At 45.0% G+C, this 130546-nt stretch overlaps 1 protein-coding gene, 1 long non-coding RNA gene and 2 pseudogenes across 3 annotated transcripts; 2 read left to right on the top strand and 2 right to left on the bottom strand.

Moving 5' to 3' along the window:
* Positions 1 to 1741: 1741 nt before the first annotated feature.
* CFAP221 (cilia and flagella associated protein 221) lies at positions 1742 to 114158 on the bottom strand. Of its 2 annotated transcripts, none has more exons than XM_030327572.1 (24): positions 114080 to 114158; positions 112508 to 112693; positions 108759 to 108859; positions 100900 to 100986; positions 100653 to 100751; positions 98651 to 98751; positions 71007 to 71110; positions 54989 to 55148; positions 50361 to 50481; positions 50165 to 50276; positions 49366 to 49474; positions 46211 to 46298; positions 41545 to 41634; positions 39432 to 39530; positions 37118 to 37223; positions 33902 to 34035; positions 31222 to 31302; positions 30467 to 30574; positions 30032 to 30166; positions 17254 to 17412; positions 15589 to 15680; positions 9966 to 10058; positions 7029 to 7124; positions 1742 to 1960 (listed from the first exon to the last, which is right to left on the bottom strand). In XM_030327572.1, exons 2-24 carry the CDS (start codon positions 112644 to 112646, stop codon positions 1852 to 1854), a joined length of 2523 nt encoding a protein of 840 aa, XP_030183432.1. In that variant the 5' UTR covers positions 112647 to 112693; positions 114080 to 114158; the 3' UTR covers positions 1742 to 1851. The 2 variants fall into 2 exon arrangements, with proteins under 2 accessions (XP_030183432.1, XP_030183433.1); XM_030327573.1 differs by having other exon boundaries at positions 114066 to 114158.
* On the top strand, positions 23394 to 24007 carry LOC115521455 (annotated as a pseudogene).
* LOC115522013 lies at positions 47291 to 61752 on the top strand. The gene is made up of 3 exons (XR_003971227.1): positions 47291 to 47309; positions 47607 to 47608; positions 61678 to 61752. It is a non-coding gene; the product is annotated as an uncharacterized LOC115522013 (long non-coding RNA).
* Positions 60748 to 60841, bottom strand: LOC115522573 (annotated as a pseudogene).
* Positions 114159 to 130546: the final 16388 nt, after the last annotated feature.

A 130546-nucleotide genomic window follows, 5' to 3' on the forward strand; every position in this document is an offset into this window, starting at 1 on the left:
GTAGTCACACAGGCCTTGTGGGTCGTCACCAGCTTGAAGCGTCACCTGGCTTCTGGGACCTTTGGGCTTCTCTGTGCGGGAGGGTGTGAGGACTCAAAGAGCAGTCCCCCCTTATGGGCCAGCACAGGGCCTGACACATGGGGGACACCAGGGAAAAGGAACCGGTGTTCTTGTTCGGAAAGCCTGTCCCCTGCCTTACATGCGACTCCCATGTTAACCACTGACTCTGTGTCGTTCAGCCATCCCATCTTTCATTCCCCCGGGATCTCTCACGAGGCTGCTGGGTGTTGAATGGGGTTGGCGGATTCAGCAAATAAAAATGTAGGATGCCCAGTTAAATATGAATTTCAGAGAAACAATGAATTTTTTTTTTTAGCGTCCCAGAAAGTGCATGCCCTATTGGGACATACGTACAGTAAAATATTATTTGTTGATATCTGAAATTCAATTTCAAGTGGGCGCCGTTGTATCTGGTAACCCCAGTTCTGAGGAGGGGCCGTGGCCTCTGCCTAGTGCTGTTGGTGTTTCCCTCTCTCTGGGACATTCCCCAGAGGGACTTGGTTGCATAAATGAGTGATGCGAAGTTCTGTCTTGCACGTGGGCTGGGTTAGCCTTTAAGAATACTAAAGGGGGCGCGTGGGGGGCCCAGGTGGTTGAGCGTCTGACTTGGGCTCAGGTCATGACCTCACGGCTGGTGGGTTCGAGCCTCGAGTCAGGCTCTCTGCTGACAGCCCGGAGCCTGGAGCCTGCTTCGGATTGTGTCTCCCTCTGTCTCTGTCCCTCCCCCATTTGTGCTCTGTCTCTCTCTTTCTCTCAAAAATAAATAAACATTAAAAAAATATATTTTTTTTAAGAACACTAAAGAAATGGCTTCACAGACCCAAGCTCACTTGTGTACCTATTATACTGACAGGAAGGAAATGGTCATTGACAACATTTAATTGTCTAAAGTATGCGAATTGCCTCAAACACACTGTAGGTCCTGCCCCTAAAGAGTTTTGGTTTCATGATGGAAAGACAAATCCCAGAGCAAATGTCAGAATCAATGAGCTAATGAAGAGCTCTTTTAAAACGGTACATAGAGTCTGATAACAGCTTCGCACAGAAAGAGGAATGTAGGGAATACATCCAAATATACTTGGATAATGATGGGTTGTTATAACCCAAATGTCATCAGTCTTACCAGCTTCTGCAAATGAATGGCGTCATGTTAACAAACACAAGCAAAACCAAAGACCCACACAATCAAAAGGTTTTCGCTGATGGGTTCAACAGAGCCTCCCGACCCCTTGGCAGTGACCTTTTGCCTCAGGTGTTTCTTAGTGTTTCCAGAGGGATAGTTTCCAGTCGCTTCCAAACCAGTCTGCACGCTTGGGTGGCTCACTGTGTCCCCTCCGTTTTCCAGCCCCTGCTCGCTAGTGTGTGCCGTCCCACAGATGCTTGGGGAGCGAGGGTCCTCACCAAGGCTGTGACACTCAGGGGCCGTGGAGGTGAGCAAGCAACCCTGCTCTGAACCCTCCTACCTCCGGCCCCAGGCACCACACCTCCAAAAAGGCTCTCAGGAACGGCGGATAGCCCCGACTCTTGGTCTCGGCATGGTGGCCCACGACTTACTCAGGAAGTCTGTGCCAGCACGAAATCTCGCACCGAGAAGCTTCCGACACCGCCATCCCACCAGTGACATTTTATTTTTGAAAGGAAACATCATTACTTAAAAATATATACACCGTCCACATTCCGATTTTATCCTCTAGGAAGTTTAATTCCAGAGATGGCTGGGATGCAAATGGACACAGAGGACCACGGTGATGGGGGGGAAAGCCGACGGAAGGAACTGACCTCCTGGAGGTTTTATCCTAGAATCAGGTACGAGTTGAGAGCTTTGTTCTGCAGAAGCTTCATCTCCTCCAGCACCTTTTCTCCCGCCTTCTCCTCTGGCTGTGCTTGTTCTTTGGCCTCTCTGCATATCAAACACCCAACAAGGACACATCAGGGCATTTGGTAACAGCTCCAGTCACCATCTCCCATCCCCCCACGCCCTTCTGCTGGCTCCGGGATAGCGGGATAGCGAGGTGAAGGCTGGACGACTTGTTTTACATGTTTTTATACGTGATTGATAGCATATATGTATATATGTACACACACATCTCAATGTAAACGTGTATGTATAACTACATGTATATATAAAAAACTATATTTAGCAATAATTTAGTTACCAGTGAAAACACTTGGCTGATAAGTGATGCAAACCTGGCTTCCGATCTTAGCTACACGCGTTTCTTAGCATGGCCAAGTTCCCTAATTCAGGCTCCGTTTCCAGACGTACAGACAGTGGGAATTCCCACCTCCCAATATTGTCGAGGTGAAATGAGAAATTACTCCTAGACATCTTAGTATGATGTCTTCTGAATGCCCAGGCAGCGTTAGACGCTTCCTCACGTTTGTGAATGAAGCAGACACATAATATCTCCGACTCTGATGACGGCTCCAGAAGCGGGGGAATCAAGAGGGAGGGTTCTGCATCTGGATCAAGTGATGGCTGGTGTGGAGCCCAGACTTTGGCTGGGCGTGGCAAGGGGGTTGCTGGGTAGAAGTTTCCAAATGTCTGGCAAGGAATGACCCAAGTGCATTTGGTTGAAAGGACAGATGTCTGAGGATGGTGAGCTCAGCTAGATGATGTGCCTAGTCAGGAGAATACGATATAAACTCAAGTGTTTCTGGAATGTTTTCTAAGCAGGGTGAAATGTAAAGTTCTGACAAATGCCTGGCAGTTTTGAGAAAGCAGAAATACCTGAAAATGAAGAATTAAAATGTTCCCTGATGCATGTCATAAAAATATTAATTGGTATCACTTAATGGAATCAATCTTAGGGGCGGTGCCTGGGTGGCTCAGTTGGTTGAGTGTCCAACTCTTGATTCGGCTCAGGTCATGATCCCAGGGTCGTGGGATCAAGCCCCACATTGGGTTCCGTGCTGAGCGTGGAGCCTGCTTGAGATTCTCTCTCTCTGTCTCTCTCTCTCTCTCTCTCTTGCTCCCTCTGCCCCTCTCCCCTGCTCATGCTCTCTCTCTAATAAAAAAATTAAAAAATTTAAATATATAGGTCTGTCTCCCTATCTTTATTAGTAAAGATACTAATGGTTGAATGATACTCTGAAAATCTCAGAAGTGCCAAATGATGTGTCAGCAACTAAAGTCGCCCTCACAGTTTCTTGGACATTTTGCATGATTCCCCTTAGGGGGGTCTTGAGCAGGCTGAGATCACCACGAGGGCAGCAAAGAACCTCTCAGGGTAATTACAGCTGTTGAGGGAGAACACATGATTCTTTGCATCCCTGAAAACAGAATTTTCCAGAGACCAAACAGATAGCAGTCCTTATGGGAAATTATACACCACTGATGTGTTCTTTTTATTCTGTCTACCTCCTGGTTGTGTGTGTGTGTGACAGTGCGGACGCTGGCAGCTTCTGCCTGAGGTTGAAGAGGTGAGGAAAAGGAACAAGTAGGGACAGAGAAGACAAAACAGCACAGGATAATGCTTGATACGAGCTGAAGAGAACCTGTGAATCAATGAACTTTCTAAAACCGTCTATGGGCTATCAACCTGTTGGAATAGTCTTTAGCCAATAAAATCATGATCACGTTGATAATTTTGCCATGGGAAAACATGTACATACAATAATGTAAACAGAAAAATAGGTGAATTGAAAATGCCATGATATGTCTATTGAAAGTGGGTCGAATGTTCTTGTATTTTTTAAGGTCTTTTTTGAAGTTAATTCATTTATTTTTGAGAGAGAGAAAAAACATCTCTCACCCCTACATCTGTGTTTTTTGAAAAAAATTAGAAACTAATGTGATGTGCAGAAATGTTTAGAGGTCACTCAGTTTATTTTTGTGGTAAAGCAGCTGAAACATGTAAAAAAAATACCACTGGGTGAATATATAAAGTAATAACTTCTGTTTCATTTAATAATAATTTGATAATCAGGTGGCATTCAACATTTGCTCTGTAGTATAAAGGGTGAAAAAACACATTTAAGAGCACATGAGCAGAGAGGTATTACATATTACTCCACTCGTGTGGCAAGTCATTATTTGTCCAGGGGCAAGTTTTAAAATAGAAAAAAAGGGGCGCCTGGGTGGCTCAGTGGGCTCAATGTCCGACTTCCGCTCAGATCATGATCTCGCAGTCTGTAAGTTCAAGCCCCGCATCGGGTGCTGTGCTGACAGCTCAGAGCCTGGAGCCTGCTTTGGATTCTGTGTCTCCCTCTCCCCCACTCTCACTCTTTCTCTCTCTCAAAAATAAATAAATACTAAAAAAAAAAAAAAGAAGAGTCTCTTAAAAAAATAATAAAATAGAAAAAAAAAGGGTTTTATTTAAAACCCTCAGTCAATTGTTTGAAACCTGAAACAAATGCAGTGCAAAGAGCATCTGTTTGTTGAGGTACACGAGGTTTGACATGTTGTGTTGTGTGAGATAATATTTCATGGGTAATTGACCAAAGCAGGCTCACTGAAATTCTATTTAACATTTTTCTACCTTAAATTTCCTTTTCCTAGAAACTGCTAAAAAATTTTCCGAGGAGTGTTGGTTTCTGTAGGCCTCTGAAACCATCACAAACAGGCCAAAGGAACCCCATACTAAAACATGTGGGGGGCGGGGTGGGGGTTAGTTCCTTTAAAAAAAGGCAAGGCCTCCCAAAACATTCCAAAGTTCCAAGACAAACTGAGAAACTTATAACGTATGTAAGAAAGGGTAATTATCCTTAATGTACAAGAGACACAGAAATAAACGACAAACAGATAAATGCTTCTGGCAAAAAAGGCAAAGCGAGCCCCTCGTTAAAGAAGAAAAATAGGGTGATAATATCAGCCTGGGAAACTATGTAACATCACTTGTACACACAGAAATTAAAATGAAGACAATGAGAAGGTCTTTTTTAAATCTATCCTATTGCTAAAGAAGAAAAGAAAAATGATACTTTTCCATGTTATTCAGGGCATTTGAATGTGGGCAGTCCTGACCTCTGCTGATGGAACCCTGAATGACAATTAGACTATATACAGTGATTCTCAATATGCAGTATGGAGTAAGCATGGAAATTTACTACAGCACAATCGCTAACAGCAAAACACTGACAACTCAGAAGACAGTTAAATAACTTATGGTGGAATACAATGTCTACCTATATTTATAAATATATGTTTATGGTAGATTGATAAATAAAAGTGCAGAAGATGAAACATTATGAATAATATGTTAAATGTTATTAAAACATAAGTATATAGGGGCGCCTGGGTGGCGCAGTCGGTTAAGCGTCCGACTTCAGCCAGGTCACGATCTCGCAGTCTGTGAGTTCGAGCCCCGCGTCGGGCTCTGGGCTGATGGCTCAGAGCCTGGAGCCTGTTTCCGATTCTGTGTCTCCCTCTCTCTCTGCCCCTCCCCCGTTCATGCTCTGTCTCTCTCTGTCCCAAAAATAAATAAACGTTGAAAAAAAAAATTAAAAAAAAAACAAAAACATAAGTATATAATCAATATAATTATGTTAATATATATTAACATATTATATATAATGAATAATATAGATACTAAATAATAAGTAAATATTTGGAAGACCGTACATCAGAATGTACAAGTTACTGTCTCTGGTGGAATTATTGTTTTTATTTTTTGTATTTTCTGATTTTTTAATAAGAAAAAGGCATTTTTAAATTATTTATTTTTATCTTTATTATTATTTTTTTAAATCTGTCTTTATTTTTGAGAGAGAGACAGAGCATGGGAAGCAGAGGAGCAGAGAGAGAGGGAGACGCAGATTCTGAAGCAGGTTCCAGGCTCTGAGCTGTCAGCACAGAGCCCAACGCGGGGCTTGAACTCACGGAAGCGAGTTCATGACCTGAGCCGAAGTCAGACGCTTAACTGAGCCACCCAGGCGCCCCTATTTTTATTTTTTAACGTTTATTTATTTATTGAGAGAGAGAGAGAAACCACATTTGAGAGAGCAGGGGAGAGGCAGAGAGAGAGGGAGAAAGAATCCCAGGCAGGCTCTGCGCTGTCAGTACAGAGCCTGACATGGGGCTCGAACCCACAAACTGTGAGATCGTGACTGGAGCCGAAATCAAGAGTCAGATGCCTAACTGACTGAGCCATCCATGCGCCCCAAAAAGGCATTTTTTAAAAGAAAAAAGATATTTTAAACAATATTTTTACGTTTATTTATTTTTGACAGAGAAAGAGAGCGAGAGAGAGCGGGGGAGGGGCAGAGAGAGAGGGAGACACAGAATCTGAAGCAGGCTTCAGGCTCTGAGCTGTCAGCACGGAGCCCAACTCGGGGCTTGAACTTGCGCATGGTGAGAGCATGACCTGAGCTGAAGTCGGACGCCCAACCGACTGAGCCACCCAGGCGCCCCAAAAGAAAAACATTTTAAAAGCATACTTGGAATTTCAAACTTATAAACCATATGAACTATATCAGGTTATTTCCATTACAAAACTGTTCACCGAAACTAATGTTTTGAGGGATGACGATGTTTGCTTAGCTCTTTGGCCCCTGATGGAGAGGCGAAGGGAAACATTAACGTTTGCTGAGCATATTAGCTCCCATCAAGCAACTGGCGAGACGTCCTCTCGTTGGTGTCTCACTTAATCCTCACGCTGTCTGTGAGGGACACTATGTTCCGCACGGTATAAACGAGGAACCCGAAGCTCAGTTACTGAAGTAAGTGACATGGCTGGAGATCTCACGTGTAACACATGGTGGGGCTGAGACGCGGCTACAGGTGCCCCCCCCCAAACACACCTGTGAAATGAGATGATAAGCAAATGGAAAAATTGGGTTCCGTTCTTAAATGTTCACTTACCAACCACATTTGAGGGCACGTAATTGTGCATAAACTAAGATATGTGCAAATCTCTCTTTTTTAAGCCTGAGGTATTTCGATTCGGACAACGTGACAATCATGCACTTCATATAGGACACATTCGATCGGAAGGCTGCCCCTTCCTAAGCATAAATCATCTACTTACTTCTCCTTTTTGGTGTCCTTGTGGTCCAAGATAGGGAATTCTGCTTCAATTATTTCTGGAGTCAGTATAACTTCTACATTCTGTTCGCAGAGCTCACTGAAAAGGGAGAAGACGCTTAGCTGGCATGGATTTTCCTTCCCAAAATAAAATAGAGAAATATTCTGATCGTTTAAGAGTTACGTAATTCTTGTGGCTTTCAAGGTTAGTTCTACCCACTTTTGTTGAGTGTATGTTAAGAGAAGCATAAGGCTGGGGCACCTGGCTGGCTCAATCAGTTGAGCGTCCGACTCTTGATTTCAGCTCTGGCCATGATCTTATGGTCATGAAACTGAGCCGTGGAGCTTGCCTGAGATTCTTTCTCCCTCTCTCTCTGCCCCCCCCGCTTGCCTGTGTACTCTCTCTCTCTTTCTCAAAATAAATAAAGTTAAAAAAAAAAAGAGTAGCATATAGCTGATAAATTGCTTTCCACCCAAAAACAATGGTAAGAATCATTATTTATAAGCAGAGAATAAAAGGGAATTTTTAAAGTGAGGTTACAGAATTCATATTCTTTTCAAGTGCACGTTTGAAAATGTGTACCAGTCTTGACCATATCTTACACCAAAATGAAAGCCTGAATGATTTCAATCTTCTGATATTATTCACAGTATGTTCTCTGGCCACCATGGAATTCAAGTAGAAACCAATGAGAAGAGAACTAAAAAATCCACAATTGCTTTAAAAATGAAATAATATAGGGATGCCTGGGTGGCTCAGTTGGTTGGGTATCCAATTTTGGCTCAGGTCATGGTGTCCCAGTTCGTAAGTTCAAGCCCCATGTCAAGCTCTGTGATGACAGCTCAGAGCCTGGAGCCTGCTTCGGATTCTGTGTCTCCCTCTCTCTCTGCACCTTCCGAGCTCGTGCTCTGCTTCTCTCTCTGTCTCAAAAATAAATAAACATTAAAAATTTTTAAAATGAAATAATATATGGGAAGGCAAGCTGGTGCAGCCATTCTGGAAAACAGTATGGAGGTTCTTCAAAAAGCTAAACAGAGAACTACCCTACAACCCAGCAATTGCACTATTAGGCATTTATCCGCAGGATACAGCTGGGCTGTTTCGAAGGGACACATGCACTCCCATGTTTATAGCAGCACTATCAACAGTAGCCAAGGTATGGAAAGAGCCCAAATGTCCATTGATGGATGAATGGATAGAGAAGATGTGGTATATATATACAATGGAGTATTACTCAGCAATCAAAAAGAAGGAAATCTTGCCATTTGCAACTACATGGATGGAATTGGAGGGTATTATGCTAAGTGAAATTAGTCAGAGAAAGACAAATATCATCTGACTTCACTCATATGAGGACTTTAAAACACAGAACAGATGAACACAAGGGAAGGGAATCAAAAATAACATAAAAACAGGGAGGGGGACAAAACAGAAAGGTTACAGGAAGGGTTGTGGGAGGGGGGGATGGGCTAAATGGGTAAGGGGCACTAAGGAATCTACTCCTGAAATCATTGTTGCACTATATGCTAACTAATTTGGATGTAAATTTAGAAAAATAAAAAATAAAACAAGTTAAAAAAAAAACAGAAACGCCATTCAGCAGTAGTAGACAGAAGTGTCATAGCAAGTTTCTGTTGTGGAAAGTACCCTCGAAAGCCACAAAAGCTGTTCCAGTCCCGTATGATTGAAAACTCATGATTCCTAAGCAGCCACAGGCTGGTGCTCTGCAAACATCATCTTCTTGTGAGCAGTTTCCTGTCTCTAAGATGGGGATGACGGCGAGACCTCATCGTGGGGGGTAGATGAGACTGCGAGCAAAGTGCTGTGCCCGATACACAGGTAGTGCTTTAAATGTTTGTTATAATTACCACCCTCGTCATCGGCATCGGCATTATCGCCTGTAATTTTGACAACTTGCGTGAAATAGATACTCTTATTCTCATTTCACAGATGCAGACACTGGGTCACGACAGTCCCCGCATCAGTGCTGAGTGGAGGGTCAGAGAAGTTTTCGCCTGCTGGGCATCTCCCCGTGGCCTCTGAACCTCGGGCAGATGCGTGCCATCCTGCCCTGGCTGCAGCGTCCTCACCAATGCCCGCAGGCAGTGGTTTGAATAGACAAGACTTCAACCTTCCCATTCAGACCTGGGTTCAGTTTCAAATGCTCAGGTATTGCCAAATGTCACTGCGTGTGGGCAGGTCTGAGAACTAGATGCGCGCCTCAGATATTTAGGATTTCACTAATGGATTATTTACATGTAAGAATGTTGACATGGGCACAATGACAGAAGATTCAAGGATGTATTTCTACCGGCTGTTGGACGCTCACCAGTAAAATCAAACTTAAGCGCCTTGGTTTGGGGCCTATAGTTGTATTTTTTTAATTAAATTTTTTTTTTTTTTTTAACTTTAGAGTGAGAGTGTGAGGTGGAGGAGGAGGGGTAGAGAGAAAGACAGAGAGAGAATCTTAAACAGGCTTCACGCTCAGCGTGGAGGCTGACACAGGGCTCAGCTCGATCCCACAACCCTGGGATCATGACCTGGGTGGAATTCAGGAGTTGGATGCTTAACCAACTGAGCCACCCAGGCACCCCCTTTTCTTTATTTTAGAGGAGCCTATTGTTTTTTATGCCTCTCCAAATCCTACCCTTTTTCAAGTACTAACCCAAGTTCACATGACCACTGAAGCCTTCCAAGCCCACTTAGCACCACCTCTACTCTCTGGCTCCTTTGAGCTCCAGGGGCACCTAAAGATCAGCAAATGTGAGGCCGCAGAGACTGTCCATTCCCGACTGTGAATTCAGCATGTTATCCCCTAGGGAGGCCTGAACTCCTCTGGGTTGCAAGCTCGGACACTGTGTGCTCTTCTGAAATCTCTCACGGCACCTGGCTTATTTTTGTGACACAGACCACATGAGAAGCCAAAGGCAAAAAAAGTACCGTTCTGCTGTTTCCAATCTGTCTTCTTCTGGTAGGGCCTCAAGAATGGCGGGGGCATTTATAGGAAGCATAACGGAATTGAAGGGGTCACATCTGTGGAGGAATCACACAGGCAGCCAGGATAAATGCTCACATTCACAGTCTTGGAATGCCGACATAACTTTCTAAAGCACTTTTACTTTGCCACAGGGGAGGACTTTACCCTTCTGTCCTTCGCTCCTGAACACCCCCCATGTTTCCCTACAGACAAAGGCAGCAGGTGCAACAGGTAAGTGAAATCCGTGAGAATGCGGCCCAACAAGCCATTTCCCAGAGTTCAGAAACAGAACTTTCAAGCTGGTAGTGTCTAAAATAATGTCATTTCCTGGGGGGCCTGGGGTGAAATTTAGATAGCTCACTTTTCAATTCCTAATATTTCCCCCCATCTTTACAGTCTCCCTTTATTGTTCTATTCAATTTCAGACCTTCCTCCAACCCCCTTATATATTGCTTGGTATTATATATTTAGAGCTTTATATAAAAATTCCCGGGTAGGGGCGCCTGGGTGGCGCAGTCGGTTAAACGTCCGACTTCAGCCAGGTCACGATCTCGAGGTCCGTGAGTTCGAGCCCCGCGTCAGGCTCTGGGCTGATGGCTCAGAGCCTGGAACCTGTTTCCGATTCTGTGTCTCCCTCTCTCTCTGCCCCTCCCCCGTTCATGCTCTGTCTCTCTCTGTCCCAAAAATAAATAAACGTTGAAAAAAAAATAAATAAAAAAAATTCCCGGGTATCGAGCACATTAAAATATTTAAAAGAGGGAGAAAAAATATTGTTATTTTAGAAGTTGGCAACAGAATTCTGTTTCAAGATGGTAGCAGAGGCATTTGCTTTTTTTCTTTCCTTTGGCCTCAATTACTTAAAAGCCTTTAAAAATTGAACGCACAACAAAGAGGAAGAGAAAAAACATACGTGGGGTAAACGTTTTCAACAGTTTTCTGGAGTAAGTTTCTGGAGGCTGGGAAGAGTGCTGTCTCATGAAAAAGTACACAGTGACAGAGCATAGAACACGCAGGAAGGAAACCGGCCTCCTACAAACGCTAGAGAGGTTGTGGGCTGATGGTGAGGCAGGAGGCAGGCACGGAAAAACAGGGGATTAACTGAAGCCTCCTTGGCATGTGCACCTATGTCTTTGAAATAAGCTTTTTTCTCTTTGTTTTTTTTTTTTTCTTGTGCAAAAATGTACCTGCTTGCCAAGTGTAAAGAATGAATAAAACTAGGGCATATAGCTTTGCAGCTGTATAAAAGAGTGAGGAAGAGATCTATAAACTAATATGCAGCAATTTTCAGGAGATATTTTTTATAAGCAAAAAAAGCAACGTGCAGTAGAGCATATCTAGTGTGGCACTTTTTGTATAAGGCAGAAGGGGAAATGAGAAAAAAAAATATATTCTGCTTAGCATCAGAAAAACTGCAAGAATGAGTCAGAAGACAGAACTGGTTACTGACAAGGATGGGAGGGAGGTGGCCAGCATGGATACTTCTCTAAGTGTGCCTTTTTGTGTAGTTTTGAATTTGGAAAGCATGTCATTATTCTACATATTAAAAAAAAATAATGAGATTAAATCTATCACAGAGGGAAGTGGGAAAACCCCAAAGTGAAAGCAAACTGAAGCAAATAATATTTCACATGAATTCCACAATCACAGTGGAGGGAAAGAAAGAGAGAAAGAAAGAGGAAGAGGGAAGGAAAAAAGAAAGAAAAAAGAAGAAGGAAAGGGAGGAAAGAAGGAAGGAAGGGGAAAAAGGAAAAGAAAGAACTAATCTAAGAAACTTAGAAATATAGTAGTTGACTGTCCGGTCACAGTTTTGGTGGGATGTGGGGTTCAGATAAACCTGAACTCTATTTATGATGCTTGTTTGTTGAAATGGTTATCGGTGAAGCAATTCTGAAACTATTTTGGACGCACTAGGGAACAGAGTAATGAGTAAATATGTTGGGAGCCAAGGTTCTCACAGCAGAAGGAACATACAAATACAGAATGGGGGACAGCAGGCAATAACTTTACGGGTAGGACTGGAGTTACAAGCATTGCTGCGAATCCATAATTTCTAAAATGTGTGTACGTGTGCTTATGTGCACACGTATACGTGTGTGTGTGCATGTGTGTATTTCTCCACCTACACTCCCTGGCGAGTCTGCTGAGAAGGCCAAGAAACAAACCCTCCAAGTAGCAATGTGAACCCCCAGCCCCCAGGTGTTGGGTTTTAACACCATTTCTTACTAAAGGGAGCCTGGGTGCTACCACCAGGGATTAGTCCTATCTACTGACTTCATGACAAAGGTCCTAACTGACAAGTCCACTGACTGCCAGTGTCGCAGGGGATTCCAGACGGGAAGAGGTGCTGAGAAGTGGAGAGCCCAGATGCCTCTCTCCAGGGTGTGAGCCGGTCTGGGAACACAGCCCGGCAAGCATTTCTCATAAGACCAAACGTACCTGATTTTTAAATTCTGAGACTGTGTTTCTTTAACTTTTTTGTGTGTATTAATATGTTCTTCTGGAATTGAAATGGTGGAGACAGTAGATGGTGGTTGGGCTCTTTGTTTTGGTTTGCTTGGTTTTAATGCCTTTCTTGGCAAAGCAAAACTCGGACGGCTCTAAAAACGGTTCTCAGAATTCTTCTGGACGTTTCACTCGTCTATAAAATCCGAAAGTTGGGGGGCGCCTGGGTGGCTCACTTGGTTAAGCAACCAACTTCGGCTCAGGTCATGATCTCACGGTTCATGAGTTTGAGCCCTGTGCGGGACTCTGTGCGGACAGCTCAGAGCCTGGAGCCTGCTTCAGATTCTGTGTCTCTCTCTCTCTCTCTCTCTGCCCCTCCCTGCTCATGCTTTGTCTCTCTTTCTCAAAAATAAATAAACATTAAAAAGAATTTTTAAAAAATCCAAAAGTTGGGGTGCTACTGGATTAGGTAATTTCTTCTGTTGCTGCTGACTCTTGAGATGTGTATGGAAGTCCTAGAGACTCAACAAATTCGCACTGAATTATTAAGGAGCAGAGAAGCCAAGCAAGCTTGTTTTGATTAGTATGAATACAAAAATGACTTGAAATAAATAAACAGTAAATAACCATATCGCATGGTCTGACAACAAACAGATAATTCTCAGGGGCAAAAGAAACATCTCGTAAGTAATAGGTCATTTATTGAAGCAAAATGACTACAAAGTTGAAGTATCATTAATGGATTTGTAGAAACTTAAAAAAGAATACCATTATTATTTTATAACTGCCTTTAAAAATAAAAACACGGGGGGCGCCTGGGTGGCTCAGTCGGTTAAGCGTCCGACTTCAGCTCAGGTCATGATCTCGCGGTCCATGAGTTCGATCCCCGCGTCGGGCTCTGGGCTGACAGCTCAGAGCCTGAAGCCTGCTTCCGATTCCGTGTCTCCCTCTCTCTCTGCCCCTCCCCCATTCATGCTCTGTCTCTCTCTGTCTCAAAAATAAATAAACGTTAAAAAAAAATTTTTTTTTAAATAAATAAAAACACGGTCCAGAATCTGACATCATGGAAATCCATGATAAGGAAACGTAGAATCCTCTCTTGATTTTATAATCTGTTACGCAATTACGGTTTATTTTGAAACAAACTGGCCCCACAGAGCACCCAGGCACAGAAGTTGAAACTAACAACTCATAGTTGGAGAGTTTTCTTTAATTCATGTAGAGTTCATGTTTAATTCATGGTTAGTTCAAGCCCAAGGTAACTGCATTCTGACTGCTTTTTGAAAGAACAGCCTTTGGAAATTTTTCCAAGGACATGGGTTTGGAAGAAAAAAAAATAGGATTTTTTTTCCCCCTTAATTCTTGAGACTTCTGCGTGCCAAAAGCTGGTGGGCACTTCTTACCATCTATCCATGGGTCATTTTGCTTATTCGGTCTCCTGATGGTACTCCACAGCCAGCTATGCCTGGTTGACTGGTTACCTGGGTGAAGCGTCCCTACCCTACACCAAATGTGTGTCAAGGCGGTGGCAGACCATCGCCATCTGGTGGCAGGAGAGCCACTGCAAGATTTAGTGGCTGGGGGGAGGGCAGGGGGGAGGGTAGAAGGGCCGGGAAGAGTTATTATCAAGGATTGTGCTAGACGCTTCACATCATCGTTTTACTTTGATCCACACAACAGTCCGGGTAGGACACCACTGCTGTCCCTGTTCACAGGTGAGGAAATTATTGCTCAAAGGGCTTCAGTAATAAGTAACTCGCCCAAGGACACAGAGTAGGTGACCCGCTAATGAGTTACAAAGGCAGGACTCCAAGGGCTCCTCCAAGGCGTTCATTCTCTCTACAGTGCCATCGCTTCTCCTAATTCTGGAAATTTCAGATTTTAAAAACACGCTAAGGTGGAGAACAAAGATGTGGAGTTTATTTTGAGGTGGCTCCAGGATGGATGAAGTACGGAGGAACCCACAGAAAAGGAACTAATATCTTTGAGCCCCAACCAGGTCGCAAATCCTAGGCTGGGTGTTTTTTTTGGTTTTTTTGGTTTTTGTTTTTTGGGTTTTTTTTTTTTTTTTTTTTTTTGCTTGTTTCCTGTTCATCTCCAAGCACAGGAGAGTAGCTGAGAAGTGCTAATGAAATAACACAAAAGAAAGAGCATGTGGAAATGCCTGGGGAAGTGTGGCTGAATGTTGCTTAATTCAGAACCAGCCTTTCCTCTGGCAATGAAAGAAGAAGTAAAATTCAGTGGTCTAGAGTCACAAACTGGCTTTCACCGATCCCCTCAAATACCTGGGGAAGGCGGGTGGACAGGGAGTCTATCGGGGTCACTGCACATCCAGTGACTCCCTGGTGGGAGTCAAGGGGCATAGTGCTCACCTGTGGATCCTGGATAGTGGCAAAGCTCAGGTTTCCCCGGGGGGTGGGCCTCATTTTGGATCAAAGGACTTGAACGAAAGGTGACTGCCTGCCGATGGCCATCATTGTGGATACTAGTCACGTTCACTCACCAATAACCGATTTAACTATGCTTGTAAGGACAGTGGACTAAAGAAGCAAATTCAGGGGCTCAGGAGCGGGGTACTGACCAGCCAGAGTCCCAGAGAAAAGGCACCGGACTCCTCGTTTGAGATCTTAGGGCTCTGAAGAGGTGTTAAATCAGCAAACTAGCAAAAAATGTGGCTACTCTAGATTTCTTCTTTCTTTGGCCCAACAATATTCTCATCTACCCATTCTGTTTCTGCAGCTGTGGCACCTCTCAGGGAACGCCAGGCTGCGGCAGAGAGAGGAGTACGCGCTCTAGAATCGGATAGGGAGGGTGTTGAAGGCTCATCTTGGCAATTCAAACATGTTAAAACCTGGCCACGAATATTTCAGCTGAATTATATGGATTGGTTGTCCACGTTTATTGAAATATGGCCAACCAACCGCTTGGGACATTCATTTTTTTAACAAGTAGACCTCAATGATGATAATTCAAAATATGTGAATCAGTTATACACATCATCATATTTCTCTAACTAGCAAACTTCCCTCACGCACTTAAAGTAGGATTTGATACATTATTGGCATTTAACTTTGAGGATCTTAACCTCTGTGATCCGTGGGGCAAACATGCCCCTGGGAGACACACAGATGAGTTGTGGCTTACCTCTGTGTAGTCTCCGTCTTTGAAGTTTCCGGCAGGAATGAGAGGGCCAGGGGCTGGAACTTGCACCAGTTCATTATTCCAGGAATAATGTCCTGTAGGGAGAGCCGGCACAGGATCTGACATGTAAGGGAACTGTGTGGTGAGGTTAAAGTCTGGGAAGGACTTCCGTTTCACTCAACTGGCTTTTTTTGCAGTCTTAGAAGTTAAGTTCCAAAATGTATTTATGTATGCATTTATTTTAAATGTTTATTTTTGAGAGAGACAGCGTGCGAGCAGGGGAGGGGCGAGCAGGGGAGGGGGACAGAGGATCCGAAGTGGGCTCTGTGCTGACAGCAGGGAACCTGACGTGGGGCTTGGTGCTTGAAATCACAAACCAAGAGATCGTGACCTCAGCTGAAGTCAGATGCTCAACCGACTGAGCCACCCAGGCGCCCCAAGCCCCAAAATGTATAATTTCATGAAGTTTGACTGAAGTGTTCCGAGGTAAAAGACAATTTCTCTAGCAAAGGGCACTACACAATGCTGTATGGAACTTAAGTAGGGGTGAAGGAGACCTTTTCTCCCCCCTGATTCATCAGGCACACAAGAAAATTCTCCTGGTGATGGAGGACAGATCGGACCTTACAATCTGTTTGGTGAATGTGATGCTAAAGCAATATTCAAAGCGATGGAGGTTCATCAAATGGCATTCCAGGTGGGGCAAAGTGCCTGCAAATGCACAGAGATGCAAAGGAGAGCACTGTCAGGGGACCAACAGCTTGGCTGAATGCAGGGCTAGATGGGGCCTGGTGGGAAGTGAGTCTGGACAGGCAGGCTGGGCAGGAAGGGCCTAGCCAATGATCAGAGCTCATTGGGGCCGAGCCAATGAGCTCCAGCCGCGCCCTCGGGCAGCAGGGAGCACTGAAGGTTATTAAACTGGAAAACAAGACCCGATTTGTGTCAAGGGAAGGTTTCCAGGGAGGGCTGACCGCACAGTCAGTCCGTGGGGTGAAGTAGAAGGAGACTTGCCTGTTGTGTGGGGCACACTGGGGGATCTGGTGATGGGCAGATATGGGGCAGGAAGGAGAGGGAGGGATCAAGGACCACATGGATCACTGCACAAGAGCATGGAGAACAGAAAGGCAAGTGGGCAGCCCAGGAAGGGGAGGTGGTATGAGGTCTGACTGGCAGAAGCAGGGCAGAGACAATGATCTGAGTTAGGGACTTCTTGACTTTGAAGGGCCCGAGGGCCCCCTTTAAGAGATGTCTCTGGACATTCAGGTCAGGTTGGTCATCTCAGGGGAGAAGGAGTTCTCTGGAGCCTCTCCTGTACTGTGCACTGGTCACATTGCCACCTTGTCCATTCTGATGTTTCTGTACTTCTTGGAGCCAAAGAAAGAGGAGGTCAGTTCGTGAGGTTACACCAGGCACATGACCATCTTCTACATGGTTGAAATAGGAAGAAAATGAATAGTAGTCACAGCTTTCATGGGTAAAGGAGAGTGATAACGTTGAAAGAATCGGCCACATGCTGCCTGAGACGTGGGCATGGAGGGGACAAGAGCGGCGCCGGGGCTGTGGCTGCAAACCTTCTTCTTGACTCCAGCTGTGACCCTCTATCCTTGTCCCCTGCCCTTCCCTGCAGCCCAGGGCCAGCCGCGACAGTGAGCCCACCATTGGCATTACCGTGTGATGAAGAAACTGCTTTTGGGTGAGAGGAATGCTGGACCCCCTGTGGGACTCCTTGATGAACTTGTACTTGGGGTGAGGGCACAGATGGTAATCTATCAAGGTTTCTGCGTAGGTCAGAGGGTGCATCACAGGAAATAATCCTGGGTTGGGATTCTGCAGGAGAGAGACAGAGAGAAAGAGAGAAAAAAATCTCTTTTGTTTACCAGTTTCTACGTCAGGCACAGGCCAGGCGACAGCGAGTGTTGTCCATGGCTCCTGCTAGCACTAACACTCTGGGTCCTCGTCAGCTCGTCTGGGAAAGAGAAGCAGCAGAAGAGACACGTCTTCAAATTGGTAGCAGCCACAGTCATTCATAAATGCCACTTTTCTGGTTTAAGAGCCTCAGTACATGCCATGTAGATTTACTAAGTTCTCGTGGAAACAAGCACAACTGAAATCGTAGCTTAACACAGCTTAAAGTTCTGTATTTATTTCTAAATTTGATGAATTAGGGGACTCTATTAGATAAGCAAACTGGCTTTAAAAAGCAAATAAGCTTCTGGGTTTGAAAACAAAAATAGCTTCTTGAAGCCTACTTTAGAGACAAGACAAAGAAGAGGATGACATTTGATCAGGAAATGTCAACATTTAACATTGTTTTGGTAATGTTTTTAATTCAGGAAGGCTCCATTTGGAAGCAGTATCTGGTTTTAAGGGAGATCCTGTTTTTTTCCTAATTTTCCAACAGAACTAATGGAGGCCCAGAGCAATTATATCACAATAGGAAAATAGAGAGCCTTTTAATGTCCCTTCTGGGGCTTGTCCAACAAACCCTGCTCTTGTCCCACACAACAATGGAGCTTTTGTCCCTCACGGTTGTTTAATTTCAGATGTTTAAGAACCACTAACTTGACACTTGGTTCTTTTTGTATGCTCATCTGATTTTTATTTTTTCTTTATTATGTCTCTCTATATATTTAAAGTTTATTTATTTTTTATAATTTTTTAATGTTTATTTATTTTTGAGACAGAGCATGAGTGGAGGAGGGGTGGAGAGAGAGAGGGAGACACAGAATCCGAGGCAGGCTCCAGGCTCTGAGCTGTCCGCACAGAGCCCGACGCGGGGCTTGAACCCATAAACTGAGATCATGACCTGAGCCGAAGTCGGACGCCCAACCGACTGAGCCACCCAGGAGCCCCTCATGTTTATTTATTTATTTATTTATTTATTTATTTATTTTCTTTCACGTTTATTTATTTTTGGGACAGAGAGAGACAGAGCATGAACAGGGGAGGGGCAGAGAGAGAGGGAGACACAGAATCAGAAACAGGCTCCAGGCTCTGAGCCATCAGCCCAGAGCCTGACGCGGGGCTCGAACTCACTGACCGCGAGATCGTGACCTGGCTGAAGTCGGACGCCCAACCGACTGCGCCACCCAGGCGCCCCTGTTTATTTATTTTTGAGAGAGAGAGAGTGTCTGCGCAAGTGGGGGAGGGGCAGAGAGAGAGGGAGACACAGAATCCGAGGCAGGTTCCAGGCTCTGAGCTGTCCGCACAGAGCCCGATGCGGGGCTTGAACCCATAAACTGTGAGATCATGACCTGAGCCGGAGTCGGACAGTTGACCGACTGAGCCACCCAGCTGCCCTCTGTTCATGTGATTTTTAAGGACATTTTTTTTTTTTTTACAAAACAACAAAATTCCACATGGCTTACAGAAACCCAGTCTCACTGCCAAGCAACAAATGTCTCCCACAAAGAAGAAAATGTAGCTAGCCAGGTGGGGAGGAGAGGGGGAGCCCCAGAGCACCCAGATGTCAGGGGTAGGAGAGCTGGCATCGTCGGTGGTGTACTAATCAAATGTGGCCCAGTCATGAGCACTGCCAAGAGTATATGCTGTTGGTGCAGAGGCTGACCTGCAGCTAGAGCCAGGGAGAGAGATGCGGAGAGGACCCCTGCCTGAACTGGAGGGTACAAAGGAAGGTGCGGGGCAGGGAGAGGGAAGGTGCCCCCTGGTGGAATCCGCAACACCCACAGCCTTGTAGAAACAAGCAAACCCCTCAGTGAGCACTTGCGGTTGAAGGAAGAGTTAGGGTACACATCTACATGTATTTTTTTGACAGCAGCAGGTTCTTTTCAGGTCCTCAAAGCACGGCATGGGGTGGGGGCAGAGACAGAAGAGAATGGGCTCCCGTGGAGCCCAAGGGAAGACCCCTTCCCCAGTTAGGGGCCGGAGGGTTGGAAGGGAACAAGGTGAAAGTGGGGGCCCTGGCGGGACAAAGCAGGGGAGGTCTGAGAACATAGAGAAAGGTGGGTGAGGAGGAAGGATAGTAAGGAGGGGGGTGGTGGAGGAAGTGGGGGACATTGCGTGTTCCATTCAGTGCATTTCAGAAGGAGAACCCAAGGACAGAAGACAGAACGAGCCCCCCAGTCTTCATTGGGTGAACCAGGTCGTCTGTATATTACACCACAGAGATGCCCAAGGAGCAAGGAGGACTTTGGCCACCCCCAGCCAGGAAGCGGGGGAGACCGGCAGGACTGGAGAAGGGACAAAGGAACACAGCCCCACCTCAGGGATAAAGAGAGCGATTGGAGGGTAACAGTCTGATAACTGCTGACTCCCACCACCAGGAGTCACCCCTGAGGTGACTGAAGTCCAATCGGGAAAGTGCCTGGGAAGGGACTCTAGGGGGAATTGGGGCAGGAGTGACGGAGACCTCAGTGGGGCTGGGTCACAGTGAGACTAGGAGACCGCATGATGGCGGACAGGCCGGCTGCACCCTAGTCAGGTGGTGAGGAAGGCAACAGTGCCCAACACCAGGGAGGTGAAATTAGCTGCGTGGCCTTCAGGCGCCTCTCCTACCCTGCTTGATTGAGGGCCAGTGGAGTTGTGTGGCCGACTCTCTGGATGGGCCTTGGGGCCAAGGGTGATTAATGAAGGAAATGCTTTTGGAAACGGCAATATCACTATCTTTAATAGTTGTCATACTTCAGATTCCCCTGGGTGGCCATTGCCACCGGAGTAAGCGGCCTGAGTGGTCATCCCATAATTATTTTAATTCTCATTTTCCTCAGACTAACGCACGCATGTGGCAGCAACTCGTCCAGGCTGGAAGGGTTTGTGATGAAAAGCCATGGGGCTCCTGAAGACCATTCCTGTCCCCAGGCCCATATCCCAGAGGCTGTTTCTTTCCATTATGTCTGAGTTTCGTGCCTCCAATGGCCATTACTCTAAACATTATGCTTGTTCTCCCAGTTCTCTATTACCAACCTCAGCCAGCAGCCATTGACTCATTCCTATGCGAGATAGGGATTTTGCTCATGTACACAAATGCTCCTTCCAATTTTGAAAATCACATTGTTATTTTTAGTGCTGCTGTGAGTTATCTTCGTGACTTGGAAGGATGCACTTATACCCCTATTTGTTGTTTCATTATCTTTGGCTGAGTATTTCAACTCCCCCCTCACATGCGATGAAAACATTACCATTCCTATGCTTTCTTGTAACCCTCCTGCCCTCTTCCACAGTCTTGCTTTTATGTCACGGAGATGGTTAACATCTGCCTTCTGGAACCACAGGCAGGACCTCCGTACTTTGTTCATTAGTTGTCTTTGAAAGTTGGCAACTAATAAAGAGCATTTCTTTTGTCTTAACTGTGGAAATATGTTTCTCTGCCAGGCCAAGTAGAGGCTCAGATTATAGTTCTTTGTGTGTGTGTGTGAAGGTTCACTATCAGGTCACTGACAGAAAAAGAGTCCCAGTAGCAAGGCTAACTGGATTCCACTTTTTCTTTTATTTACCAGTAACTCTTAAAAATGACATCAAATTTTAGTTCGGTTTCTTATTTGGAACAAATATCGATTTTCAGTTGATTGTTTTCCCCCCTAAAGTTTATTTTGTTATTATTTTTTTAATGTGTATTTACTTATTTTGAGACAGAGGCAGAGAGCGAGCAGGGAAGGGGCAGAGAGAGAGGGAGACAGAGAATCCCAAGCAGGCCCCACGCTGTCAGTGCAGAACCTGACACGGGATTCGAACTTACCAATGGTGAGATCATGACCTGAGCTGAAACATAGAGTCGGATGCTTAACTGACTGAGACACCCAGGAACCCCATCAATTCTTTAAAAAAAATTTTTTTTTAACATTTTATTTATTTCTGATAGACAGAGAGAGAGCACAAGTGGGGGAGGGGCAGAGAGAGAGGGAAACACAGAATCTGAAGCAGGCTCCAGGTTCTGAGCTGTCAGCACAGAGCCTGACATGGGGCTCGAACTCACAAACCGCGAGATCATGACCTGAGCTGAAGTCGGATGCTTAACCCACTGAGCCACCCAGGCGCCCCTCCCCTCTAGAATTTATAATGGCTTTTTCTTTTGCCTGGATGATGTACCTTTCTCAGATCCTTGAATGTTTCCATCCTTTTGACTGCACTGTTAGTGTGTGGGGCCCACCCTTCCCTCTACACCTCTTTCCCAGAGCCCTTTACCTTTCCTCCTGCAAGCTGAATGCAGGAGGACTTCGCGATAATGCTTTCCAACCAGTATTTCTTTCTTTTGGTTTTTGTTTCTTTTGTTAGGGTTTCCAAATTCCTTCTTTTATAGCTATACTGATATAGAACTGACACACAATTAACTACACATATTAAAACTATGTAATTTGATGTCTTGATGTATGTTACATCTGCAAAACCACCAGAAAAATTACAAACATCTCAGGAGCGCTTGGGTGGTTCAGTCTGTTAAGCGACCGACTTCCGGCTCAGGTCATGATCTTGTGGTTCACGAGTTCGAGCCCCACATCGGGCTCTGTGCTGACAGCTCAGAGCCTGGAGCCTGCTTTGGATTCTGTGTCTCCCTCTCTCTCTGCTCTTCTCCTGCTCATGCTCTGACTCTCTCTCTCAAAAAAAGAAAAAAAAACATTAAAAAAATTAAATTAAAAAAAATTTAAATTAAATTAAAAAAAAGATCAAGATTTTTCTTGATCACCCTCCAAAGTTTTCTCTTGTCCCTCTGTAAGCTCTCTGTCTTTCCTCCCTGCTCTGCCATACCAATCCATCCAACTCATCACTACACAGTCAGTAATCTGCTTTCTGTCTCTATAGATTACTTTAGATGTTCTAGACTTTTACACAAATTGAATCATACAGCCTGTATTCGTTTTTTGGTCTGATTTCTTTTACTCGGCATAATTATTCTGAGAATCATCCATGTTGTTACGTGCATCAAGAGCTTACTTTTTCTAGGTTACTCAAAAAAGAAAGAAAGAAAGAAAAAGAAAGAAAGAAAGAAAGAAAGAAAGAAAGAAAGAAAGAAAAAAAGAAAAAAGAAAAAGAAATACCATATGACCCAGCAATTCTACTTCTGGGTATTTACCCAAAGAAAATGAATGCATTAATTTTAAAAGATATATGCACCCCTGTGTTCACTGCAGCATTTTTCACAACAGCCACCATATGGAAGCAGCCCATGTCCATCAATAGGTGAGTGGATAAAGAAGATACGGTACATATATACAAAGGAATATTAATCATAGAAAGAATGAAGTATGGCCATTTGCAACAATATGGATGGACCTAGAAGGTATTATGAAAAATGAAGTAAGTCAGACAGAGAAAGACAAATATGGAATGATTTCACTTACATGTGGAATCTGAAAACAAAACAAACAAGAAACCAGGCTCTAAATACAGGAAGCAAACTGGTAGTTGCCAGAGGGAGGTGGGTGGGGAGATGGGTGAAACAGATAAAGGGGATTAAGAGGCATAAATTTCCTGTTATAAAATAAATAGAGGCACCTGGGTGGCTCAGTCAGTTAAGCTTTCGACTTAGGCTCAGGTCATGATCTCACGGCTCATGAGTTCGAGCCCCGTGTCAGGCTCTGTGAGGACAGCTTGGAGCCTGGAGCCTGCTTCAGATTCTGTGTCTCCCTCTCTCTCTCTCTGCCCCTCCCCTGCTCATGGTCTGTCTGTCTCTCAAAAATAAGTAAACATTAAAATTTTTTTAAAATAAATAAGTTATGGGGATGCAAAGTACAGCATAGGGAATATAGTCGATAATACTGATAACACTATACAGTGACAGATAGTGACTATACTTCTTGCGGTGGGCACTAAGTCATAAATTAATGTTGAATCACTATGTTACACACCTGAAACTAATATAAAATTGCATCTCAACTATACTTCAGTTTTTAAAAAAGGAGTTCGGCTTTCAGCTCAGAGGAGGCAAAGGTACAACTGTCTTCCATTGTCCCAAATCCAGGTTCATCTAACACCAGCCGCCTCCACCATGTGGCCCAAGTTCGACCGCAACAAGATCAAAGTCATATACCTGAGGTGCACTGGTGGGGAAGTTGGTGTCACACATGCCCTGGGCCCGAAGATCGGCCCCCTGCGTCCTTCTCCTAAGGCAAATGGTAACTAGAACAGTCTACGGATTACGGTGAAACTGACCATTCAGAACAGACAGCCCCGGATTGAAGTGGCACCTTCCTGCCTCTGCCCTGATTATCAAAGCCCTCAAGGAACCACCAAGAGACAGAAAGGAGCAGAAAAACAGTAAGCACAGTGGAAATATCACTTTTGATGAGAGCGTCAACATTGCCCAACAGATGCGGCACTGATCTTTAGCCGGAGAACTCTCTGGAACCATTAAAGAGATCCCGGGGACTGCCCAGTCCGTAGGCTGCAATGCTGATGGCCGCCACCCTCATGACATCATAGATGACATCAATAGTGATGCGGTGAATGCCCAGCTAGTGAACAATAACAACAACGGAAAATATCTCAATAAAGGATCATTTGGCAAACCACCACCATCACCACCAGTAACAACAAAAAAGGGTTCATTGCTTTCTATTACTGAGGAGTAGTCTACTGGATAGTAATACTACAGTCTGTTTATCCATTAACCTATTGGTGGTCACTCTTTTCCAGGTTGGGAAACATATAAAGCTGCTATGAGTATTCTTACTCAAGCCTCATGCTTCCATCTGTCCTCATGCTTCCTAAATACCTAGGACCAGAATAGCTGGATCATATGATAGGTATATGTTTACAACTAACTTTTTACCTCTGTAAGAGACTGTCACACTGTTGCTCAAAGTAGTTGTACCATTTTACATTCTCACCAGCAGTCTTTTTAATTTTAGATATTCTAACGAGGTATCTCATTGTGGTTTTAATCTGTATTTTGCTAATAATGCATTATTTTGAGCACCTTTTCATGTACATATTTGTCACCTGTGTATTTCTGGTGGAGATCTTTTGTCCATTTTAAAATTGAGTTGTTGAGGGGCGCCTGGGTGGCTCAGTCGGTTAAGCGTCCGACTTCGGCTCAGGTCATGATCTCACGGTCCGTGAGTTTGAGCCCCACGTCGGGCTCTGTGCTGACAGCTCAGAGCCTGGAGCCTGTTTCAGATTCTGTGTCTCCCTCTCTCTCTCTGACCCTCCCCCGTTCATGCTCTGTCTCTGTCTCAAAAGTAAATAAACGTTAAAAAAAAAAAATTAAAATTGGGTTGTTGAGGCACGTGGGTGGCTCAGTCAGTTAAGCATCTGACTTTCGATTTCAGTTCAGGTCATGATCTCATGGTCGTGAAATCAAGCCCTGAATCGGGCTCTGTGCTGGGCAGGGAGCCTGCTTAAGATTCTCTCTCTCTCCCTCTGTCCCTACCCTGCTCTATGGCATGCATGTGCTCTCTCACTCTCTCTCTCTCTCTCAAAAAATAAAAAACAAAATTGAGTTGTTTTCTTAGTATTGAGCTTTGAGAGTTCTTTCTATATTCTGGATATAAGTCTTTTACCAGATATTGTGATTTCAAAGTGTTTTCTCCAAATCTGTGATTTATCTTTTCATTTTCTTAACAGTGTCTTTAGAAATGCAGGAATTCTTACTTTGGACAAATCTTATTAATCCATTTTCCCCCCATTCATGGATTGTGGTTTTGGTGTTCTAAGAAATCTTTGTCTAACCCAAGTACACACAGATGTTCTTCTATGTGTTTTCTAGAACTTTTCTAGTTTTTAGTTTTATATTTAGGTCTATGTTCCACTAATTTTTGTAAACAGTGTGAGGTACAGATTAAAGTTCTTTTATTTTTATTTTTGGTGAATAGATACCCAAATATCCTAGCACTATTTCTTGAAAAGACTATCTTTTCTCCAATGAATTGTCTTTGAGCTTTGTCAAAAATTAACTGGCCATGTATGTATGAACACATTTATTTCTCGATTCTCAGTTCTGTTCCATTGATCTGTTTGTCTGTTTTTATGCTGATACCCTACTGTCGTGGTCAGTATAGCTTTACAATACCCACTGAAGTCAGGTAATGTAAATACTTGAACTTTGTTTTTCAAAGTTGTTTTGGATATATTTGCATTCCAAATAAATTTTAGAGTAAGCTTGTCAATTTCTTTAAAAGTGGGGTGGGGGTGGGCTGCAAGCTTTCGAGTGGATTGTGTGAAATACTTTTATGTTACTTTGTACATGTGATGTCTTAGCAATATTAAATCTCCCAATCCATCAATATGGTGTATTTCACCATTTATTTAGATCTTTCTTGATTTCTCTCAGCAATTTTTCTTAATTTCGGTGTATTAGTCTTACACGCTCTTGTCAGGTTTATCCCTAAGTGTTTCATATTTTTTGGTGCTATTGTTCAGTGAAATGAATTTTTAAAATTTCAGTTTTGGACTGTTTGTTGCCAGTCTATAGAAATATAGCTGATTTTTGTGTCTTGATCTTATATCCTGCAATCTTGGTAAATTTACTTATTGGTTTTATCAGATTTTTGGATAGATTCAATTGTATGTTTTGCATAGACAATAATTTTGTTTCTGAATACAGATAGTTTTGCTTTTTCCTTTCAAATATAGAGTACTTTTATTTCTTTTTTCTTGACTTGGTACACTGGCTATAGTTACAATCTTAATAGAATTAGTAAGAGCAGACATCCTTGCCTTATTCCTGATCTTAGGGGGAAAGGATTCAATCATTTACCATTCAGTATTGTGCTAGCTCCAGGTTGGTTTTTTTTTTTTCATGTTTATTTATTTATTTTGAGAGATAGAAAGAGCGTGAGTGGGGGAGGAGAAGAGAGAGAGGGAGAGAGGATCACAAGCAGGCTCTGTACTGTCAGCACAAAGCCTGATGCATGGCTCGAATTCACGAACCATGAGATCATGACCAGAGCAGAAATCAAGAGGTGGATGCTTAGCTGCCTGAACCACCCAGGTGCCCCTCCAGGTGTTTAACAGATACTCTTTATCAGGCTGAGAAAGTTCCCATCTGTCCGTCACTTACTGAGACTAAGTATCAGGAATGACAGACTGCTCCTCTGTACCTATAGAGATGCTCATGTTGTTTTTTCTTTTTTAGTCTGTTAAAATGGTGAAGTACCCTGAGTTTTGAACATTAAACTAATTTTGTGTTTCTTGCATAAGCCCCTATTTGTTCATGATACATTATTCTTTTTGTATGATGAATACGATTTGTTAAAATTTTATTTGCTTGTTCATGTATTTATTTATTTGCATCTATGCTCATGAAGGATATTTGTTGATCCTTTTCCTGTAATGTTTCTGTCTAGCTTTGGCATTAGAGTAATACTGACTTCTAGAATGAGTTGAGAAGTAATCTCCTCTTCCCTTTTCTGGAAGAGTTTTTGTGGATTTGGTATTATTTCTTCCTTAAAAGGATTGCTGAATTCCGCAGTGAAGGCATGTGTACCTACAGTTTTCTTTGTGGGAAGGCTTTTAATCACCAATTCAATTTTTAAAATAGATATAGAGCTAGCAGAGTTATCTATCTCTTCTTGAATAAGATTTAATATTTTGTACCTTTTAAGGAATTTGTCCATTTAACTTGTTGAACTTACTGGCATGAAGTTTTTCATAACATTAACTTATTATCTTTTTAATATCTATAGAATCTGTAGTGATGTTACTTCTCTCAGTCCTGATATTGATAATTTATGCCTTTTAACCATTTTTTCCCTAATCAGTTAGATTACAGGTTTATCCAGTTTACGGATCTTCTCAAAGAACTAGTTTTTCTCTATTGTTTTTCTTTTTTCTGTTTCACTGGTTTTCAATCTAATCTTTGTTATTTCTCTTCTCTGATTGGTTTGGATTTCATCTGCTCTTCTTTTTTGAATTTCTAAAAGAGTAGCTGAGGACATTAATTTAAGTCCCACCCTTACTTTCTAATGTAGGTGTAAAGCATTATAAAATTCCCACAAATTTTTTTTTGTTTTCATTTTCACTAAGTTAAAAATACTTTCCAATTTCTCTTTTGATTTCTTCCTTGGACTATAGGCCATTTAAAATTTTTTTAATGTTTATTTATTTTTGGGAGAGAGAGAGAGAGAGCAGGAGAGGGGCAAAGAGAGAGGGAGACACAGAATCCAAAGCAGGCTCCAGGCTCTGAACTGTCAGCATGGAGTCCAATGCGGGACTCGAACCCATGAACTGTGCGATCATGACCTGAGCAGAAGTCGGATGCTTAACTGACTGAGCCACTCAGGTGCCCCAATATAGCCTATTTTATAGTATTTAATTCAGCTTCCTAATTTTGAGGGGAGGTTTGTAGATATCTTTAGGCTCTTCTTTTCTGATTCAAGTTCTTCAAAACCAGAAAAAATACTTCATATGATCGGAGTATTTTTAATTTTATTGAGACTTATTTTATGGTCCCAAATATGGTCTATCTTGGCAAACTTTCTGTATACACTTGAAGAGAATCTTCATTCTATTGCTTTTGGGTAGAGTATTCTAGCAATGCCAATTAGGTGACGTTGATTGATAGTGGTATTTAAATATTTTATATCCTTACTGATTTTCTGTTTACTTCTTCTATCAACTATTGACAGGGGGGTGGTATTGAAATCACCAACTATAATTGTGGATTTGTCTCTTTTTTCCTTTGCATTTCAATGGGTTTTTGTTTCATGTATTTTGAAGCTCTGGTTATTAGGCGGATAAATATTTAGAATTGTTGTGTCCCTCTGATGAACCGCCCCTAACCTTAGGTTCCTAACCTAAGGCATGCTCTTAGTATTTGTGGAATTAATGAGTTAATAAGTAACTACTGATATTTTCCAAGGAAGTATGAGTGTGACTATGGAAAATTCCGGTAACTCCTTTAGACCAATTTCCTGTCTTTTAGAACGGGGAGGGGGTGGTAATGGGTGAATCTGGGGGACAAAAGATTGAAGAGTGTTTTTCAAATCTTGCTGTGGGGAGCCCCACAGTTTTGCAGGGACATCTTCCCCAGGAGAGCCTTCTACCCCACTGCCATCCCAGCAAGTAAGTAGGATTCTAGGTCATTTTACCTATTGCCTTCTGACATAAAATTTCAGCTGATGTGAGGACTGTAGTTCTAAATGAAGTTTGAAAATCTCTGAGTTAAACATCCTGTGAGTTTATCCCAGCTCTAAGATTCTAAGTCTCCAAGGAACACTCCTCTCAACCAATGTGACTATGAAAAAATGCCCCATAATGGCTAATGTAGGAAAGCAACACAGTTCGGAGGAAGAGCCCTGAGGCAAACAACCAGGAAATAGGCAGGTTTCTGTCCTACGTCTCCCACTAGCTGACTGAGAGACCTTTGGTGTTGAGTATCAGCATCTCTGCCCACCTTAGAGACAGAGATTCCCATTTGGAGATTCTCCAAAGAAGACTTTCTCAACTAGTATCTAAGGTTGTTCTTGGTTGTATGTATGTGTGTGTCTGTCTTTAAAACATAAACCATAACTTGGGCAACTACTGTGGCATCTCACTGATGATCCCATCATTACATAGAACCTCATCAGATTTCCTGTCAGCGTTTCATTCACTTGGGACTTGGGTAGGAAGAAATATAAGGGTAGGAGAAGGGACCCCACGAGGGCAGATCAGCAGAAGTGGAGGCCTGGTGAGGGAGGAAAGTGCACCGAGTTTGGCAGGGAACTATGCAGGGACGCAGAGAAGGGGGTGTGGTCTTGTTGTTGGTCTCACATAGGCTTGGACTTAATTTGGAAGAAAATGGGGAGTCAGTGAAGAATGTGGAGCAGGCCAGTAGCATGGTTAGGGTGTGCTTCAGGGAAGTTAATCAAGTGTGGCTACAGAAACAAAGTGGAACAGAAATCTGGGAGACAGAGGTAGAAGTATGGAAGGAATGCCCAAGGAAGAAATAAGGCATCCAGAGAGCTCTGAGTGATGAGGTTTGGTTGATTTAACTTTCTCTTTCTGCTGTTTTTCTTTCTTTCTTTCTTTTTCTTTTTCTTTCTTCTTCTTCTTCTTCTTCTTCTTCTTCTTCTTCTTCTTTTCTTTGAGAGAGAGGGAGAGAGTGGGGAGACTGCAAGCAGGGGAGGGGCAGGGAGAGAGAGAATCTTAAGCGGGCTCCGTGCCTAGCATAGAGCGCTGACTCGGGGCTCGATCTAACAACTGTGAGATAACAACCTGAGCTGAAAACAAGAGTCAGATGCTTAACTGAGTGAGCCACCTACGTACCCTCTTCTTTTTTTTTAACCATCCACACACACATATATATATATATATAAAATTATATGAAATTAGAAAAGACCATAAAGGTATTTTCATAAACATAAATAAATTCTGGAATTGCTAGAAGACAGGAACATTGACATTCTTCAAACAATAAATGCTAGCAATCGATTTCAAAGGTGAGATATCGCTTAACACTTGAAACTCCAAAGACAGAAAAATATTCCCAAGTAATGCTTCTGTTTTCTTATAGAGTAACTTTTGAAACAGAGGAACATACAACATGAGACTTCTGCCAGTTGTCACTTACAAAAATATAAAGCGGGTCATAATCTGGAGACCTGGCTAAGGCCTCAGGTGGTTTCATGCCCAAGACCGAGGTCTTGCCAGGGAGCTGAGTTGTGGCGTCCTGCTTGGGCAGAGTTATGATGGTGGTGGCTTCATCCTGTGAAGGGACCAAGCAGCGTGTTAGTCTTGACACCAGGACAAGAGCGGAAACATAAGAGCATTTCTTTTTATTTTTCATGTTTATTTATTTATTTTTGAGACAGAGATTGAGAGCGCGCAAGGGTGCTAGTGGAGGAGGAGCAGAGAGAGAGAGACAGAGAGAATCCCAAGCCTGACTCAGGGCTCGATCTCATGAACTGTGAGATCGTGACCTGAGCCCAAATCAAGAGCTGATGCTCAACCAACGGAGACACCCAGGCCCCCTGAGAGAAATGCTTAAAGGTGGGGGTTGTGTTACCTCAGCCCCTTGCTTCAGGGTTCGAGCAAGCTTTTGAGGTCTGTAGCTCATTGACGATCTCTGGACACAGAATGGCTGATACCCTTTAATTTTGTACAGCTGAGGAACCTGAGGTCAAAGAAGACAACTGACTAAACGCTCTTATAACACCCGTTACCAATGAATGGGATCTCATCCTCAATAACAGCACTTCTGAGTTGCCCAACGGTAAAAGGAACACGAGTACCGGGTTGCAGCCATCACCTTGTGCGGTCAAGCACTGGTTTGGCCCAGCACTGGGAGACATTAGCGTAAGTCCCAAGCCCTGTTCCTGGTCCCTGCTCTGGGTCCCAGGACACATGTGCATTTGCCATTACTCTTCTGTACCACAGGGCTCATCTGTAGAAATACACCGAACACTGGTTAACAAACCAGTGATTTAAAATACTTATATTTTCGAAACCAGAAGTGGCTGTATACCTCAAGAAAGGCTGACTAACTTCTGTTCACTTCACCTTGTGCTTTTTCTTAAAGTTTATAATATATGTAGTTCGGAAAGCTTCACGCACGCGATATATACCATATATCCCCAGGGTAAAGAGAAACCACGTATGTTACACCTCGCACATACCATCAAATGATAGCAGAAGAACACACACGGTATGCTCTAGTGTATCAACTATAAAAGAACAAAACCAGTAATGCAATTCAAATTCAAGAATATTTTGTACACTTCATAAGAAACCCATTAGCTAATCCCGTATGACAGGTCTGACCTGCAGATTGAAGAAAGAGTAACTCTGCTTGATTTGGATTTCCGAAGATTTAATTGGGACTGGTCCAAGGCCATCAGGAGCCTAAAATGAGGAAATTCAAAAGACAAGGACACATAATCAACGCTGGGCGAAAGCGGCTACGCTTCTATTCCTCTACCTCCCGTCACCTTTCCCGTGACCACAGTTGCTACCTGCTGTGTGAGGCATGGAGGCAGTGCTGACCAACCTCCCCTCGTCTCATAGTGTCTGTGATCCTTCTTCCTTTCCTATTGTTGTGGGTGCTGCAATGTGCCACCCAGAATCCCCTTCAGGCTTAACAGACTCAGTCCTCCTACTTCAAGGAGTCCTCTCGACAGAAACAACTCTCAGGGGTCAGCCCTCTTCAGGGGTTGCTTTGGTTGAAGGGAGCTGCCTCTTTCAAGGTCCTGTGCCCCACCCAGGGAGGCCTGCCTACAACCTCAAGTTGAAACAAAGGTATAAATGCCGGGTGGCTTCATGCTGCCCCAGCTTCAGAGCCCCTCATGAGTTCAGCTGAGGCCTCTGCCCAGGAGGGCGGTTCTCCTCTCTCTGTCCTATGCCAGCTCCCGCTGCTTCCCTGCCCCAGGGGCTGATCTCCAAAGCATTACCTTCCTGCATGACGTCTGCCTCCATCACCCAGAGAACCTGGAACACTGCCTGACATACTATGGACATTCGATAAATACTGTACTTCACCCAATCTGAGACACCATCATGAAATGAATCCGATGCAATCTAACATGCCATCCATTGTAAGACATTTCCCAATTTCAAAGATGGTAATAAAAAAGAATTGATGAGATAAAGTATCTGTGGAATGAATTATACAATTCTTTATAAACAGGAGTGCTGAGCACTCTTTCATCAACCCTGAGTGGCAGAGAAGTCTTTGTAGGACTAAGATGCCAGATGGAATGCGTGAGATGGGAACGACTGAAAAATAATGAGGTGCGCCCTACAGCACAGTGATCTCTTCATCCCTCTCACCCTTTGCACCCCATTAATTATTAAGTGTGCTTATTAATGCTTGAAAATCACCGATTTATTATTCCCTAGGAATTCTGTAGTCTGATCTTTTAGGTCATTTAATTATCTAATGCAGGGGTGCCTGGGTGGCTCAGTCGGTTAAGCATCCGACTTCGGCTCAGGTCATGATCTCGCGGTCCGTGAGTTCGAGCCCCTCGTCGGGCTCTGTGCTGACAGCTCAGAGCCTGGAGCCTGCTTCGGATTCTGTGTCTCCCTCTCTCTCTGACCCTCCCTCGTTCATGCTCTGTCTCTGTCTCAAAAATAAATAAACATTAAAAAAAAAATTAAAAAAAATTATCTAATGCAGAAAACACATGGAATTTCTAAAGTCAGTCCTGCAATTCTTGAGTAGATGAACCGGCAATGTGTAAAATACATCGTAGGATGTGAATGGCAAGCTTATTCTTTAAAAGTAAAAAATTAGGGGTGCCTGGGTGGCTCAGTCAGCTGAGCGTCTGACTTCGGCTGAGGTCATGATCTCATGGTTCGTAAGTTTGAGCCCTGCATCGGGCTCTGTGCTGACAGCTCAGAGCCTGGAGCCTGCTTCTGATTCTCTGTCTCCTTCTCTCTCTGCCCCTCCCCTGCTCACGCTCTGTCTCTCCCTCTCTCAAAAATAAATAAACATAAAAAACATTTAAATTTAAAAATAAATAAATAAATAATTTGCCTGTGCACTTTCAACATCAATTTATTAAAAAAAATTTTTTTTAATGTTTATTTTTGAGAGAGACAGAGTGTGAGCAGGGAGGGGCTGCAAGACAGGGAGACACAGAATCCGAAGCAGACTCCAGGCTCTGAGCTGTCAGCACAGAGCCCGACGTGGGGCTCAAACCCACGAATCGTGAGATCATGACCTGGGCCGAAGTTGTCCGCTTAACCAACTGACCCAGATGTCCCTCAGCATCAAATTAAAGATGCCTTTTATTGCTAATGACATGAACTTAGGCTACATTTTATTACCGGCCATATGACCTTGTGTCTCAGTTTCCTCCTCCTCTGTAAAACAGTAAGCCTATCACATAGATTCGTTGAAGATTAAATGAACTGTTACAAGTGAGGCATTTCAGGCACTGCCTGATTCATGGTAAGTGCAATGTAAGAGTCAGCTATTATTTTTATTTTAATGCATCATCATGCCCATAAGGCAAGAAAATGAACTGTCGCACCTCTTTCCAGAGAGAGTGAGAGAGAAGGAGAGAGAGAGAGAAAGACAGAGAGAATTGAGAGTCTCATGGCTTAGAGTGTTAGACCCCGGGGCCACCCGTCCCTGGCTGCCCCATTGCCCATGCAGTGGGGCCCACCTCCCCAGGCCTGGCCTTCTCGGATTCTCCACCTGCCCTTCTGCTCTCAGGCCCGGTTCCCCGGGCTGTCCGGAGGGGTTCTTGCTGGCTTCCAGGCTGGAAACCACCCAGTGCAGATTACCAGGGAGCTCTGCACATGTGTGTTAGGGGCCGGGCAGGCGGCAGTAGATGATCCCTGGCTTCCCACTGGTCACAAGTCCCTGGGCACAGGTGTCCCCTGGGAGCTTCTCAGGGGGAGGTGAAGGGACAGAGACTGAGGTACGGCTTGCCTTGGTATCTGCCCAACAAGCATCTGCTCGTGCCCCGTCCCCACCCCACAGTCCAACAGCACCTACCAACTCGTTGGAGCTCTGAGGAGGACTGTAGGATGGGAAGGCAAAGGGCAGCACTTTCTTGGGTGAGACAAAGAACGAGCTGGAATAATCATCTCGACTGATCTGGGACAGGAGATGTCTGGACGAATTCTTATCTGTGGGTGAGAAACAAAAGAGCACTTTGGGGGAGTTCTTTGGGGAGTTCTTGGTTTTTATGTGAAATTGCCATCTTCAGTTTCTTATTTGCCACCCACCAATTAGTGGATACGTGCTGCATGCCATTGTGGAAAAGAATAGAGGTCTGGGGCGCCTGGGTGGCTCAGTCAGTTAAGCATCTGACTTCTGCTCAGGTCATAATCTCACAGTTAATGAGTTCGAGCCCTGCATCGGGCTCTGTGCTGACAGCTCAGAGCCTGGAGCCTGCTTCTGATTCTGTTTCTCTCTCTTTCCTCTCTGCCCCTCCCTTACTCTCACTCTGTCTCTCTTTCTCTCTTAAAAATAAATAAACATTAAAAAATAAAAATTAAAAAAAATTAAAAAAAAAGAAAAGAATAGAAGTCTATGCATACGGTCCCATTTGTAGTTTTCTTTAGTTCTTTATCTCACCCCTTTTCCAATTTTTAAAAATTTCATTTTTTTACCTCCAAAAAAACTATAATTCCTAACGAAAGGATTGCTAGTGAATATTCTTTGTCCTTGTCAGCAAAGAAAAAGATCATATTAAAAAAAGACATATGAAGGGGCGTTTGGGTGGCTCAGTTGCTTGAGCGTCTGACTTTGGCTCAGGTCATGATCTCACAGTTTGAGAGTTCGAGCCCTGAAATCTGACTCTCTACTGTCATCGTGGAGCCCCCTTCAGATCCTCTGTCCCCCTCTCTCTCTGCTTCTCCCCCACTCATGTTCTCTCTCTCTCTTTCTCAAAAATATATAAACATTAAAAAAAACTAAAAAAAACCCATGAAGACATTTTACATGGGTCCATATATAATTAACAGGTAAACTTTACAATACTTTAAAAAAGGGGTTGTCTGGATGGCTCAGTCAGTTGAGTGTCCAGCTTCGGTTCAGGTCATGATCTAATGGTTCACGAGTTTGGGCCCCAAGTCCAGCTCTGTGCTGACAGCTCAGAGTCTGGAACCTGTTTCGGATTCTGCGTCTCCCTCTCTCTCTGCCCCTCCCACACTGGAGTTCTTGTCTCTCTCTCTCTCTCTCTCAAGAATAAACATTTAAAAAAATTAAAAAACAAAACAAAACAATACTTGAAGAGTTCCTTTATTAGAAACATCCATACCGGACATCAAAATAATATAGGAGGGGAAAAAAGCATAATTAAAAAAAATGTTTTATTTATTTTTGAGAGAGAGAGAGAGAGAGAGAGAGCACATGAGTGGGGAAAGGGGGAGAGAAAGAGGGGGACAAAGGATCCCAAGCAGGCTCTGCGCTGACAGCAGTGAGCCTGATGCGAGACTCAAACTCACGAACTGTGAGATCATGACCTGAGCCAAAGTCTGATGCCCAACTGACTGAGCCACCCAGATGCCCCAAAAACATAATTTCTTTTTAAAGTTTATTTATGTATTTACTTGAGAGAGACAGACAACGCGAGTGGGGGAGGGACAGACAGAGAGGGAGAGAGAGAATTTCAAGCAAGCTCTGCGATGCCAGAGCAGAGTCCGATGTGGGGCTCGAACTCATGAAACCCTGAGATCATGACCTGAGCCCAAACCAAGAGCTGGATGCTTAACTGACTCAGCCACCCAGGTGCCCCAGAAAAAAGCATAATTAAAGTGCAATAAAATGTTATGAAAAACAAAATACCCATCTGGATCTTGAAGGGGAGGAAGAACCGGGGCTTCTCCCTCCCTTGGGGCTATGTGGGTCTCTCCCTGGCTCTGATTTGGGGGCCCTGCCTGCGACAAGTGATGGGATACTGCTGGGGACATGCCCAATGACTGTCGGGTGTGTCCATGGTGAAGGTCTGGACAGGCTGCTTGTCCTCTGCAGGACTCCAAGCCTCACACCTGCTGCCCCCCAAACCACACCCTCCTGTGGTGAAGCCCAGCCCACTGTTTTGTGATAAATGGCAAGTATTTTCTTCCTCTGATAATGGACTCAATAAACAGCACTGGATGAAGAAAAAAAAAAAAAAAAGGATTAAAATGCGATAAAATATTTTGAAAAAGAACACCTATCCAGATCTTGAAGGAGAGGAAGAACAAAGAGCCAGGCTCGGAGGCCTCAGGCTAGGGAGGGCGGGAAGGGTCTGGAAGGACAGGGGCCTGCCCGTGGGTCTGCAAACAAGCCGCAGATGGAGAAAATGGTGACACAGCTTTTGGACTCCCAGAAGCCACTGAGAGCGTGGCTCCAACAGCCCAGTCAACTCGGGTATCCAAGGACTGGAATGCCTTTAAGTAGCAAAGAGGATATGAGATAAAAAGCTTTTTGTGCAAATGGTAGGTTGAGACAGCACCAGATGCAGCCACTCAGTCAGCAAGTAGGAATATGGACTACTCCAGTCTCTCTGATGACCCGACAGAACAGAGGGCACACAAAACAAGAGATTAAACCATGCCCAGCCTTTGCAGACATTACAACTTGACCCGGTCGGTCGGCCTTGCTAACTCTCAGTTGGGCATTTCAACCAAACCTGGTGGGGAAATCTGATTCACGTCCTGGGTAGGCCGAGAGGTGGTCCCCTTAAAAGATGTGCACGTTCAGTTCCCCGGGAGCTGTGACTCCATCACCTTACATGATAAAAGGGACTTTGCAGGTGTGATTGAGTTAAGGATCTTGAGATGCGGAGAGTGTCCTGAGTGATCCAGGCGGGCCCAATGTTGTCACAGGATCCATGTAAGAGGGAGGCAGAAGGGTCACAGTCAGAGGAGATGTCACGACTGAAGCAAGAGGTCAGAGTGGTATGAGGAAAGGGCCTCTGGAAGCTGGAAAGACCAGAACAGACTCTCGGCTGGAACCTCCAGAAGGAGCCAGCACCACTGACACCTTGATTTTAGACTCCTGACCTCCAGCAATGTGCGATAATACATTTATGTTTATTTTCAGCCATTAAGTTTGTGTCGCTTTGTTATGGTGGCCATAAAAAACAAAACAAAACAAAACCCTAATGGATGTGATTTATGAAACTGTTTTACCTCTATGCAGCTGACCTCATTACACAGAAGAATCATGTTCAGAGAACTTATGGCCGAAGCATCGTTGCACCTGACAGCTGTGCTTTACCTGATGTTATTGTCTGTCTTCCTTGGCTGAGCTTTCTGATTATGGTCTCTCTGTCCATGTTATGAATAGCACTCAGCATAATGAGTAACCTCCGATGAACCATGATCTGGAATGAGAAGGGACAGCTTCAGATTATTAAATTGGTACATGCTCATTTTGACGTACGAGTTAATTCATTTTCCCCAACCACGCTAAGGGCTGAGGCCTCGGCTCTAAGTCAGACTTCACAGGGAAAATGGCACGCTGCCCCAGGGTGAGGCCACAGGGACTTCAAGGTCTCGGCGATGTTGACTTGCCTGAATACAAACAAAGACCAAGTTGTCATCTGGCCTTGTCCCACCCAATTTATGAGCCCTGTTTTTCTATTTCCAGAGTGGAAAGAATGACTAGTCCCACATTCCTTCTTTTTAGTGTATCTGAATAATAATTCTCTCCTGCCGTGTTATTTTCAGAGTGGAGGGACCAAATAAATAGACGATTGTGTGGGAACAGGGCTGTGGATTTTGGGCAATGCTAACTGTCTATCACTGTGCTTTGCACCCAGAGCACCTGCTACTGGAGGTGAGTGCTACCTGTGCACAAAGCTGTGGCTGAAAGGACCATTCCTTCCATGATTAATACCCCTTTCCATCCTGTAAAGGACTCTATTTAACAAATAAATAGTACGACGTGCCAGTGCTGTGGCCAGTTCTGTTCAAGGTATTGCAGATACCATGAGATCAAACAATTGTCCTGCCTGCACAGAACTGATGTTCTATGTGTGTGTGTGTGTGTGTGTGTGTGTGTGTGTGCAGAGGTGATAACAATAAACATTTAAATGAATCTAGAGGATAAATACCATGAAGATGATAAAAGAGTAAATGCACAAGGGCATGACCGAGGGACTGGAAAGGGGGTTGGTCTGGCCACTGGTGCAAGAATAATTAGGCAAGACCTCACTGAGGAGGTGAGGCTTGATCTCAGACTTGATGAGGAGGAGAGAATGACCTGGGAAGAGAATTCAGAGCAGAGGAACCAGCGAGTATGAAGATCCTGTTTCAGGAACAAAGGAGACCTATTTAAGGGACAGAGAGAAGTCCAGTGTGGCCTTGGCCTTGACAAAAGTTGTGCACTTCATTCCGATTGCAACGGGAAGGCTCTGGAGGGTTTTACCAGGGGAGAGGTGTCATCACCTTTAAGTTTTGGGAATGCTAGTCTGGCTGCCATGGGGGCACTGGAAGCAGGGAGAGCTGTTGCCCTGGTCCAGGCAGGGGATGATGGGGCTGTGGCCGATCCAGGGAGATGGCAAGAAGTCATCAAACTGGGCGCATATTTGTACATTGAGCTGACAGTCTTGCTGAGGAGTGAGGGAAAGACTGGGCCATCACTTAGAGCAAAGCACATGACTGCTGACAATACTTTTTCACACTAGAGGGCTCACCCCAGAAAGGCCGTGTAGTCCCGCTGCTGGGGAAGCCAGCCTGGCCAGTCTCACTGTTGTTTGCCCATTGTCAACACCTGTGCCCTCGTCCCTTGACAGTTTTGTGCTGCCTCTTTCCACCACTTTCTTCCCCACACTGGAGCATCTTGGGGCCACCTCTGTTCACACATGCAGAGCCCTACAGGGCCCTGGAGGTTGACACACAGGTCACCCATCAGCAGGCTCTTCCTCTCTCCCCCTAGATTGTCATCAGTCCACACTGAAAACACTGCTCGAGGGGCACCTGGGTGGCTCAGTCGGTTGAGGGTTCGACTTCGGTTCAGGTCATGATCTCGCAATCTGTGGGTTTGAGCCCTGCGTCGGGCTCTGTGCTGAGAGCTCGGAGCCTGGAGCCTGCTTTGGATTCTGTTTCCCTCCCTCTGTTCCTCCCTTGCTCACACTCTGTCTCTGTCTCTGTCTCTCAAAAATAAATAAACATTAAAAAAAAAGTGTCCAGAAGAGGTGAATCCATAGAGACAGAAACAGATCAGTGGTTGCCAGGGACTGGGGGATGGAGAGGGGCTCCTAATGGGAACCAGGTTTCTCTTTGAGGTGATAAAAAATGTTCTAAAATTAATTGTTGATTGCCAAATCGTACACCTGAAACTAATAAAACATTGTATGTCAGCTATACTTCAATAAACTTTAAAAAAAAAATGTTCTTGAGTTTGGATGGTGATGGCTGTACCACTCTGTAAATATATTAAAACCCACCAAACTGTCTACTTTACCAAGAGTGAGTTTTATGGTATGTGAATTATCCCTCAATAAAGCTGTTATAAAAAAATTCACTGCTTGATTTCCTTGTGCTGAGGGCTACACGAATTGAAATTTCCGTCTGGTGCTGGGACTCACCTTGCGGGCTGCTTGTTGAAATCGCCTTTGCGCCCTGAACTTGTTGACCCAAGTATTATTAATGAGTGGGTCAAAATTAGGATGCAATTCCTTGATTTTCTGTGAACACAGAACACAGGCACATCTTAGACTTAAAATTCAACTCCAGGCATGAGCATTTAATAAAAACATTAATTTAACTCCAGGCATGAGCATTTAATAAAGACTTCGATCCCAAATCAAATTATTATTTATTTGTTCTGCTACTGAATGAGCATTTATTCAGCACTTTAAGTGTATATAGCAATATAGAGACTTCTTGCAGGGGGTGGGGGCGGCAAACGTGGGATTTGCGATTTGGGTTTTAAGAAATTTACAGTCTAGGGGCGCCTGGGTGGCTCGGTTGGTTAAGCATCCGACTTCGGCTCGGGTCATGATCTCACAGTTGGTGAGTTTGAGCCCTACATTGGGCTCTGTGCTGATGGCTCAGGGCCTGGAGCCTGCTTCGGATTCTGTGTGTCTCTCTCTGTCCGTCTTCTGCTCACGCTGTCTCTCAAAGTAAGTAAATGTTTTTTTTTTTTTCAAAGGAAATTTTAGAGTCTAGAGAAGCTCAGGCAAATACATGCAACCCTGAAGAGGAAGAGGCTTGCAGAGCAATCAGTCCCATGTGGTGGGTGCTGGCACTGCCACATTGAGAGGCGAAGACTCTATGACCCCCCCCAGCCCCCCCCCCCCCGTGCAGAAGGAGGAGTGCTCTGCTCAGCCCCGCCCTCAAGCACCACACAGTGCTTGCATATCGTGGCACAGAGTGTGTAGACTGGGGAGGAATGGGTGTCTGGGGGTCCACTGAGGCCAGCCAGAACCTCAGGCACTGTGGGTTCTTGAGCAGGGAAACGCTATGAAGAAAAAGGCATCAAACGTGAATCAGTCTCAGGGCATCTGGCTGCCTCAGTCGGCAGTGTGTGTGAGACTCCTGATCTCGGGGCTGTGGGTTCGAGCCCCAGGCTGGGTATACAGTGAATTAGTCTCACACTGGCATATGCAGTGGGCTGCAGGGGGCAGGGAGGATGGGCAGATATATGAACGAACAATCCGTTGGAATAGTTGAGGGTAAGACACGAAGGCTTGAGCTCACGTGTGCTTTCGTGGAGGAGCTATGGGCAAGACTTTGTGGCCAGATTAAATGTAGGGAGAAGAAAAGAGGTAAGAAAATTCAGAGGTGGCAAACCCAGGAATAAAAATCGAGAATGATGGGGGTGGGGAACATTAAGAATTGTTTTCATTTTCAAAATTAAAAATCGGGGTTTTAAAAAAATAAATAAAATAAAATAAAAAATAAAATAAAATAAAATAAATAAAAATTGGGGGTTTTAACCAGACACTATCACATGACAGAGGACTCTCAGGGGGAGGGGCCACTGTCCCCTTTTTATGTTTGAGGACACTGAGGCACAGAGGCTAAGAGGGCTTTTCCCTGGTCCCAACTCTGTGGTAGAGCTGGGACCACGACTCTGGCTTCTGGCTTCCTGTCATGCAGGAGGCAAGGAACGAGGCCCTGGGACCCACCTCGAGGACCTGCAGAGGGGCTTGGAGAGCAAAGGGAAACAACAACAAAAAAGATCCAAAAAGGAGAAAGTAGAGAGGCAGAGAAGAGCCAAAGAATTTAAAGCCGTTCATTTCAAGGGTAACATTAATGAATGACTTTTGATGCTTCGCTTGCAAAAACGTAGCAAAAAAAACCACTCTGAAAATGTACGTTAAAATGTAAACGTAAATTAAAAGTTAGCAAGCCTCTCTTAGTGGAAGTGTTTCTATAAAATTATTCAGTGTTTTAAAAATAAGCATTATAGGCCCCTGGGTGGCTCAGTCGGTTGAGCATCTGACTTCGGCTCAGGTCATGATCTCATGGTTCGTGGGTTTGAGCCCCACGTTGGGCTCTGTGCCAACAGCTCAGAGCCTGGAGCCTGCTTCGGATTCTGTGTCTCCCTCGCTCTCTGCCCTTAACCCACTCGCATTCTGTCTCTGTCTCTCTCAAAAATAAATAAACATTTAACAAAAAATTAAATAAATAATAAAAATAAGCATCATAAAGGGCTACCAAAAATTAGGTCCCAAATAAAGGAAAGTTACCTACTTCTTCCAGATTATGAACAACCCGTTTGTGGCTGACTTCTGTCTTGAGGCGCTGAAATTCCTCATCCAAAATGGGATCTCCTCTATCTAGCTGGGTTTTTTAATCAACAAAAATATTAAAATTGAATACAAACGCGCACAACGTTGCATCTCTTTCAAACTGACAGCAACCCATCAAGTGATCGGCCACACCCGCCATGAGGTCTGGCTGGGAGCCTGACAGAAGTTTCAAGTGACCATTATAATTACACTCACTGTTTCAACATAGGGGTTGGTTACAGACGCACGGACCCAGCACTTTGTTTTCGTTACCAGGGGACAGTGGCTCTGGCAATCATTTCCAAGACATTTAAAATTCACAGAAAGGATTTTAGAAAACCGTGTAACTACGGGAGTGCAGAGATTTCATTTAAAAGAAATTTAATGTCTCAGTAAAGTTTCAAGCTCTTCAGAGTGGATTATCTCAGCATCAGGTTCAACAAAGGCCCCATAATCCCTCCCCCTCTCCTGGGCGGTGCAGGTGGATGGGGATCTGCCCCTTCCCTGGAGGAAGTGTCCCCCCAGGCTGCTCCCCTCCCTCACCTCCTGCTTCCCCTGAACCAGGAGCCCCGGGACACTGGGACACTCCCGGGAAGGCTGGCTGGCTGGGCTGGGATTGATATCCCCACATATACCTGCTTTCGGGGAAAAGGGGACTGTGCACATTGCAAAAACTTACTGGTTTTTACCTGTGGTTTTTATTATTTAAGTGACTTCTAAATCTAGCTTGCTTTGTGCATACGCTGTTTGCAATCATTTAAAAAAATTTATTTTTAAATATTTATTTTTGAGAGAGTGAGACAGCGTGTGAGTGGGGCAGGGGCAGAGAGAGAGGGAGACACAGAATCCGAGGCAGGCTCCAGGCCTCTGAGCTGTCAGCACAGAGCCCGACGCGGGGCTCGAACTCACAGTCCGAGAGGTGATGACCTGAGCCGAAGTCAGATGCTTAACTGACTGAACCACCCGGACGCCCCTGTTTGCAATCATTTCCAAAGACCTAACTGAAAGAAAGGTACTCTGATCACCACACTAACATGAGAAACAAGAGAACTGTATTATTGTCACCAGAGGGTAAGCTGTGCAGCTCTGATGTGCACGTATCTGGGAGCTGACTGTGGATCTTAGCTTCAAAATACAGATTTTGTGGGGGAGACACCAGACCTTCACCATGACTAAAAATAAAATAAAATAAAATAAAATAAAATAAGCACCTTAAAGAAGGGAATGGCGAATAGGTTGGTAGCCAGAAGAGAGAGGAGGGTGATGTATTAAACGTTTATCAAGACTCGACTTATTTCCAATGCGCATTTTGGAATTCACTATCATTGATCATCTCCCGAGGAAAAGCCCATCATCCTGCTATAATGCCTACTCCCTCCGCTCCCTCCACAGCCCCCTCCAGCTCTCTTTCATTCGCCTTTCTGCCACCTGCCTTGGGCCTCCAGGTGTTCCTTGCCACTGGGTCACCTGCCAGGATTCGGCTGCCAGATGAAATCTCCCGGACACAACAGAGTAGGGTCTCTGCAACAGTCCACCTGCACTGGGGCTCAGGGTCCTGGTGGGTGTTGTTAAGGGTGTGACGGCTCCTTTCCTGCTCTACTCGGGCACCTTTGCGGACGCTCACTACTCTCTGCAGGCCTCTCTCCAGCCCCTGCTCACAGCTGTCTCTGCTTCCTGGACCAGAGAAGCCTTTTCTTCTGGGATTGCTCTTTTCTCTCCGTGTACAAACACGCCCGAGTCTGCCAACTCAGAAACCAACCTCCTAGACACCTCATCTTCCTCTAATGGTCTAGGCCCTGACTCCTCGCCCCTGCTCATCTCAACTTTTCAAGAAACCATCTACTCGCTTCCATACATTCTTTGGGCAATTGAAATTTGGCTTTTTACCTCCGCATGTCTCCCAGGATTGCCATCGCTAAGGCAAACAAAGGCCTCTGAATGGCCAAATGCCATGGGTTCTTCTCAGGCCCTGCCATCCTGGATCTCTCCCCCATCGGTGTTCTCAGCGTTGTCCGTTTCTCCTGACCTCCCTGACCACTTCCCTTCTGTCTTCTCCATCGTCCGCTGCTCTTCCCTCAAATCAGGAGCTTCTCTAGATGTCCAGTCTTGAGTTACCAGCTTCTCGCACCATTCACTTTCCCCAGGTCACCGGGCTCCTCCGTGGTCTAGTGGCTCCCTCTCTGCTGAGGCAGACTTGTTCCTTCAGCCGCCACCTGGATGCCCTCCAGTCCCCCCAACAACATGCCCCAAACTGAACTTTTCATCTTCCCCCTTCTTTGGTGTTTGGGATCTCATTTAAAATCGCCAGCAAGCATCGAGCTGGACACCTAGGAATCATCCTATCTTCTCCTTTTCTTTACCCTTTAATTACTGCAGTTGGTACATTTTTAAATCATCCCTTCATGTTTCTCTGCCCCTTCTGGACTGTGCCCTTCTTGAGGGCAGGTAAAGTGGCTTATTCTCCAGCAGAATCTTACAGACAGTGAGTATTCACTAAGCACACTTGCCACGCGAACGCACAGTTGGGTTGGCCCGTCCACCAAATGCTGGCAATTCCAGCCCTAACGGTCACATTGACCTGGTCGTGCCATGTCTGTATCACCTTCATCTCTAAAACAGTTAGAGGGGTGCCTGGGTGGCTCAGTTGGTTAAGCGTCTGACTTTGACTCAGGTCATGGTCTCGTGGTTTGTGAGTTCGAGCCCCGCGTCGGGTTCTGTGCTGACAGCTCAGAGCCTGGAGCCTGCTTCTGATTCTGTGTCGCCTCCTCTCTCTCTGCCCCTCCCATGCTCATGCTCTGTCTCTCTCTGTCTCTCAATAATAAATGTTTAAAAAAATACAAAAAATAAAAGTTAGAAAATATCATCAAAAAAATAAATAAGGGGCACCTGGGTGGCTGAGTTAGTTAAATGCTGGACTTCGGCTCAGGTTATGATCTCACCATTCATGGCTTTGAGGCCCACATCAGGCTCTGTGCTGACAGCTCAGAGCCTAGAGCCTGCTTCAGATTCTATGTCTCCCTCTCTCTCTCTCTGCCCCTCCCCTGCTCACGCTCTGTCTCTCTCTCTCTCTCTCTCTCAAAAATAAATAAACATAAAAAAAAATTCTTTAAGAAAACATCACCCACTGTAGGGTGGACAGAAAACTTGGTATTTTGTTTTGAAAATCACATATGGAGAAACTGATCTACTCATCAACCTAAATTTAAATGCCAATCTAATATGTGCCTTCCCTCAATGCTAAGATTTACTAATGCAATGATTTTACATTCTTTTGTCTATCTCATGAAAAATAAAGAAAAGTAAGATAAATTTATTCAGATACTTGACTTAGACTCTAATCAAGAAGAAAACGGAGGAAGAAAAATGTATTCTATACGAGAAAAATATTCCTATCTGACAACATACCTATTTTTCCGCAGTCCCTCCTACCCAATGCTGCCACTGTGTGCGTCTCTGACTGTGGGAAGCACACACTCCCGGGCTTAAATATATGTGTTATGGCTGAATTATGTCCCCAAAAGTCATATGTTGCAATCTCAACCCCTAGTCACATCAGAATATGGATGTATTGGGAGATACAGTCTTTGAAGATGTAATCAAGTTAAAATGAGGTCATGGCGTGGGCCCTACTCCAGTGTGACTGGTGTCATTTAGAAGAGGAAATCTGGACACAGAAACTATGAAGTCACAGGGAAAAGACGATCATCTACAAGCCAAGAAGAGGGATCATTCCTTCATGTCCCTTACAAGGAGCCAACCTTGCCAACACCTTGATCTTGGGCTTTCAGAACGGCCAGAAAATACATTTCCGTTGATCACACCACCCACTCTGTGGTACTTGGCTATGGCAGCCCCGGCAGGCCAACAGGACATGTGGTGATTCTGCAAGTCTTACCACCAAAGTCCGAGCCCCCGAGACAGGAGGTGCAAGTGAAGCCCTATCTCATCTGGCCCGTGTGTGTCCTGTGCTTTGGCCACTACAGGCCTGTCCCCAGTGTCCCCTGCACCTGTCCTCAGGGAACAACATCTCTCATGCCATGACAAGCCCAGGGGTGTGATCCAGCCCCGCCATTCCCGTCTCCACCCCCCGCTCCCTGAATCCACAGGTGCCGCCTTGGCGACCCAACCGTGGCTCCCTCCCCTCAACCGGTTTCCTGCTCTATGCTTAGCCCCCTTGAGCATCTCTGACTTGGACCTTTTGTCTGGCTCTGACATGGCTCCTGGCCACTGTCTTTGTGTCCCTCTTACTTTCATGCCCTGCAGAATACAGGACAGATGCACCTAATGTCCAGAATTCCAACCTGAATTTGAGGCGTTTCCCTCCCTCTGAATTGAATGCCTCTGTCCTCTCTATTGCTTTTCAAAATCATACCGTGTCTTCCAGGAAGCTTTTCAATTAAATGAGTTCTCTCATCTCTCTGGCTTCGAAATCCCCACTAAACTAAATACTTAGTAGAGGTCTCTTGTGACACTTACGGCCGGCCTTGATTTATGGTTAACAATGAACTTGTCATCAGCTTCCTCCCCCCAAATTTAAGTTTTCTTTCTCCTGATGTGGCATCTTGCATATAGCTGGAATTCGACCTATCGAGTGCAATCAGCGACATCAAACTAACAGTGATTCTGACCTTGTATTTGGCGTTTTCTTTTTGCCGCTCTTCAATAAGGTCTTTTTTAAATTTTAAAGACACATGATCTTTACCAAGGTGCACCTGCCTGGGGAGAAAAAAAACAACAACAAAAAAAACCAGCTTCCAGAACCGATCAGAATACCATGGTCGGCTTGGGGATGGAATGTCTTAGCTATACTCTACAACGGAAGAGGAGTGCTGAGACATTGGAGCAGGGCCATGGGGGGGCAGACACCGTGGAGACTAGAGCAACACAGCTGAGATGAAGAATGCGTTCTACAAAATGAAGCTTCTCTTCCAGCAACACATGCTGGATCTTTATAAATAAATGAAACAAAAATCCGGACGCTCAACATCTCTAGTCATGAGGGAAATGGAAATCAGGACCAGAGTGACTCGTGTACTGGTACGCCACACCCACGAAGATGTCAGTGACGATGATGATGGCAGCAACAAAGCAGGCACTGCCAAGGATGTGGGCCAACTGGAACCTTTGTTACACCGCTGACAGGAACGTTCAGTGGGGCAGCCACTGCGGAAAACAGTGTGGCGGTGGCACAAAAAGTTGAACATCGAGTTCCCACGCGACCAAGCAATTCCACTCCTAGGCACGTACCCAAGAGGACTGAAAAGATGCGCTCACACAAAAACTTGTGTGTGAATGTTCACAGCAGCATTATTCATGATGGCCAAAAAATGAAGACCACCCAATGCCCATCAACTGAGAAACAGATAAACAAAACACCGCATGGCCATACAATGGAATAGTATGCAGCCATAAAAAGCAACAAAGCCCCAACAGATGCTATGATGTAGATGAACCTTTAAACCGTGTTCAATGAAAGAAGCCAGTTACAAAAGGCCGTATGGGTGTGTATGATTCCATTTATTTTTTTTCAATGTTTCTTTATTTTTGACAGGGAGAGAGTGTGAGCTGGGGAGGGGCAGAGAAAGAGAGAGAAAGACAGGGAGACACAGAATCTGGGCTCTGACCTGTCAGCACAGAGCCCATCACAGGGCTCGAACTCATGAACCATGAGATCACGACCTGAGCCAAAGGTGGGTGCTTAAACAACTGAGCCACCCAGGCGCCCCTGTATGATTCCATTTAAATGAAATGTCCAGGGGTGCCTGGGTGGCTCAGTCGGTTAAGCGTCCGACTTTGGCTCAGGTCACGATCTTGTGGTCCGTGAGTTCGAGCCCCATGTCGGGCTCTGTGCTGACAGCTCGGAGCCTGGAGCCTGTTTCAGATTCTGTGTCTCCCTCTCCCCGACCCTCCCCCATTCACGCTTTGTCTCTCTCTGTCTCAAAAATAAATAAACGTTAAAAAAATTTTTTTAAGTAAAAAATAAATGAAATGTCTGGAATATGCGAATCTACAGAGATATAATAGTGGTCACCAAGTGCTGGGGGAGGGGAGAGAGGACTGGGGAGCGACTGCCTAATGGGTATGGGGTTTCTTTCTGGAGTGATGCAAATATTCTGGAGTTGAGTAATGGTGATGGCTGCACAGCCCCGTGAATACACGAAAAACTTCTGCATTGTACCCTTGAAAATGGCTAAGATGGTGAACTTTGCGTTTGGTGAATTTTACCACAGTTTAGAAAACTCTTATATGGAGTGTATTGACTGTGGAGGCTGGCACATATTCAAAAATAAATAGCAGCTACGATGAGAAGGAGAGTGAAGAGACCTAGAAGCTAAATACATATTGTATGACCTTTGGATGCTGGATTCTTCCTCTCCAAAAACAAACAAAAAAGCCAGATAGAAAGGACATTATTGAGACAACCAGGTAAATCTGCATATAGGCTGGAGATGATAATATTATGGTATCAATGTCAGCGTTCTTGGAAGTGATTATGGTAATGTTGGAGAATGTCCTTGTTCTTAGGAACTACATGCTCAAGTCCCTAAGAGTGAAGCCTCATGACATCTGCAACTTACTTTCCAATGGTTCAAAGAAAGACGCGTGTGAAGCGTGTGTATGTGGAGAGGGAGGAGTAGATATGGCGTAATGTCAGCAACCGGTGACATGTCAAGTGTCAAGTGTGAAGAACCCATGTCAAGTGTCTATGGGTGTTACTGGCAGGTTTAAAAAGCTTTCAACAAAAACAGCCAGGGGAAAACATGAAGTGAAGAACACAGCATACAAAACTGAATTTAGGATGTGACTTCAGGTATGCTGCAAAGAAGCACAGAAGGAAGGAAATACACCAGGGCTAATGGTGGTCATTAGCACATTATAGAGATTTTTTTTTTCCCTTCTCTACACTTAAAAAATATGTATTTTTCAGGTTTTCGACAATGACAACATGATCATTTCGTATAATAGGGAAAGAGTATTTTAAAAAATGATCTGAAGGTACTTGGCGTTCTTCCCATTTAATGGAGGCCAGCCCGTGGATACAGACTGCCACGGAAGCAGAGGTGCTTCCGTGAGAAACTAAGGGTGGTCCTCTGTGCAAGCAGGGGGGCCGCAGGGGGCATCTGTGAGGGCCCTGGGGCTCAGCGCACCTTCCTTCTGTCCAGGAAGTGTGGAGGTGGGGCGTGGACGAGGCGGCCTCTCAAAGACTCTAACAGTGTCTTTTTTTGCTCAATTCAAGAGTTCCTAAAGTTTACGTTAGTGGAGTCTGTGCACACGGATGCATCTGGTATGAACTCGTAACAAATTGTGGAAAGGGCTCTATTTTGACTGCAGGAGCACAAGACAGAAGTCTCACGGCTGAGTTTCAGACCCCCCCTCCCCAGGGCCTCTCCTAACCCCTAGCCCGCACTGCTGGGCTCCCCGCAAGGCCCCTGGGGCACACTGCCCAGGGCACAGGAGGCTAATGCTGGGGCAAGAGTTGGGGCACCTGCGGAGAGAGAGATGGGACGCTGGCAGCAGTGGCCAGAGGGAGCAGGGTCCTGGTTCTGCCACTGTCTGGTCACACTGAGGAAAGAACGTGTTTGCTCGCAATAATTTAGTCCTAATGGAAACGTCGGAGGGCCAGTGGAGGAGAGGGAATAATCAAACTTCTAAAAGGGCACAAAAAGCTGTTATATTTCATCGTGTCTCATGTATAAAAAGCCATTACTAAAAAAAAAAAAAAAAAAGCCATTACTAAAAACACTGTATTTTCATTTGATATAAATAATTGCTCAATATTTACCACTTAAGGTGATTTTCCATCTCTTCATAAGTGTCCTGTCTGACTTTCTGTTCAAACAGTGCTTCCTTCATCTGTCTTGTTTTTGAAATCTCATTGCCTTGGTCCAAAACTGAGGGCAGAAGCAAACGATGATTATACCAGAGTCAAATCAGAATCATCTGCTAAGACAAAAACACATTTCTTTCTTTTTTTTTTTTTAAATTATTTTTTAATGTTTATTTATTTTTGAGACAGAGAGAGACAGAGCATGAACGGGGGAGGGTCAGAGAGAGAGGGAGACACAGAATCGGAAGCAGGCTCCAGGCTCTGAGCTGTCAGCACAGAGCCCGACGTGGGGCTCGAACTCACAGACCGTGAGATCATGACCTGAGCCGAAGTCGGATGCTTAACCGACTGAGCCACCCAGGCGCCCCCAAAAACACATTTCTAATGGCAAAACACAACAGCAATCTCAGCTTCGTTGCTGCTGTTCATTAACAGTAAATGTGGCAAGCAGTGGGGCGCCTGGGGGGCTCAGTCGGTTGAGCGTCCGACTTCGGCTCAGGTCAGGATCTCGAGGTTCATGAGTTCGAGCCCCGCGTCGGGCTCTGGGCTGACGGCTCGGAGCCTGGAGCCTGCCTCGGATTCTGTGTCTCCCTCTCTCTCTGCCCCTCCCCCACTCTCACTTTGTCTCACTCTGTCTCTCAAAAATAAATAAATGTAAAAATAAAATTAAAAAAAAATTTTTTTTAAAAATGCGACAAGCAATAATTCTTTCCTGTTCCGCCCGGGGCTGATTTATAATGAATCGACCAGTTACCTTCTCTTAATTCTTTAATCTTCAATTTCCCTGGTTCTTGGTTTAAAACAGTTGCCACAGCAAACGGATTTGATAAGTCCACTGGAAATCTCAAGTCGTGATATTCAATTTCCTGAGACCAAATCAGGAGGGAAAAGTCACTTATTTTGCTTCTCTATCATTCCTTCCAGCGTGTTGAGTGTAATGCGCATGTTACCTTAATCTTTGGGGGCTTTATTTTTGGTGGCAGGCGGTGAAAATTTATGTGTGTCATTGCCTTTTCTGGAGGAACATCCACTCTCTTAGAAAGAGCATTTAATCTTTCAAATTCTTCTAATCTATAGTTTAAAACAGGTATTAAATTAGTATATGATCCAACAATGCAAGGTTCCTATTTTTTTTTTTATTTTTTTTTTAACGTTTATTTATTTTTGAGACAGAGAGAGACAGAGCATGAACGGGGGAGGGTCAGAGAGAGAGAGGGAGACACAGAATCTGAAACAGGCTCCAGGCACTGAGCAGTCAGCACAGAGCCCGACGCGGGCCTCGAACTCACAGACCGTGAGATCGTGACCTGAGCCGAAGTCGGACGCTTAACCGACTGAGCCACCCAGGCACCCCAAGTTTCCTATTTTTTAAAGGATTTTTTTAGGTAATCACTACACCCAATGTGGGGGCTCGGATTTACAACCCCGAGATCAGGAGTCACATGCTCTACTGACTGAGTCAGCCAGGTGCCCCACAAGCTTTCTATTTTTAATGTTCCTTCTGGTAATACCATGGCTTTTGGTCAATTAATGACTATATCTGCACTGAAAATAAATTTATGTGCTAAAACAGTGGTCTACTAGGACGCCTGGCTGGCTCAGTCGGTAGGGCACGGAACTCTTGATCTCAGGGTCGGGAGTTCAAGCCCCACGTTGGGCGTGAAGCCTACTGAAAGAAAGGAAGAAAGAAAGAAAGAAAGAAAGAAAGAAAGAAAGAAAGAAAGCTTTATATTAAAAAAAAAGTAAAACAGTGGTCTACTAAAATAAATGCAATGTCAGTATACCAGCGTACAATCATATGTATCAAAATAGTCTACCAATGGGTGCTTTTCTTTACCTTCTTGAAGAATATAACAAGAGGACAATGTGACACACTGAAAAATGCTCTCACAGTCTAGTGTGATTCATTTCTAGGCTGTTGGTTTTCAACAGCTAAATCTACTACATTAAAAAAAAATCTTATACTGATTTATCTTCCTAGTAAAAGAATGATTATAGCCACTGTTTACAGTAAGTTTTTTTTTTTTTTAGAGAGATAGAGTGCACGTGTGCACACACACACACGCATGTGTATGTGAGGGGGAGGGGCAGAGGGTGGGAGAGAGAAGAGAATCTCAAGCAAGCTCCACACTCCGCTTGGAGCCCAACGTGGGGCTTGATCCCAGGACCCTGGGATCATGACCTGAGCCAAAATCAAGAGTCAGATTCTCAATCAACTGAGTCACCTAGGCACTGCCAGGAAGATCTTTTAAAAAGCAACTCGGACTAATATTTGAGATCTTTTCTGCAACTGAAAACTGTCTTGGACACATGTAGGTATAGGCAGCGCTATTACCGTGCCTACAGAAGCTACCGGACTTATTTATTACGAGATGTAGTAGAACTGCGTCACGTTCAATACTGTGAGGCATTTCTTCAAGCTACAATATGTGAACACTTGTTTTGCAAAATGACTTATGTCCATGATATTACAGAAAAAGGAATACCCTAACGTTTGCTCATTCTTAATTTTTTTTAATGTTTATTTTTTTGAAAGAGAGAGATGGAGCACGAGCGGGGGGGGGGGGGGGGGCAGAGAGCGAGGGAGACACAGAATCCGAAGCAGGCTCCAGGCTCTGAGCTGTCAGCACAGAGCCCGACGCGGGGCTCGAACCCACGAGCTGTGAGATCATGACCTGAACTGAAGTCAGACGCTTAACGGACTGAGCCACCCAGGCGCCCCTAACGTTTATTCATTCTGACAATCACAATACACATGCTGAACCCCTACCCCCACTGCATAACATGGGACACACCAGCAATCTCAAACTTAACACTGCCTACATAAGAGTATCTTGAAAGGTCGATAGCCTGAGAGAACATGCCCTTTGGCAAGACACACACTGACTGAGGGCTGCGACGTGCAGGGCAGAGGCAGCGGGTCAGGGGGCGAGCTGTGGCCCAGTGTCCACATCTCATCAGAGCGTCGACACCACCTCTGCTATAAACATTGGGAAACATTTTTGTTTCCACATCTTTGAAGGCGTGGAAAAACAGTCTCCTCACTCAATCTAACGGCTGACGATGGAAACGAAGGGGTCGAAGAAAATGGTAAATTTTAACAAGGAGTTACTCGGGGAACTTGAGGAATTCCATCATACACTATATTCTGCAATGACAAAAACCAAACAAGACCCAGCAACCTATGAATCTTTCAGAGAGCACTGAGGCCAGGATAATTTTCTTCCTTCATGGTGGAATTTATATGTTCTAGTACTATCTACAGTCTGGGGAGATACGTAGGTCTTGAGGCATAGTCCTTGAAAACATCAAGTGTGTACTAAATGAGACATTAAATTCCAGCTGGGTGACCAAAACATAGTAGTTTAAAAACAGGGTATGTCTGCATTTGCATGGTGCTTCTACTGTACAACGCCCTCGTACATTTAAGAACATGTCTTGGGGGGGCTCAGTCCGTTAAGCGTCCGACTTCGGCTCAGGTCATGATCTCATGGTCCGTGAGTTCGAGCTCCGCGTCGGGCTCTGTGCTGACAGCTCAGAGCCTGGAGCCTGTTTCCGATTCTGTGTCTCCCTCTCTCTCTGACCCTCCCCCTGTTCATGCTCTGTCTCTCTCTGTCTCAAAAATAAATAAACGTTAAAAAAAAAATTCAATAAAAAAAAAAAAAAAAAAGAACATGTCTTGGGAAGCAACAATCCATTCAAGCGAGGTCTTTAAGAAAGCCATTTGTACATCACAGCATACGACATGAGACGGCAAATAGCATTTTGTGTGGCCAGTTACCTAATATCAGAAAAATTACTATGGTCTTTCCCTCATATCCAATGCTACTCGTTCATTGCCAGGATGATTTTATTTCTACCGTGGTTACTTGCGGGATTCGGGTTCAGCAGGCCACATTAACATCCTACAGTTGATTTAGTCTGCTTTGAATTTTTAGGAAGAGTCATGACATAAATATATAATCATGGAGTTCATTCATATTTTGATATGGGGGTGTTACTCTACTTTCAATATGCTTAATGATGTCAACGTGGGATGTGTATCTCTATGTGAAAAGGAAACTCCAGATATTTCTTTATCCTTTTCAAAACATCTGTAAGGATTTTCCTTATGCTGTGACAAGTTTTCCTTTAGCTTTTATACAAATCACGCATATTAGGAAAAATGTGTAACTTTAACCAGATATATTGGGATATAAAAATACACGCTCACAGTCAAATAGAAATAGAAGTTCAGAAAAAATTTGTTACAAAGTAAAACTGAATCTCATTTCACACCTTTACTCTGTGAATCCTGATGAGTTTAAAAAAAAAAAAAACAACCTCCCATGTGGCACATTTTCATTTTTGCCTTATGTTGAAGTCACTTGTTATACCTGACTTCTTTTAGCTCCTCTGCTGTGAGTGTCTTCAGAGTGTAGACTGTGTCCCATAGGGCTTTGCAATGGACACTGCGCACAGCAGGCATTCAACTAATTATAACATCATATTGAGGCACCTGGGTGGCTCAGTCGGCGTCCAACTTTGGCTCAGGTCATGATTTCACAGTTCATGAGTTCAAGCCCCACGTCGGGCTCTGTGCTGACAGCTTAGAGCTGGAGCCTGCTTTGGATTCTGTGTCTCCCTTTCTCTCTGTCGCTCCTCTTCCCTGTGACCCTCCCCCACTTGTGTTCTTTTTCTGTCTCAAAAATAAATAAACATTAAGAAAAATGATGTCATGTTGAAAATTTGAAAATAGTTATGCTGTTCCTGTCTTATGATTTACATTTAAAATAGAGTGTAGGGGGGCACCTGGGTGGCTCAGTCAGTTAAACATCTGACTTTGGCTCAGGTCACGAGCTCGCAGCGTGGGAGTTCAAGCCCTGCATCGGGCTCTGCACTGATAGCTCAGAGCCTAGTTGGGATTCTCTCTCAATCCCTCCCTCTCTGTCCCTCCCCCACTCTCTCTCTCTCTCTCAATAAATAAATAAACTTAAAAAAATAAAAAATAAAATAGAGTGTAATACATACATACGATCATGTATGTAATGTGTAATGTACATACATGAAATACATGCATAAGGTCAAAACTCAACCAGCCCAGCAGTAGTAATCAGTAAAAGCAAGTATCCCTCACACCATCTCTTCTTGGTCATCTCTTCCCCTCTCAGTAGGAACAACTACCGCTACAAGCCTAGAGCTATTCTGTGCATTATTATTTTTTTTTAATTTTTTTTTTAACGTTTATTTATTTTTGAGACAGAGAGAGACAGAGCATGAACGGGGGAGGGTCAGAGAGAGAGGGAGACACAGAATCGGAAACAGGCTCCAGGCTCTCAGCTGTCAGCACAGAGCCCGACGCGGGTCTCGAACTCACAGACCGCGAGATTGTGACCTGAGCCGAAGTCGGACACTTAACCGACTGAGCCACCCAGGCGCCCCATATTTTATAAAGAGTATTTTATGAAAGCTCATCATCTTACGTACGGTTGTAATGGCATTCTGCTACAAGAAAGAAAGAATGGGAAGAAATGGCGACTTAGGAATTACTTTAAACAAATTTTAGGAAGAAACAAAAGACATTCCAAAGCAGCCATACGGTAAAGCCACGTTGGGACAGCATGTTCCGGTGAAGACACATTCGTATGGTTGAGAGTTGAACTGTGAGATCCATAGCTGCATTTTTATTTGTGCAATCCCATAGTGAAATGGTGTGAACTTCACGGTCACATTCATCTTCCCGTTAGCCGGGATTAGTCCTGAGGGGAAAGAAAAGAGACGATTCTTTCTTGTCTTGCGAAGTCCAGTCAAAGAGGCTGATACACACACAAACATGTTCTTCCCATGGTAAGTACAAGTATTTCCATGCTCTTTTCATTAAATCCATGTGAATCGACTTCTACATGTTTACGCTGATCTTATTTACCAACTGCTATGTTAATCCTTCATAATAATTGACTGTCACTTATATAAATGGATATATGTCCATCAGCATTAGTGAGTCAGACGTGAACTCCCAGAACTATCATCTTTAAGCCAATTACCACTCGCCGATGTTAATGCTGTAAGCAACAAAGAATAGCTAGGAACACGCATAAAAGTTTCTGTCCGGGTAATTCAGTTTCCTGCATTTTGGTGTAATTGGATTCTCTCCTTCCAAATCTTTGGGACGGACTACTGCTCTCTCTGAAGTCAAATATCCCAGCTTACCTTATTTTTCTTTTCTATCTCTGATGCCAAAAGGGCTTAGTAAGTGCTCAATAACAGGGAAAGGGAAAGAAAAGGGAGAAAGAAAAGGAGGGAGAGAGGGAGGAAGGATCAATGTAGTAGATACAAGAAGGGTTAATGCTCTCTCTGATTTCCACTGAAGGCTCTTTGGTTTGCCTTCTAGATGAGTCCTTATGCCCTCATGTGTCTGGTCTTTGCACTACCCCTGCAGAGGTCTTATACTTTCCCTCCGAATTGCTTGGCATACCCTCCTTCTCATCTACGCCGTCCTCTCAATCTTGTCCCGCTGTCTTCCTTGTTCTCTATGCACAACCACATGGACCTTTTATGTGCCTATCCAAGAATTCACTAAGCATTTACTGTGTTCCAGGCAACGTTTTAGGCACCTGAGAAACAGCAATAAACAAAACAAAGTCCCAGATCTCACAGACTTTACATTCTAGCTGGGGACTGAAAGCAAACAAACAAATAGATGAATATAAAAAAAAAAAAGTCATGTTACGAATACCAGCAAGAAAAGTAAAGCAACGTATGGGGGAAGCAAGTGAAATGAAATGCTCCATTTGAGACATAATGAACAGGAGGCTTCTCTAGTGAGGAGATGTTGCAGCTGAGACCTGAAGGAAGGTCATACACATTGGGCTCCTGCTGCCTCAGGGCCTTGGCACGTGCTATTCCCTTTCTCTAGATCTTCTTTTAGTTTTTGTTTTTGTTTTTGTGGGTTTTTTTTAGAGACAGCAAGTAGGAGAAGGGGGAAGAGGGAGAGAGAACCTTAAGCAGACTCCACGCTCAGCACAGAGCCCGACATGGGGCTCGATCCCACAATCCTGGGATCATGACCCGAGCCAAAATCGAGAGTTGGATGCTCAACCGACTGAGCCACCCAGGTGCCCCCTCTTTAAGTTTTTTAATCCTACTCTCTGAAATGACCTCTTTTTGCCATCTGCCTTCTCCTAGACTCAAACATAGTTTTACAAAAGTAGGAACCTGCTCATTACTGTGTTCCCAGCTCAATAAATACTAGTTGAGTGAGTGAATGAACTAAGTTTCATTCACTCACTCAACCTCTGTATCACGTGAAACTCCTCCTGACTCCTCATCCCTAGGAGCCTTCACTCCCTTAAACTTGTATCAGCCCAAGGGCCACCTGAACTGTTGCCTGCTCAAGTTTACAGCTCTCCCCCTGGACTGCACACCCCTAAGGCTGGCAGCAGGCCCCAAAGCTCATTTACCATCCCAGACCCTTAGCTCAGTGCTTCAGAAATAGGTATGGGTCAACTTCCTGAGAGCAGAAGGCTAAACCTTTAAATGACATCCACTAGTGACCCAAGAACTCCCTGCAGGGCAGAGTGAATCAGCAGAAGAGCTCGGTTCTATAGGCCAACCTAGGATCAGCTGAATACAAACCCATGTGCTACAGGTCCATACCTTGACCACCCACCCGGTCAGAAAATAAAACATCATCTGACCCGCAGTTCACTGGGGGGCTTTAGACTGCTTCTGCTCCGGCTCATTAACTTAAAATAATAAGAACAAGCTCTGGAGCAAGGATTAATGTTTGCCTTGACCCGGCTGATTTATTTTTAAGTGCTCCCGGCCCACACCTAATACATAAAACACACTGGAGGCGTAACCTGGGCAACCAGAGTGGACAATGCCTTTTCCATTAACGGGGACACCAGTTAGCACAGCTCCGTTAACGGAACTTGGTTGCGGCTGATTGTCAAATGTTAACAGCTCTTAAAGGTGTGCCTAGCAGTCCTGGCTTACTGCTTGGCAAAAACTAATGGTGGGAGGAAGGAGAGCAAGTTTCATGTTTTAACAGTAAGAACCCCCCCGTCCCCAATTACTACTTTATTTTAAAAAGCCCAAACCAAGATTTTATGGGTTCCGTCCACTCTGGGGGCAATTTCAGATCACTGCCCTTAGATCAGCAGGGATACTGTTAAATTGCAGGGCAGTGAGGGTGTAGGGCAGAGAGAGAGAGGAGGTAAAAACTGAGAAATGAACTAAAGGCTAAGAAAATCCTAGTCTATCAGTAAAATGGCTATAACGAAGAAAACATAGCAACACTAAAAAATACTATAATGATTCATGAAGTGACCAGAAAATACCACTGGATCTTTGCCTTGATTTTTGTTTTTTTATATATTTTTGAGAGAGATAGAGAGTGCTAGCAGGGGACGGGCAGAGAGAGAGGGGGACAGAGGATCCAAAGCAGGCTCTATGCTGACAGCAGCAAGCTTGAAGCGGGACGCAAACTCGCAAACTCTGACCTGAGCCGAAGTCAGATGCTCAACTGAGCCACCCAGGCGCCCTGACCTTGATTATAATTATGTAAAGTATGCATAAACATGGCCAGCCACCCACAGGAGATTTGTTAAGGTGGTTAGGCCAGGATGGGGATCATTTTTTATTTTTATTTATTTATTATTTTTGGGGGTGGGATCATTTTTTAAACATTTCTTCTTTCACGTCCATATAGTGTCATTACAATATTGTTATCTTTTTTAAGTAACTTTTTATTTCAAATTCTCAGAAAGCACAGATCATCCTCCCTAAATTATCACAAAGCCCTCATGCTTGAAGTATTAGTAAGTATTGGTTTTAATCTTCCAGGATTTAGGGTTTTACGAGCTGTGCGATGTGGGGTAAATTTCTTTATCTGCCTAAGCTCCGGGCAGGGATTTAATAGCGGATAGTTTAAAAACTGTCCACGAACAAGCCGTTGACAAATTCAGTGTTTTGGATTCACTGGATCACAGAGGGAGGGCTTCGAGACTCACCACCATGAACCACATGCCATCCACAGGGACACTCACAGATCACTGCCACTGCCCAGGGTGTGTGGACAACAGAGACCCTGGCTCACTGGGCCCCATACGAGCTCTGTGACTTGGCTTGTTATGTTACCCGAGGCTCAATTTTCTCAGCTGTAGGATGGGACAAGGTTTAAAGGAGAAAACAGTGTATAAAGTCTGGGATAATGCTTACTTAGGAGGGAGTGTGTGTCCTATAAATGTGTCCTTCCCAACATTTGTGCCAAATATAATGAGTAATGCCTTATTCTGTATTATATTATCGTTAAAATGTCGGGAGGAGGGGGCCCCCGGCTGGCTCAGTTGGTGGAGTGTGCGACTCTTGATGTCGGGGTTGTGAGTTCCAGCCCCACGATGGGCATGGAGACTATTTTTGTTGTTGTTAAAGTTCAAAAAAAAAAACAAAAAAACAAGATGTCAAGAAAAACTTACACAGTTGATTGTGGAACAACATGAGGGGGAAGAGCACTCACCCCCTGTGAAGTTGAACCCCTACATACAACTTTTTTTTTTAAGTTTATTTATTTATTTTGAGAGAGAGAGACAGAGACAGCGCGAGTGGGGGAGGGGCAGAGAGAGGGAGACAGAGGATCCCAAGCAGACTCTGTACCTTCAGCGCAGAGCCCAATGAGGGGCTCAAATCCACAAAACCGTGAGATCATGACTCCAGCCAAAGCCAAGGGTCAGACGCTTAACCGACTGAGCCGCCCAGGCGCCCCTCCTGCATATAATTTTTAACACCCCCAAAACATAATGACTCATAGCCTACTGTTGGCCAGAAGCCTTACCAATAACATAAACAATTAACACATATGTATAAGTTCTATGTGTTTCATTTTATCTATTTTTTAATTAATTAATTTTTAAATTTTTAAATTTACATCCAAGTTAGTGAGCATATAGTGCAACAACGGTTTCAGGAGTAGATTCCTTAATGCCCTTTCCCCATTTAGCCCATCCCCTCCTCCCAAGTTCTATGTATTTTATACTGTATTCTTACCATAAAGCAAGTTAGAGAAAAGAAAATGTTATGGAGAAAATCATAAGGAAGAGAAAATATATTTACAGTTGTGCTGTACTTACTGAAAAAAAAATCTGCGTTGAAGTGGACCCAGACAGTTAAAATCGGTGTTGTTTAAGGGACAACTGTACCTGTACCTAAAAAAGGAAGAGGCAACAGCCTCACGGTGCCAAGCCACTGGGATGGGTTTCCGAAAGCACCGGGTCTTTCTTTTTGCTTTCTTTTTCTTTTTGCTGCCAAACTCAGGCTATTCTACAGGTCATGAGACAAGGACTGGGCTGCCCCGGGAAGGTCTACTTAAAAAATTTTTTTTTGCATTTATTTTATTTTTGAGAGGCAGAGAGAGTCAGAGCACAAGTGGGGGAGGGGCAGAGAGAGAAGGAGACACAGAATCCGAAGCAGGCTCCAGGCTCCGAGCTGTCAGCACAGAGCCAGACGCGGGGCTCGAACCCACACACCGTGAGATCATGACCTGAGGCGAAGTCAGATGCTCAACCGACTGAGCCACCCAGGTGCCCCTGGGAAGGTCTACTTTAAATTTTAGGCCTGTGGACTTTCTGTAAAGGGGTGAAATATGGGCCCTGAGGCTTTCAGTTATCAGTTCATTTCTAAGCTTCCTGGGAAGAGCCAACGCTTGCTCAGCCGCAGCAGGTGCGGGACGGATGCTAACAGCCAATTACCCCCGATCTTCCTTTAATCTTTCATTCTCTTCTCCCTCCAGCAAGCCTTTGTGACGGAAACTAGAAATAATCAGTAAAGTGAGAGTTTGGGGGGGATCTTCCTTTTCCTCCCTGTCTACCAAGTACCCAAAATGCAGGCCATGGGAGCAGGATCAGAACAGCTTGGGGACCCTACCTGTGCTGATGGGAAGCTGAGGGGCAGTCTGAGCAGGAGGATGCTGGGGAGAGGCAAGCCAGGCCACCAATTCATTTTCTGTCAAGCCTGTAACCTGCTCGCAGGGAGCACTGAGTGTAGCACCCACATGTTACATGGCCACCGTCCTGGGCGCTGTCCAGCACGCAAAGACAGCTCCGGGGAGGCCAGAGAGACTGTATGGGAATGCTTATAGCTGAACTCAAGAGCTGCACGAAGCATCACGCACAGCACCTGCACTCCCCATCGCTCACGGCGACACAGGGAGCCACCCCCTGAGCACGCCCCCAGTTCACCGACGCCTCAGCAAAGCCCAACTGTGCCACCACCCACCCTTCGCCATTTTCACAGCCAGTACCCATCCAGGCCAACCTGGCTTCCTTCCTTCCTTCCTTTTTTTTTTTTTTTTTTTTTTTTTTAAATATGGAATGCTTCACGAATTTGCATGCCATCCTTGTGCAGGGGCCATGCTGATCTTCCCTGTGTGGTTCCCAGAGGCGAGCCCTGGGCTTCCTTCCTGAGGACAACCTGCTCCCTACTTGTGCTACTCCAACCCACTCTCCCCTCAGGAGCGTCATGAGGCCCCACCTCCTGCTGAGAGCCCTCCACTGGACTCCCTCCCAGCTCAGAACCAAACCCTCAGCTCCCCGGGGCCTCTCCAACCTGGTCTCCCCTTGGGCACATCCTCCAGACATGCTGGGCTTCCAACCTTATAGCGATGGTGGCTCCTGTGCTTAAAGCCCCCTTCCCCAGTTCCTGACCACCGACGGAAGCAGCACCTGGTCACATCCCCTTATTTTGTTTTTCTTCACAACCACTTCCACCCCCTGGACAATGTCCTCCTTGTGTGCCTGTGTCTCTCCCCTGAACTGGGACATCAGAGAGGGAAGCAGGACTGTCTTGTTCCCTGGGGCAGTCCAGGGCCTATCAGTACCTGATGCACAACAAGTACTGAGTGCTTAGGTCTGGAACAAATGCAAATGGGGGGCCACAGGGCAGGAAGCAAACCCAGCAGCAGGAGGAACCGAGCCCAGCAGCATTTCTGGTACAAGACGGTGAAGCGAAGCTATTCTAACTAGAACACCCTGCTGGAAAACTCACCAAAACTCCAAGAAGCAAATGCATAAAATGGAAGAGAAGGAAAGTCTTCCATTAAACAATCCCAAAGCCTGAAAAGCAGCACGCTTACCAAATACAGTAACACCCCCAAAACTTATTCTGTGAGCGTTCCACAAGAGGAGCAAACATTTCTAATAAATTTCAACTTGACAAACGAGCCATGTCTTGCAACGCGAGTAGTGTGTGATGCCGAATGTCACGTGATCACAACTGAGCCCATGGTTCTAGAAATTCGCTTTGACATACGAGTGCTTTGGAAGACAAGCATGTTTCCGGAATGAACTATGCTAGCAAACCAAGGTTTTACTAGTGCAAAGTAAGGCATGGGAGTGTGCCGGGAGCTGGGAGGGCAACAAATTTCCCTGAGGATAAGGGGAATGGCCCTGAAAAAAAAAAAAAAAAACACTCACTAGTCTTTGATTAAAGAGATAAAACGTGGTATGTGGCTGGGCCCTGGAGAAGCAGGGATCAGGACAGAAGAGATGTGACCTCAGCATCCTAGAATAGCAGGGGAGGCAGCTGAAGAAGTAACTACATTGCCCTGACATTTCTATGGCCTTAGACCTGGGACCGGGAGGCTGGAGGTGACATGACGGGGACAGAGCAGAGCAAGTGACCACAGAATGACAGCACACAGCACAGAGGACACACCCTGCCCTTGTGAGCCTGAGGCAGTGATGGGAGATGTCTTCCCAGGATGCCTGAGCCCACGGACTGTGGGCCAGACCCTGGTTCCAATCCCAGCTCTACCCTTGGGCAACTCACCTAAACACTCCATGCCTCGGATTCCTCATCTGCAAAGCGGACATAATAATAGCATCCAGTCATAAGTGTCATTGGGAGTATTAAATGAGTGGTGTTGAGGTGCTGGGGTGGCTCAGTTGGTTAAGCCTCTGACTCTTGATTTCAGCTCAGGTCATGATCTACCTCAAGGTCATGAGATCAAGCCCCACATCCAGCTCCATGCTGACAGCACAGAGCCTGCTTAGGATTCTCTCTCTCTCCCTCTCACTGTCCCTTCCTCCACTTGTGCGTGCACTTGCGTGCATTCTCTCTCTCTCAAAATAAGTATTTGTTAAAAATGAGCAGCACTGATGTCTGGCACGTGGTAAGCACCGTATAAGCATCAGCTGCAATTGTAATTATTATCACCACCATCATTTCTTTCCCCATGTTATCCTTCTGCTGGCAGCAGGCCCTACTCAACGCTGAGTAAAATGCTGAGTGGAACCAACATTTTGTGTTATGCACAAAAAACCGAAAATTCAAAAATTAATCCACTTTGGAGGAGGAAGGGAACATAAGCAAAAGCCGTGAAGAACACACATGCAGGGAAGGGAGAAACACAGGGAGAGCCGTGGCAGGGAGGAAGGAGGAATCCGTACAGAATTAAATTATTTTCAAGAAGATAACAGATAGCAGGGGCAAAGGGGAGCCAACCCATACACATAATTTATATGCCTGAGGGAAAGAACAAAGCAAATAGAAGATTAACGTATCCAGTTTTAATAGTTGAAAATTTTCTGAAAACAGGGGCGTCTGGGCGGCTCAGTCACTTAAGAATCCGACTTTGGCTCAGGTCATGATCTCACAGTTCATGGGTTTGAGCCCCATGTTGGGTTCTGTGCTGACAGCTTGAAGCCTGGAGCCTGCTTCGGATTGTGTGTCTCCCTCTCTCTCTGTCTCTCCCCTGCTCGTGCTGTCTCTCTTTCTCAAAAATGAATAAAAATTAAAAAAAAAAAAAGAAAAGAAAAAAAAAGAAAAATGTCCTAAAATAATGAAAGTTCTTTCTCTCCAGACCAAAAGGACATGTGATGTTCAAGGAAAACAAATGATACGGAGCAACACCAATACATATCTTGGCAAATTACTTAACCTCAAGGTTGAAACAAAAACAAAAAGAAAAAGAATTCTAAGGGCATCCAGAATTCACCTTGGGTGGGTAAAGATTCCGACCAGCCTCTGAATTCTTAGCAAGTTCAAAGCAAAGGGCAATCGAGCAACGTCTACAAAGTTCTGAGGTGACCAAAGCTGTACGCCAAGACTTTTAGACCCAGTCAAGTTGTCCTTCAAGATGACAGGCTGCAGGGACGTTGTCAAACACGCAGGCACTCTCGGTATGTTGCCTCCAGGAAACTTTGGTTAACAAGCCGCTGGATTACACAGTCCAGACAAGCCAGGAGAAAGGACGGACGTGAAGAACTTAGAGTGGAGAAAACATGGAACAAGAATGGAGGGGACACCCTGGTTCCATTTAAATAGAAACTAAGCAACTGTGGCATTTATGGTCACAAGGCAGAATGCAAAGGCTGTAAACCCAGATAAGGTAAGATAATATCACAGAACAGGAAGCCATAAGGAGCGGGGGTAGGGGGTGGGGGGAGACAGTTATGGATGCTACTTCCCCTTTCTGCACCACCAAGACTCTAGCTGAACTTGAAGCATGCAGCTGAAGGAAGCAGTGGCTCTGACCTCTTAATCCCTTTTCTTTTTTTTTTTTTAATTATTTTAATGTTCCTTTATTATTTTGAGAGAGAGAGACAGAGTGTGAGACACGGAGGGGCAGAGAGAGGGAGACACAGAATCCCAAGATGGCTCCAGGCTCTGAGCTGTCAGCACAGAGCCCGACGCGGGGCTCAAACCCACGAACTGTGAGATCATGACCTGAGCCAAAGTCGCATGCTTAACCGACTGAGCCACCCAGGTGACCTTTCATAATCTCGTTTCTTAATTTTTAGCAGTAAATTTTAGGAATATCACGTTTTTAAAGTTTTTATTTATTTAATTTGAAAGAGAGAGGGAGAGAGCACATGAGTGGGGGAGGGAAAGAGAGAAGGAGCAGAGAATCCCAAGCAGGCTCCACACTGTCAGTGCAGAGTCTGATGCAGGGCTCGATCCCAGGAGCCATGAGATTATGACCTGAGTCAAAATCAAGAGTCAGATGCTTAACTGACTGAACCACCCAGTCAGGGTATAAGGTACCCTTAGGAGTATCACTTATATCAAGGAAGTTCATTAATTCCTTTGGCTTCACCTGTTGTTGTGTTTTTTTTTAATCAATATCAAGTAATGAAATATATTTTCATAACAAACATATTTCATTTTTATAAAGCCATTTCTTAAAGAAATACTTACGTTTGCTCATCCCGCTATCTCCCACACTTATTTACACCCAGAGCTTTTCTTGTTTCCCTCTGTCGTTGCTGTTGCCTGGTTTTGGGCAAGTCGCCTTTCCCATACCAGCCCCTTGGGACCCCCAGAAGGGCCTGTTCTGTAAGCAAAGCTGGCGTTCCCTTCCAGTCTCCCGGAAGACAGGCTTTTCCAGCAGGATAAAGGGTTGGGTCATGCTATCCTTGGCCTCTCCCTGGACCTCCCTGGGGCTGGCACTTCTGCACGGGCAGTAGGGGTACAGAGTTTGGTCAAAGCACAGGAGTTGGTCTCTGGGCGAAGTCCACTGAATGCTGTTGGTCAACTGAGCTCAAACCAGCCCAGACTGACATGCCACCAAATGATCATCTTGAGCAAGAGATACCTAAGGACCCTGAAGGCAAGGAGAATACACAAGGCCTGGTTGAGAGCTATTATTGATCTCCCTAACTTTTTTCTCACAAAAGAGAACGTTCCTAAACTCTTAGTCTTGTGATACAATTCTATTTGGCTTTCTCTCCTATTTCAAGGATCCTATATCGTTACTCTTCCAGCTTAAGGGAGTGGTTGAGAGCTCGGGGTCTGGAGTCAGACAGACCTTGCTGCCTTGGGCGAGACATCTGGCCTCCCCGAGTCTGGGTGTGGTTGCTGTAAAAAGGTGATGCTAAGAGTTCTCATCAGGTTGTAGAATGCAATGTAGTAGAGCATCCAGTGTGCTTAGGACAGCGCCTGTCACGTGCTTAACAATTAGCAAATGGAAGCGATTATTAACATTATGCCAGCTACTCTATGTACAACCACTGTCACCCATCAAGGAGATACCAACCGCCAGGTAAAATGTAGCATTGCTACAACGTGACAGAACGGCCTCAGGGCTGTGCATAAAGAATTGCTACCTGCCTGTCCAGCTTTTCCTGCTTCCATTAGTTACTGCTATAAATTAGTTACATATATCCTTAAATAAGGGGCTTTGGGAACTCATTTGCATTTGATATATTACCTGTCCGCAGTTGTTCTCACTTCCTCACCCTTAAGTCTGGTGCTCTAGAAAGTCATAGAAACGTTTGATCTCTTGACTTTACTTCCCATAAGTGTTCTATTCTGACCTGGCATATGGGCCCTGGCTTTTCTCCAGTTTGCTGACCTGAAAGGTAATCAGAAGCATTTGGCTGGTGTATCTCACTCATTTCTATCATTTGCCAAAGATATATCTGTGTGTCTCCATTTCGCTATGTAGCCATATAATAAGCATTATTTTCTGGGATGAGGCTATTCATGATGGACCTAACTACCAATAAGAAACATTTTATGGGAGCCTCCTTTGTGTGCTGAAGATCCAAAGGTCTTACCATCCTCCTGACAATCCTGATCTGTCCCCTACTCAGTCTGTACTGGGATTGGGGGTCTTCTGTCTCACCCACCAACAGGTGTGTAGTGAGGTGGGGAGAAGCAGGGGCAACCTTCCCTATTCATACTCTTGTCTGGAAGGAAGGGGTTTGCTCATGGATTCTCACCTGCCGGTGAGGCTTGTTACATGATAAAATACCTCAGCCAGTGGGGAAGGAGCCTTTGGAGAAAAAAGACGCAAAAAAAATGAGTTAACCCTCACTTCCTGTTGAAACTTAAATGGGTAAATGCTGGGGTATGGCCAGCACCATGGCAGGTGCTGCAGGAGTATGAATGAATCCAACGGAGATCACATGATTGGACTAGGGGTCAAGTCCCTCTGGCCCACCCAGAGTAAGAGGTGCATGGAGGTGCCTTGGGCTTTAATACGTAGGGTGCACTCTTTATGGCATCCTAGTGCTCATCCAGGGGTAAGGAAAATTATTCTTTGCCAAGATGTGCTCCGGGCTGGGTTGCTTATAATCAAAAAGTAGTCTGGGTCCAAAGCGAGGCCAGAGGTTCTGGGATTACTCCCAAATCAGTATCACATTGTCATAAATTTGCATTTCATAATAAAATGCAAAATATAAAATTATTTCCAAATGGCTGCTCTATGCCTCATCACTGGGGAAAAAAGAGAACAAAAGTATTAAAACTTTCTATAAGAACTCTGGGCAATAGTCCTCAGGAACTCTTGCTTAACTAGCCATTGTATGCTACAATTTACTATTTATATGAATTGCATGCATTCGTCTGAGGGTATGGGACACCAAGTGAATGCCCAGGATCTCCAAGTGTTCAAAAGTGAACAAATTCAACAATATTTTTTGTGTGTGGCACTTGGCTGCTCTCCAACACTAATAAAATGTATTGCTGCCTCTTCCAAAATTATCAACGGAGTGAGCGTTCTTGATGCTTTAATTGTATATGATTTCTTGTCAGCACTGTAAAGAAGGTCACAAAATCCTTCACTCCTTTCCCCCAGTCTCAGGAAGATCTTGGCACAGTCAACAGATCCAGCTTCTGATAGCTATAGCACACACATGCATCTTAAGGATGCCCAGTGGGCAAATGGCCAGTTGAGTTAAAGTCAGGGGCACTATGTCAGATTTGTATCTTGTAAATGGAATTAGCTTTATTCAATTTTTTTTTCATTTGGCAAGCCTGAGCACGAAATGCCTGGAAGGCATGGATAAATGATGCTTCTAGCTCCTAGAGGAGAACTTGCTTTATAACCCCATGGACCATGGATGTCTCCACCGCCTCTAAAGATGTGCCTAAAACAGTGTCTATAACTATACGCCCTAACTGTGTAAAATCAGCCCATGGTTCTTAGTCTATCTGGGCCCTATTTATAAAATGGGGGCAATAAGGACTTAACTGGCCGAAATGTGATCCCTGACTGTCCAACTGTATAAGACCTAGGAGTCAGGTCAGATGCCTGGCAAGTCAGAAAAGCCCAGCACCTGCCTGGGCTACATGCACCTGACCTGCAGTCACCGTCCTCGCAGACAGAGCTTTTTTATTCCAGGTGAGTAAAAGTCATCAGCAAATTCCATAGCCTCGAAGATGTATAACAGACGCATCAGTACATTAACAAAGTGGGAAACCAAAGCAAGAAAATGCCAGAGAGACCAGTGGGCCAAGGAATGCACCAGGCCTCATAAAATGGCTACCAAGGAGGCTGAGCGGTCCAGCCTAGGAGACCTGCTTGTGTACAAGCACATCAGTCACATCAGCAACACCATCCACATGACGCAGAACATTTGAAATCGTATAGGTGGCAAAAGAGGTTAGAGTGGGAGAGAGCCAAAGCATAAGAGACTGTTAAAAACTGAGAACAAACTGAGGGTTGATGGGGGGTGGGAGGGAGGGAAGGGTGGGTGATGGGTATTGAGGAGGGCACCTTTTGGGATGAGCACTGGGTGTTGTATGGAAACCAATTTGTCAATAAATTTCATAAAAAAAAAAAAAAAAAAAGAAATCGTATAGGTGGATCCCCAAAGCTCAGGAGCCCTGGCTCGCTCACTCACCCACTCACTCACTCACTCACAGCTTTGCTTGCCTCACACTCTCCAGATTTTCCTCCTGGTCTCTGTCCTGCACCCACTTCCCCCCAGTGTCCTCTGAGTGCCTGTGTGCTCAGGTCTCAGTTCTCCATCCACTTCTCTTCTCTGGCCACCCCTGCTCCCCGGGTGATGTCATCTCCAGACCCCCAGCAGTATGTTCCATCAGTACCTAGGTGACATCAAAACATACGTCCCTAGCTCCCACCTCTCTCTCGACTTCAAACTGGCATATCCAACTTAATTTCACTTAAGGGAAGAATTTAAAAGATAAGCAACAAACAAAGCACCAGAGCAACGAAAGCTCATCAGGTGGATCAAAGAGCTCATGGCCCCATTTGTCTGAATTATGTGGCTGTGCAATTTATAATCTGAATGCTCAAGGACACACCTGCATGATTTTTAAGTACAGTTGTCGTTCATCGATGCTCAGCACTTACCTGCATAATTTTTAAGTACAGTTGTCATTCATCGATGCTCAGCACTTAATTGCTTATGTATGTATTCCACTGGTTTTACGAATAGGCCTTGTTTCAAAACCCTTCTCGTCGATTAATATTCTGTGTCTTGGGACAACAGTTCTTGGCAGAAGTATGACTTGGCCACAAGAACCTCTAGCTTTCTTCCAGATTCTCCCTTTCTTTTCCTTGGCACTGATAACTGGCTTAGTTCAGGCTCTCAAGGCCTATGCGATTTCATTCCCGATACAATGATTTCCTGGTTTCCTGCCTGCTCCCACCTCAGTCACACCTGCACACTGCAGCTACACTGGCCTTCCTAAAAAACCGCTCCTATCACAACTGCTCAGAAATCTCGGTGGTTCCCTCTCTTCCCTTAACAGCTTTATAGACCATCAGGTGGGACAGGATCTTACTGGTGAACCTTGTCCAGTGATTACCAAGAACCACTGAGGAATGCCTATATCAGAATCACCTGGAGGTGCCTGTTACCAGTACAGAAAACCAGACCCTTCCCAGAGCTACTAAATGCAAATCACCAGGGATGGCTCCCTTGGCTTCATAGCTGTCCTAAGTGTTCAACATCTTGGGGCACTGCCCTACTCTAAGCCCCATCTGCTGTCTGAGCCTTTGGTGAAGGTGAACTGGCTGCTTGATAAGAAACTGATTTCATATTTAAGCGTCTCTGGTGATGTACCGGGAGCCACCCGGGCCAAGGCTGTTCCTTTCTACACCACGGTGATTCCTGTTACTGACACAGCTAGCCTGCCTCCAATACCTTTCTCTTCTTGAGGCTCCCCCATCCCTGTTCCTGCCGTGACCTGATGCCCTCTCACTGGGATTTATCTGGATCTGTTTTAGCACGTGGCTTTCAGGGACAGTCCCAGAGGTCCAGTATGGTCTGATGGCCCAGGCCGGAAGAGGAACCCCTCCTCTTTCTTGCCATAATCTCTAAGCAGAGCCTGGACTAAGATCGCAGGAGCTAGCTCACTTTACCAACTTACCTCGCGGGTCAAATTTTTATAAGCTTTTGGAGTTAAGGCAAAAATTCAGTTTGTATTTCATGAGGCAGGTGCACAGGCTTTGGAACCAGAATGACTGCCTTCAAGTCCCACCTCGGCCACTTACTACTGAGTGTCCCTGGATAAGTTATTTAAACACTTGGCACCTCATTTCTATGTCTATCAAATGGAAATAATAATTGTACCAATCTTACCCGGTTGTAGTGCAGATTAAATATATAGGTACATAGGGGCGCCTGGGTGGCTCAGTCGGTAAGCGTCTGACTTCAGCTCAGGTCATGATCTCATGGTTCGTGAGTTAGAGCCTCGCATTGGGCTCTGTGCTGACAGCTCAGAGCCTGGAGCCTGCTTCAGATTCTGTTGTCTCCCTCTCTCTCTGCCCCTCCCCCACTCACACTGTGTCTCTCTCTCAAAAATAAATAAACATTAAAAAAAATTTTTTTTAATGTATAGGTACATACACATATATAAAATGTATCTGTATCTATCACTTAGAATAGTGCCTGGCATATAATAGTTACTCAGTGTTACTATTATTACTCTACCAAAAAGTTTAGAGTGAGAACATCAACTATAATTAAAAGCAGAAATATAATATTATTTAGTACAATTTTGGTAACCACTTATTCTCTCTTCTTTTTAAAGCCTAAAAATAATAAACCTTCTCTCTGGAAAGAGAATCAAGTCCTGTTTTATGCAGTATAAATGGTAAAGCTACACTGAATTTCCAAAATCTCAGAATGGCTCCTTGTTCCCTAGGAAATAATCTATATACATTTCATAATTTAGAAGTAATTCAAAATTTCTGCTTTGAACACTCATCTATGCACTTGCAATCAGGAAATTAATGGATTCCTACCCAGACATTCAAAAACAAAACTATTTTAGTGTTCGCAGCAGACTGCTGTGGACAGATATTTAAAGCCCAAACCCAAACATCAAGAGACAGAAACCGGGAAGCAGAAATCACTTCAGATGGAGACGGCATTTCCAAAAGTCCTGAGCAGTGTCAGGATCTACGTCCTTTAGGGCAGGCGAAGACGGACTGGCCACACCACGTGCAGCAAATCCACAAGAGCTTTCAACAACATTCCAAACGCTTGGTAAGAAATAATGTTCCCATGTTATTTGAAATTGAATGAAAAGATGAATGCAAATCCAAGGATATACCAAGAGCCAAAATTAGAGTAGGAATGGATTAGTTTCCAACTTCAAGTGTTGATCGTGAAAGAGATTTACCTGGATGCTATTATAAATGATCTGCATGACCCAAATGATCCCAAAGTGTCCTCATTCTCTGGTATCCAATCCCAATTTACAATATGTCAGGTACGTCAAATTTGCTATTGTTACACATGTGAAAAAACCATATTCAAATGAAGTTTATTCTCTTTCATAACTTGAGGCCTACTCTCCAAATCCTCTCTGATCTGAGAACTCTGAGGAAATTGGAAACTTGAAACCTTGATTCTCCTTACCTGATAACGGATCAACGGTAAAGGCTTCATGAGACTGAATCAAAGTGATATGAAACTCGAAATCTATAGGGCAGCTGCACTGTAAAGGGATAACATATTTTTTGCTGCAAAAAAAAAAAAACAAAACAAAAAGGAAAAAATTTTTTTTCTTTATAACTAGTTCTTTTGATATCAAGGAATAGACTCAAGTTACATAATAAAGAACCACAGCAGGGGCACCTGGGTGGCTCAGTCGGTTAAGCATCTGACTTCCGCTCAGGTCATGATGTCGTGGTTCGTGAGTTCAACCCCCTTGTGGGGCTCTGTGCTGACACCTCAGAGCCTGGAGCCTGCTTCGGATTCTGTGTCTCCCTCTCTCTCTGCCCCTTCCCCCACTCATGCTCTCTCTCTCTCTCTCTCAAAAATAAACATTAAAAAAATTTAAAAGACCATAGTCAATGCGGCTGTAGTAATTCCTGGGTGCCAGCTACTGTATACATTTCCCAGATATTAACTCTTCTAATCCCATGAGACGGTACTGTGATCGATCATCCCCACTCACAGACAAGGCAACCAAGGCACGAGAGAACATAAGTGTCCTGTCTGAGGTGACACAGCTAGTTAATGGCAGAACCGGGATTCAAGGCAGGTCAACTGTGCCCAGTTTCCACACCCCAAATACCTCGGTCCTCACTGCCTCTTGAGTACCAGTGGGTTTATCCTGTGGACACTCAGTCACAGGGAAAGGGCTTCTCTGCCACACAACGGGCCCCAGGGAACCTAGGGAACACTGAATGGGCAGGCTTTACACAAAGAAGCCTGGGAAGCTCCTGGCCTTTACAGAGCTTAGAACTAGACCATGTTGAAGAAACCACACTTCCGGCTGTGTGTGATGGAAATATGCCAGAGACTGTTTGGTAAGAAGGGCAAACAAGTAGTAGAGGACCTGGAGAGGGTCTGTGAATTTGGAAATGCTCCCTCAGCCAAGACCAGCCCAACTTCTAACTGGGCCTGCGGTGGTCCCTTAGGGCACTACAGGAGTCATTACAGCTGTGACATCTCTCAGAGAGGCCTGAACTTCTCCTCATGTCCTCTCCTTCTATCAGGTGGGCCAGAGTTTGTGGGATGAGCAAGGCATGGAGAAGCCGAGTTCTCTACTTGTCCCCTGGCATCCTACAGACACAGAGCTGGGGAGGGTTATCTGGGCCCCTTTCAGCACCTGGACATCGTGCTTCTCCACTAAGAGATTCAGCCCTGCCCTCTCTCCCTGACCTTTCTGCCTCCTCCCTTCTCTACCCCGTAACTCCCATGCCCTCACAGCCCATCTTGCCCTCCTGCCCAGTGGTCGGTCCTTACTCCTTAAGCTTTCGACAAGAGCCTTCCTGCCCACTACACTTCTCCCTCACATCTCCCAGTCCTGGGGGAATATGACTGTAAGCAGAGCGGCCAGACCAGCTAGCGTGCTGCCTTCTGGGTGGTGCCCATCCCGACCTAGTCTGTGTGGGGACCTTTCCCATCAGGACCCTCTTCTTTACCTGCCCAGCGCCTGTCTACCTGGGAGCCTCTAAGTCCTATGAGGGCAGAACTGGGTCTACTAACTTCTCTAGCATAACCTCAACAAAATTCCAGAGTCCTGCACAGGCCAAACATTCAACAAACATTTGTTGGAGCAAAGTAGAGTAACTCTTTTTTAGTAGTAATTCTGAGGATATAGTATAGCTCAAATGTGGTCTTAAAACTTATGCCACAGGGCGGCTGGGTGGCTCAGTTGGTTAAGCGTCCAACTTTGGCTCAGGTCATAATCTCGCGGTCCGTGAGTTCCAGCCCCGCATCGGGCTCTGTGCTGACCGCTCAGAGCCTGGAGCCTGCTTCGGATTCTGTGTCTCCCTCTCCCTCTGACCCTCCCCCACTCACACTCTGTCTCTCTCTCTCTCTCTCAAAAATAAATAAACATTAAAAAAAATTATGCCACGAGGGGCACCTGGGTAGCTCAGCCAACACTTGATTTTGGCTGAGGTCATGATCTCACGTTTCGGGGATTCGAGCCCCATGTCAGGCTCTACACTGACAGAGCAGAGCCAGCTTGGGATTCTGTCTCCCTCTCTTTCTGCCCCTCCCCTGCTTGCTATCTCTCAAGATAAATAAAAATAAACTTAAAAATTATGCCATGAGCATTTTTGCTTGGGTTTAAGTTCATTACCTTTTTTAAATTTCTGGAGTATCTCAAATGTAAAGAAAAATACAGAGGATAATATAATCGAGGTCACTCAGGGTGCCTGAATGACTCAGTCGATGAACCAAGGTCATGATCTTGCAGTGTGTGGGTTCGAGCCCCGCGTAGGGCTCTGTGCTGACAGCTCACAGCCTGGAGCCTGCTTCGGATTCTCTGTCTCCCTCTCTGTCTGCCCCTCCTCTGTTCTCCCTCCGTCTCTCTGTCTCTCTCTCTCTCAAAAATAAATAAACATTAAAAAAAAGGAGAGGTCCCTTTATCCACCATCAAGCTCTCAAATCTCCCGCTTTGGATAAATCAGTGTTTTATTTTCAAAGAAATAAAACACTGCAGAACACTTGAAGCTCCCTGTACACCTCTCCGCCCCCCTCTACTTCTTTTCTCTCCAGGAGTGATCCCTACCTCATCTCCGCTGTCTACCATCCTCAAGCATTTTTATAACACTGCCACATATGTATGTGCTCACGAAATATATAATATGGTATTACTTGTTTTCAACAATGTTATTCCAAAACTTGCTAATGTTGCTCAACACTCTGCAGATTTATCCCTGATACACAATTTCGAATCATGATACACGAAGTACTGTTCGTTCATTTCACTGGGGATGAATATTCTAATACATGACTATGTCATCCCTGTCCACCTACTCTCTCGCTGGGAGCATTTAGGTTGTTTGCACTTTTTTCACTATTGCAACGTGGCGGTGACAATCCTTGTGTGTGACTCACGCATCTATACCAGAACTACTCCAGGTATAACCGACAAGAATTGCTGGTTACGAGCAAAGTAAAATTAGCAACTTTACTAGACATAGCCCAAATGCTCTCCAAAGCCCTTTTACTGATGTCTACCTCCATGAGCAGCCTATGAGAGCCTCTCTTGCTTACCGACACAGGATTTTCAGACATTTTAACTCCTTCTGGCCCAATGGAGGTAAAGTGCTATCTCATTTTATTTTCATGTTCATTTCTTCGAGGTTGACCTTCTATTCAGAGGGAGACGTTTGGGTTTCCTCATCTATGGACTATCGGTACATATCCTCTGCCTATTTTCCTATGAAGTTGTTCTGCTCTCTTGTCAATCTGTAAATTCTAGAAATTAATTCTGTCAATTATATCTAGTGATATAAATTCAAGTCAAGGATCATTATACATAGTAATCTCTTCAGCCAGCAGTGAGATGAACCCTTCATAGGTTTTTTTTTTGTTTTTGTTTTTGTTTTTACCAAACTCATAAACCCTGTCCTTGGTCAGACTCTCTAGAAGCAGCCAGTCCATCTTAACTCTCTGAGGTGCTTCCTAATTCTGAAACACAGGGCACATAAAGGTCATTACATTTTCAAGACACTGGGGTCCCACTGAACATCAGCTGCTCCACAGCACTGGGGAGATAAAACTAACCGTACAAGTTACATACGCCCCTCAAGAAGTGAGAAGTGGGAGCCTGGGTGGCTCGGTCGGTTGAGCATCCGACTCTTGATTTCGGCTCAGGTCATGATCTCACTGTTTGTGGGATCGAGCCCCGCATGGGGCTCTGTGCTAATAGTGCGGAGCCTGCTTGGAATTCTCTCTCTCCCTCTCTCTGCCTCTCCTCTGCTCATGTTCTCTCTCAAAATAAATAAATAAACATTAAAAAAAAAAAAAAGAATGAGTAGCCGTGGGTGATGGTCAATGTGAAGTCTAAACTGCTCAGACGTGGTCTCTGAAGACCAGGCTGGGGACTCCCACAGCCACATGAGTTGGATGGTGCTTGGGGCGTTAACCCCAGCCATCGGCTCAGAGCCACCCAGTGAGGTAAAGCCGGCTGCTCAAGAATCTTCTGCTAAGAGCTGCATGTTTGCATTTTCTGAGCTAAAACAAAAACAAAAACAAAAACCCTGCCGGAGCTTTTATATATGTCCAATTTAAAACTAATTTTAGACCTCCGATAATTCCCACAGAAAAGGTGCAAGGGTATTTGTTTAGTGATGATTACGTGAAGCCAAGTTCCCGATGCATTAACCAGCCTGGAAAAACAAACAATTCCTTAAGGGCACAGAATTCCAAGCACCCTGATTCTGAAGGAGACATTGCAGTGCAAGTAATACAGAATACAGATTTGTGTTCCTTACTGCAGCTCATATTATGGCTGTCAAATTCGCACAGATGACCACCAAAATCATAAATCAAGGACAGTCTGGATGACTTTGGCTCACAAAGAATTTTGACAAATATAAAGTTTAGTTTATTCAGAAATGTTTCCTGTTTGAAAAAAACAGAGTCCCATTAGATTCTAAGGGGACTTAGAAATTCTACACTAAATTCCTATGCTAAATACCATTAAAACCATAAAACAGACTCTTGACTATAGAAAACAAATTGAGGGTTGCTGGAGGGGAGGCGGGCAGGGGATGGGCTAAATGGATGGGTATGGGTGATGGCTATTAAGGAGGGCACTTGTGATGAGCACTGGGTTTTGTTTGTAAGTGATGGATCACTAAATTCTACTCCTGAAACGAATATTACACTGTATGTTAACTAACTGGAATCTAAATAAAAACGTGAAATAAACAAAAACAAAAAACTGATCTACACTGAAGAAACATGAATACATATACATATCTTAGGCCTATGGTTTCACAGGCACAAACAGGACCCTGAGTTCTTCTGTAACTTATAGGAAGCGGCCAGTTAAAAATCTCAAAGCAGATAGAAGCTAGTACTTTTGAAGTTAACCACAACTTTTATACCTGTTACTTTATTATTTAAACATTTTATTGGTTATGCTAAGGCTCTGTATAAATATCTATTAAGTACGTTAAAAGGATATACAAAAACATACTAAGTACTTCAAAAGAATTGTTCCCTATTTTGCGGCACCTGGGTGGCTCAGTCTGTTAAGCACCTGACTCTTGATTTGAGCTCGGGTCATGATCTCATGGTTTGTGGGTTCAAGCCCTGTATCAGGTCCACACTGATAGTGTGGAGCCTGCTTGGGATTTTCTCTCTCTCTCTCTCTCTCTCTCTCTCTCTCTCTCTGCCCCTCCCCCACTCACACTCTGTCTCTTTCTCAAAAATAAATAAAAATGAGGAGGCGCAGGAAGATGGCGGCGTAGGAGGACGCTGGGCTCACCGCGCGTCCTGATGATCACTTAGATTTCACCTACACCTGCCTAAATAACCCAGAAAACCGCCAGAGGATTAGCAGAACGGAGTCACCGGACCCAAGTGCAGACGAGAGGCCCACGGAAGAGGGTAGGAAGGGCGGCGAGGCGGTGCGCGCTCCACGGACTGGCGGGAGGGAGCCGGGGCGGAGGGGCGGCTCGCCAGCCAAGCAGAGCCCTCGAGTCCGGCTTGCAAAAGCGGAGGGGCCTGACGGACTGTGTTCCAACAGCAAGCGCGACTTAGCGTCTGGGAGGTCATAAGTTAACAGCTCTGCTCGGAAAGCGGGAAGGCTGGAGGACAAAGGGAGGGTGAGCTGCGGAGCCCCCCGGACGACAGAGCTCAGTTTGGCGGGGAACAAAGGCGCTCGCCAGCGCCATCTCCCCCGCCCATCCCCCAGCCAAAATCCCAAAGGGAACCGGTTCCGGCCAGGGAACTTGCTCGCTCCGCGCAAACACCCAACTCTGTGCTTCTGCGGAGCCAAACCTCCGGCAGCGGATCTGACTCCCTCCGGCTGCCACAGGGCCCCTCCTGAAGTGGATCACCTAAGGAGAAGCGAGCTAAGCCTGCCCCCACTCCCGCCGTGCACCTTGCCTTCCCACCCCAGCTAATACGCCAGATCCCCAGCATCACAAGCCTGGCAGTGTGCAAGTAGCCCAGACGGGCCACGCCACCTCACAGTGAATCCCACCCCTAGGAGAGGGGAAGAGAAGGCACACACCAGTCTGACTGTGGCCCCAGCGGTGGGCTGGGGGCAGACATCAGGACTGACTGCGGCCCCGCCCACCAACTCCAGTTATACACCACAGCACAGGGGAAGTGCCCTGCAGGTCCTCACCACACCAGGGACTATCCAAAATGACCAAGCGGAAGAATTCCCCTCAGAAGAATCTCCAGGAAATAACAACAGCTAATGAGCTGATCAAAAAGGATTTAAATAATATAACAGAAAGTGAATTTAGAATAATAGTCATAAAATTAATCGCTGGGCTGGAAAACAGTATACAGGACAGCAGAGAATCTCTTGCTACAGAGATCAAGGGACTAAGGAACAGTCACGAGGAGCTGAAAAACGCTTTAAAGGAAATGCAAAACAAAATGCAAACCACCACAGCTCGGATGGAAGAGGCAGAGGAGAGAATAGGTGAACTAGAAGATAAAGTTATGGAAAAAGAGGAAGCTGAGAAAAAGAGAGATAAAAAAATCCAGGAGTATGAGGGGAAAATTAGAGAACTAAGTGATACACTAAAAAGAAATAATATACGCATAATTGGTATTCCAGAGGAGGAAGAGAGAGGGAAAGGTGCTGAAGGGGTACTTGAAGAAATAATAGCTGAGAACTTCCCTGAACTGGGGAAGGAAAAAGGCATTGAAATCCAAGAGGCACAGAGAACTCCCTTCAGACGTAACTTGAATCGATCTTCTGCACGACATATCATAGTGAAACTGGCAAAATACAAGGATAAAGAGAAAATTCTGAAAGCAGCAAGGGGTAAACGTGCCCTCACATATAAAGGGAGACCTATAAGACTCGTGACTGATCTCTCTTTTGAAACTTGGCAGGCCAGAAAGAATTGGCACGAGATTTTCAGGGTGCTAGACAGCAAAAATATGCAGCCGAGAATCCTTTATCCAGCAAGTCTGTCATTTAGAATAGAAGGAGAGATAAAGGTCTTCCCAAACAAACAAAAACTGAAGGAATTTGTCACCACTAAACCAGCCCTACAAGAGATCCTAAGGGGGACCCTGTGAGACAAAGTACCAGAGACATCACTACAAGCATAAAACATACAGACATCACAATGACTCTAAACCCGTATCTTTCTATAATAACACTGAATGTAAACGGATTAAATGCGCCAACCAAAAGACACAGGGTATCAGAATGGATAAAAAAACAAGACCCATCTATTTGCTGTCTACAAGAGACTCATTTTAGACCTGAGGACACCTTTAGATTCAGAGTGAGGGGATGGAGAACTATTTATCATGCTACTGGAAGCCAAAAGAAAGCTGGAGTAGCCATACTTATATCAGACAAACTAGACTTTAAATTAAAGGCTGTAACAAGAGATGAAGAAGGACATTATATAATAGTTACAGGGTCTATCCATCAGGAAGAGCTAACAATTATAAATGTCTATGCGCCGAATACCGGAGCCCCCAAGTATATAAAACAATTACTCATAAACAGAAGCAACCTTATTGATAAGAATGTGGTAATTGCAGGGGACTTTAACACCCCACTTACAGAAATGGATAGATCATCTAGACACACAGTCAATAAAGAAACAAGGGCCCTGAATGAGACATTGGATCAGATGGACTTGACAGATATATTTAGAACTCTGCATCCCAAAGCAACAGAATATACTTTCTTCTCGAGTGCACATGGAACATTCTCCAAGATAGATCATATACTGGGTCACAAAACAGCCCTTCATAAGTTTACAAGAATTGAAATTATACCATGCATACTTTCAGACCACAATGCTATGAAGCTTGAAATCAACCACAGGAAAAAGTCTGGAAAACCTCCAAAAGCGTGGAGGTTAAAGAACACCCTACTAACGAATGAGTGGGTCAACCAGGCAATTAGAGAAGAAATCAAAAAATATATGGAAACAAACGAAAATGAAAATACAACAATCCAAACGCTTTGGGACGCAGCGAAGGCAGTCCTGAGAGGAAAATACATTGCAATCCAGGCCTATCTCAAGAAACAAGAAAAATCCCAAATACAAAATCTAACAGCACACCTAAAGGAAATAGAAGCAGAACAGCAAAGGCAGCCTAAACCCAGCAGAAGAAGAGAAATAATAAAGATCAGAGCAGAAATAAACAATATAGAATCTAAAAAAACTGTAGAGCAGATCAACGAAACCAAGAGTTGGTTTTTTGAAAAAATAAACAAAATTGACAAACCTCTAGCCAGGCTTCTCAAAAAGAAAAGGGAGATGACCCAAATAGATAAAATCATGAATGAAAATGGAATTATTACAACCAATCCCTCAGAGATACAAACAATTATCAGGGAATACTATGAAAAATTATATGCCAACAAATTGGACAACCTGGAAGAAATGGACACATTCCTGAACACCCACACTCTTCCAAAACTCAATCAGGAGGAAATAGAAAGCTTGAACAGACCCATAACCAGTGAAGAAATTGAATCGGTTATCAAAAATCTCCCAACAAATAAGAGTCCAGGACCAGATGGCTTCCCAGGGGAGTTCTACCAGACATTTAAAGCAGAGATAATACCTATCCTTCTCAAGCTATTCCAAGAAATAGAAAGGGAAGGAAAACTTCCAGACTCATTCTATGAAGCCAGTATTACTTTGATTCCTAAAGCAGACAGAGACCCAGTAAAAAAAGAGAACTACAGGCCAATATCCCTGATGAATATGGATGCCAAAATTCTCAATAAGATACTAGCAAATCGAATTCAACAGCATATAAAAAGAATTATTCACCATGATCAAGTGGGATTCATTCCTGGGATGCAGGGCTGGTTCAACATTCGCAAATCAATCAACGTGATACATCACATTAACAAAAAAAAAGAGAAGAACCATATGATCCTGTCAATCGATGCAGAAAAGGCCTTTGACAAAATCCAGCACCCTTTCTTAATAAAAACCCTTGAGAAAGTCGGGATAGAAGGAACATACTTAAAGATCATAAAAGCCATTTATGAAAAGCCCACAGCTAACATCATCCTCAATGGGGAAAAACTGAGAGCTTTTTCCCTGAGATCAGGAACACGACAGGGATGCCCACTCTCACCGCTGTTGTTTAACATAGTGCTGGAAGTTCTAGCATCAGCAATCAGACAACAAAAGGAAATCAAAGGCATCAAAATTGGCAAAGATGAAGTCAAGCTTTCGCTTTTTGCAGATGACATGATATTATACATGGAAAATCCGATAGACTCCACCAAAAGTCTGCTAGAACTGATACATGAATTCAGCAAAGTTGCAGGATACAAAATCAATGTCCAGAAATCAGTTGCATTCTTATACACTAACAATGAAACAACAGAAAGACAAATAAAGAAAATGATCCCATTCACAATTGCACCAAGAAGCATAAAATACCTAGGAATAAATCTAACCAAAGATGTAAAGGATCTGTATGCTGAAAACTATAGAAAGCTTATGAAGGTAATTGAAGAAGACTTAAAGAAATGGAAAGACATTCCCTGCTCATGGATTGGAAAAATAAATATTGTCAAAATGTCAATACTACCCAAAGCTATCTACACATTCAATGCAATCCCAATCAAAATTGCACCAGCATTCTTCTCGAAATTAGAACAAGCAATCCTAAAATTCATATGGAACCACAAAAGGCCCCGAATAGCCAAAGGAATTTTGAAGAAGAAGACCAAAGCAGGAGGCATCACAATCCCAGACTTTAGCCTCTACTACAAAGCTGTCATCATCAAGACAGCATGGTATTGGCACAAAAACAGACACACAGACCAATGGAATAGAATAGAAACCCCAGAACTAGACCCACAAACGTATGGCCAACTCATCTTTGACAAAGCAGGAAAGAACATCCAATGGAAAAAAGACAGCCTCTTTAACAAATGGTGCTGGGAGAACTGGACAGCAACATGCAGAAGGTTGAAACTAGACCACTTTCTCACACCATTTACAAAAATAAACTCAAAATGGATAAAGGACCTAAATGTGAGACAGGAAACCATCAAAACCTTAGAGGAGAAAGCAGGAAAAGATCTCTCTGACCTCAGCCGTAGCAATCTCTTACTCGACACATCCCCAAAGGCAAGGGAATTAAAAGCAAAAGTGAATTACTGGGACCTTATGAAGATAAAAAGCTTCTGCACAGCAAAGGAAACAACCAACAAAACTAAAAGGCAACCAACGGAATGGGAAAAGATATTTGCAGATGACATATCGGACAAAGGGCTAGTATCTAAAATCTATAAAGAGCTCACCAAACTCCACACCCGAAAAACAAATAACCCAGTGAAGAAATGGGCAGAAAACATGAATAGACACTTCTCTAAAGAAGACATCCAGATGGCCAACAGGCACATGAAAAGATGTTCAGCGTCGCTCCTTATCAGGGAAATACAAATCAAAACCACACTCAGGTATCACCTCACGCCAGTCAGAGTGGCCAAAATGAACAAATCAGGAGACTATAGATGCTGGAGAGGATGTGGAGAAACGGGAACCCTCTTGCACTGTTGGTGGGAATGCAAATTGGTGCAGCCGCTCTGGAAAGCAGTGTGGAGGTTCCTCAGAAAATTAAAAATAGACCTACCCTATGACCCAGCAATAGCACTGCTAGGAATTTATCCAAGGGATACAGGAGTACTGATGCATAGGGGCACTTGTACCCCAATGTTCATAGCAGCACTCTCAACAATAGCCAAATTATGGAAAGAGCCTAAATGTCCATCAACTGATGAATGGATAAGAAATTGTGGTATATATACACAATGGAGTACTATGTGGCAATGAGAAAAAATGAAATATGGCCCTTTGTAGCAACGTGGATGGAACTGGAGAGTGTAATGCTAAGTGAAATAAGCCATACAGAGAAAGACAGATACCATATGGTTTCACTCTTATGTGGATCCTGAGAAACTTAACAGGAACCCATGGGGGAGGGGAAGGAAAAAAAAAAAAAAAAAAGAGGTTAGAGTGGGAGAGAGCCAAAGCATAAGAGACTGTTAAAAACTGAGAACAAACTGAGGGTTGATGGGGGGTGGGAGGGAGGGGAGGGTGGGTGATGGGTATTGAGGAGGGCACCTTTTGGGATGAGCACTGGGTGTTGTATGGAAACCAATTTGTCAATAAATTTCATAAAAAAAAAAAATAAAAAAAATAAAAAATAAAAAAAAAATAAAAAAATAAATAAAAAAATAAATAAAAATTAAAAAAAAACTTTTAGAAGGCATTTCCTTTCATTATCCCATCAGCAAGAGAGGCCTAGAAAATCCCAAGACCTTTCCTCACATGTTACCGGCCTCCTCTCAAGCACTGCTATGCACACAGAGACAAAGGAAGAAATTTGGGGGCTGGCTAGTTATTTTTCTTTAAGCTTTAGATGTAAATTTTTGTATTCAAAGTGTGACCCCCCAAAACAGAAAGAAAGCAGACATAATGACTAGTTGCCTGATAAACCAGACCCCACCCCCCCCAAACAGGCAACAATTTGAAAAGACATAGAGTTGAGGGTAAATTACGTTTCAAATTTCAAAGTATGTCCTTTCATCTAGGGTAATTTATGTTCGTATGAACTTTCATTTGCTGCTTATCTTATTTTCAAAGACACAATTAATCTCACCGGGACTGGAGCCTCAAACCAGAAGCAGAGTGGACCCGTGGTCCTTAATGATATAGTCAAATAAAGAAAAACACAAATTTACACGTTCAAGTAGCAGGCATTTTTTTTTTATTTTTATTTAAAAAAAAATTTTTTTTTAACGTTTATTTATTTTTGAGACAGAGAGAGACAGAGTATGAACGGGGGAAGGGCAGAGAGAGAGGGACACAGAATCGGAAGCAGGCTCCAGGCTCTGAGCCATCAGCCCAGAGCCCGACGAGGGGCTTGAACTCACAGACCTCAAGATCGTGACCTGAGCTGAAGTCGGACGCTTAACCGACCGAGCCACCCAGGCGCCCCTCAAGTAGCAGGCATTTAATTATTTTTTACACCTAGAGAATTAAACAACACCCTCCTTTTTAGCCTAAGCTTAGATCAAAATTGGAGGCAAAGAACAAGAAAGAGTCAAAGAATCAGGGAGATTCGATGTCTTTGTCTTGCTGGCCTGGCCTTTGAGCTCCTTTCTTGCCTTTGGTTCAACTCTTTTCTCAACCTAATTACTTAGTCCTCCCTGTTGGTAAAATCCCCCGTTCCCTGCTCTCATTCATGCCTCTGTAGTTTAGAAAAAGGTGCAACACTAGGGAAAAATCAGAATTAAATGAGGTCACTTCTGCCTTCTTGGTAAAAGAAGTTAAGGCATTTCTCTAGGGGCTGGAATGGAACTGAATTCGGAAAAAGTTCGAGGTGACCATGACATGTTATCTGCCATCCGCAGAGATAATATGTGCCCTATTCATATTTTTTTTAAAAAAAACACTTAAAAAACGGTAAGGCATACATAACATAAAATGTACCATTTTAACTATTTTTAAGTATACAGTTCGGTGACATTAGGCACATTCACATTGTTGTGTGACTATCACCACCATCCTTCTCCAGAACTCTCTTCATCCTGCAAAACTGATACACTGTTCCCATTAAACACTAACTGCCCCTTCCTCCACACCCCCAGCCCCTGGCAGCCTCCACTCCTTCTACCTTCTGTCTCTGAATATGCCTGCTCTAAGCACCTCCTGTCAGTGGTCTCATACAATAATATATAATACCTTTTAAAAATTAAACATTAACTTTATTTTAAAATGAGAGTATTCAGATAAATAACAAATGTTAGAGAAAATTGCACCTTACAACTCACCAGAGGGATAATATGGGGTAAGGAAGGAAATTCAGGGGGTGCTCCTTTGAGTCGGAGCAGGGCCTGTGGCCGGAGACCAGAGAACAGGGACATCTGGCATCGAGCAAGAGAGTCACATTCAAGGGAAAGGAAGCAACTAAATCGAGACATGAAGGGAGATGAAAAGCCTCCTGCAGACTGCTTTTTCCTTTTGTTGAGAAAAATATAGCGTTTATTCGGAAAAGATAAGAGGATACACTAAAAACTACTGCTAGGCCTCTTCTTCTTTTAGAATAGAGGGCAGAAGGAACCTCACGCCAACTGTGTTCCAAACATACTTCCTCAGAGCTAAGTGCCCTATAATGTCTGGCCTGACACAGCCAGCAGGGCGCCCAGCTGCCAGCTTCTAGTCTTGTGGCTTACCCACCAGCAATTACTAGAACAAAAAGCTCACTTGGAAGAGGAGCAAGAAATGAATTTTTAAAGCCAAGCAACTTAAATTCAAATAATTCTGGTCTTGAAATGGTATTAGGATTTTTCATAAGAAATTTGGGGCATATTCAAGAGAAAGCAACTATTTAAGAAAAAAAAGTCACAATTCAGTGGGCTGGTGGCTAGTTACTCTGTTCTAAGTGTTTTGACAGGCATTAAATCATCACATTCTAGAAACCACATTAAAAGTGTGTGTATGCAGGGCGCCTGGGTGGCTCAGTCAGTTGAGCGTCCGACTTCAGCTCAGGTCATGATCTCGCGGTCTGTGAGTTCGAGCCCCGCGTCGGGCTCTGTGCTGACAGCTCAGAGCCTGGAACCTGTTTCAGATTCTGTGTCTCCCTCTCTCTGACCCTCCCCCGTTCATGCTCTGTCTCTCTCTATCTCAAAAATAAATAAATGTTAAAAAAAAAAAAGTGTGTGTATGCACATGCGTGTGTAGGTATCACAAACCTTTGAAGTAGAACGTGGAGTGCAACAACAGTGGTGACCAGATGTGGCTGCTTGGATAGTGTTTGGTGTGAGATGTAACAGTTGTATAAACCAAGAGAGGAGGAGGAGTGTCCAGAACCATGGAAACATGCCACCTTTAATTACCGCCCCCGATGCACACATTCATTTTTCAATTTAGCGGTATCTCTCCAGGACCGAAAACTATCCACAGGAACGTGCTTTGGGTAGACTTACGGAAACTCCCTGTGTTGTATTCTTAAATATCAGAATTAGGAACTGACCCATGAATATTTTTTGCAGCATTTAAAATGTAGAACATCTGGGGTGCCTGGGTGGCTCAGTTGGCTGGGCGTCCAACTCTTGATATGTGCTCAGGTCCTGAGCTCGTGGTCGTGGGATCGGACCCAGGCCGGGCTCCTAGCTGAGCATGGAGGTTGCTTAGGATTCTCCCTCTCTTCCTCTCCTCCCTCTCAACTCCTGTGCGTGGGTGCATGCATGTGCCCTCACTCTCAAAATAAATAAGTAAACGTTAAAATAAATAAAACGTAGGGGTGCCTGGGTGGCTCAGTCAGTTGAGGGTCTGCCTTCAGCTCAGGTCACGATCTCACGGTTCATGAGTTTAAGCCCCTCATCAGGCTCGCTGCCATCAGCACAAAGCCTGCTTCTTCAGATCCTCTGTCCCCCTCTCTCTCTCAAAAATAAAAAATAAACATTAAAAAGATTAAAATGTTCTACATTTTACTTATTTATTTTTTGTTAAGTAGGCTTCATACCCAGTGTTAGGCTTGAACTCCCGACCCTGAAATCAAGAACTGAGCTGACATCAAGAATCGGACACTTAGCTGACTGAGCCACCCCGGTGCCCCTAAAAAGTAAAACATTTTCAAGTTCTTACTGCTTGGTCCGTGATACTAGCTTGGTAGTTTCACGTAAGTCACAACATTTATATACTGTTCAGTTTAAGGAATCATTTGAAAGACTAGAGGATGGGGCGCCTGGGTGGCGCAGTCGGTTAAGCGTCCGACTTCAGCCAGGTCACGATCTCGCGGTCCGTGAGTTCGAGCCCCGCGTCAGGCTCTGGGCTGATGGCTCAGAGCCTGGAGCCTGTTTCCGATTCTGTGTCTCCCTCTCTCTCTGACCCTCCCCCGTTCATGCTCTGTCTCTCTCTGTCCCAAAAATAAATAAACGTTGAAAGACTAGAGGACCCTAAACCGAAACATGCCACCTTCAATTACTGCCCCCGATGCACACGTTCATTTGCTCTAGATGCCGGCCATACATTTCTGCCGCTCCTTTCCTGAGCCCCACGCAAACCAAGTGAGCAGTTTTCCAAATAAATCTGTACAGAAACTAAGGGAGGAAAGCAGAGTATGAAAGCCAGGCTTCAATAAGGTCAATAGTGCTTTCCCCATTTTCAGTTTTCTAGACTTGCCATCACTTTCTCCAAGAGTCAAAAGTCTAGATTTCAACATTTTGTGAGACAAACTTGAAAAAGAAAATAATTTAGGCCTTCCGTTGAAAGTTCCCTTTGTTGGGGCGCCTGGGTGACTCAGTCAGTTAAGCGTCCGACTTCAGCTCAGGTCGTGATCTCGCGGTCTGTGGGTTCGAGCCCCGCGTCGGGCTCTGTGCTGACAGCTCAAAGCCTGGAGCCTGTTTCAGATTCTGTGTCTCCCTCTTCCTCTGACCCTCCCCTGTTCATGCTCTCTCTCTCTCTCTCTCTCTGTCACAAAAATAAATAAATGTTAAAAAAAAATTTTTTTTTAAAGATATTTAAAAAAAAAGAAAAGAAAGTTTCCTTTGTTGACGGTACCCACGTCTGCTGAATGAAAGGGGAAAGCAGGGGCGCCTGGGTGGCTCAGTAGGTTAAGTGGCCGACTTCGGCGCAAGTCATGATCTCGTGGTCCGTGAGTTCAAGCCCCGCATCGGGCTCTGTGCTGACAGCTCAGAGCCTGGAGCCTGTTTCAGATTCTGTGTCTCCCTCTCTCTGACCCTCCCCCGTTCATGCTCTGTCTCTCTTTGTCTCAAAAATAAATAAACGTTAAAAAAAATTTTAAAAAAAATGAAAGGGGAAAGCATTTATATCCTTTAATTATTAATATAGATCTCTATGGTTTAGGGGTGGGATGATTTTCTTTCCTGCTAAAATTCACAGAGACTGGGTCAAGATATTAGCTCAACAAAGGGATATTAAATCAAAGCAATTTTGGGGCGCCTGGGTGGCGCAGTCGGTTAAGCGTCCGACTTCAGCCAGGTCACGATCTCGCGGTCCGGGAGTTCGAGCCCCGCATCAGGCTCTGGGCTGATGGCTCAGAGCCTGGAGCCTGTTTCCGATTCTGTGTCTCCCTCTCTCTCTGCCCCTCCCCCGTTCATGCTCTGTCTCTCTCTGTCCCAAAAATAAATAAAAACATTGAAAAAAAATTAAAAAAAAAAAAAAATCAAAGCAATTTTAACTATAAAATGTGGTAGAGTTTTTCATACAGTAAACATTTAGGCTGTTAAGTGACAGCAATTTTTTAAGTCTGAATATCAGCTTTGAAGCAATTTTGAAATGTAAGTTCACGACGGCTCAATAATCCCAAGTAGGGGCTGAAATAAATTAAAGCACAAGTGTGTTGATGAGCTCAAGTTGCCTTTGTCAGAAAGTTTCCACAAAATGCTGCTGCTCCTTCAAGTCAGCTCTGACTTTGGGATATGAGAAACGAGTCCCTAGAATGGGTAAGGAATGTGTTTCCCTGGATGAGCTAAGAAATGGGAATTATTCTCTTTGGGTAGCGAGGGCTCCCAAAAACCCTTCTGAAGATCAATTTTGTAGTCATTCTGGCACCTTCTTTCTAACTCAGATATAGCTGGTTGGTGGGCCTTTCACACGGAGACTCTTTCCTGGCACGGTTCAAAAAAGGACCTGGTTGCTGTCTATGCTGGGCACCTGCACTGTAGATCTTTCCCTCCAGTGCTAGTTTAAGGATGCACCTTCTCCCATGACCCACACGCTTTCAACTGTAGGGCAGTGAGAGAACTGAGTTTCATTCGGACATCCTACTCTGACTTTGGCCATTCCCACACTTTCTAAAATGAGGCATGAGGTTCAGTTCCTAAGGAAAAGCATCCTTTGGTAAATTCTTAAACTTGTGTAAAAGTTCCAGAGGCTAAAATATCCTGGCTTTGGAATGGTGCAGCCAGGGACAGGTTCTACTGGTGTTGTTAATGTGACCCTGTGGTCTACACAGCATCTGTATCCCTGAGATAAACTCAAGAGTTCCACTTGCTTTAGAGCAACATGGCTGCCTTGTCTGTGGCACGGCCCAGAGTGAAAAATGGGAAGTGACAGGGAATCCAGGGGAGGACCCAGGTGACTTTCACATAAGCTTGTCTAAAGCACACTAACCAAACAGTCAACAGAGTCAGCTTGGGGCAAGGAAGATCAGTTGATGCCCCATGGAGAGACCAACCGGTCAACTGACTGGGTTTGTTCCAGATTTCAACCAGTTATTTGGTAGCAGGTTGGCACCGCTAGAGAAACCAGAGAGTATGATGAATTAATATGAATTGTTTAGAACCACAAGAATGGAAAGATACCAAATTTCAGTACCTCAAAGCAGCAAGTTCTTCTTTACTTGCGCATATAGGAAGGGGAAAATCGTATTTTATCGACAGCACTCTCTAAGATATCACGTGATCGGGGCGCCCAGGTGGCTCAGTCGGTTAAGCGGCCGACTTCAGCTCAGGTCAAGATCTCACAGTCCATTAGTTCGAGCCCCGTGTCGAGCTCTGGGCTGATGGCTCAGAGCCTGGAGCCTGCTTCCGATTCTGTGTCTCCCTCTCTCTCTGCCCCTCCCCCGTTCATGCTCTGTCTCTCTCTGTCTCAAAAATAAATAAGACGTTAAAAAAAAAAATTTAAGCTATCACGTGATCACGGAATTTAATCAGCCAGGGTGGTGAGACTAGTTATAAAGCAGAATTTCAAACTACAAAAGGGAAAGAGAGTTGAAAGTCCTCTGCACCCCAGTGTTTGATTTAGAGATGTTGGACAGAAACCAGAATGCAACTTTTGGTTATTTACAGAAGCTGTCAAAAATACATTTTACCAGATCTCGAGCCACCATGGTTGTTTATGGGTAGCTGGCAAATGTCCACGTGGGATTTTATCTCAGCAAGGAAAATTTACAGCCGTCAAATCCAGCCAGTGGAAATAAGGTTGATGAATATATGTGAGTCTACTTCATGACCTTGTGGAAAATGTGTGAAGACTATCCAGTCCTCAGAGAGGCGCTATCCAGGCCAGACTTGCTTCTCTCTAGAAGCAACCTCAAAGTAAGAAAGCAAATTTGGTGGTATTAAATGCAGGCCCTGTGACTTCTAGCCATTTTGTCTAAATTGATTCTATACGCAAAGGGAAAATATACCCTCTGAATCTACCTTCTGTTTGGATTTATATTTTCCCATCACCTTTGTCATTGTAATTTTTCTTTAGCTGTAGAAATGGCTGCTTTACTCTGACATTTACAAATGTAAGTGCCCATTGGAACTCTCGTACATTGCGAGAAATTAAAAATGGTGCAGCCACTTTGGAAATTAGTTCCACAGTTCCTTGAAACACTACACATAGAGTTCCCATATTCCCTAGCAATTGCACTCCTAGGTATACACCCAACACAACTGAGCACATGTAGCCACATAAAAACATGCACACAAATGTTGCATTATCCAAGGTGGCCCAAAAGTGGAAACAGTCAATATCCATCAACCGATGAAGGGATAAATAAAATGTGGTACAGGCACACAATGGAGTATTACTTGGCAATAAAAAGGAATGAAGTGTTGATACATGTTGTAAGTTAGATGAACCTGGGACACATGATGCTAAGTGAAAGAAGTCAGTCACAAAAGACCACGTAATGTATGCTGCCATCATATGAACGTCCAGAATAGGCAAATTTATAGAGACAGAAAGTCGGAGGCTGCTTGAGACTAGGAAGTTTGAGGGGGAAAAATGAAGAGTGGATAATGGGTTTCCTTTTGGGGTAATGAAAATGTTCTAAAATTGATTGTGGTTATGGCTGCATATACTAAAATCCATTGAACCATACATGTTATTTTATTTATTATTTATTTATTTTTGAATGTTTATTTATTTATTTTGAGAGAGAGAGAGATAGAGAATGAGCAGGAGAGGGACAGAGAGAGAGGGAGACTGAGAATCTCAAGCAGGCTCCTCACTGTCAGTATGGAGCCTGACACGGTGCTTGAACTCACGAACTGGGAGATCATGATCTGAGCTGAAACCAAGAGCCAGACGCTTAACCAATTGAGCCATCAGACGACCTGAACTGCACATTTTAAATTAGTAAGTTTTATGACATGTGAATTATATCTCAACAAAACTTGTTTTTTTGTTTGTTTTTTTTAAGTATAAATGCCAAGACAAAAGAGCTCCTGATCCTGGACTTACAGCCACACCCTCCTCCCTGCCCTGCCCCTCTGTCCACTTGCCACTGGGCCACTCTCCCCAGCTGGGGCCCAGTACCTGCCTGGCTGTTCCAGAGCTTCACACACGCCCCTCAGCTGCTAGCCCAGCCGCTCAGTGTCGGAAGGCCACCTTCAACTTGGCTGCCGCCTTCCTGCTCCGAGCTTCTCATCCCGATTTCTCTATATGCTGTCTACCTTTGCTCAAGTGTGAGCCAACCCGTCTGGGTCTCATGTGTGTGTTACTTAGGTGAAAATCTCTTGGGTGATGATGATGTTGATGATGGCGATAGCTAATATGAATCAGGAGCTACATGCTAAGCACCGTTCTTAGTTCTCGTAAGTATTAAAAACTTACAAATGTTGTTAACTATTAATAAGTCCTACTTTAACCTGCTTAATCCTCCAGAACAACTTTAAGAGGCAGAGACTCCTACGCACTGTATTTTACAGATGAGGATTCTAAGAGGCAGAGAGAGGCTGTTATGTTTCCGGGTCACACAGCCAGCATGCAGCAGAGGGAGCCTGGAGTAGACATGCAGACAGAAGGGCTCCAGAGCCATCAGTGGGTCCGTGCTGTGGAACCCGACCCTTGGCTGCCTTGTCTCCTTTTCAGTGTTTTTGGCGCAAGTCCTCAGAGGCCAGTCAAGTAACAAAAAGGAGTGAGGAGGGCTGTATGTGAGGTGATAAGGAGTGGTGGGGACTGCAGTGAGCTGGCAAAGGCACTGCCCTCTAAATAGGCGGCTTCAGGTGCACCCGGGTGGCTCAGTCGGTTAAGCGTCCGACTCCTGGTTTTGGCTCAGGTCATGATCTCATGGTTTGTGAGATCGAGCCGCAAGTCGGGATCTGTGCTGATAGTGAGGAGCCCGCCTGGGATTCTCTCTCTCTCCCTCTCTGCCTTTCTCTCTCTCTCAAAATAAATACATAAACTTTAAAAAAAAATAAAGAGGCAGCTTGTGTTTTATCTCCATTCAACTAACTGTGATCATGCAGGACCGTGGGCCCAGTATTGCTGGATCTTTTCTTTCTTTTTTTTTTTTAATGCATTTTAAATGTTTATTTACTTTTGAGAGAGACAGACAGCATGAGCAGGGGAGGGGCAGAGAGGCGGGGGGGGGGGGGGGACAGAGGTCTGAAGCGGGCTCCACATTGACAACAGTGACCCTGTGAGGGGCTCAAACCCATGAACCGTGAGATCATGACCTGATCTGAACTTGGATGCTTAACCGACTGAGCCACCCCGGCACCTTTTTTTTCTTTAAAAAAAAAAAGAAAGAAAAAAGTAAAAATTTAAATTTTTATGTGAAATCTTTTGATTTTTAAATGTTGACAGCGAATTCAAGGTTTAAAAAAAAACAAAACTGTGCGGGCCACCACCATCTGAACGAAACCAAACAGGTCAGCAGTTTAATTAAATCAGAAGCTACAAATTGGGGGTCAGCAGGTCCAATTCAGAGTGGATGAATGGACGCATGAATGGATGGATGGATGGATGAATGAATGAATGAAGCAATGACAAGTTGGGGACTAAAAACAGTCTTCAACAGACAAGCTTTGGTGGACTTTGTTCTCTTCCAACAATCTAAAACCTCCTTAGAAAACCATGCGGGGATTTAGGTTTTCCATGAGGAGGCACAAACGGAGAGGCCGAGGATGCGGAGCTAAGGTGGGAGCAGAGAGAGCCAGAAGCAAGACTGCAAGCAGCCAGGCGCCCCCATCTCTAAAAGACACCAAGACAGGTGGACGCAGGGCAGAAGGAGGTGCTGACTGGAGTTGCCCCAGGGCAGGGCGGGGCGGGAAGGAGAGCCGGGTGAGGCGGGCACAGAAGCAGCTGGGACAAGTGTAGAGTTCAGCATGGGACATGCATCCCCATCTAGTCCCCACCACGATCTCTCAAGCAGCCCCTGCAGAAACGGAAGGAGCAGTGTTGGGGGTGTACCGTGTGCATAGAGGTGGCGGGAGGGGGGGGGGTGGGGGGGGTGAGCTCACACTGAAGCAGAGAAAGAGCCAGAAGCCCACTGCCAGAGATGTCCCAATGGGCCACACAGGTGAGGAAACACTGTGATAGGAACAAAAATGAGGCTTCAGGGAGACTGGTGGTCACGAATGAGGTGATCGCTTCTCATGGGTTTGAGCAGCAACTGGGAACAAGTCTGCCCTTGTAGGGAGGAATATTTCATCACCGGTAATATTTAGAATTGTTGGTGTATGGTGCTATTCAAAAGGAGTCTGACTTCTAGAAGGTTATGTCCTCTTCAAATATTTTTCCACGGGGACGCCTGGGTGGCTCAGTCAGTTAAGCATCAAACTTCGGCTCAGGTCATGATCTCACGGTTTGTGAGTTCGAGCCCCGCGTCGGGCTCTGTGCTGACGGCTCAGAGCCTGGAGCCTGCTTCAGATTCTGTGTCTCCCTCTCTCTCTATCTCTCCCCGACTCATGCTCTCTCTCTAAAATAAATAAACATTAAAACAATAATAAAAAATAAATAAATAAATAAATAAATAAATAAATAAATAAATAAATATTTTGCCACAGACAATGAACTCCCGCTATTGCTTGCAAGTGGGCAAGATCTCTCCCACCACCTACCTCTTGCTGTGCCACTGACAGAAGTCTCTTTCTTAGGCCCTGCTCTGTACTGGGGAGGGAAGGCAGCCTGGAGACAGCCGACCCTGTGCACATCAGCCCTACACTATCCAGTCACGGCACAGTCCACCAGGAGTCCCCAGACCTCAGTCTGCCTGGCACAGGCGACGGCCTCTATCACCTCCACTGCCTGTGGAATCCACACCGCCAGTCCAGAGAAGTGCAGCTCCAGAGCCAGAGATAGCCAGATGGAGTGCTGATGAGTGGATGTAGAAACCAAGGGCCGGTCTGTTTGCCGCAGATCTCCAGCAGGCACTGTTGGTACTCTCTTTCTCCAGCTGGTGCACCCATCACCCGGCTCTGGGACTGCTGTTGCTTGGCCATTCTGGAAGGCTGGGCACTCCCATCCCTATCCTTCACTCCTTTACAGGTCATGCCTTAGTATATCATGGGCAATGCGTCCTTGTTTCCGCCTCTAAGAAACCTGGCCTGAGACCCTCCTGCCTCATTTATATATCTGCAACCACTGCTGTGTCTGAACTGTCCCAGTGGTCCTAGCCACACCCCCTCCACTTCTCCGCACTGGCTCAGTCACCAGAGTGAGCTTTCTGAAAGGTAGATCTGATCATGCCATTTCTCTGCTTAAATATTTCAGTAGTAAAATCTACATTTCCCACCAAAGCCTATGAGGCCATTCTCGCTCAGCCCCCTCCCCACTTGCCCTGCCTCTGAACTTGCAACCCACATCCATCACATGAACATTCTAGACCAGCCTAAGCGTGCTATGGCATTTCACTTTGCCCAAGCTACTGCCCTGCCCGGAGCACCCCTCTTCTCTCCGTTCTGCTCCCTTCTTCTGCTGGCTGATTTCTGGTTATCCTTCACAAACTCAGTTCACAGGCGTGCCTAGATGGTTCGGTGGGTTAAATGTCTGACTTCAGCTCAGGTCATGATCTCACAGTTCATGAGTTCAAGTCTCGCATCGGGCTCTATGCTGACAGTGCAGAGCCTGGAGCCTGCTTTGGATTCTGTGTCTCCCTCTCTCTCTGCCCCTCCCCTGCTCATGCTCTGTCTCTCTGTCTCAAAAATAAACAAACTCTAGGGGCGCCTGGGTGGCGCAGTCGGTTAAGCGTCCGACTTCAGCCAGGTCACGATCTCGCGGTCTGTGAGTTCGAGCCCCGCGTCGGGCTCTGGGCTGATGGCTCGGAGCTTGGAGCCTGTTTCCGATTCTGTGTCTCCCTCTCTCTCTGCCCCTACCCCGTTCATGCTCTGTCTCTCTCTGTCCCAAAAATAAATAAACGTTGAAAAAAAAATTAAAAAAAAATAAACAAAATCTAAACAAAACAAAACAAAAACAAAAACAAAAAAAAAACCAAAAAAAATCCACAACACCTCAGTTCAGAGATATTCTCCTCTAGAAAATCCTGTCTGAGCACTTCCCACCCCCTGTCCCAAATGCCCTCACTTCCCACTGCACTGGGTTAGGTGTCTTTGCTCTGAATACACCCACATTAGACATTAGGATTGTCTGCTTAGTCATGATCTCAGCTCTTAAGCATCTCTGTGTACTCAGTACCTAACATGGTGCATTGCACCCACTGGCATTCAGTAAACATCTAATGAATGAATGAATCCCAAATAAAGAACCCACCCAAAGGGTACCTTCAACCCTCAAGGTAGCCTAGGATGAACAGAGAACATTTAAGGTGAAAGCCATTTCAAATCCTTCCCTCCTGCCCTATAACCAGATGTTTTTAGATTGAACGAAGCAGAAGACAGTTTGGACAGTTAACAGTTGTTAAGTAAAGGGCATAAAGCCTTGGGAGGATACTGCCTGCTGCCAGTATGTGTGAAGGAAAAAAGGAGCATGCTTATCCTTTGACAGATTTTTAAAAATTTCACACCATTATACACAGTAGCTCAGTTTAATAAACTGTTTAGCTGAAATTTTCATTCTGATTATAAATGAAGGGCATTATGTACAAAATAGTTTGGGAAAAGCTTCTCATAGAGTTGGTAGATTTATGTATTAAGAATCAGACTAATGTCTGCACTATAAGCTACATTGTTTTCACCAGTTTATTAAACGATTGTTCTCAATTCCTTTTTTTTAACTTTTTTTTAATGTTTATTTATTTTTGTTTGGTTTTTTTATTTTTATTTATTTATTTTTTTTTCAACGTTTATTTATTTTTGGGACAGAGAGAGACAGAGCATGAACGGGGGAGGGGCAGAGAGAGAGGGAGACACAGAATCGGAAACAGGCTCCAGGCTCTGAGCCATCAGCCCAGAGCCCGACGCGGGGCTCGAACTCACATACCGTGAGATCGTGACCTGGCTGAAGTCGGACGCTTAACCGACTGCGCCACCCAGGCGCCCCAATGTTTATTTATTTTTGAAAGAGAGAGAGAAAGAGACAGAGTGTGAGCAGAAGAGGGCAGAGAGAGAGAGAGAGGGAGACAGAGAATCCAAAGCAGGCTCCAGGCTCTGAACTGTCAGCACACAGCCTGACACGGGGCTGGCACCCATGAACCATGAGATCGTGATCTGAGCCAAAGTTGGACGCTTAACCGACTGAGCCACCCAGGTGCCCCTGCCATTGTTCTCAGTTCCTAAGCCTGGCTTATGACCCAAACAAAAAGTAATTTGAAATTTGTGGAGGGAAAAAAGGAAAGAAAGAAGGAGGGAAGGAAGGAGGGAAGGAAGGAAGGAAGGAAGGAAGGAAAGAAGGAAGGAAGGAAGGAAGGATTCAAGAACTAGGAAGTTAGATAGGTCCTACTTTTCTACCACTTTGATTTTCATGAAAGTCACGATAGTCACCCATTTAAAGGAAATAGCTATATTTGGCCTCAAAATGCATAGAGTGAGTGGGTCCTGCCAGGAGGGACTCAACTTTGCAGAGCACTTAGCACTGACAAGGACTGGGTGAAGACAGGAAGGGTTGAAGAGGGGGAGAGAGGAAATACTGGGATACAGCTCTGGCAAAATGTGTTCCAGAAAATAAAGAGGGCTGAAGGGCAAGGGGGCAAGAATATATGTCAGTGAAAATGTCAAAATCTGATAATACCCATCGTTCGGCAGTGGTATAGGCAGAGAGGAATTCTCCTGCGCTGCAGGTAGGCGTGAGAATGGGCATAGCCATTCTGGAAAACAAGCTGGTGTTACAAAGTTAACAGTGAACTTGTGGTAGACCATCCACTTGTAGATGCATACCCTGGAGAAACTCTAGAACATGTGCTCCACACCACGTGCAGGGAGGCACATCAGCAGTGCTGGTCAAAGCAAGGCACCTGGGTGGCTGAGCATCCACTTTCAGGCTCAGGTCACGATCTCACTGTTCATGAGTTCATAGTTCAAGCCCCCCATCGGACTCACTGCTGTCAGCACAGAGCATGCTTCTTCAGATCCTCTATCACCCCCACTCTCTGCCTCTCCCTCGCTCATGCTCTCTCTCAAAAATAAATAAAACGTTAAAAAAAAAAACTAAAATAAAAAAAAATCGTGGTCAATCCATTCAGTGGACACCAACTCTAGCTATGTGAGTTAACATGGCGAAACCACAAAACCCTAATGTGGAATAGAAAAAGCAAGTTGCAGGAGAACTTACATACAGTAAGATTCCACTTATATAAAGATCCCACACTGGCAAAACGAAACAATGTGTTACTTAGGGGTGCATGCGTATGTGGCAAAACTACTAAAATACATCAAAGAAATGATTATCACAAAAGTCCAAGTAGTAGCTGCAAAGTTACTGGTGATGTGTTATGTCTTGAAGGCAGTGTTCATTATATTATTATTGTTTAAATCTTACACATGACTATATATTCTTCTGTGTGTACTATTTATTTGTAATTCTTAAAGAATTTGAGAAAAAAAGTATAGACGGATGGAGAGTCAGAGGTCACGGGAAGGTGCGTGGGCTGGGGGGCGGGTAGGAGGAGAAGGTTACACATCGGCTGAACTAAGGCCACTATTTCAGAATTAATTTGGGGGTTTCGCTCAAGGATGCCAAATGGTGGGGCGCCTGGGTGGCGCAGTCGGTTAAGCGTCCGACTTCAGCCAGGTCACGATCTTGCGGTCCGTGAGTTCGAGCCCCGCGTCGGGCTCTGGGCTGATGGCTCAGAGCCTGGAGCCTGTTTCCGATTCTGTGTCTCCCTTTCTCTCTGCCCCTCCCCCGTTCATGCTCTGTCTCTCTCTGTCCCAAAAATAAATAAACGTTGAAAAAAAAAAAAAAAAGGATGCCAAATGGTACTACAAAGGAAGGGCCATGAAGCTATACATATTAGTCTATAAGCGGTCCCTCATCCCAAAGGGTTCAGCTGGCTCTCTCTCTACCTAACCCTGCTATCTGGTCATTAGCAATTTGTACGCACCCTGCTCAGTGCTGCTGCAGGCACTTGAACTCGCTTTCACCCCCAAAGCATGCTGAAGCCCAGTCTTTGTTCACCATCTGGACCTATAGCAAGAGACATCTAGTATCTGCCAGCTACTGGGTGAATTAACACCCTCCAGTGGCTAAATCACCTATAAGATATAGTCCAGGCTCTCTGCTGCCACCATGCCTTTGTACGTGCTATTTCCCCGCCTCAAATGCCATCCTCATATTCTACCACCCTATGGAGTCCTCTTAGGACAACCAGATGTCACCCCCAGAGAAGTGAGGAGTAATCACTCCCATTTCTCCAGTCAGCTTCATCTTCTGGGCCTATATAGGACCCCCAATGTGTCTCTAATACATACAGCACTTAGCGATCGATGTAATTAACCGATGCCTTGATTCTATCCCCATTAGACTCTGAGACATTCAGAATCAGAACCTTTGTCGATTTACCTTTTTGCCATGGGTGATATTCAAAGTGTCAATCAATCGGGACTTCCGAGCAGCACTCAAGTAGAGTGGCTATAAGGCTGAGGCCGTGTCCTGCAGATGTCTCCCCCTGACCCCCAAATTGCCAGGTATCAACAACTTAGTTGCTGAGTCATTCAAAGGTGGCACGGAGGGCAGGAAAGGGGCCAGGCAGCTGGGATGGAGGGACGGGAGCTCAGGACGGTATATATTTCCCAACCAGTATAGAAGTAATAACAACTGGCATGGCCATTATATAGCTTTATCTAACAGCTCAGGATCCATCTTTTTATATCTCTAGGGACAGGTAGAGATATTTAGGTATGCGTAGTAAATATTTAATAAATATTTACTGGAAAAAAACAACAACAGGTACATGACACGGGACACTATTTTCCCAATAAGACAGGGTCGAGGAATCTTGAGATGTGGCTTGGACAGTCACTTTCTGTTCTTTTTGCTTTCCCACCCAAAGCAGAGTTGGGTTAACAGATGGGCACAAGATCCAAGTTGGTCCGGTAAGACTCAATCCTGGGACTTTTGCTCGAACACCCCCAACCCCTCCAGTCCCTGCAACCCCTGTTGCCAACAGTGCTTAAAGCTTCTGGCAGCTTTCTTACCCCTGTGAAGGGGAAGCCTCTTGTGAAAGAAGCCTGCAGAGAGGGAAGCAGAACCAAGAAATGGCGAGAGGCAGGCTCCTGAAAGCTGATTTAAACCCCTAGAACCAGCCGTGCCTGAAGATCCACCTTGCAGCTTTCAGTTAAATGGCCCCATAAATTCCCTTCCTTGCTCACGATATTGTGACATGGGCTTTTGTTTTTGTTTTACCTTTCCAACTATTAAGTCCAGGCTGACTCAGCTAGAAAATTACAAACCTAGGAAAAATACAAATCTCAGTTTCTGTTATGCGTATCTCTTAACTTTTCATGACCTATGACGTTTTGGTGGGTCATCTTGGTAACTCACCTTTCACCAAGGAGAACATCTGATAGATTTATAAATGAGGGCAAGTCCAGTGTGTTCATGACAGGATAGGCATGGATAGGAATGAGCAAAGTGTCATCTCCCTAAAATTAATGGGAAAAAAAGTCAAGTTTATCATACTGGAGGCTATAATTTTCAAAGGTGAACCTGTAGGCACTTTATTGCTTATGTTGTCTTCTATCATTAAAAATATTTCCTTAAGAAAGCTGAGTGCTTAAACAGAACATTAGACATACTGAGCTTTCTTAGCTATAACCAAAATGTAGGAGATTCTAAGCACATTTCATTGAAGCGATATTCACTATTACCCACGGGAGATGATGCCTTTGTGTAGACACAAAGACAGTAATCTATCGGCTTCTATTTCAGAAAATTAGAAGAAAACACAATCGGCAGTAGCCTGAGAGGAACAGAAACCATGATGGCAGCAGCTGATCCAGATGGCACCGAACAGTAAACAATGAACTGGTATAGGGCACATCTACTTCCAGCCCTGCCTAACGTATGACCTTGAACAAGACCGTTAACCTCTCCAGGCCTCGATTCTTCCTTTGCAAAATGGGAGTAATTTCGCCTTCACTTTAAAGGTATTTAAAAAAAAAATTTTTTTAATGTTTATTTATTTTTGAGACAGACAGAGACAGAGCCTGAACAGGGGAGGGGCAGAGAGAGAGGGAGACACAGAATCGGAAGCAGGCTCCAGGCTCTGAGCCATCAGCCCAGAGCCCGACGCAGGACTCGAACTCACGGACCGCGAGATCGTGGCCTGAGCTGAAGTCGGATGCTTAATCAACTGAGCCACCCAGGCGCCCCTAAAGGTATTTTTAAGAATGAAAGTCGGTGCTGGCCTGGAAGAGTTAAGAGCAGTGCATAAATGCAAGGTATCATTATTAGCGCTACCATTAAGTAGCAGCAGAAGTGCTGTGGCGCTCTGTACGTCTGCCCTCGAGATTTGTGTTCTTGGTATAGATACTCCTTCTGAAAGCAATACTCTAATTTTTAGTTGAGCTTTTTTATTTTCTGTTTAAAAACTGAAACTCACTGGGGCGCCTGGGTAGCTCAGTAGGTTAAAGCATCTGACTTCGGCTCAGGTCATGATCTCCCAGTAAGTGAGTTCGGGCCCCACGTCAGGCTCTGTGCTGACAGCTCGGGGCCTGGAGCCTGCTTCGGATTCTGTGTCTCCCCTTCTCTCCGTGCCCCTCCCTCACTTGTGCTCTGTCTCTCTCTCTGCCTCTCAAAAATGAATAAATGTCTCAAAAATTTTTTAAAAATGAAAAAAAAATTGAAACTCATTGATCACTAAAACATACTCTTCCAGTTTTAGTTTTGAAAAATTAAATTTAGTTCACCCGAAGGCTTGACTTGCAAGAGCCAGACGTGGGAGAGCAAAGGGAAGTGTCGTGGTGGGGGGGACAGTCTGAAGAGAGGGATTGACAGCACGTGGAGCTGGGCTCCGGCTGGAGGCCACGGGATGAATTCACTGGCTTAGAAGAGGCTCACAGGGACTCACATGGCGCAGCCAGCTGGGGTCAGGCCACACAGGCTCCCACCTCCCTGCAGACCCCCAGGGCTGCCTCTGAGGGCCTTCCCACAGGACACCATCCGGTCCCTGGGGTTTATAATCACAAATTAGGGGTGTTGCTAATTTTGTAACCTAGCACTTAAAGGAGTATGTCGAAGCTACTTGAAAAAGTCCTTATCAACTCCTAGCGCTACACAATAAATGAGGTTTCTAGGCCAGGGCAGGCAGGACACCTACAGCAAATGATGTCTCACGGCTCTGCCCTGGTTCTTTGTGGCTCTCACACCTGGGTCCATGTCACTGGACAAGGACCCTCGTGCCACTCACGCCAACTGCCCAAGGAACATACGCACTGGGTGAGAACTTCACTTACCGTATCATTTCTTCATTCTTCCCTCAGGATGGAAGTCTTGACATCCTTCTGCCCCTTACCCCAAAAACACCAATTTTAAGAAAACTTACCTTACAGTGAACCCGAATGCAGTCGTAATAGTATCGCCACTCATCCGGAGAAAATGTAATGGTGATTGTGAGGGACAAGCCGGGGACAAGGTGGTGTTCCTAGAAGACAAGTAGGCAGTCATGGGGACAGGCCCCAGAGCACACAGGCTGTCATGGGGACAGGCCCCGTCCCAAGCCGACCTACCACCCAGAAAGCCACAACCTAACAAAGAACACAGTGGAGAATAGGTAACCGGACCACACTTACCTTTTTCACATACTTGATCTGAAAGTATTCGGTTTGAGGGGGTAAAATATGCACATGTGTGTCTTCATTGGAAATATTGACCAGATGCTGCGAGAAACAGAGAAGCATTCAGAGAAAACACGGTCTTATGTATCTGCGTACTTACCTCCTCATTTATTTAGACCTTACCTTGTTCCTGAAGGGATTTGAGGAGATAGAATTTATTGTTTAACTTTCAAAAAGATTTGAAATGCATCACACCCCATTTAAAGAATAATAAAATAAACACAACCCCATTTAAAGGACAATAAAGCACACCCACGTGCCTTCTGTCCAGACTAGGGGCTTTACGAGAGCCTGTAGCCCCCAGGAAGCTATCTGCTTGGGCACATGCCCCTCCTCCCCAGTCCTGACCAGTTACCTTGTGTGCCTTTTTGTTGAACTCGGTTAACCTCAAAAACAAAACTGCCGGGGGATGCCTGGTGGCTCAGTCAGTTGAGCGTCTGACTTTGGCTCAGGTCATGATCTCACCATTTGTGAGTTCAAGCCCTACATCAGGCTCGCTGCTGTCAGCTTGTCAGCAGAGCCCGCTTTGGATCCTCTGTCCCCTCCTCTCTACTCCTCCCCTGCTTGCAATCTCCCATAAATAAACAAAAATTTAAAAAACAAAACTAAACCTGCCAGTCATCTTGCCAGCAAAAATGGGTTTATTCAGAAACAGCAGAGAACTGCAAACCAGGACGTGCAGGCTACTGAAAAACCCATACACAAGTGCCCAGACTAAAGGAGAGGACTGCTCTCTTATATTGGAAAGGGGGAAAGGGGGAGAGCTGTTATAAACAAAAAGTCCATTGGGGTAAACTCCACTGGAGTTTGAAGTATAGGAGTTTTTCACTGGCCGAGCTGTGCTGGTCTCTCATTGGCTGGGCTGTTGCTAGGGCAGGAGGAAAACCTTCCTTTTTCCTGCTGAGATAGTGGCATAGTACCTAAGGTACATCTCTTCCTATTGGGTGTGCAATTGCAGAGTGGTGGGGGCGTGAGAGCTCCCCCTGCTGGCCACCAGACTCCTCTCAGAACCAGGTTGCCTTTCATTAAGGAATTTTCACAACAACTCCATTTAGGCCTGTGACTCAACTAAGAAGAAGCCAGCTACCCGGTCATCTCCCACAGTTTCTGGAATTACATGCCACTGGTGCTGGGGGCCCAGCAACACTTAAGCAGTCAAAAAAATTAGGAAAAAGGCCTGTGGCTAGGACAGCCTCCAATCCATCCCTGGGGCAAATGGGAAAGAAGTCCAGGTCGGGAATTCTCTGCCCGTGAGGTAGGACAATATGATGGACAAATTAACTCGGTCTCTAAGTACAGGTGTCTTTCCTCCTTCTGCTTGAGATGGGACCAAGAACTTTGGAATCTGGGGGTTTGGGCTTCACCTGGGCAAGGAACAGTTAAGAGGAGTTTGGTTTCCAAAGTCTAGGCCAGAGGCTGGGCCTGTCACGGGGCCCATTGTCCAACACTGAAGCCCTAAATTAAAATTCAGATATTACTTCCTGATGACGTTACAGTAGTGTTTGCATTTGTTAAAAGTTCTTTTTTCTCACCTCTGAACATGCCTAAAGTGACCCTGTGTTTTGGCATATCTTTTCTTTTTTTTAATATGCTAAAAGCCTTAAAAAAACAAAAAACAAAAAACTAAAAAAGTTCTCCAGGCCACTCCTGACCTCCAACGAGCCTGCAGAGGGGCAGTTTTGGTGAAGGTGTGGGCTCCTGGGGCCCTGCTCTTGAGAGGGGGTCTTTCAACAGAGATTGGGGGGACAGGTATGCTGGGACCCAGGATGCCTGGGGCCTGTGTTCATCACACCCAGAACCCTGGGGTGGTGGGACCTGCCTGGAGGTGGAGAGGTAGCCATGCAGCCCCAGGACCTGGAAGCCTTGACAAAGAACTCGGCACCCTGGGGCGCCTGGGTGGCTCAGTGGGTTGAGCATCTGACTTAGGCTCACATCATGATCTTGCAGTTCATGAGTTTGAGCTCCACGTCGGGCTCACTGCTGTCAGAGCAAAGCCCACTTGGGATCCGCTATCCCCCTCTCTCTGTCCCTCCCCTGCTTACATTCACTCAAAAATAAACAAACATTAAAAAAAAAAAAGAACTCTATGCCCATGCTTGTCATCAAGGGAAGCCCTCGCGTTGCAGTCCAAGAATTGGGAGTAGAGGTGGTTTATATTGTCTGTCACTTAAAAAAAAAAAATCCTGGGGCGCCTGGGTGGCGCAGTCGGTTAAGCGTCCGACTTCAGTCAGGTCACGATCTCGCGGTCCGCGAGTTCGAGCCCTGCGTCAGGCTCTGGGCTGATGGCTCAGAGCCTGGAGCCTGCTTCCGATTCTGTGTCTCCCTCTCTCTCTGCCCCTCCCCCGTTCTTGCTCTGTCTCTCTCTGTCCCAAAAATAAATAAACGTTGGGAAAAAAAAAAAAATCCAGTATGAGGATAGGACAACAAACAAGGGTGGTAGGGACTGCTTTTACTGTGTATCCCAGGTGTGTATTTCTTAGAAGAAATCAGTAATCTGCACTCTAGGAGTACTTAGTGCACACTGCAAGATCCTAACCCAGAGTCCATACTCCAGAGGTGGCTACTAAAAGCACTTCAATCCTGTTCACCTAAACTGACACTAGAGGGTCTTCAATATAAGCATAAGGGATGTTCAGGGTATACGTACTAACTAGGAACATCATACAGGCATTCCCGCTCTTAAACGAAAGGCACAGGAGAACCTGGTGAGCCCAGAGCCCAGTGTCCTTTACAGTGACCTCCAAAGACCCAGGACTCCTTTAGGTCTTGCGTTTTGCACAGCACAAAACATGTTGTTAGCCCGTCGGAAGGGTGGCCAATCTTACCCACAGATGCTCCTGCATCTGCTGCCCGCAAAGCTTCCTTGCAAGGAGCTAATGGCTGGGCCTTCCTGGAGACTGCGAGTATGGAAATTCCTTTTTGCCTGCTTGCTAGTAAGTGTCTTATGCGTGGCACAATTTCTTCTTGGGCCTGTTTGCATTGCAGCAGATAAACCTGGTAGTGAGGCTGCTGGGAGGGGACCGGTGGCTCCCATCTCCCATCGGGGTCAGATTATCAATATGCACCTGGCAATGAGACATAACTTCATGGACTTAGGTCAGTTTGCAATCAGCAGCATCACAGGCTATAGAGAGGTCTGTCCTCAAAGCTCCTGAGGTGGCTCAGCTGCTCCAGTCTTCCTGAATGGGAGGAGACAGAAGCTGGCTCTCCCGAGACTGGAGAAGCGGCCAGCACCTGTGGGTGAGGGGCCAGCCACAACTTGATTGTAAAAAATACAGAAGGGGCGGGCGCCTGGGTGGCTCGGTCGGTTGAGTGTCTGACTCTTGATTTCGGCTCAGGTCATGATCCCGCAGTTGGTGGGATCAAGCCCCCTATCAGGCTCTGCACTGACAGAGTGGAGCCTGCTTGGGATTCTCTCTCCCTCTCTGTCTCTACCCCTGCCCTACTCGCGCTCTAGGTCTCTCTCTCAAAATAAATAAATAAACATTTAAAAAAAAGTAGGGGCGCCTGGGTGGCGCAGTCGGTTAAGCGTCCGACTTCAGCCAGGTCACGATCTCACGGTCCGTGGGTTCGAGCCCCGCATCGGGCTCTGGGCTGATGGCTCAGAGCCTGGAGCCTGTTTCCGATTCTGTGTCTCCCTCTCTCTCTGCCCCTCCCCCATTCATGCTCTGTCTCTCTCTGTCCCAAAAATAAATAAACGTTGAAAAAAAAAATTAAAAAAAAAAAAAAAAGTAGAAACCTGATGCTTCCTCCAACCTGAGTGTGGCAGAGCAAATTCAAACATGCCCACTACTCATTTGTAGGTGAAGCCTATGCTTTGGAACTCAGGAGAGAATACCTGCATTGTCAAATGAATAAAAAAATAGCAATAAGAAAATACTGAAATAATTTCTTAAATAATTAAACAACATAGATCCCATTTATGATCATAAAAGATGTATTCTTTGGCTATACATTGCAGGGGGGTGGGGAGGATCTTAAAGGCTGCAATAGGGAATTGAAAACTAAGACTATTATTTCAGAAATCCTGAAGCAACTGTTAATTTATGTAAGATAAGTCTGTATAGGCTAACAACTTTGTTTTGGGCTGGCCGCGGCAACACTGCTTGCCTCATGAGAAAATGGAGTAATGATTTATTTAATAAATATAGTTTCCCAAACAAAATCTTTCTTCCAAGGGGGTAAAAATAATTTAAGAGGTCTTTGTTTTGAGAAACACTATTTCCGATTTTGAAATAAGTTGAAGCATTGATCTCAATATGAATCCAAGCGAAATGCTTTCAATCCTTCAACCAGATCTGGATCAATCTCAAATGTTAATGAACAATTTATTGTGGTTTTAAACCCACATTCAATCATTCCATTCTTGGGAAATTTGCATAGTTTCCTGTAGCAACACCAAGATAAAAACAGAGCTGGATTTTCCCCGTGTTTGGCAAGAATCTCAAGGTAATTGCCTTAGGCTTCCGCTTAACTCTGCTGGTGGAAACAGGAGGCTTGGCTCTCCCAAGATCTCCCAGAAGGCTATTAAGATGAAATCATTTTTCACATGTATCTATTCCTGTTTGTACAAAAGAGATGATCTCTATTCTTCAACAGAATGAAGCTTTCACCTCCCTCCCCAAACCCTACAGTCTAGGTAAACCAGATTGCAAGCTAGTATGCAAATATGCAGCATGGACCCTGAACCTCTCAACGTCTTCCTTTATGCCCTGAATATCCTTTTCCCACTTCTCTTTCCTTCTGGGCTATATCAAGTGGCTTCTCCTCCTCATGCTTATCTTTTTGTTTTTAAGAAACAAAACTTTCTTTTTTAAGTAATCTCTACACCCAGTGTGGGGCTCAAACTTATAACCGCAAGATCAAGAGTCACATGTTCTGGGGTGCCTGGGTAGCTCAGTCAGTTAAGCCTCCAACTCTTGACTTCAGCTCAGGTCATGATCTCACGGTCTGTGAGTTCAAGCCCCACGTTGGGCTCTCCACTGACAGTGTGGAACCTACTCGAGATTCTCAATCTCTTTCTCTCTCTGCCCCTCCATTCCCCTCAAAAATAAATAAATAAACAATAAAAAAAAAAAAGAGTCACCTGCTTTACCAACTGAGCCAGCCAGACGCCCCCACAAGATTTTTTTTTAAATCATGACCATCCTGGCCTAAATATCTTCAACATCATTAGTCTTTAGGGAGATGCAAATAAAATGTGCAAATACACAAAAATACAAATAAAGTAGTGAGTTGAACGGTGGCCTCAGGAAGGCATGTTCATATCCTAACACCTGGAGCCTGTGAATGTGACCTTATTTGACAAAAGGATCATTGTGGGTGTTATTAAGGACCTTGAGATTCAATCATCCTGAATTACCCAGGTAGGTCTCAGTCCAATAACCTGTCTGTGTACGAGAAGAGAAGACAGAGAGTCAGAGAGGGCCATGGGAAGGCAGAGGCAGAGAGTGGAGTCATGTAGCCACAAGCCAAGCAACGCCTGCCAGAAGCTGCCGGAGGCGAAACTACATTCTCCCCAAGAACCTCTGGAGGGAGCACAGCTCTGCCGACACCTTGATTTCGGACTCTGACCTCCAGAATAAATCTCTGGCTTACTAAGATCCTCAGTTTGTGGTTATTTGTTAGAGCAGCCACAGAAAACTAACACACCATATAACCCAACAATTCTACTCCTTGGTATACATCCAGGAGGACTGAAAATAAGTCCACGCAAAAACTCGTACACAAGTGTCCCTAAGAGTGCTATTCATAGGAGGCTCAAAGTTGAAACCCAGACGTCCATCGGATGAATGGCTGAACAAAACATGGTATAGGCATACAATGGAATAGTATTCAGTCATGGAAAGGAAGGAAGTACTGATAGATGCCACAAGTCGGGTGAGCCTGGGAAACATTAGGCCAAATGACAGAAGCCAGTCACACAAGACTACATGTTATATGATTCCACTTATATGAAATGTCCAGAGTAGTTAAGTCTATACCAATGGAAAGCAGATTAGTGGGCGCCTGGGGTAAAGGTAGACTGGGTGAAGGAATAAGGAGAGTGAGGGTGCTGGGGGGGTGGGGTGGGGAGTGAATTGTTTATTCATTAATTATTATAAACAGCGAGGAACTCTGAAAGATAATTATTTTAATTCTACCCTACCACCTTTGAGGCAGCAAACCTAATATCAGGAAAAATAAGCTTCAAAATCAATTATTAACCTGGGTCTTTGATGCTGTGTTCTAAGAAATGTGTCCTCATTAGTTGGGGTGGGGGGGGATTTCCTATTCACCATTCTAAACTCTAACCCTTTTTCCGAGGGGGAAACACTTGGCACCTAACAGATTTCTCTCCGGATTCATTCTCTCTACCCACTTGGAGGCACGAGGACTCACGGAAATGGCGTTGTTTGTTGGGGACTGCCTGATAGAAACCTGACTTCACTTCCTGACGGCTTGGCCATGTGTCAGCTTCTTCTCCTTGACCTGAGCAATCCAACACAATACTTGGAGTTCTTTCTTAAAATGACCCACTCTGGGGCACCTGGGTGGCGCAGTCGGTTAAGCGTCCGACTTCAGCCAGGTCACGATCTCGCGGTCCGTGAGTTTGAGCCCCGTGTCAGGCTCTGGGCTGATGGCTCAGAGCCTGGAGCCTGTTTCCGATTCTGTGTCTCCCTCTCTCTCTGCCCCTCCCCCATTCATGCTCTGTCTCTCTCTGTCCCAAAAATAAATAAACGTTGGAAAAAAAAAAATAAATAAAATAAATAAATAAATAAATAAAATAAATAAAATGACCCACTCTAAGACATGGCTTCTAAGAATGCATCACGTCTAAAAGTAGAGACTCTTGAGGCATCTGGTGACAGAGCCAGAGGGGGGAACATCGTGTACAAAGCCAGAGTCTCAGAGGGCCCTAGTGAAGAGAGCCCACCTCTGCCCCACTCCCAACACATGTGCAGATGCCATTGTGGCTCAGATCCAGAACCCAGTGGGAGTAGTTCTGAGATGTCCTGCTCCGTGTGACTTTAGGGGGTCGATGTGAGGTCATTGAGGTTGTAGAGGTGACTTAAATGTTCAGGTCCCTAGAAGCATAGAAGTTAGGGATGCTGTGGCCACCCAGAGCCCACCCCAGTTTGAACATGCCGTCGATGAAGGGCACCCACGAAGCTCTGTGGTGGACTGAAGTCCGTCCTTTCCACTGTCCCTTCTGGAGCCTGTCCAGTGGAGCTGACCCTTGCCACCAGACCCAGCTAGAATCTCTCTGGTCAGAATGGATGAATTAGGCATGGGCATCAGACCTGAACAGGTGGAACAGAACCCTCACCAGAGCCTCTTAGGAAAGGGATACCCCTTTCCCTGGTGGTGTAGGCTTGGAGCAAGCAGGCACTGGTTTAGAGGAAGGCAGCCGAAAAGTCAAAGTCGGTCTCTATCACTTCCTAGCTGTGTGTTCTTGAGCCAACTATTTAACCTCCTGGAATCCTGGTTTCCTCGTCTATAGACTGAGAGTAATAGTACAACCTCCACAGAGCGAGTGTAAGGATGAAATTGAATCATGGGAGGCACAGGGCACCCAGCTCCTAGCCCCTAAGAGCCAGTTAGCAATGACACCCATTCGAAAAGAATGCCGTGAGGAGCCTTTGGCGGGAGAAAGTAGCTTGTCCAAGGACACTGGTACAACTTTAAAATTTCTCATCCTAGAACCATCTTTCTGGCCCAATTGACATTCGTGCTTCTGCAGATTACGCTGCTCTTTAAATGAATAATATAGATGCAGAACATTCACGTCATGTCATTACTATGATTAGTTATCCCACTTAAAAAATACCTACCAGAATCTGTTGGTGTTGTTCTTCTACTTGATAGCCTCCAAAATGCACTACGCCAGGTTTTGCCTGTATGACCGTATTATTCAGAAGTTTTGCATAAACCTCTATAAAAGCAATGTAAACAAGTACATCAGGAGATGAGACATAAAAGCAAATCTTAAATAAAAGAAGATCCTGTTAAGGTGGGCTCTCTTTAGGATATTTTAAGCCTATGAAAGTTTCAGACAGAGGATACAGATGTGAACCAGATTAATGATCTATTCCAAATGAACTGTACTGCTTCTCCCTATTTTTACACATTGTTTGGGAGATGTTATCATCACAATACAAATTCACATGTACTGTTGACCACTTAGTGAAATAATCTGCTCTTCACGTTTTGTGCAAGTCTTCAAAATAAAATGCGAGCTTGTAAAAAGCACGCGCCTTATCTTTGCTGCTCCGTATAACACCAAGATTACCTAGCATGCGATGAATATCCAAACACCAAGTGTTAGTTTTCTAATGTGTGTTTAACTGTTATTCTTTCATTTCCTCTGGATAGAATTACAATGTGATAGAATAATTCTAAAGCTCTGAATAATTATCGCTCTGGACAGAAAAGTCTCCAACTGCTATTACTATAATGTGAATGTCTTTTCTTTTCTTTTCTTTTCTTTTCTTTTCTTTTCTTTTCTTTTCTTTTCTTTTTTTCAGTTTTGAGAACAAGGTTTAAACAGCTGATCTCTTTTACAAAAGGGTACAGGCTCAGTCCCTTAAGTGTCTAACTGTTGATTTGGGCTCAGGTCATGATCTCACAGTTTGTGAGTTCCAGCCCCACGTTGGGTTCTGCACTGACAGTGTAGAGCCTGCTTGGGATTCCCTCTCTCTGCTCCTCCCCCGCTTGCTCTCTAGCTCTTTCTCAAAATAAATAAAAATTAAAAAAAAAAAAGTGTCACTGTTTCAAAGAAGACATCCAGATGGCCAACAGACACATGAAAACATACTCAACATCACTCATCATGAGGGAAATACAAATCAAAACCACACAGATACCACCTCACGCCGGTCAGAGTGGCTAAAATTAACAACTCAGGAAACAACAGATGCTGGCGAGGATGTGGAGAAACGGAAACCCTCTTGGACTGTTGGTGGAAATGCAACCTGGTGCAGCCACTCTGGAAAACCGTGTGGAGGTTCCTCAAAAAAAAATTAAAAGTAGAACTACCCTATGACCCAGCAATAGCACTGCTACGAATTTATCCAAAGGATACAGGAGTGCTGATGCATAGGGGCACATGTACCCCAATGTTTATAGCAGTACTTTCAACAATAGCCAAATTATGGAAAGAGCCTAAATGTCCATTAACTGATGAGTGGATAAAGAAGATGTGGTTTACGTATGCAATGGAATACTACTTGGCAATGAGAAAGAATGAAATCTGGCCATTTGTAGCAACGTGGATGGAACTAGAGGGTATTATGCTAAGTGAAATAAGTCAGGCAGAGAAAGACAGATACCATATGGTTTCATTCCTATGTGGAACCTGAGAAACTTAACAGAAGACCACGGGGGAAGGGGAGGGGAAAAAAAGAATTACAGAGAGGGAGGGAGGCAAACCATAAGAGACTCTTAAATACAGAGAACAAACTGAGGGTTGATGGGGATGAAGGGGGGGGAGGGGAAATGGGTGATGGGCATTGAGGAGGGCACTTGTTGGGACGAGCACTGGGTGTTGTATGTAAGCGATGAATCACGGGAATCTACTCCCGAAAACAAGCGCACACTGTATGCTCTGTATGTTAGCCAAGTTGACAATAAAATATATTAAAAAAAAAAAAAAAAGCATCCAGGTCTACATAACTTTTCCCAGCTCTTCATTCAGGCAGGAACTGAGATGTGTAGGAGGCACTGGGAACCCACTACCCCATTGTCTCTGTGCCTTTAGCGCTGATGTCAGGCATTTGTTCATAATCATCACTCCAACCCGGCGCAGCAGGTATTATTTCCATTGTGCAGATGAAGGAGCTGAGACTCAACAAGATTAAGCAACTTGCCCACGGCTGGTAGTTGAAAATCAAGCCCAGGTCTGATTCCAGCTGCTAGACTGCCTCCTTCAATACGAATGCACCATCCAATTTCTCACCAACGGTGACTTTTCACCTTTGGCTATATCCACACCCTGTGAGCCACAGATCCCCCACCCCGCTCCTTAGCCCAGTGTGATTCTTGTAAACATCTAGAGTGAGTGTGAAATGGTTGGTGTTCTTGCTCCTCACCAGGTGAGCTGAACACTGTCATCAGCTTTGGGCCAAAGTGAAGGGCTGGAATGGGGTTAAGGATGGTCTTTCTGGGGATAGATGATCTCTGTTGGTTATCTGATCATTTTTTTAAGTATTGAAATGAACATTATTTGGTAATTTTTTAAAGATTTTATTTTTAAGTAATCTCTATACCCAAGGTGGGGCTCGAATTCACGACCCTGAGATCAAGATTCACACGCTCCTCTGAGTGAGCCAGCCAGGTGCCCCATTTGAAAAAATTTTTTCAAGTTTATTTATTTATTTTTGAGAGAGAGAGAGCACACACACATGAGCACAAGGGATGGGCAGGGAGAGAAGGGGAGAGAGAATCCCAGGCAGGCTCCACACTCACCTTGGAGCCCAACATGGGGCTTGATCTCCCAACTGACCATGAGATCATGGCCTGAGCTGAAATCAAGAGTCAGAAGCCTCACCGACTGAGCCACCCAGGCACCCCTATTTGGTAAATTTTTTAGATGCTGGATATTTTGCTTTTGTTTTTAGAGCCACAAACAGGTGTAAAATAGGCATTGCTCTGCTAATACCCCCAGAAATAGTTGAGTATATTAATCTGCATTCAATAAGTTCTACGGTAATGAAAGAGCCACACCAAATTACTGCATTTCCAGCATTTGTGATGGGCCTTGCAAGATGAATTGGAAGCCAGCTAGTGTGACGGTAGAGAGCTGGACATTGGGCTACAACGACTGAACACCACCTCCCCACTCAGCTGTGCCGCCTTGGGGAATTCGTTTGACCTCTCTGATTGTCAGCTTTCCCAACAGTAAAATGAAAACAGAACGCTGATGTTGTGCAGAATGAGTGAGAATAACGTAGGCCGAATGATTAGTCTTCTACATAATCACTAGAGGATCTACCAGGCTTTCCACGTACATAGAATGGGAGAGATGTGCACGGAAAAAAGCAAGGGGGTATTAAGTGCATGTGGTCTTGAAGGAGCAGGAGTAATGGTGTGGCTGCAGCTGGGGGTGAGAGGTACAGAGCATGGTAGGCCTGGGGGGCGGGGCCGAGTAGGCAAGTTCACATCCACGGCAGAGGAGGCCAAATGCCAAGGGAAAGAATCGCAGCTCTATTCCGTATGCAAGGGAACCGCTGAGAGCATCTGAGCAGAACAGGGGCAGGGACAGCCGTGATTCCACAAAGGAAACTGACGGGGTGTGAAGGTCGGAAGGAGGAGAGCACTACAATATCCTAGTGACCTGCTGAGGCAGTGGGGACAGATAGGTAAGATATTTGAGGAAGTGGGAGCAGCAGAACTTGGTGACTCACGTACACCACAAGGACCTATCACGTGAGTGGATGGGCCTAAATAGAACCATTGTTCTTAATAATAAAACCTATTGTAAGCCTATAAGACAATATAGAGAGATCAGCACCAAAAATTTCTTTGTGCTTTCTGGACTTTGGATCCTCTGCGATCCAACTTACTTGATTAGATTCCAACTTACTTGATTCTAGAAGGTGATTAGGTACTGGAGTTCTTTTCTTAGGCTCCTCCACGAGGCTCCTCAAAAGGAGGGGAGATACGTTAGTAAATGGTTCTTTGGCACTGTTTAGTTCTCTGCTGGGGGTTTTCACCACTGCCATTTTATCATGAAAAATTGAGTCTCCTTTTTAGAGCCAAAGGTCACTTCCTGGGAAGAAAACAGTAGCAGTATGAGAAACCACGCACATTTTTTTTTTCTCAATCTTTAACAAACGTACCTCTGTGACTGTGCGGTTAACTGTGGCCCAGGCCCTCTCTGCCTCCCTGCCTTTGCCGGCCACTCCATTCCCACACAGGGCTGTCCCATTAATCTGGCGTCACATATCACACCCCAATCTCCTGCCGTCGCTCAAAACCCTTCGGTGGCCCTTAATTTTCAAGAGCTTTTCCCAAACTCTAGTCCTGAGATGCTTTGGACTCCTGAAGGGAAAAATAAAGGCACTCACAATCAAAAAAATCGGAAAATGTTGAAGTAAATAGTTAAACAGGCCTTTTCTGAGATTTCTCCAAATCAGTTTCTTAGCTGCATGTGACCATGAAACCCTTTAACATTTGGAGACACTATTTATAAGACACTGGCATTTTTGAGCCACCTTCCTGGGCCCCTCTCTGGCGTGAAAAGGAGACAGGGTAGCCAATAGGCCCCCTCCACCACCAGGGGGTGCATTCCTAGGGGCTCTGTCCCAGGACCTAGGATCCCGGTTCATGTTGACCCTTTGTCAGACTTGCGTTTCCTTAACATTCATTTCAAGTTCCACCCTCTTCATAAAGGCCACACTGACCCCAACACCCTTCAACATACTTTACAACTACTGCCTCTACTACTCATGAGGTATGAATGATTTATTGCCATGTACAAGCCTAGGCATCTTGGTATCTTCTACAGCTAAGTCTCTAAACTGGGGGTCCTTGGACAAGCAAGCTTGCGGGGGCTGCTCTGTGATGCCTCTGAGACTGAATGTAAAATCCGGTCTGGATCTTCATGTGCTTGCTTTTTTTTTTTTTTTTTTTTCTGGAGAAGACTCATAGCTTTAGATTCTCCGGAGTCCACAACAGCAAGCAAAATACAGTGACTATACTGAAGCAGGTGTTTACCAATCATTTTCTGAAAATTTCTCCTTTCCCCTTACCCCCAGCCCCAGCACCTCTGAAGATTCCCTACTCCTCAGCACAGCCTCTACCTCACCTGCTTCGTTCCCTTTCATCCCTTCAACACCTGCCTCAAAGTTCACTTTCCAGCCCCCTCTCCTTGGGGCCCCTCAAATTCCCCGCCTGTACTTCAGGCAGGAACAATGCCTAAACCGTTTTCAGGAGAGCTCTCCTATTCCAGTTCACTCACTCCAGGGTGAACTTGTCTCTTTTCACACACCCCCATCCTTGGTCTACTGGCCCCATCCTCTACCCGCAGGCCCTCTCATCCTAGCCAGACGCCTGCTCCCCCTCAGCGCCCCTTCACTCCATCTCCGGCTAGGGGTAGGGGTCGACCCCAGCCCCATGCACTACCCACATCCTCACTTAACCCTTTCGGTCCGACCTCTCCTCTGACCACCTGCCCGCGGTTCAGGCAGCCTCAGCAGCTCAGCGGCGGCCAAGGGGGCACCCCTAGCCCCAGGTCCCAGGCAGCTCACACAGGAGGTGGTTCCGGGGCGGGATTAGGCCGGCGCCGGCGCCAGCCACCGTCGCCATGACAACTAGGACGCGCTCCCAGGGTCGGCGGCCGGACGCGACCAAACTCCCCAGGGACGTGGGGGCGGGGGGGGGGGGGGGATACGGGCGGCAGGCGCTCGAGCTCCGGAGGCCGCTGGTGACTTCTGGGGACTCGAAGTAGTCTGTGCGGCCTGGGCAAGAACAGAGACAACGACTTAGGAGGTGCGAGGGCAATGGATTTCCGAAGGGAAATGGGAAAGTCATAAAAGTATAAAAAAGTATAAACTGGAATCCTGCGAGAGCAGATGGCGGAGAGCGGCTGACCCCCCAAGGGGCGGGGCCTCCTGAGCTCAGTGGGTGGAGCTTCCCGCCAGACATTCATTCACCCAATCACTTAATTCTTCAATATATTTTGTTTTCCGTTTTCTGTTATGGTAAATTTCAAACATATACGAAGGTAGGCAAATAGTATGATGAAGCTTCAACACCCATCTGTAACAATGATCAAATCACGGCCAGTCTTTGTTTCCTCTATACCTTCCCCCTATTCCCTGTATTCTTTTGAAAATCTCAGGCATCATTTCATCCATAAATATTTCAGAATATACCTCCAAAAGATAAAAATTCTTAAAAAAAAAAAAAAGAGTACAACCACAATGCCAGTACCTTAATAAGTTACAGTGATTTAACATCTTCACTTACCCAATACCCAATAGTTCCACAAATGACTTACATGTCATGTTTACAGTTGCCAGTCTGAATCAGAATTCGAATAAAACCCACACGTTACAACAGACTGATATGTCTTTAGGTGTCTTTTAACCAACATGTTCTCCCTCCATTTCTTTTTGTTGTTGTTGCAACTTATTCACCGAAGAAACTGTTTGTGTTCTGATACTGGTATTTAGGAGTTATACACCATGAAGCTGGACCTGCCCCCCCTAGACCTCCTGCCCTGTCTACTCACCCTGCCCACCCATGGACATTATTCCATACACAGACAGCTCGGGCTTCTCTCTTCCCAGGAGTTGTCCTTGTCTCGTTTTTTCATTATATGACTTGACACTTGCGTGATATTATTTATGGCTTCATGTCGATAAGAAATTATAGCAGGAATCCAATAAGAATACCTGCCTTTCCCACACCCACATCACTTGTTGTGCTCTATGTGGTCCCCACCTCCCCCACGCACACTCACACTGGGAATATTTACTTTTCCCATCATCCTATTTTCCAATCACTCCCCCACTGCCATCATCACTGGTTAAAAATCTGCCCATCTTTCAAGACTGGTGCTAGCGATGGTATATTTTCTACCCTCCTTGAACCAGAAGGACTGTTTCCTTCCTCCGGGTTCCCACACACTTTCTTCTATCATCTTTTTTGGCACTTATCTTTTTATATGTTGCACCTCTTATTACTTGTGTGTCTTAAACTGTGAAATTCTTATCAGGAGGGGACTGTGCCTTATCTTTGGATCTCCCACAGCCCTTGACACAGATCTTTGTTTATGGTGATTACCCAGTAACTGTTGGCCAAGTGGATGAAAAAAATCTATCTGCTTATACAGTAGGTTGTTTTAGTTCTTTCTGTTTTGTTGCCCCAACAAAGTTGTAGATTTCAGAACAAGTACTGTGTTTCCCACAGTCCCAGACCTTTCTACTCCAGCTTAAATCATCAAATGCTTGTTTCCATATACTTTTTAGTGGGTCTTGGGTAAGACCCATTAAAATCCTTAGTTTTTTTAATTTTTTATTTTATTTTATTTTTTAATGTTTATTTATTTTTGAGACAGAGAGACAGAGCATGAACGGGGGAGGGACAGAGAGAGAGGGAGACACAGAATCCGAAACAGGCTCCAGGCTCTGAGCGGTCAGCACAGAGCCCGACGAGGGGCTCGAACTCACGGACCGCGAGATCATGACCTGAGCCGAAGTCGGACGCTTAACCGACCAAGCCACCCAGGCGCCCCTAGTTTTTTTAATTTTTAATTTAAAAAATCCTTATTTTTTTTTCCTTAGGTAAATTTGGCAATGTCCTTATTTCATATGTAAAGATAGACACGAACATAGATATATAGATACCGATATCGATATAAGATGTAGGTTCTCTGCACAATTCACCAAAGTGCATATTATAGTGTAGTGGACATTTCTGGTTGTGTACTCCCACCTTCCAGCTTTGATCAGGCTTCTCCCCAGTCCCTGATCCCCAGATCCCCACTTCCAGCAGTAGATGCTGATTAGTCTATGCTGGTCATGGAAACTTCTGTCCTCTTGCCCACCACTGATTTACTGTTGAGTATGTAACCCAATTCTGGCCACAGAGACATTAGGAAAAGGCTTCTGGGAAACTTCTGGAAAATACATAAACAGATAATGTTTCATAAATACAGTATCTTTCTCTTTCTGGACATTGTAGTATCCAGAAGTGATTCCTTGGAAATGCAGCAGCCATCAGAGGCCAGGAGGGGCCTGAGGGTGAAGGTGAAGCTGGTGAGAAGGATTAGCAGGGCAAGGAGACAGGAAGAAGATTCTGGACCTGCATGACGTCATCTCACCTCTGCTTGTCTGGTGCCCACATCCCGTTATCTCCTTTCAACTGAAATCGTTCTGACATACGATGATTTCTAGGCACTCACCACTGAAAGCGTGCACTTTAGCACAGGAACCTGTTAGAAATGCAGAATTTCAGGTCACCCGGACCTACTAAATCAGAACCTAAATATAAATAAGATCCCCCAGAGATTCACAGACACATTTTAAAGTTTGAGAATCACTAAACCAATGACCTACAATTACAGCTGTTTTCCACGATCAATTATTTAACCAATTCATTTACGTATTTCACATTTATTTCACTGAGAGTTTGCAGTGAGCAGAATACAAAGGTATCCCAGCCTCTGCCAAACTAAGCCAATGAAATGAGTGTAATAACAGACACAGAAGCTATAAACAATAAGCTTCAGAAGCACAGGGAACAGCTCATTTCCTTCCTTAAAACTCATCTGTGGCTTCATATTGTATGGAAAAGAAAATGCAAAACCCTTAACATAACTTTCAAGGTTTGGCAGAACCTTACTTCTGGACTTCTCTCTCCTCCTTCTCTCACCACACCCCACGGTGCATCCCCTGGTGTGCTGGGTTAAAGCTGGCTGAAAATTCTGACACTCCTCTCATGGAGAGGTGGGGTCCCTGGGCCCTGCCCATGAATCTAGGTAGGTCTGTGACTGCTTTAACCTCCCAGTCCAAGCCTGCCTGAATTTGGGACTGCAACATTTGTAGGAAATAATAAAATGGTGGTTGTTTCAAGCATGCAAGCTTTGGGATAGATATAGCTGCAGCGATAAATAACCCGAAACTCGGCCAGTTCCTACTCAGCCTAAGGATCCCTTCCTTAGAGGGGCGTTTCCTGGCTTCCTTTTCTAAATCAGGCCCTACCCCAACCCCACCACCCTCTCTCCCAGCACTGGGTGCTCTCCCTTCAATGCACTTACTGCAGCGTGTGATTCTAGACCAATGGGCTTACCTCTCTGATGTCTGTCTTCCTGATGTCTACCTCTTCTGAAGTCAGCTGATGGCCTGACTTGTTCACTACTGTATACTTATCACCTTGCACTCTGCCTGGCACATGGGAGGACCTCCAAAATATTTGTAGGATCAGGTCATTAATGATTTATGCCAACAGAGATCTAAATTTCTACATACGTATACATATATTATATGTATATGTACATGCATATGTATATATTTTTGGAATATTTATATATTTGGAATATATATATATTTATATATATTTGGAATATGAATGATATACAGTTCAAAATACCCACATAATGCCTGGACTTCCTCACAACATGGCCACTGGATTCCAAAGACAAGTGTCCCAGGACAGAGCCAGGCATATGCTAGCCGTATGACCTAACCTTGAAAGTTGCACAGTTCTACTTTCACCTCATTCTACCCATTGAGGCCATTCTCAAAGATCCACTCTTTTATAAGAGGGTACATAGACTTGTAGGGGCCAAGGGCAGGCCACTCCAAGATGGGCCACTTTGTCAGGAAGATTATTTTGAATTAAAAAGCAATCATGGGGCCCCTGGGTGGCTCAGTCAGTTAAGCATCCTACTTCAGCTCAGGTCATGATCTCACAGTTCACAAGTTCGAGCCCCGGGTCTGGCTCTGTGCTGACAGCTCGGAGCCTGGAGCCTGCTTTGGATTCTGTGTCTCCCTCTCTCTCTACCCCTCCCTGGCTCTCTCTGTCTCTCTCAAAAATAAATATACATTAAAAAAATTTTTTTTAAGCAATCAAGGGGCACTTGGGTGGCTCAGAGGGTTAAGTGTCCTGCTCTGGATTTCAGCTCAGTTCATGATCTCACTATTCATGGGATCGAGCCCCGAGTTGGACTCTGGACTGGCAGCCCAGAACCTGCTTGGGATTCTCTCTCTCTCCCCTCCTTCCCTCTCTCTGTTTCTCCCTCTGCCCTTCCCCTGCTCGTGCACCACGTGCACTCTCTCTCTCAAAATAAATAAATAAACATTTAAAAACATCAACAAATAAAAAGAAATCAATACCCAGAAGATTCAGGAAAAGTTCTTTATCTCCCCCTCAGCTCCCTGAAAAGAATGTAGCTAAAGGAATTGCTCTAGGAAGGGAGCTATCACTAAACACAACTACCTTATACTATGAACTGAGTACGACAGACAGGGAGGGACCCAGCAAGGCCTGTTTGATCAAAGTTGTCTATGCCCCCCTGTTTCTGAGGGGCCCAGCAAATGTTTGTTTACAGCAAACATTTATTCTTTTTCATCTTCCTATGAATTTATTTTCTTCCCTTTGAAGTCCCAGACCCCTATCCCCTCCTCCTTAGTTCAGAATGACGTACATAACTTACTTTGCCTGTCTTGGGAATTTCTTGTCTGTCTGGATTCCCTGAATGTATGTCATTAAGTTTTATTTTCCCCTTTTAATCTGTCTCATGCCCATTTGATTCTTAGTCCAGCTAGTAGGACCTCAGCAGGCAGAGTAAATGCTTCCTCCCTAGCACACTCCACCTCTCAATAGAAAAGTGTCAACATCTTTGGGGTGATGGTGGGGTTGTCCGGAGCTCACAGCCAAGAAAGAATTCTTGAAGACATCTTTGGTTCAAAAACATGATTTTATTAAAGCATGGGGACAGGACCCATGGGCAGAAAGAGCTGCACTGGGGTCATGACGAGTTACTAGTTATATACTATGAAGTTGGGGAGGTAAAGTCAAATGGGAGTCCTCCAGAGGGACTTTGATATGCTAAAGAGGAGAGGAGGAAGGGGCAAGAGAACCACCTGCAAACAGAGTCTGAACCACACATTCGTCCACCCTGAAGGACACTCTGTCTCCGGATTCTCTGTCACATAAACCAGCACCCAGGCTTATTGCTACGTCAGCCAGTTTGAGTTGGTTTGTCCATTGTCTGCAGCCAAATGCATCTTAACTTGTATATCCAGACAATTTAATTGTACTGATTTTTTTTCAACCTCATACTGCTGAAAGATGGGTATTATTTGGCCCATTATGCAGATGAGGAAATTGAGGCCTGGAGGGTTAAAGTGACTGCCTGATAGCACATGGCTAATTGATGACTAAGTCAGGATTTGAATCCAGGTTTGTTTGTTGCCAGCATTCTTTTCTGAATGCCAGGCCAAATTGCCTAATCAGGCCGAAATGTGGGGAGCCTCTGGGAGGTCGGGGCATACCTCATCATTTTTTGCTCCATCCGGAGAAGATAAGGCCTTGGGAACACTGGCAACATTGTCTTTCAGATTTGGTTTTATTTGCCTTTTTTTTATTTGATCTGTTTTAACAAATATATTTCATAGAAATATTTAAAAGGATGCTGACAGGGGCGCCTGGGTGGCTCAGTCGGTTAAGCATCCGACTTTGGCTCAGGTCGTGATCTCACAGTTCGTGAGTTCGAGCCCCACATTGGGCTGTGTGCTGACGGCTCGGAGCCTGGAGATTGCTTTGGATTCTGTGTCTCCTTCTCTCTCTGCCCCTCCCCCACTTGTGCTCTGTCTCTCTCTGTCTATCAAAAATAAATAATAAAAATGTAAAAAAAAAATTAATTAAAAAAATAAATAAATAAAATAAAAGGATGCTGACAAATGGAGGCAGAAAATAAGAAAAGTAAAGGAAAAACTGCTTTCCTGAGAAAGCCAGCCCACATTTCCAGAGTGTAAACAGTGAGCCTGGACCATAAAAACCTCATTAAAATGTCAGTGTTATACCTTTGTACTTCAGCACTGAATGGGAAATCATGCTTGCCCCATTATTTATGGCTCATCAATAATACATTAGCTCGGCTCCAGAAAAGCTCACATTCAAGAGAGGACAGACCTCTTTGTTTGGTTTATTGAACAGCTGAAGGGGCAGAGCAAGTTCATGTCATCGGTGTGTTCATTTGGTGAAGGCCCCCGACCTCCAGGGACAGCCAGCTCCTCACTCCTTCACAATGTCCTCCTCATCCCCTACCCCTAGTCCCTTCTGCTCACATATCACTTTCCCAGGGACACTTCCTGAAGTGTATGCCAGGGGAAATTGTTACAAGTGACAGAAATGGATTAGTGACAGAATGGATTCAAAAGTAAAACAAAGGTTAAAAACGTATCTACCTGTCTATCTCCTGTCAAGAGAGGCTTTAGTCACAGTCGCCTCTAGGTGCCAGAGGATGGGGTTAGGATTTTGTCTTTCTTTGTCTCTGGGTTCTCCACTCAATGTTGACTTCATTTCCAGCCAAAATGGCTTCATGATATGGGAGGGCCGCCATCTTGCTACTGGCTTGAGTATAATGCTAATGCCTAGGTTTGGTGGCGCCACTCTTATTGGCCCAGCATCAGTCAAGAAGGTGAGGGAGTATGAAGCAAGCTGAAACCCTGCAAACCACTCCCTCCACCACCACCACCAGGTGGGATATGTGTGACATGCCTCAGGCACTCCTAGCTATGGAAGAACAAGAGAAAAGAAAGAAAACAAATGGTTAACTGATAGAGATCACAGTCAGGAAGGACACTAGTCTCCAATTAGTTCACAAATGTCTTAGTAAATGACAAGAAAAAGGCAATCTTATCAATAGTCTAATCTCCAGAAACCTATAGGTTTCCTGGAGCCCCAACATCACCCCTCGATAGTGACGTGAGGAAAGAAGGCAAGAAGGAAATGGCAGAGAAAATTAAATTTCCTCATAACCTGCAGCCCGTTGACAAATACTGGAGGCAAATACAGAGTATAACATTTCTCCAGGAACCTTCTACCGTGCTAATGTTAATAACCTCCTAGAGGGAAAACAACCTTAGCTTGACCATAGCAAGGCCTCAAGTAGCTTAGGAGTCCTCTTTAGCATCTCAAAGCCCTCTGGAGGCTTGCCAGTTGACTTCACCTCTCCAACTTCATAGTATATAACTATATAACCACTGCAGGTCTTTCTGCCCATGGGTCCTATCCCTGTGCTTTAATAAAATCACCTTTTTGCACCAAAGAGGTCTCCAGAATTCTTTCTTGGTCGGCAGCTCCAAACCCCCATCACTCCAAAACCCCATCAATGAGCCCAACCCTGAAAGCAGTCATTGTGGTTAGTTGCTGGTGGTGCCTCTCCTCGCCGAGGTCTGGGTCATATGCTCACCTCTGGGCTGCTGTTGATGGAAGTCCCACCCAAGCCACAAGGTCTGAGAGTAGGGGAGGGGAAGGGAGATCCTTACACCAGAAGAAGAGGGATTAGAGGCTGGCCAGATACAGCAGATGTCTGTTAGGTTGAACCTTATAAAATGATCGATATTCAAATATATTTTACGTACAAGAATGGTGACTGATATGGCTCAACCTCATACATTAACCCACGAGGCTTGATTCGGTCCTTAGTACATGCTCCCACGGAATGTATCACAGTTCACAGTACCATCCACTGTACACTCTGGAGTTGCTCACTTCAGCTGACCGACTGGTTTGTGAACTGTGTGGTTATGCAGGCCTCTCAAGTCTTGACCACCAGCCTCCATCATCTTGCCAGCCGCCCCCCCCCCCCCAGGAGGGATTGCAACTGAGTACCACAGGCTTTGTGTACAGGGTTGAGGTCGCCACACGGGCAATTTCCCCAGGCTTCTATCATTCTGGCACAGCCACCTGGAACAGAGTAGGAGCTCAATGAATATTCATCGAATGAATGTACTTAATTAGTTCTCCAACAAGTGTTTGTTGCTTTTGGAAAAATGCAAAAACAAAACAAAGCAAAACAAAACAAAACAAAACCAACTTAATTTCTTGTTGGAGAAGTAATTTAAAATAAAATCTCCAGCCAACCGGGTGAACCGTCTCCCCCAAATGAAGAAAAGAATGAATCAGTTTTATTGTTTAAAAATTTTTTTTAATGTTTGTTTATTTTTGAGAGACAGAGAGAGACAGAGTGTGAGCGAGGGAGGGGCAGAGAGAGAGAAAGACAGAGAACCTGAAGAGGCTCCAGGCCCTGAGCCGTCAGCACAGAGCCCTACGCGGGGCTCGAACTCACAAGCAGCAAGATCATGACCTGAGCCAAAGTCGGACGCTCAACCGACTGAGCCACCCAGGCCCCCCAATCAGTTTTATTGTTAAGCATCAGACCAGACTGTGATGCACGTCGCTAAGAATCCCCAAAACAGATGCCAAAGACAAATAAGAAATCTTACCGTTGTATGGAGCCCAGGCAGATACAATTCATTACACGCAAGTTAATTGTCTTTATCCAAAGGAAAAATAAAACTTCTCATATTTTTTTGACAAACAGGAAATTACAGCTTGGAGCCAAATGCCTGAGCCAACCTCCATGGTGACAGCCGGGGCACCATCATGCCTTGATGTCCACATTTCACGGAGATGTATCCACGGCCTTCAAGAAAGGCATTTCTGGGATGCAAAACTGGCAATAGGCTTATTTCACTTTTAAAAAGATTTACATACATCTCAAAGAGATGGAGATTTCTAATTACAAGGTTTCTAAAGGAAATGCTAAGATATGGGAGAGGAGAAAAGATCTCTTCCCCTTGGGGCTCCAGGGAAGTTTCTAAATTTAATTTTTGGAGGATTGTATTGTAGGGGAGGGAAAAATCTTTTACCCCCTACCTTCCCAGGTTCAATGGCTGAAGCTTGCAAATCAATCTGATAAAAGACAGCGTAACAGGGGCAAAAGCAGATGAGCTGGAGTTTCACAAGGAAATGAGATTCAGGAAGGTGGCCAGATGATTGAAGTGTATATACCATTTTAGGCTAAACAAAGGAAAAGGGGGTTGGGGACTTCTGGGCTGGGGGGGGGGGCGAGTTATGAGAAGGGGAGGGGAGCAAATGCATGGTAAATAAGGTTTGTCTTCTTATGTGGACAAGAGTCTTTTAGGTGATAAGAGTTGTCTTGGGGATAGCTCTTTTCCCGGTCTGGAGACTTTTTTACAAATGTAAATTTCCTTTACAAATGTAAATTTCCTTTACAAAAAAGCATGTTTTATACTTTATTATTAGGTAGTGGGAGGTGGGGTAAAGAGCTTTTCCTGTAGCTGCTAGTTGTCAATTGCTTTTGGCTCAAAATAACCCTTAGACTGAGGCGCCTAGGTGGCTCAGTCATTTAAGCATGTGGTTCCTGAGGTCAAGCCCAGCGCTGGGCTGTGCACTGACAGTGTGGAGCTTGCTTGGGATTCTCTGCCTCTCTCTCTCTTTCTCAAAAATAAATAAATAAACATTAAAAAAAATTCCTCACACATATTTCGGTGCCCTTCAGTTTTTACCCTTACATTCTGCCTCACTGGGGTGATAAGAATATCTGTATGAAATCAATGGAGAACAAGTTAGTTACCCTAGAACCAAATGCAGGACCTTCCATCCCCAGGGTAACTTCTTTATTATTATTTTTTTATTTTTTTAAATGTTTATTTATTTTTGAGAGAGACAGAGCGTGAGCGGGGGAGGGGCAGAGAGAGAAGGAGACACAGAATCGGAAGCAGGCTCCAGGCTCTGAACTGTCAGTGCAGAACTTGACACAGGGCTCGAACTCAGGAACTGTGAGATTATGACCTGAGCTGAAGTCGGACACTTACCCGGCTGAGCCACTCAGGCGCCCCAGGGTAACCTCTAATTACTGTTAGGAGAACATGAACCTCCAGTGTTTGGGGTGGTCATGACTTACACGTGTATGCCCCACTCTACCGGCAGGGGTACTAGGAGAAAAGGATTAGAATCGAGATATAGAAAGTCATCAGAATCAAAGAGAGGACCCCTGTCATGGGGGCTGTAATGAAGTTTAAAGGGTTTATAGCATGGTATTTCCCCACAGTCCCCATAATGGTATTTATGGTCTCACACACTCTTCCAAAATCTTCTCATTCCTCCATAAAGAGGTTGAGTCTGTGCTGTCTTCCCTTGAACCTGGGCACGCTTTTGTGGTTGTCCGGATGTCAAGAGTGAGCCCTCTTGCTCAACTAGACCGCAACGGTTATAACCAGAAATAGACAAGACCCCTTAACTCAGCTCTAACTAAAACCCATTGTGCTTATTCCTTATCACACTTTCTTGAGGCTTTGACAAAGACATTTTGCAATAACTGGAACATTCCAACCACCAGTCTAGAGCAACCGAATGCCTAGAAGACCACTCCACATATCCCTTTCCCCTCCTGTGATCCTGTGCTGAGCACATACTGACCCCCATCTCTCACACACAAGCCCCCATCTCTCTCTGTAAAACTCTAGTATCCATCTTTCGGGCTAAGAGGTTGGTTGTTAAGGCATAAGCTTGCCACCTCCCCCTGCTGCTGGCACCCAAAATAAACTTATTTTCCTTTCTCTTTCCAAGCCCTAGTCTCTGGAGTTATTGGCTTGTCTTGCCACGGGTTTATCTGAGTTTGTTCAGCAAAGGTGTTGGCCAACTCAGCCAGGAGCTGTGCTTTCCAGGCCCCTGGGGATCCCACTGGGACAACCAGCTGGTCCCAGCAGAATGGTGGGGCTCATTTGTTCCTTTCCTCAGTTAACAATTATGAAAAGTGGTAACATGGACCATAGAAAGCCGCAGCAGTAGCACTGTGTGATTTCCAGGGCTCGCTCATCAATTACAACACAGTTTCCGTCTACTCTTTCTTGGGATGCACACCTTTAGGATCCTGAGCCGCTACCTGAAGCTGCCTGTCCCTGAGACCACTCTGTGTGAAGAAAAAAAATCCAGAGTTTCAGTACCAGCAAGCCTACCTCCCAAATGTGTGATCTTGAGCTACAGTCTCATCATATCTCAGTTTCTTCATCTGTTAAATGGGTATAATGGTATTTCCAAGTGGGGTTGATGCGGTTTGAAGTGTTGGGGTTTGGAGCCCATGGCCAAGAAGGAATTGAGACATTTTTGGTTCAAAAAGGTGGTTTTATTATTTTTTTTTTATGTTTGTTTATTTTTGAAAGAGAGAGAGAGAGAAAGCATGAGCGGGGAGGGGCAAAGGCAGAGGGAGACACAGAATTTCAAGCAGGCTCCAGGCTCCGAGCTGCGAGTCAGCACAGAGCCCGACGTGGGGCTCAAACTCACAGACCATGAGATCATGACCTCAGCCAAAGTCGGACACTCAACCGACTGAGCCACCCAGGCGCCCCCAAAAAGGTGGTTTCATTAAAGCAAAGCACAGGGACGGGACCCGTGGAAAGAAAGAGCTGCACTTGTGTTGTGAGGAGTGACTGATTATATAAGATGTTCTATCCTGTGGAGGGGAGGGTGATGCTACGGCTCCAGGAAATTTAGTCTATAAGTTTCTGGAGATTGCTCTTTTTTTTTGTTGTAAATCATTAAGACAATTGCAAACTGGTGGAGAGTCACGTCCTGCAAGCCCGTGATCTCTATCAGTTAACCACTTGTTTTTCACTTTCCTTTGTTCTTGGGCAGCCAGGAGCGCCTGAGGAATGTCACACATACCCCCCTTGGAGGGAGTTTGTGGGGGTGGGGGTGTTAACTTGTGTTTTACTCTCAGCTTTCCTTTGTTCCCTCATCAGCATTTTTCTCCTTCTGCCTCATCCCTCCCAAACCCATTTTCTACGTTTTCCATCCAGCAGGTAAACTATGTGAATAGTTTCTTTCTCCTGTCTGTCCGCCTCGTCTCTGGCATTGGGTTGTGTTCAACCAATGGAAAACATCTCCAGGAGATCTGGGGACGGGAGAGGAGGGGTCAGGGCATTTATCTGACCTCCTGACCCCTTTGCCAGGGCCACGGTTTTGACAGTGGCTGCATTGCTCTATGCATTGCTCACCCTATGGGTGAGTCTAGGACAGCTCTTGCCAGCTTCGGGGACACTGTTTTCTCTCCTTGCCCCTTGTTATAGAAAACGTTATCTGACAGTTATTAAAATGGTAAGGAATAATTCATTCAAGACTTACAATAGTGGTATTGCAAGAAGGGAGAGAGACGGAGCCCAACTTGGAACAAAGCAAGAACGAGTGGGGATTTATGGCCAAGGAGCACAGTGAGGGGGCAGTGGATGGAAGATCCCTAAGAGGAGATACCAAGGTGGGGGTGGGAATTGTTGCTAACAGGATTTAACAGGATTCTGGCTGAAGGCAGGCCGGGATTGAGACATCAGAGGCGGGAATGAGGGACTTGATTAGATATCAAGTTTGGTCAGCCATCAAGAGTTGGAAGGATTCTCACTAAGCTGAAGACGGCCAGACTCTTGCTAAGACTGGGCTGGGCAGGCCAGAGACAGAGGGCACCAAAGTCAAGTCCTAGTCAAGAAACAGGCCCTGAGGAGCTGAGCTCAAGTTTCCTCAAGGAGAGAGTCTTTGCCATTCTTTTGGCCCACTGTTGTTGGTCCCTGGAACCTTATTGTCCCTCATCGGTGCCCTTAAACTTGCCCACACCTCTGCTCCTTTAATGGTTCTTTCATTAAATTCGGCTGACTTTAGTCAGTGAAACTTTTTGAGCCAAGGGTTCTCCCTCTCCTGCCAGACCTCCTGCTGGGCCTGCTTGCCCCATGGGGTTTTGAGGGTCAAACAAGATGATACATGCAAAAGCACGGTAAGGAAGTCATCTCTTTAAAAATATTTTTTTAGGGGCGCCTGGGTGGCTCAGTCGGTTAAGCGTCCGACTTCGGCTCAGGTCACAATCTCGCGGTCTGTGAGTTCGGGCCCTGCGTCGGGCTCTGGGCTGATGGCTCAGAGCCTGGAGCCGGCTTCAGATTCTGTGTCTCCCTCTCTCTCTGCCCCTCTCCCGTTCATGCTCTGTCTCTCTCTGTCTCAAAAATAAATAAAAAACGTTAAAAAAAAATCTTTTAATAAAAAAAAAAATATATATATATATTTTTAATTTTGGGGCACCTGGGTGGCTCAGTCAGTTAAGCCTCTGACTTCGGTTCAGGTCACGATCTTGCACTCTGTGAGTTCGAGGCCCACATTGGGCTATGTGCTGACAGCTCAGAGCCTGGAGCCTGCTTTGGATTCTGTGTCTCCCTCTCTCTCTGCCCCTCTGCCTCTCATGCTCCCTCTCTCCCTATCTCTCTAAAAAAATAAATAAACATTAAAAAAAAAACTTTAAAAAACTTTTTTTATTTTGGGGAGAGCGCAAGGGGGGAGGGGCAGAGAGGGGGCAGAGGGTCTGAAGCAGGCTTTGTGTTGACAGGCATGACAGCAACGAGTCCCATGTGGGGTTGGAACTCACAAACCATGTCCGACGCGATGCTCAACCGCTCAACCAACTGAGCCACCCGGGTGCCCCAGGAAGTCATCTTCACGATTGAGAGGAACCCTAGTCCAGTGCAAAGGGCAAAGGGCAGAGGCTTTGCCCTCAGTCCTGGGTTTAAACCTTGCCCCCCTGTCCCTTGTTAGCTGTGTTGTTGGAGGTGAGTGCCTAAGCCTCGTGTCGTCAACCAGTTAAGGAAAGTAAATATCCCTCATATAGGCGGGAAGGATTGGCTACATGACCTATCCCAAGTTCCTAAAAGGTTCTCCAGCTCCTGGCAGGTACTAAATATGTTGTTCTTTCACTACCTCTTCCCTCCACTCCTATCATGGAGTTGTTTTCTCAGACGGGTTTTGCAAAACCACTAACTGTATCCGTGGCTTGTAAATGGGCTTCTCACCAAGCACTTGAGACCCTTTTCTCAATGCTCAGAGAGGCTGCCTCTCATTTAATGAAGAATAGCTTTGCCGCGAGCCAGAAATTTATTAAATTGCCCAGAACAAATGTTGCTCTGCTTTGTCACTGGCAATCTGTATACAGCACAGATTACGTTTTTGTGTATTGTTTTCTTGAAAAAATTTTTCCATCAAAAAAGCAATACGTACAGCGGTTTACAGAAGATGTTCAAGCAACATGGAAGTCTAATCAGTAAGAATGGCAAGTCCTTACAGCATCTTCTTTCGGATGCACATTTAGGGTGTTGGGGTTTCAGGGGCCCAGGAAGCAACATTCTTTCTAGCCTGAATCTTGAACCATTTAAGAATTAAGGTTAAGACAGATGAGGCCAGGGGCTCCTGAGTGGCTCAGGCTTAGGTTAAGCGTTGGACTCTTTGATTTCAGCTTGCAGGTTTGTGAGTTTGAGCCCCGCGTCGGGCTCTGTGCTGACAGTGTGGAGCCTGCTTGGGATTTTCCCTTTCTCTCTCTGCCCCTCTCCCCAGCTTGTGCTTTCTCTCTCTCAAAATAAATAAATAAACTTTTTAAAAAAACGTAAGACGGATGAGGCCAAATATCACTTTCATGGGTAATAAAGTCAATCTTGGAGAATGTGGTTTATACTTACAGGCAAGAGGGTTTTCTAGCACCGAACTGCAGAATTACATAGACCACCACCCTATCACTGGTGATACTGGCTCACAAGGGCAGAGTTGACCTGCAGTGACAGCCTGGCTACAGCAATCCAGTGACAGGCTCTCTGCAGGTGGGGGACCTGTCAAAGGCAAGGGAGGGAGGGGGGAGGTGCAGAACCTCATGCCAGTCCTTATCCTAAATGTGTGAATCACATAGAGCTCCCCCACCTGTGTGTGTGTGTGTGTGTGAGTGTGTGTGTCTGTGTTAGGGGGAGGGCGTTACTGAGCAGGTAGAGAAAGGTCAGGAGGGTTATACTCATGGCTGCACTCCCGGAGGAAGGAAATATCAAGGTGGGGCTAAGTGTTCCCCTTCCACATACATTATGTCCTGTTCTCTGGTCCTGTGACAGTGCTTCCACAAACATCCCTGCATATATTTCATTGAGTCTTTGGGTGAGTATTTCTGGGGCCAAAGTTCTTAAAAATGAGCTCATGTTCATGTATACTTTAGGCGGATACATACAGAGCATTTAGTGTGGAGCTGAGAGCTGAAAACATTTTTTCCCCTTTTATTTCTGCTGTGATTTACCAACTGTACCTTTATCAATAGCCTCTTTGGGTAGGGAAGGCTGCTAAGGGCTAGAATGTGTTGTTTTAAGAGCGAGCAGGTTAGCAATCCGACCAGAGGTCAGTCACAGAAAATCAGGGTTAGCTATGGAAGTGTATGCAGACCCAGGCTTTTCCATCTGAACTGCTGAGTCGCGTGCACCTGGCAACAGCACTGTCTTCTGCATCCTCAATGCCCTTCTCTGTCAAATGGGCATAATATCGCTAAAGGGGTGGGGGGGAATTCAAAGAGCTGATGTGTACTTAAAGTGCTGGGAGAAAGGGTAAGATAGGAGAGCCAAGAGGAAGGGAGTGGGCACCAGAGCAGAGAAAGAAAAACTTGAATCTAGACAAGCCATTTGAGGGTGCCTTGTACTGAGAGGCTAAAAGCCAGCCTCCAGGCAGTCTGGGCACTCAGACTCAGGGTTGAGCAGGCTACTGGGAAGACCTGCCTGGTGCTTAAATAGCTTCTCAGGGACACCAGGAAGCCTCCAGGCGGTTCTCTTCAGCACAGCCACCAGAATTCCTGGGTGTGCCACAGGGTCCCCCTGGGTCTCACCTGGTCACCCAAACTTCCCCCGGGGTGACGACGCCCATGGGCTTGTAATGTCCTACAAGGAGCGTGCACAACTTTAATAATGAATGAAGAAACACAAAGTGAAAATCAGAAATAAAGTGCCAAGTAGCTGACCCACCCAGTAGATGCAAAGGCATTCACGGAGCACCCGCTGTGCTATGCCCACAGAGCACAGGCACAACCTTCTTGCACCCCTAAGGTGGGTCTCAGCCCTGAGACTCGAGGTAGCAGCAAGGTTGCGGCAGGGCTGCCCCAGAACTTCGAGAACTTCGAGAATGCTCTTTCCGGATTCGGGGGTGCTGCAGCGTGGAAGGCTAAGCCAGCATGCCCTCCCCCGGTCTCCTCCGCCCCCCCGGGCTGAGCTTGCTGGAGCCGGCTGCAGCGCCCCCCCCCCTGCCCCCCGCCCCCTCC

This window comes from Lynx canadensis, chromosome C1, assembly GCF_007474595.2.
Source record: "Lynx canadensis isolate LIC74 chromosome C1, mLynCan4.pri.v2, whole genome shotgun sequence".
NCBI classification, from domain to species: domain Eukaryota; kingdom Metazoa; phylum Chordata; class Mammalia; order Carnivora; family Felidae; genus Lynx; species Lynx canadensis.

Bases quoted from the DNA above. Each gene is read 5' to 3' on its own strand.
- CFAP221 (XM_030327572.1), bottom strand. From the start codon at position 112,646: ATGGCAGTGGTGAAAACCCCCAGCAGAGAACTAAACAGTGCCAAAGAA. The intron at 55,149-71,006 runs GTAAGGAGAATC...CTTTCCCCTCAG, and splicing joins TACCGTTGATCCGTTATCAG to GACTAATCCCGGCTAACGGG. The intron at 50,277-50,360 runs GTAACATGCGCA...ATTTGGTCTCAG, and splicing joins TAAAGCCCCCAAAGATTAAG to GAAATTGAATATCACGACTT.